Source organism: Mustela putorius, unplaced genomic scaffold (genome assembly GCF_011764305.1).
Source record: "Mustela putorius furo isolate JIRA1106 unplaced genomic scaffold, ASM1176430v1.1 tig00003853_pilon_pilon_pilon, whole genome shotgun sequence".
Classification (NCBI taxonomy): Eukaryota; Metazoa; Chordata; class Mammalia; order Carnivora; family Mustelidae; genus Mustela; species Mustela putorius.
The window spans coordinates 17,861,309-18,005,487 of record NW_025422005.1 but is presented as its reverse complement, the minus strand read 5'-3'; the positions used below and the strand labels follow the sequence as shown (position 1 = coordinate 18,005,487).

The 144,179-nt window shown below is 44.5% G+C and overlaps 1 protein-coding gene, 1 long non-coding RNA gene and 1 pseudogene across 2 annotated transcripts; 1 reads left to right on the top strand and 2 right to left on the bottom strand.

The window, feature by feature from the left end:
- Nucleotides 1-34,537: 34,537 nt before the first annotated feature.
- Nucleotides 34,538-105,630, bottom strand: CLIC4 (chloride intracellular channel 4). The gene is made up of 6 exons (XM_004741149.3): nucleotides 105,376-105,630; nucleotides 71,965-72,074; nucleotides 59,760-59,885; nucleotides 52,943-53,049; nucleotides 39,462-39,643; nucleotides 34,538-38,742 (listed from the first exon to the last, which is right to left on the bottom strand). Exons 1-6 carry the CDS (start codon nucleotides 105,445-105,447, stop codon nucleotides 38,578-38,580), a joined length of 762 nt encoding a protein of 253 aa, XP_004741206.1. The 5' UTR covers nucleotides 105,448-105,630; the 3' UTR covers nucleotides 34,538-38,577.
- Nucleotides 64,862-67,872, top strand: LOC106007354 (annotated as a pseudogene).
- Nucleotides 105,631-121,239: 15,609 nt separating the features above from the next.
- LOC106007453 lies at nucleotides 121,240-123,310 on the bottom strand. Its single transcript, XR_001182209.2, has 3 exons — nucleotides 122,797-123,310; nucleotides 121,855-121,970; nucleotides 121,240-121,684 (listed from the first exon to the last, which is right to left on the bottom strand). It is a non-coding gene; the product is annotated as an uncharacterized LOC106007453 (long non-coding RNA).
- Between the last annotated feature and the right edge of the window lie 20,869 nt (nucleotides 123,311-144,179).

Below are 144,179 nucleotides of genomic sequence, written 5' to 3'. Positions count from 1 at the left end.
AGTTTTGTTTTGTTTTGTGTTTTTTTCACTGAAAATGGGCCAGGCCCTCCTCGCTTATATCTCCCTGGACTACGCGGGGATTGGGCAACACCCCAACCTCTTGACTTTTAAAGTCAACACCTGGGGCCGGCAAGAGAGGCACCAAGACCATTCGGCTTTATTGACTCTGAGGTTTTATTAAAAATGTTATGTTTCCTTGAGGTCTGCGCCAGACCCAACAAGAAGACCAGCCAGTGAGGGGCTGGCCGGGGCCAAGGGGATTTTCAGCACCTGAAAGACAGCCTACCTTGACCTGATTTCTCCCACCCCAGTGACCCCCAGAAAGGGTCTTTGATTTAGAATCTCCACAGAATGCCTGGGTGGTTCAGTGGGTCAAGCCTCTGCCTTTGGCTCAGGTCATGATCTCAGGGTCCTGGAATCGAGCCCCGCATGGGGCTCTCCGCTCAGCGGAGAGCCTGCTTTCCCCTCTGTCTCTGTCTGCCTCTCTGCCTACTTGTGATCTCTTTCTCTGTCAAATAAATAATAAAATCTTTTTTAAAAAATTAAAAAAAAAAAAGAATCTCCACAGAAAACCCGAATTCTTCCCTTCTGTCCACTTCAAGTGAAAGAACATGACCTACTCTTTTATTCATTCGGTGGGTGCTGGTTCAGCACCCCTGGGACCTCTGGGTGCCTGTGAGGCAGCTACGAAGTCTCCTAGTCCCAGCCCCACACAGCAGCACCCCTCGGTAGAGAGGAAGGCCATAGTCGAACCTGTCACCTGATCTCAGATAGTAATAAGGGCTGTAAGACATAAAATAGGAGAGGGAACTGGCGGAAGGCTGGAGCTCGGGACCTGCCCATCTCAGCTGCCAGGCCTGCTGTGGTCTCTCCAGTGGGCAGACCCACACAGTGGCTGGAATCAGGTATGCGGCTACTGATTTAGTCAAGACTTTCTTCGTGACGCCTGGCAACAGCGAGGAGCCAAAGCCGTTGACCCTTATAAGGCAGGGGCCGCAGTACACCTTCCTGGCCCCGCCCCGTTCACCATCAGATCATGGCCAGAGGACTGTCTTAGCTCAGGTTTCTGGAGGCAGATCTGGAGGGAGGGCTCTGTGGGCCATGGGCTTTCAGGAGTGGAATGAGGGCAGGGGCAAGAGCAAGGGGAGAGAGCTAATCAGCGAGGTCTTTGGGCTGGAGACGGGCCTCACTCTGGTCTCCCAGGGGCCTCTGAAGCATGAACTGCCCATTGAGGCGCTCCTCCCCCACCAAGAGCCCAACTTTTGGACTCACTCCAGGGTCAGACAGCCAGACTGTGGCTTGCCAATCCCCAGGAAAGATCTCTACTGTTGGGCAGAGAGTAGGTCTCCAGAGAAAGGAGCAGATGTGCGCTGTTAGCAGCCAGCACTCACACAATGTCTGCATGATGGACGTGGGTGATGCCTGTGGAATGCCAAGATGAACGAGGACATGGTCATGGAAGCTTCTAGAAAGTTACCCACATGCCCTTCATGGGCCAGTGCCCGCTTCCCCTGCTGCTGTGACTCTAGGGAGCAGAGAATGGCAAGCCCATGTGTGCCAGCCCCATGAAGACTCAGGGGTCCATCATGTTGATGAAGCTATCAAGAGCCAAGGGGCTGAAGCTGAGCTGTCACCTCTGAGACAACACATATTGTTGTACCTTTCACCTTCTACCATGCAGTAGGCCAAAAAAAGCCCCCCAAAAGATTTGTCCATGTTCAGTCCATGAAACCTGTAGATAGTGTCTTATTTGGAAAAATGGGTCTTCACTTTAAGGATCTCAAGATGAGGATATCATCTTGGGTTATCTGAGCAGGTCCTAAATCCAATGCCAGATGTCCATGTAAGAGATACACAGAGAAAAGGAGGAAGCAATGCGACCACAGAAGCAGAGATTGGAGTAACGAAGCCAGTGAATGTGTGGAGGCACCAGGGGCTAGAGAAGGCAGAGAACGGATTCTCCCCAGGAGCCTTCAGAGGAAACACAGCCCTGCTGACACCTTGATTTCAGGCTTCTGACCTCTAGAACGTGGAGGAATCCATTGTTTAAAGGCACTGACTGTCTCCATCCTCTTTGAGTTTGGAAGCAGCATATGCCACACTTGGGAATACTACTCTGCCCTATTTACTAGGTGATTAGAATACTAGTGGTTTTTTTAAAATTATTTTATTTTATTTTATTTTTATTTTAAGCAGGCTCCATGCCCAGCGTGGGGTTCAAACTCATGACTCTGAGATCGAGAGTTGCACACTCTGCCGACTGAGTCAAGATTTTATTTATTTATTTGACAGACAGAGATCACAAGTAGGCAGAGAGGCAGGCAGAGAGAGAGGACGAAGCAGGCTCCCTGCAGAGCAGAGAGCCCGATGCAAGGCTCGATCCCTGGACCCCGGGATCATGACCTGAGCCAAAGGCAGAGGCTTTAACCCACTGAGCCACCCAGGTGCCCCACTAGTGGGTGTTTTTAATTGTGTTAAAATACACAATTTACCATCTTAATCACTTTAAGTCCACAGTAGCCATCCTAAGTGGCATTAAACAGATTCACATTGTCATGTGACCATCGCAATCATTCACCTCCAGAACTCTACACCTTGTCCAAATGAAACTCTAACCCCACTAAACAACAACCACCCAACTCCTGGCGGTCAACTTTCTCCGTGATCTTGACTATTCTAAGTACCTCATTTAAGTGGACTCATACGGTGCATGTGCTTTTGTGACTGGCTGGTTTCACTTAGCATAATGTCCTTAAGATTCATCCACAGTGTAGCATATGACAGGATCTCCTTCTTCTTTAAGGGCAGATATTATTCTATTATTCTATTGTACAGATGCACTACATCTGGCTCACTCATTTATCCCTCGGTGGACACTTGGGTTGCCTCCATGCTCTAGGTATTGTAACGCTTCTATGAACACGAGTGTACAAATATCTCTTCAAACCCTGTGTTTCATCCTCGAGGGTACATACCCAGAGGTGAAATGGCTGGGTTATACGGTGGTCCTACTTTTAATGTTTGAGGAGCGCCATACTCTTTTCCACAGCAGCTGCCCCATTTCACATCCCCACCAACAGTGCACAAGGCTTCCAAGTTCACATCCTCACGGTCCTTTGTTAGAGAAAGCGATCAGCTTTGAGACAAGAGAGAGACAACTCTGCCAACGTGCTACGATGCCTTGCTCTTCAAGCCACACAATCGAGAAGATTCCACAGAGCAAGAGAAGAAAATTGGGTGGAGTCATTGGCGAACCCAGTAGAAGTGTGCTAGTGCGGACCCCTAGGGTTGTCAGCAGCAGAAAACAATTCTCCTTCTGAAAAACAGTGTTTGACCTGCTACTGGGTCCTAAGAAAGACTGAACACTTGGGACATGAAGCAAGTCTATTACCTGAGCTTCCAGTGTGGAGCTAGGGATGATCACATCCACAGGACATAATAGTAGGAGGGCATAGCAGCAACCCCATGTAGAATAGAAATGGTATACTGCTTGGACTCGGGACTGGGCAGATCCAGAGGAACCAAGCAGGTGAAGAGGTGTGTTGGACCCTCCCTCCCCATGTCACCTGCTTCTGTCATCCCCTTCTCTAGCCCTAGCCATACCCCTATGACCTCATGGTCACAGTTCCCTACAGTCAACTGACAGAGAAGCAAATGACAGGTTTGGTTCATGGGCCGGCCCACAGGACTATGAATGAGACATCTGGTCACCCCCATCATATGGAGGAAGAAGTGCTTCTGTCGGCACTAACTCCCACGCTCAGATCCAGGCTGTTAGAAGAAGAACCACACAGGAGGCTCTCAGAAACAGAGTGTCAGCTGCAGCCTTTTCCCAGTTATGCCCTTGGCATTGCCTGGTGTCCCAGATGGCATTGTCTCCCCTCCAAAATTCATGTCCTTCCTGGAATCTCAGAATGTGATCCTATCTGGAAATGGGATCGCTACAGATGTAATTAAGATTAAGTCATACGGGAGTGAGGCGAGCTTTTAATCCAACAGTGTCCTTATATGAGGAAAAGACACAGAGACAGAGACCGGACTGATGTTCTACAAGACAAGGGACACCAAAGATTCCCAGCTGCCACCAGAAGCCAAGAGAAAGGCTTGGAAGAGACTTTCCCTCAGAGTCTCAGAAGGAACCAACTCAGAGGACACTTCAGTCTTGGACTTCCAGTCGTCGGTCTGTGAGAGAATACATTTCTGGTATTTTATGTCACTCAGTGTCAGGCACTTTTCTATGATAGTCCTAGGAAATGAATACATCTAGGCTGTGTGGGTGATGAGAAGATGGGCAGCACATGGAGTCTTTAAAAAAAAAAAAAAGAATCGAAAATAGGTGTTCAAACAAGTACTTGGATGCAAATATTCCCAGTAGCACTCTTTGCAACAGCCACAAGGTGGAAACAACCCAAGCTGGTCAATGGTGGAATGGGTAAACCAAATGTGGTCTGTCCATACAGCGGGAAATTACCCAGCCACGAAAAGGAATGGAGGACTGATACGCCACCACATGGATAAACCTTGCAAATAAAAGGCTCAGTGAAAGAAAAGATCACAAATGATATGATTTCATTTATATGAAATGTCCACAATAGGCAAATCCATAGAGATGGAGAGGAGAGGTTGCCAGAGGCTGGCGGCGGGGGAGGGAGGGGCAGGGGGAGATGAGCAGTGACTGACAAAAGGTACATTTCTTTGGGGGCAATGAACTTATCCTGGAGTGAATGATAATGGTCGCATAACCTCATGACTATACTAAAAACCACTGAATGGTACACTTTATAAAAGGGTTAATTGTACGGTGTAGGAATGACACCTTTTTTAAACACAATAGTTTTTCCATCTGGACACGCTGGGGACCAACGTGCATGACTGAGACTTTTCTCTTTATGATAACAGGACCTACCTCCCAGGACGGGTGGGCAGACTCCTGAGCTCATGCCGTGATTTGCAAATGTTAGCTTTCAGCAGAACCTTCTGATGAACTTGTCAAAAGACAAACTGCTGGCCACATCCCCAGGGTCTCAGATCCAGCAGGAGCCCAAGGATTTGCATTTCTGGCAAGTTCCTGGGGGATGCTGACACTGCTGGTCTATGGACCACAGTCTGAGAAGTGAATGGATTCATGCCAAGGGCTCTGTGTCTGGCCCCAGAGCAAAAACCCAAATGGCACGTGAATCCGGACGTGTCCAAGAGGTTCACATGAGTCATGTTCTCAACTCCCCAGAGCTCCCTCGAAGCCATTTCGCATGGGCAAAATCTCAGGTGCTCCTGGGGATTTGACAGAGAAGAGGCTTTCTCAGGGGCAGCAAGACAGGTAGGCTTCAGAGAGAAGTGTTTCCATCCCTGCTCTGCCGTCTGCTCATTGATATACCCCGGGCACTTGCCCCCGGTCAAGGGCCTGCTGGGCTCTTGTGGGAACACAAGGGTGATTAAAGCCAGTCTCAGAAGGTCACGGCCAGGTGGAGAAGACGACGCTGACCCTGAAACAGTCATCGCAGGGGTGTGTCCAAGGTGCAGCCCAGTAAGGGATACTTGGAACAATCCCCAGAGATGTCCAGAAGCAGGCTGGTGGCAAAGCCGAGATTTTCCGCAGGGTTCTGGTGCTCTTTCCAGCTTGGGGCCAGAGGCGGTAACAGCCGGCTGACCCCAGAGAAGCTGGCGGGCCCTGTTCATCCAGGGGCGGCTGCCCCATGAGATCGCTGGCCATGAGGGAGCACAGGCACAGCTATTATGGCCTCAATCTCCGAGACAAGCTGCTTCTTAAAGGCAACCGGAAAGGAAGACATTAAAAAGGGTGATAGGGCAATGTATTTCAGCGGTTCTAAGAGGCTCCATTTTTCACATTTTAATATCTCTGAAAACTGGGGTGTGTCTTACCATAGCTGTTGGCCAGGGGCCCTCTGGATGGAGTTCTTAAAGTCAGGCATCTCTCTAGTGTGGGTTTCTGTGGCTTGGAAAAAAAAAAAATCCTGGAGACAATACAGGAGTGTTCTTTGCCTCTAGGAACCAGAAGGCTGTGGGTACAGGGCAGGGAAGGTGGGCAAGCAGACGTGTTTTGCAGCATTCTTCCTGTGGGAGTCAAAAGTGGGGTGAACCGCCCAACGTAGAGCCAGCGGAGGGCCCAGAGCCCGTGGCCATCCGTCCACCTATGGATTCTTGGAAGAAATGCTGCTTCCGAATGGATAGCTTGTGGCAAAGGGGATAGGGAGAGCATGAAGTTAGCCTTCTAGGGGTGCTAGAAATCTCTCTCTTCTAAACCCAGTGGTAGCTCAGTACTGTGCTGGTAAACTGGACGCCGAGAGGGGAGAAAAGCCCGGAATTGTAGCATTTGCCAGTTTCCACGGAGTAAATACTCCCACGATGGCTGATTTTGGACAATAAATAGTTTAAAAGCTGGTTTGCAAAATTCCTATGTATTTAGCCATCAGCTCACCACTGATCACAGATGTATATCACATGGATGAAAACTCATCAGCCATACTTATGACTTTTGCACTCTATTATATGTAAGCTTTTGCTGAACAAAATGCATTTAAAAACATAAAGAGAGAGAGAGAGAGAGAAATCACCAACACTTGCTGACACAGAGGACCATATTGTTTGAAAATGCACAGGTGGGGATGCCTGGGTGGCTCAGTCGGCTAAGCATCTGCCTTCAGCTCAGGTCATGATCCCAGGGTCCAGGGATCGAGTCCCGAGTCGGGCTCCCTGCTCAACGGGGAGTCTGCCACTCCCTCTCCCTGCCACTCCCTCTCCCTGCCGCTCCCCCTGCTTGTCCGTGCTCTTTCCCTTTCAAAAAATAAACAATATTTTTTTTTAAAAAAGCACAGGATAGGACACCTGGGTGGCTCAATTGGTTAAGCAGCTGCCCTCGGCTCAGGTCATGATGCCAGGGTGCTGGGATCAAGTCCCTCATCAGGCTCCTTGCTTTTCTCTCTGCCTCTGCCTGCCTCTCTGCCTACTTGTGCTCTCTCTCTCTGATAAGTAAATAAAATCTAGGGACGCCTGGGTGGCTCAGTTGGTTAAGCAGCTGCCTTCGGCTCAGGTCATGATCCCAGCGTCCTGGGATCGAGTCCCACATCGGGCTCCTTGCTCCGCAGGGAGCCTGCTTCTCCCTCTGACTCTGCCTTCCACTCTGTCTGCCTGTGCTCGATCTCGCTCGCTTTCTCTCTGACAAATAAATAAAATCTTTGAAAAAAAAAAAAAAAGTAAATAAAATCTAAAAAAAATAAATAAATAAACATAAAAATTTTAAAAGCACAGGCATTGTTCACTCTGACTCAGAATGTGATGTTTATTTTCATGTAAATTTCATATCATTTCATTTTCATATAAATGCTCCCTTATGTGTGTACAAGACTGCTATCTGTATGTTATGCACCTAAGTCTGAAGGAGCTTTTGGATTAAGTGTGAAATTAAAAAATTCTAAGTGATAAGAAAGTATGGTCTTAGCCTCATTGACAACATTTTTATTTCCTATGGCATATAGAATAATGGTGTGTCTATATGTAGTGATGTCATAGATTTTTTGAGATGGAGTAATGCATTTGTGCTCAGTTTTACAGCTGTTCTCAAGAGGTGGCTAGATGGGTCTGGATTTGCTGTTGTGTGACCTTGGGCAAGTCAGCTACCCTCTCTGAGCTTCAAGTTCCCTACTTCTAGAATAGGAATAAGAATGTTACCTGCCTCCCACATCGCGGTGCCTCAGGGACGCAGACCAAGGGCTCAGCCAAGGACTGTAAACTGTCCCTGCTGTCATTACACAGACTCCTGGAACCCTCAGCTATCAAATAAGCCCAGTCCTAGGTTTGCTGGGAAGATCCACCGAGCTAACACGTTTAACCAGGCTCTGCAAACCAGAACGTGCTGTGCTCACAAAAAGGACTGTTAAGAACAGTCTAGAGATTGTGAACAATGGACATGGGAAACACACCAGGGCCGCGAAACCAGGACGGGTCACATCACCCAAGGAAAAGAGCCAAAAAGGGAACCGCAAAAACAGCGCCTCAAGGCTCAAACCCCACTTCCACACATGGAAACATCTGTCAATCTGTGGTTAGAGCCGCCGTCCCAGCCTGGCCTCTTGGTCATCTCAGAATGGAGAAGTGGCCATGGGAACGGCATCCTTGTCTGTAAGGGGCTGACGTAGAGGCTGGGACAGAAGGTGGGGGCCGAGGCACCAGAAGCTGAACCGAAAGTGTCCCAGTGAGGCCGTTGCACCCTCTGCCCAGCTGTGCTGTGACAAGACCACGTGGTCCACAGTTAAGGGACGTGGAGTTCCCAGTCAGAAGCTGGGTTCAAATCCCAACTCTGCGCAGATCCTCCTGCCGAAAACCGGGGATTAATCATAGCTACTTTCAGGGTCATTGAGAGGATTAAGTTAGATCACGTATGCAAAGCCCCGATAGGCTAGGCATCCTGGAGGCGTCTTTGCAACATGGTGCTGCCCAAGGCCATCAAACTCCATGTCCCTGGTGAGTCAGGGGGGCCGAGCATGGAAGTCCACGTTTACTGTGACGTGATTAGTTCTGAACAGAGAATGAAGGATGAGGTACTCTAGAAAGTCACAGGGTGTGCCCGAAGGTTCCCGGAAGAGCTCAAACTCATCAGATGGGTAAATTAGCCAAGCAGTGGAGGGTGGGAAGGGCATTGCTGGCAGACATGAGAGCGTGGGCAAAGCCTGGAGGCTTGAGGCAGCCAACTGTCCTACTATACAAAGGGGCTGACGCTCTGAAGACAGATCCCTTGGTTTAGGTGGGGAGACGCAGGAAAATTTCTCCCTTATTCTGAGCCAACATTCATACTGAGCTGGCAATGAAATGGGCTGTGGCTGCTCCCTCCAGAGTTAGAGAGTGAGCTCCCCAACACCTGAAGCATTCAAGGACAAGTCATCACCGGGCCAGTCCCAGTTCTCTCGCCTCAAACACCTTCCTTCCTGTGTTGCAGGGTGGCCGGTGTCTGTGGGCTGCATGTCCCAGACTCCCTTGCCAGTGGGTCTCCAGCTGGGTTCTGGCCAGGCAAGGCACAGTCTGGGGAGACAGGAGAAGGGGATAAGGAGAGAGAAGCTGGAATCTTTCTCCCCAAATGAGATCGCCAGCAGCAACTACATCTCCACCTGGGTTTCTGGGTTTTTCTGACCCTGACACCTGTCCAGCTCCCTCCATCCCCAGGGCAGTGACAGGTTTCCCACATCAGCTAATCTCTGGGCTGACTCATTATCCCCTCTTCGGCTCTCAGCTCTCCCATGACCTGTGTAACTAACTCCCTATATTAAGTCTCTGAAATACCTAGAGTGTTTCTGTTTCTTGTTGGGCCCTAAAGGACAGAAGCCCTCCTGCGGTCACGTGACCGCAAGTCATAGCGGGGAGGCTGATCCGGAAGGAGACTCTCACCCAGCCATCCACGGCCCCCTCTCATCCCACTGCCACTTCTGTCTGATGGGGCCACAGGCAGGCCAGTCCTAACGAGACAGGTCCTGGAACAGAAACCAAACCCCAGCCCCAACTCCAACCACCGGAAAAGTCCAAGAGCCCTTCCATGGTTACCCCGAGTGGAGAGAGTCAGCTCTAGATCACAGGGAAGAATTGCATAGAGCGCTCCAGTTTTAGAGACTGGGTCCTGCTTGCAAGGCAGGCAAGGCCTCCAGTAGCCCTGGGCCAGCATCCCCATTTGAGGGTGACAAAATGGGCCCGGGGGCGGGGGGGTGGGGAAGGGAATTTTTAAAATTCCCAGCAGGGGAGCAGCAGAGCTGGGGCTGCGAACCAGGTGTCTGGGCTCCTGGCCCGGGGCTCTTTCCCCGCCACTGTGTTATCCTCTCCCAGCCTGCCTCTTGGAAACAGGGGCCCTCGAGGTCACTGCCGAGACTGTGTGGTCCCTTGATCTCAATTGGGTGTTTCTGTGGTCCAGCAGCCCCTTTGGGGATGTTTCCTACAGGGGCCCAAGGGCATCTGGGCCGTAGGATGCCTGTAGCCTTGTCTGAGAGTGAAAAGCTAAGGGTGACCTAAGTGTCATCAGCTAGAGGTGGGTCACAAGCATGGCCTTGTGTCCCTGGGCAGCCACGAGACTGCACGCGGAATGACCTCCGCCCGTGGCATTTCCGCATCAGAGCCCACGATCGGGTGTGCGTAGAGAACTCAGAGCCGGGGTCAGTGCTGGGGTAAGAGGAGCTTCTGCATTGGGAATAATGTGCTTTTCACTTTAAAGCCTTCGTGCTGCTTCTGGGCTGGCCACAGGCACACCGTTGTTCTAAGAATAGTTAATAAAATTGTCTTTAGTATGTCACTTAAAACATAAGAAAAAAATGGGTTTGGGCTTTATGTGCCAAGTGGAAACAGGGCCCAATCAATGAGCTATCACTGTGTGTAGTGTGCCCTTTGGGAGGAAAAAAAAAATTACTTACATGGGGGGGGTCGGGAATATGCCCAGAAGGGGCCACACCAAACTGTCAACATACCTTAAGATTTGGGGAGGGGGTGGGCAGAAAATGATACTACTTTTTACTTTATAGACTTCTGAATTGTTTCACTTTTTTTTTTTTCCCCAATGAACTTGTTTTATTTTGTAATTAAAAGAAAAGAGGAAAAAATCACATTTTCAGTTACAAATGCCTCCAGTTCGCTGAAGTCACCTGTGATCTTCCCGGCACGTGGCAGACTCAGCCTGACCCTCCTCTGCCTTAGAGGGAGGAAGTGAGGTCGGACTAGGAGCCCTACCTTTACGTTGCAGAAAGCTGGGCTTTTTAGGACACCCAAAGAAAGATAAGAATGAAAGTGGGGGGGCCGCGTCATCAGTTAAGTCCACCCCACAAAAGGAAGCTGCGAGGGCCCTTGTGTCTTATCTGCTTTCTGCGCCCAGAGTTTGTGTTCAGGCCTGCAGGGTGGAAGGTCAAATAAGAAGGTTGGAGGTGGGAGACAAGAAGACTGGGGGGCCTGGAGCATCCTGAGGGATGGCTAGAGAGACGAGAGAAGACCCAGGTGCTTGCAACTTGGTAGTGGATTAGATGTGCCATGTGCTCTCCATGCGGTCCCAAGAGAAAGGACTGGACCCCATGGGAGGGGACCCCCAGTGCATGAACTGGCCGTTGAGAAAAAACAACAAAGCTGGAGGCACCACGTGCCCTGATTTCAAAGCCATCATCATCAAAACAGTGTGTGATTGGTATAAAAACAGATCAACGGAACACAATGGGGAACCCAGAAATAAACCCACACACATACATATGGTTGATAGATCTATGACAAAGCAGCCAAGAACACACACTGGGGCAAGGGCGGGCTCTTCAACCAGTGGTGCTGCAGGGAAACTAGAGAGCCACCAGCGAGAAAATCAAACCGGACCCCTCTCTTACACCCGTCACAAAAATGAACTCAAGTGGATGAAAGACTTGAATGCAAGACCTGAAACTATAAAACTCTTAGAAAAAAAAAAATAGATGGGAAGCTCCTTAACTTTGGCCTTGGTAATAATATTTTGGACTTGACACCATAATAACAACAACAACAAAACAAAAGCAAAAATAAAAAAGGGGAACACATCAAACTAAAAAGCTTCCGTAGAGCATAAGAAACCACCAACAAAATAAAAAGACAACCTACTGAGTAGAAGAAAATATTTACAAAACATATATCTGATAAGAGGTTAATATCCAGATCGCAGAAAGAACTCATAAAACTCCATAGCAAAAACACAAACAAACAGACAATCCAATTTTAAAAAGTGGGCAGAGGAACTGAATAGGTATTTTCCCAAAGAAGCTATCCAGATGGCCAGTAGGCTCCTGAAAATATGCTCAGGGTCCCTCATTGTCAGGGACATGCAAAATCAAGACCACAATGAGATATGGCTTTCCACCTGTCAGAATGGTCATGATCAAAAAGACAGGAAATACCAAGGGTGGGGGAGGATGTGGAGAAAAGGGAACTTTCGTGCATTGCTGGTGGGAATGTAAACTGGTGCAGTTACCGTGGAAAACAGCATGGAGGTTCCTCAAAAAATTAAAAATACAACCACCGCATGATCCGGTAATTCCACTTCTGGGTATTTGTCTGAAGAAAATGAAAACGCTCGTTTAAGAAGACATCTGCACTCCGTGTCCATTGCGGCACGATTTACAATAGCCAAGATATGGGAAACGAGCCGAGTGTCCATCCATGGGCGAAGGGCTAAAGAAAGTGTGGTCTCTGAATCCAAGGGGATATTATTCAGCCACAGCAAGAGGGAAATCTTGCCACTTGCAACAACATGCAAGGACCTTGAGGGCATTAGGTTAAGTGAAATAAATGAGACAGACAAAGACAAACACTGTATGATCTCTCTTATATACGGAATCTAGGGGGAAAAAAAACCCCCAAAACCAAAGCCAACCGAACCCATACCTACAGAGAGCAGATTTGCAGTGCCAGAGGTTGGGGGTGGGAGTGGGGGAAATGCTAAAGGGTGTCAAAAGGGACAAACTTCCGGTTATAAAATAACCAAGTCATGGGGATGTAATGGACGTTATGGCAACTATCGTTAATAATACTGTATATTTGCGGTATTATTAGTAGTATTGCATATTTGCATATTAGTATTGCATAGTATTGCATATTGTATAATTAGTATTGCATATTTGAAAGTTGCCAAGAGATTAGATCTTGAAAGTTCTCACGACGGGAAAAACATGGTGGCCCTGTGTGGTGACAGCTGCTCACGAGACTTACTGAGGTGATTGTCGGCAATCTACACAAAGATCGAATCATTACAGTGTAGACCTGAAACTAACGTAATGTGGTATGCCGATTAAAATTTTAAGAAGTTAAAAAAGAAAAAAAAAAAAAAAAAGGAAGAGCTGCCAATAGATCAACCCGAGATAGAATGAACTGCCTTGAGAGTGAGCGTCCTGTCATTGGAGGAGATCAAGCAGAGGCTGGGCTCTGGCCAGCGGGACACCGTAGAGGTGATTCAATTGCAGATGGTCAGGTGGATTCTCTGACGTCCAGAGTCCCTTCCACCCTGAGAGTCGATCCTGGGACAGGAGGACCCAGCAGAGAGACTGCCCCATTCACTGAGTTCTCACTATGGGCCCAGCGCAGTGCGAAGGGTCCTTCCAACTCTAGAGCCTCAAGCCTCGAGGCAAGGCCGACAGCGGGGCGCCCCTGCTCCCCTGTTCTACAGTTGAGGAAAGGGCTCAGGGGACCAGGTCCCTCAGTGTCACCCCCATCACCCTCCTAAGCTGCAGGTGCCCAAATCAGCAAGGCCTGCCTCTCACTCGTCTCCCCTTCCCCGAGAAGACACTTCACCAGTCTGTCTGGTTCTCTTTGTCCTCATAAAATACATACCGTATTAAATCAGCACACATGCATTTTCATATTCTTACTTTAAATTAGAAAAAAAAAATGAAGCCCTCCAAAAGGTGACAAGAAAAGCACAATAAACTCCCATGTCCCTTTCACCAATTATTAACATTTTGCTGCATGTGCTCTCTCTCCGTGTATCTACTACACTTCATTTTGGGGGCCCATACGCACACATTAGGACCCTTCAGCCCAGATGTCCTGGGTGCCTCCGGAGAACAAGGACATTGTGTTACGTAACCCAGGACAGTGATCGCATTCAGGAAAGTTCCCACGCGCAAATCCGTTCCCTGACATTACAGTCCACATTCCTTCCACCAACTGTCCCAACACTGTCCTGTGCTGTCATTTTTCCATGTGCATGTTTCCAATACTTGGGTTCTTTTCCCCATTCCCGCTTCTTCCACCGGCCCAGGACGTGAGATCCCTGCGTGTCCCTGCGGCACACGGCTGCCTTGCCTCCAGCTGAGGCATGCCCTCCCTGCTTCCCCCAACCCCGTCCCCCAGCAAGGGACCCCTGACACAGACAAGGCTGTGCTGGACGTCATCCTACCCTCCCCTAGACCAGCGCTGCTCAGACTTTGCTCCCAAATGACCTGTGGCTCTTTTTTTTTTTTTTTTTTTTTAAGATTTTATTTATTTATTTGACAGAGCAAGAGAAATCACAAGTAGGCAGAGAGGCAGGCAGAGGGGGAGGGAAAAGCAGGCTCCCCGCCGAGCAGAGAGCCCGATTCAGGGCTTGATTCCAGGACCCTGAGATCATGACCTGAGCCAAAGGCAGAATCTTAACCCACTGAGCCACCCAGGCGCCCGACCTGTGGCTCTAGTGAGAGGTCAGAGTCTGGTTCGGTAGGACGGCAGTGGGGCCTGGATGGGCATTTTGGACCCACTCCCAGGAGCGACTGATGCTGCTGGTTCCCTCTTGGAGCCGTGAAGACCCTGTGCTTGCTTTTGCAGGGGACAGGAGGTTGGGGTTGGACCAGGAGTACGATGGCCGTGTCTTGGAGCTCGCGGACTTCACTGTCACAGAGCAAGGCCACTCTGAGCTCTGCAACAGATATCCCTTGTCTGGGCCCCGACAGAGGTCCAAGCTCTGCTGCCTCCCTCATCCCTCCCCCCAGACTCCCCACCCCCAACCCCCGACACTGTGACCAAGGAGGTTAACTGAAGCTGCGGTTTCCAGGGGCCAGCACTGAGTCTCTCTGTCCCCAAGCCGTGCTAGCATCTGCAAGGCTGGTTCCAGCCCTCCGGGCAAGACCCAGACCCCTGTCGGGGAAAGGCATCCGGTCTGTGAATGAATGCGTACACCCCGAACTGAGCATCCCTACTGTAGTCACAGACCTTGTCCAGCCCCCCTGCCTCTAGCTCGCCTCTGCTTCACAGTCAAGGAAACAGAGGCACAGAGAGGTGGTGCCGCTTGCCAATGCTGCACAGCCGGAAAGGACTTATCCCAGCTCGGAATCACAAGGACAAAGCCAACGACTGGGGGAGCTTAAAATTAAAAACACCTTCAGTCAGACCAATTTCAGTGGGGAGGAAATGACATTTCTAGAAGGACGCATCTTGCTAAGGCTCATGATCCGTGAATGGGCACTGGACCTTTGGGGGTTTTTTGAGGATGCAGGATTTCTGGGTTGACCAGGCCAACCCCTGCCTGTGGGGTGGTGGTGAGGCAGTCTCGAGAGCCATTCTGGAAATGTGTCCCTGAGCCTCTGTGGGTCCAGCTCCAGGCCCCTGCCTGGCCTGTCCACGCCCTCCCCAGTGCCCTCCCCCCACCCCTGGCACCTGTGGACCTCAGGGCCCCTCTCGCCCCCTTGCTGGTTCCTGCCCATTAACCCTTCCCCTTCATCTTCCTGTCAGGCCAGAGGCATGAGGGGCTCAGGCAGACGCCTCATCCGGCCCTGAGGGGGTACTTTGCAAGCAGGCAGCACCCAACAGACTCTTGGCCAGAGTGGGGACTGAGAGTCACACCAGCAGCCTTGGAAAAGGCACCTGCCATCTTCCCTCTGGCCCTGCCTCCTGCTCCGCTCTGGCCTCCCTGCCGAGACCCGCTCTTCCCTTCCTTGGCGCTGTCCATCTATTTATGACGTGTGCCCCAAAGAGCCCAGCAAATGACCTCTCACGTCCCAGTCTCTCTCCAGATGTCACCTCCGCAGAAAGGTCTTCCTGGGCCCAGCCACACCGGCATCCCACAGCCCGCCCTCACCACTGCCCTCCAAACTGTCTCACTGGCTTCCTGGCTGACCGTCCTGCTCCGGCCCCTGGAAAGTCACCTCCAGGGACCAGAACCTTGTCTGTCATGCTCACTTGTCTTCCCTCAAGCCCTGGGGAGGGGCCTAGCAGGAAGCAGATGCATTACAGATGCTCATTTCTAGAATGAATAAGCAGCACTTTACAGCTTACCTGCTGTTTTCGTGTCCACCACATGCTCACGCCCTACAAGCCTGAAAGGCAGGTAGTTTCTCGCCCCTTTAAAAGATGAGCAAACTGAGGTCCCGAGAGGTAAAGGGACTTGCCTGAGGTCTCTTACCCAGGAAGTGGCACAGCTAGAACACAAACCCTGGTCTTTCTGACGCCAAACATCTTGTTCTCGTGAACACATTCTTTGGGCTTTTTCTCCCCTTGTACGAGGACGGCGCTCTGGATCCCCGCCCTGCTGTGCCAGCCGCTCGGGGACTGCTGTGACCAATGTCCATTTAGGGACCAACAAGTCCACACAGGGGTCCACCATCTGTGCGGGAGCTGGGCCACTCGCCTCTCAGGCTTCAGCTTCCTCATCTGTAAAATGGGCATCTTTATAGCCCTCACAGTCTGCTACAGAGTTCAAACCATGGAGACTATTATTAATGTTATTTTATTTGTGTGTATATGTTTTCAATACACAAATAGACTCCCACTACATTTCTGTTACAAAAATAATAACAATAATAATAATAAATAACCCTGCAAATAAAGGGACAAACTAAGGCTCCAAAAGGTAAAGACGCCTGCCCGAGGTCACGTGGGAGGAAGGAGCAGGACCACACCCCAGAGCAGCATCTTCCACTACCGGATTGCTGAACCCGTGTCTTCTGGGATCTACGGCCCACGTGGGGACAGACCGCCCAGCACAGCTTCCTTCTTTTCGTGTATTCATTCTCTCCTTCATTCAACCTTTGGGACGGGCAGCCCTCCCGTTGTGGTATAGACCTTCCAGCAGCAGCCCGACATTCTAGAAAGGGGGCACAAGAAATGGACAGCTGTTCCCGGACGCTGCCAATCCCACGGGTCCTGCAGGGAAACAGATTCAGACGAGAAGAGAGGGGAGATCGTCGATTTAGCCTGCTTATAGTCTTAGAGGCAAACACACATTTCTGCCGTTCCTATAAAGAAAAACCCCACAACCCCGCAACCAGAGCAAGTCCACGACAGGCAGAGGGGAGGCAGGGTAAAGCCCCATGAGAAACCAAGGGGCGTGGCCAGGCCCACCAGAGCGGGTGCCCCAGCACTGGGATTGGGAAAGGGTCAAACGGGGGAAGTGTGGAGCTGTCAGCAGCGCTAAAGCCCCATTTAAAAAAGGCCCCAATGGGGCGCCTGGGTGGCTCGGTGGGTTAGGCCGCTGCCTTCGGCTCAGGTCCTGGGATCGAGTCCCGCAACGGGCTCTCTGCTCAGCAGGGAGCCTGCTTCCCTCTCTCTCTCTCTGCCTGCCTCTCCATCTACTTGTGATTTCTCTCTGTCAAATGAATAAATAAAATCTTTAAAAAAAAAAAAAAAAGTCCCTGGACCCGGAGGTCATTTCCTCCTGCACAGCAGATGCATTATTTTTTATAACTGGCCAAACACAGGAGAAACGCAGGTTGGGTAGCCAAGGGGCCAATGGGGTGGTGGGGGCGGGGAGAAAAGGAAACATGGTGAAGTGGAGTTTTAGGAGAGGCACTAAGCCCCCTCCCACGAGGAATCACACAGGCCTCTAACGAGGATGACTCCGGAAAGTCGAGGGGACTGAGTCAGGGGGACACGCAGGCGATCGGAGAAGGTTGAGTAAGAATGCATGTGCAAGTGTGTGCGAGTGTGCGCACACACACGCACACGCACACACCTATGTACACACGCACACACAGAGAAAGCGAGCCATGCTGGGAAAAAAGGCATCAGAGGAACAAAGCAAACCCTGCAAGGTAGAATTCTGGAACCATCCCCGAAGAGTCGTTTCCCGTAGAACCTTCCGTGGTCTGGGACCGTGGGCAATGAGGGAGAGACTGCCACTGTTGCGGGGGCCACCCAGAGTCATGGTCACCTGCAGGGAGCCCCAGGCTCACTTCCTGTCCCCCACAGTCCCCTCCTTGGGCCTGGGAGCTGTGTCTGGCATAGTTTCTCTCTCACACACACACAAATCGTGCACACTCACACTCATTTACACACGCACGGCTTTAATTTCTTTTCCTTTGGGTGGGTGGAGGGAGCTTCGAAAGGTCCTCCATGTTCGCCAAAACGGTGGGCGCCCCGTCCCCTGGGCTGCGGTAAGAGATCGTTTTTCCCCACATGTGGAGTTGTGGGAAAGCCCAGTGACGCTTATAGGCACTTAGCACTGTGCCCGGTACAGTCCCAGTAAATGGGAGGCGTTATTTTTCTTTTTCGTTTGTTTTTGTTTGGGAGGGAGGGGCACAGGGAGAGAAAGAATCTTAAGCAGGCTCCACGGCCAGCATGGACCCCAGTCCGGGGCTCCATCTTAGGACCCTGAGATCGTGACCCGAGCCAAAACCAAGAGTCAGACGTTCAACCAGTTGAGCCACCCAGGCTCCCCGGCATTATTTTTATCATTGGCAGTGACTTGGGGAGGGCCTGTGCGAAGGAGATGGGAAGGGAAAAAGGAATGAGGAAGCCAGGGCAGGAGTGGTCAGGGAGCAGCCGAGGATAAGCGTCTGCTATGGGGTTAGGCCTCGTGCAACCATATGGGAGCCAGGGTTACCATGGGCCACCCGAGTGGCAGTCAGGAAGGGAAACTGGAGGTGCATGACAGCAAGGACAACGGGGACAGCACGTCCACCACTGAGCACTCTAGGGAGGAGGCAATGTGGGTTCTGTCACCAGGAGGACGGAAGGAAGGTGGCCTGGGGAGATGCCTGGTGTCCACTCAGTTGTTCTTTGTCTTGAACTGTGTGACACTTGACTCACCACCGGCCACCCCAAGCCTCAGTTTCCTCTCTGGGTGTTTGGGGGCCCCATCTGCACACAGATCTCTGGCTCAGTCTGACATAATCCAGCAGCGCTCCCTCCACCCAACGCCGCCCCCTCCTCACCTCCGAGCCTCCATAGCTGGGGGCCACGGCCAAGAACTTTTGCAAAGTACCTCACCCTTCAAACAAACAAACCAGAAGAAGGCACAGCCTAAGTGTCTTTTTGGTCCACTGCCTGATTTCCTTGAAACCCTGCCTGACTTCTTTCAGGCCTGGCTGTAGAAAACATGAACTTACCTAACAACTGAGAAACAACCCTGAGCTCTGATGTAGCTGCAGCGAGACATTTGTCCTGGGCAACGGTGCCCCTGCCCTTCCGAGCGCCCACCCATCCAAACTGCAGAGGATCTAAGTGAGTTCGTCAGAGTTGACAGTGGGTTCTGCCAGAAGGGAGTGCTAGTCTGAGCCCGCAGAACGTGGGCCAGCATCTGGGCAGGGGGGGCCGTAATTGCTCATTGTCTGAGGGACAGGGATGGCCTTGGGATGGGGGGTGGCCTCAGAAGCTGCTCCCAGACCACACTCCCCTACTTCTTTCCGGGACATGAGCCAGAGGCTTCAGGATCCCCTGACTCGGCTGTCGACCCCTGTAGCCCCTCCAGGCCCAAGCCGATGGTCACAGCCAGGATAGGGGGAGCCCAGGGTGAGTCTGGGTCCCCCGCCCATCCTGGGCCGCTCAGCTGGCAGGGTGACCAGGATGACTGGGTGCCCACGTGGGCCACACCCAACCACACCTCCTTCCTGCCAGCCATCTCTGCGTCTGATGCTGCAGGGACAAGGAGTGACAAGACTGGGCCCTTTGTTGCCTGAGTCACAAGCTCTTGATGCCTTCCTGACCCCTCCTTTAGCCTTCAGGTGACTTGACTTCTGTCTTAGGGACTTGGGGTGCCAAGCAGCCCCCAGTAGTGATGTGGCTGGATTTGGAGGTGCTCTTTGCCCAGTGGTTCTCAAGGGGGCGGGACGGGGGCACATCAGGTACACCTCTAGGGGAGGTGGAGGGACCGACTGCTCAGCTCCATCCTCAGACCTCCTACATGGAATCCCCAAAACACTGGCATCCCCTGAGTTAGGCTCCCGGGCCCCTGAAAATTACAATGGGGGGCACAGTTCTTCAGGCTTAATCCCAAGAGCCAGAAGACGCAGGATGGAGCCCTGAGTCAGCCCGTTATGAGGTGTGCAAACTTGAGCACGTAGCTGGACCTCTCTGAGCCTGTCTTCTCATCCCTAAAGTGAGGGTAATACTGGCACCTCCTCCACAGGGGGCATGAAGAAAATACAAGAGCCCTCCATACAACTCTCAGCGCTGGGCTCGGCACAGAGTGAACACTCAGTAAACACCAGCTGTTACTGCTGTTGCCTTGGGGCAGAGAGCCTGCTATTAACCACCACCCAGGCCACCACCCTGCCTTCTCTCAGGCCACAGTCTCCCTCTGCCCTGCCTCGCTAGCCAAATTATATCCCTCCCAGTCAGGACAGCCACAGGCGGTTGCACAGCTCGTACACTGCACAAAGTGTTGTGGCTGGAATTGGGGCTCAAGTTCCAGCTGACTCTGCCACTCGGCCAGGTGCACTGGCATGTGAGCAGTGCCCAGAAGAGACACATTTTCTAATCTGACCCAAAGGGCCACACAGGCAGCAGCAGGTGACTGTGGATCCCTGGCTGAGCTTGCCCCAGCCTCACCCACTCCCAGGACCTGGATCAGTGACTGCCAAGGTCAACCACTCCATCCGCAGCTCAGCCCCTCAGAGAAGGTGGTGGCCAATGGAAGGCTCCCCATCCTTCTATAATAAGAAAATGCCTGTCTACAGCACCCACCCCCCTAGCCCTGCGCCTCCACAGTCCATGCAGGCTGCAGAAACTGCAGTGTCTCTGCCTGACAGGCCCTGGCAGGAAGACAACAGTGATCCACTGGTTTGTAAAACTCTATCTATATACTTGGCAGACAACTTGGGGAATCTGAAAAATCAGTTTATTATTAGATGAGATTAGAACATGATAGTTAATTTTCTTAGGCATCGAATTGTGTAGGAGAATGTCCAGATTCTTAGGAGATGAGGACTGGATTATTTAGGGATGATGCGTCATGATGTTTACAACTTCCTCTGAAGAGTTTCAGAGAAATTATATAGATACAGATGTACATATGGATACAGAGAAATAGATGTGAGGAAGAAATGCACATAAGCAAACAAATATGCCAAGTGTCAACAGCTATTATACCCAGGGAGTAGGTATGGAGATATGTGTTGGGCTATTCTTTTTTTTAAGATTTTATTTATTTATTTATTTATCTGAGAGAGAGAGAAAGAGAGAGAACACACACAAACAGGGGGAGGAAGAGAGGGAGAGGGAATCCCAAGCGCACTCTGAAATGAATGCAGAGCCCTACACGGGGCTCGATCTCACACCCCCAAGATCATGACCTGAGCCGGAACCAGGAGTCGGGTGCTCAGCCAACTGAGCCACCCAGGGGCCCTTGTTGGACTATTTTTGTACATTTGACAGTTTTCATAATAAAAATCATGAAATATTTTTATTTCACACATAATTTTTGTAAAGGAAAGGGTGAGAAATCTCCCAGGGTCAGAGTTCTCTCTGTCTTCCCCCCCAGCCTGCACTATGGTCTTCCTTTCTGAGAGAGACCCTCCTGGGCAGACCCCTGCCTGCTTCGGACATATGGAGAGTGTCCTCCCAGGGCGACGCCTTAGAGCCACTCAGAACCCAGGGCCCGGAAGGGCAGAACATCACTGCCTCCGACTCGACTCGGTCCTCCCAGGAGTGTAGATGCACAGCTCGGTCCCCCGAGTGCCCTCCCCCTTGGGATCCTCCTTTTAGAGTAAGGTCTTCCTTCCTGCATTTTGTATAACCGAAGAAACTGGAAATCACAGGATCGTCCATGAGTAGAGAGGATTCGAGGCCTGAACGGAACAGCTGTGTAGCTGCACGTTCGGACATGACGGTAGGTCTGTGACATTCCAAGTGAGAAAGCAAGTTTCAGAGAAACCTGAAGAATTTGTTGTTTTTAAAAAGAAAACACTAGGAGGGACGCCTGGGTGGCTTTGTTGGTTGAGCCGCTGCCTTTGGCTTGGGTCATGATTCCAGGGTCCTGGGGTAGAGTCCCACATTGGGCTCCTTGCTCAGTAAGGAGCCAGCTTCTCTCTCTGCTACTGCCCGTCACTCTGTCTGCTTGTGTGTGCCCTCTCTCTCCCTGATAAATAAATAAATAAATAAATAAATAAATAAATAAAATCTTAAAACACTAGGTACATATGATCATTGTGTGCGCCTAGAGAAAGATCTGGAAGGTGGCCCACTGAACTGTTCACAGTGGTTACTTTAGGAGAGTGAGAGTAGGTGGAGGAAGAGAAACTTTCACTCTCGCGTCAAACACATCTGCATTTTTGGAATCTGTTCACAATTCTCAAGCACACACCCCAGAGCCCTCACTGCATGTCGGCAGCACAGCGACACCCTCTCTCACGCAGCAACCACTATGTGTCAAACGCTGTTCTAAGGACCTCATGCCTACTAACGCATTTAATCCACACATTTTCCCCATCATCTTTCCCAATTTAGAGAGGACAGAGGCACAGAGCTGTTACGTAACTTCCCTGAGGTCACACAGCCTGTACGTGGCGGAGCTGGGATTTGAACCTGAGCAGTCTCTCTCCAGCAGCAATGCCACAAGCTGTTGCTATCCCCTCGGAGGCCTCTTCCGGCACTGTTTCTAACTCTCACAAAGCTCCCAGAGGACTTCTGTGCCCAACTCAAGGTCTCTAAGAGCCACTGAAGAGGCCGACCTGAGTTGGTCCAGGTACTAACGCAATGGAGGCTGGTAGAAGTTTTATTCTCTTGGCAGTGAGGGCACCAGAGAAATAAAGAAGGTGGACTCAGGGTAAGGCCCTGCAAACTCCAAAGCCCTTTCTCCTTCCCATGCACCTCTGGTGCCACACAATATTAGTCCTTGAAAATCAAGGCCCTTCTTTCTGCTTCTTCAGCAGATGAGGGAACTGAGGCCCAGAGACAGGGAGAGCCCCACGTCTGGACGGGTTTGGCCAGGACCTTTCAGGCCAAGGGAGGAGAATAAAGCCCCGTCCTATTGTCCAGGCCTTCCCCATCTTGCTTTCCATGGGTGGTGAGGACCGAGCCTCGAGTCCCGAGAGACTCCCACCGGCTGCCAAAGGGGAAGCCGTCTCCAGGACACCCCTCGCAGGTGGGACCCCATGGCTCCCACGCAACACCCCATCCTCAGCGTCACTGGGGCCTGGACAGAGATGTCACACTGTCCCAGAGCCACACCTTAGAATTCTGAGAATAAGAAGTGGCCCAACACCCCGGAGGAGACACACCCAGATGTTCACGGAGGCAGATCTGGGGCGTGAAACTGCGGGTAATGTTTATTTCCTTCTTTGTACTTTCCCACACTTTCCAAATTTTTATTTGGTGAACATGCATCACTATTATAATTAGGCAAAGAATACCGGACTTTTTTTTTTCCTCCAGGAGAAACCAAGGACATATCACAGGACACCTTTGAGCCAGTGAGTGTAAACCGTGTGACACTTGCTAACCTAAGAAGAGGACATGAGAGAGGGAGAGAGCCAGGGAGCCAACATCTGTTGGGTGCCTACTACGTGAGGTGCTGGGAATGCTACGTCCGTGGTCTCTCATCTTCACAACGAGCTTGGGCGTTTGGTGTTATGACTCTTATTTTACAGGGGGATATACTGAGGCACAGAAAGCAACTGCTCCTCCCACCTCACTATGCTGCCTTTCCTTGAGGTAGTCTTTTGACTTGGGAATTCCATTCCCAAGGATGTATTTCTAAGAACTACATCAGTGGAATTCGAAAGCTGTAGGCCTAAAGAGGTGTGTGTCAGCAAACTGCAACAGCAAATACTGTATGATCCAACAAGGTGACAGAAGACGCTATATAAAGGGACCTTCGGCCATGGGGAAATAGTTTCGCCATACATGGTAGCCAACCCGCACAAAGGCCCTGCCTCCTTCTAGTCACAGGTGTATGAGGCCCCCCCTTACGCTGAGTAGGGCTGCCTTGGTGGTCAGTGGGCTACAGGGGAGCAACCTCAACGAGGCCATGAAAGATGTTGCAACTTTCACCCCAGTCTCTTGAACGTTCCTTCAGGGGTAAGCTGGTGGCCACTATGTCATGAAGAAACACAAGCCGCATGATGGAGGGGCCCGAATGGAGAGGCGCTGAGGCCTCCCGCCAACAGCCACACAAGTGTGCCATCTTGGGAACAGAGACCCCGGAGCCCCCTTTCAAGCCCAACTGAGCTGCTCCCCAAATTCTTTTTTTTTTTTAATTTATTTATTTGACACAGAGAGAGATCACAAGTAGACAGAGAGGCAGTCAGAGAGAGAGGAGGGAAGCAGGCTCCCTGCTGAGCAGAGAGCCCAATGCGGGGCTCCATCCCAGGACCCTGGGATCATGACCTGAGCCGAAGGCAGAGGCTTTAACTCGCTGAGCCACCCAGGTGCCCCTGCTCCCCAAATTCTTAACCTACAGAAATGATGAGAAAGTAAGCATTGGGGCTGGGTGTCTGTGAAGTTGGAGAGATCCCGGCCAGACCAAGGACATGGGTTCTTGTGGTCTTCTTGACCCTTGACCTTTCCCTAAAGCTCCCCCATGAAATTCTTTGATCATTTAAAAAAAAATTAAAATAAGTGAATAAATGTCATTTTTTAAAAATTTTAATTTAAATTTTTAAAGATTTTGTTTATGTATTTGACAGAGAGAGGTCACAAGTAGGTAGGCAGAGAGGCAGGCAGAGAGGGGGGAAGCGGGCTCCCTTCTCTCCCTTCTGAGCAGGGAGCCCTAGGCGGGGCTCGATCCCAGGACCCTGAGATCATGACCTGAGGCAACGGCAGAGGCTTAACCCATTGAGCCACCCAGGTGCCCCGAATAAATGTCATTTTAAGTCACTAGGTTTGGGGGTAACTTGTTCCACGGCAGCGGATGAACGATGCCCCCCCCATGCCACGGAATGCCATGTGGCAACGAATGTGAAGAGGCGTCTGCTCCGCATGACGTATGACAACATGCGTGAATTTCCCAGTGTTGAGCAAAAGAGGCCAGATAGCAGATGCTATTCTTTGTGATTTTAGGATACAGGGATCAAAAACTCTCAAAATTGGCTCAGCCAGTGGAGCTGGAGTGATCACAGGGTTGTGAGTTCGAACCCCATATCTGGTGTAGAGCTAACTTAAATAAATAAATACAAATCAATCAATCATTATAAAAAAAACACTCAAAATTAATCTATGCTATCATAGTAGTGGTTCCCTTTGAGGGGGGGCTCATGAGGGGGGCCAGTCAGGAGGAGCCCCCCAGGTGCTTCTCCATCTGGGGGCTGTTTAGTTCAGATCATGGGTGTGTTTAGTGTGCAAAATTCCATCAAGCTGTGCATTTGTTAAGAGTCCATATAGACACCCTATTTCAACGCGAGGTGTTTTAAAATGAGCATTTTACATGCACTGTAGAAAATCTAGACCCCTGTGACCAGGCTCTGGTCGGTGAGCTGGGAGATCCTGCCCAGGGATCTCTGTCCCACAGCACACACACACACTGGAAGGCAGGATGGAAACAACTGGAAATGTCTGTGTTGGGGGGGGGGATTCCAGGCCCTCCTTACATCTTTAAGGATCTCATTTGCCATCTTTACATCTATAAGGATTTCCTTTAAGAATGTATTGGGGCGCCTGGGTGGCTCAGTGGGTTAAGCCGCTGCCTTCGGCTCGGGTCATGATCTCAGGGTCCTGGGATCGAGTCCCGCATCGGGCTCTCTGCTCAGCAGGGAGCCTGCTTCCTTCTCTCTCTCTCTGCCTGCCTCTCAGTGTACTTGTGATTTCTCTCTGTCAAATAAATAAATAAAATCTTTAAAAAAAAAAAAAAAAAAAAAAGAATGTATTATACTGGGGGCGCCTGGGTGGCTCAGTGGGTTAAAGCCTCTGCCTTTGGCTCAGGTCATGATCTCAGGATGCTGGGAGCGAGCCCCACATCGGGCTCTCTGCTTGGCAGGGAGACTTCTCCCCTACCCCCCACCACCCTCCCCCTGCTTCTCTGCCTACTTGTGTCAAGTAAATAAAATCTTTAAAAAAAAAAAAAAAAAGAATGTATTAAACTTTTCATTCTTTCATTCTTTTCCAAAGGAATGAACTAAAGGGCCAAGAGGTAAAATGCATTTCTGCAAAGGGTCTAACCAGAAAACTACAGTGTAGTCCTCTAAGCAGTGAGCTTTCTTATTCACCCAAAATCTGGCCACCCAGAAGAACTCCTTCCCAGAGATTTTACAAATTGCTCAAGTCTGGTTTCTCTGGCAGGATTGGTTATTGCAACTATTGTTTACATTAAAGGTAGAAAAGTGAAGGCCTGTTCCCAAGGTTCACGGAACAGCGGGACTGGGGAGGCAGAGAGAGAAGGTGTCGCAACATCATGGGCTAACAGAGCAGGAACTATCACTTTGCTATGAAGTAAGAGGGAAAATCTGCGGCCCTGGGAGATTCTTGCCAGGGCTGATAGTAAAAGAGTCAGATCAGAAATATCACCCTCCAATCCCAAAATGGCTACAGACACAAAAGAAAGAGGAGAGAGTTCTCCAGTTTCTCTGAGCTATGAACTTTGCGCTCCCCATAGAGTTTTCCAGAACAGGTTTCATATTGGTCACAGTAGACCTCAGATACTCTGATGTTCAGCTACTGTCTTGAAGACAGAGAACCTGTTCGCGCAGTCCCTCCCCTGTGTCTTCGCCCAGATCGGAAACCCTCAGTGGCTTCCCTGTTTGGAACCCTACCCCACAGCTTTAAAAAGGTTCCCTGATCTGGCCCCAATCTACAAATCCAATCCCAGCACCCAGAGTTGCCTCGTCTCTGGCCTCCAGGTCAAGGCCCCATTTGTATCCCTCACCTGGGAGCTCCCTTCCCCAACTGCCCTGTACTCGGGCAAGGGCTTTCTCAACTTCAAAGCTGTGGAAGAAACCACAAAGGAAATGTTTGACAGATCCGTGCTACAAAAAGCAAAAAATTCCGGTGTGATTAAAAAATACAAGCAAAATTAAAAGACAAACAACTGGAAGGAATGTTTGCAGCAAATACCACAGACAGATGGTTAGAACCCTTAATTTATGAAGAACCCACAAAAATCAATAAAAAAAAAACACACAAAGATGCTCATGGAGAAAAAAGCAAAGGACATAATAAAAAACAAATATAAGAGGCCAGTAAACACGTGGAGGGGGAAAAAGGGATGCTCGATCTGTCCAAAGGCCCAAGAAATGCGAATAGAAGATTAGAAGTAAGATGTCATGAAGTGAGCCTAGACACTGCTCCCTGCTAGCTGAAGAACAGAGAGATGGCATTTACCCCGGGGCTGGGGGGCGCGGGGGCAAGGGTGTAAACCAGTGTGATATTTCTGGCAAGCCACTTAGTGTTATTTATCAAAAGCCTGAAAAATGTTCCTACTCTCTGTCTACATAATTGTTTAAGCCACTTACTTAGCAACTTTCCAGCAAATCACCCGGTGATACGTGTCCAGACTCTTAAGAGGTTCATACGTCTGGTTCACATTTCTGATTATTTTCTCAGAAACATGGAAGTTGAATGACGGTCAAAGATACACGCACAGAGATACCCCTTGCGATGTGAGGGTGTGATAACAGAAAGCTGGAAACAACCTAAACACCCGTCCGTCAGCCGGGGAATCAGTGAGTCAATTATGATGAATCCATGGAACGGAAAACGTTAGGCAAATAGCCTTATAATAATCGAGAGTTCCAGAGGATGCGGGCAATGCTTATGATAGAATAGGTTTGTAATGGAAAGTAAGCTGTAAATCTTTAAAAAAAAAAAAAAAAATCCTAGCCAATAGGTGGGAAAACACACAATGAATGGGTGTCTCTGGTCGTGAATTTGGGGGAAATCTCTGTATGTACTTCTTTACTTTTTTCTGTACTTTCCAACATTTCTACAATGGGCAGAATTAATTTGATAATCATTTGCAGGGTTAAAAACCTTTTAAGAAATTATTCTCCTCGATACACTGTTGAGTTTCCTAGTGAAAAAGCAATTTTCCCATTCCAAGTGGACGGAAGGTAGGCGCCATAAATACACACGAGGGAAGGAAAGTCAACGGCCGTTTCAAGTCTCTTGTGAATCGTTTCTCACCTTCTGCTTTTATTGCCTGGTTATTTGTGTTTATGTCTTTTCTCCCTTGTGATCCTGGAATCTCCTGGAAGGCAGAAATCACGTGTCTCCATTTATTTGTGATCAGCTGGGCCCTTGTGCCCAGGAGGCTCTTATAGTGTTATTTTTTTTAATGAATGGAGCATCTGATATAGTTACGTGTGTTTTAACAGAAGATAAGGATTATTTGTTAAACCCATTCCTTATGAAGTCAGGGGACTCTCTGAGAGTCAAGTAGAGGAGATCAAGATGTGGTTTCAGGGGGCCACTCTGCCCCTACCTGGTAGCCATCCCATTGTCTAGCTGCCCTAGGGGTCCCCATACTGCAATTAATTAACTACGAGGCCGTGGGCAAGTCACTCATCCTTAGTTCCTTCATGGATGAGTCAAGGGTGCTGGTGTATTCCCAGCTTGCTGTCACCATGAGTTCTGAAAAGCATCTGATAATGAAAGTTGGCTCAGAATATCAAGTTAGAAGGTATCTTTAGAATGTTCCAGAATTTTTCTTAAAAAAATAAAAATAAAAAAGACTCTCTTGGTAATCAAACCAATACTATGCGATTGAGTTGGGCTTCACTTCATGTACATTTTTGTCTTTAGGTCCAGTTTTTAAAAAATAATTAAAATAGGCGACCTTAAGATTCTGCTAAGGACCGTAGGAGTCTTGGAGCATGGGTAGAGACGAAGCACGAGCTCTCTGCAGTGAGCTATTCAGGAGAACTACAGGACACTGTTGACATAACAGGGTTTCCAGGGAAGGAAGGGAAGGGAGGGATAACCCTGGCTTTTCTTCTCCCGCCTCTCCCTGTATGGGGAAACTTCCCCGCCACCTCCGCGGGACGATTTTGCTGGCTTACAGTGACCTCTGCAGACAGCGGGGAGTTGCACATCCAACTCTGAACCAGGGAGGTGGGGAGGCCCCGGACGCTCTCCCTGGGCTCCCGCAGTCGCCTTTCAGCAGGCAGGACCCCTCCTCCAAAGCGCTCGGTGCGCTGGGCACTTCGTGTTGGATCGGCCCAGCAATGCTTGCGGGGCGCCCACCTGACTGAGCCCCGGAGCTGGAGCTGGGCGGGGTACAGTCCTGCGCCTCCCGGAATGCCCCCCCCTTGAAAAGTCGACTTGGGGACCTCCCAACGGTTCCACCGCTGGGCCCAGAAATCGAGTCCCCACTTGAGCCCCTCCCAACTCAGAGGAGGTGACAGCATTCAACCCAGCGCCCTAGGTAAATTCTGGAGCCAGTCGGACCTCTGTCACCTTCCTGGGCACGTGGCCCTGGGCAAAGTATCCAAACTTTCTGCGCTTAAACGTACTTACCTTAAAAGGGGGGGGGGCGCTAATAATCATCCCTACCTCAATAGATTGTTGACTAGATTAAAAGACCTGAAACACTTAATTTACGTAGAAATCAAGATATTTAATATGTTCCTATGTACGTTATGTATAAGCTTCACACCGTAACGGACGCACGGCGTTTACTGAAAATCATTTACTCTTCCCTGACTGCGGAAGTCAGAGGAAGAAGGATCACTTCCAAAAATCGAGGGACGCCCGTTCTCCTTGTGCACAAACCAGAATGCGGAATGCGTCGCCGGCGGTCGTCCCCACAAGGACTGCCCCCACCCCGTCCCGTCCCGCCCCGTGGGGGTCCCCTAGCCCGATGCCACTCGGCCGCGCGGCCGGGCCTGGAACGGTGGCCGCGCGGACCCCTCCTCTGAGGTGCCTGCCCCGCGCCGCCGCCCTGCGCCCGCGGCCGCGTCGTCCCCCGCGGGGCTCGCGGAGCCGGGTCCCAGCGCCGGGGATGCCCGGCGGCCGCGTCGCTCGCCCTCCCTGCCGCCCCAGGAGCTCCCACCCGCGGCCTCGAGGGCGCGCGGAGGGGCCGGGCTGTGCGGGGAGCCGAAGCCCGCGGGCCTCCTGGCCTCCCAGCAGCGGGTCCCCCTCCCCCGCGCGGAGGTGCGGGGTTGGGGGGAGCGGCCGTTCGGCACCGGAAGGAGGGGAGGAGGCCGGAGGTGCCTTCGCAGCGAGCGGCAGCCCTGACAGATCTGATAAAGAGGAAGGAAGCCCGCGACGCGGCCGAGCCGAGCTGTCGGCTCCCCAAACTGACGACGGTCTGCAGCTGTCGCGGCCCCAGCGGTGGAGCCTGCGCCCCCTACTGGCCATTTTAGAACTGCACCCGACGGGCGAAAGGAAAGCTCGCAAAGGCAAGGCTAATGCTTCCTGCTGCGCAAGGTGGTAAGCCTTGCTGAGGCAGGCAGGGCCTGTCCGGGCCTGGGCCCTTTTCCTTCCTCTCCTCGCCAGGGAAACCCGCCCCAGAGAGCAGACAAGAATAGATTTGCTCCCGGCGGAACTCCGCTGACCTGGCCACCCAATGACCTTGGCCGTCAGGGGTCAGGCCGCCAAGTCCACCCTAGTAAAAGTAGACACTCGGGCAGATGGCAGAGGACAATCTGCATATTGCTCCATGCCTTGGGCTCTAACTTTGGCTCTTTATCACTTAATAGCTGTGTGACCTTGAGCAACTTTCTTAACCTCCCTGTGCATCAATTTCTGCATCCATAAAATGGGAATCATAGTCTCCATCTCATAGGACTGTTATGGGAGACTAAGTGAGTTAATATACGGAAAGGCTTAGCACAGTTCCTGGCACATACGTTAAAAGGTCTTAGTCTTATTTTGCACTTGCTTTATAATTGGTTCCTCATTCTGGAGATTCTCTTACTGCCTTTCAGTCCGTTTCTAATTTACTTCTACTGTGGTCGGAGGACATATTTTATATTGTTTCATTTCTTTGAAATTTGTTGAGACTTGCTTTATGGGCCAGCATGTGATCTGCTTTGCTAAAAGTTCCATGTGTACTTGAAGAGAATGTGCATTCTGCAGTTGTTGCATATAAGTGTTCCAATGTCAATCAAGACAAATTGGTTAAGTGAGTTTTTCAAATTCCTTAGTGTGTGTTTGGGGGAGGGGGTGCTTTTTCTTTTTCTTTTCTGTTGTCCTGCCAGTTACTGAGAGAGCTCTGTTAAAAATCCCTAATGATGACGGTGTTATCTATGTCTCCTTCTGGCTTAATTTTTGCTATATGTATTCAACACCATGTTATCAGATGCATATAAATTTCAGACTGTTGTATCTTCCTGGTGAGCAAACTTCATTACAAAAGGGTGCTATAAATGTCCTTTATTATAAAATGTCCTTCTCTTTAGGTCTAGTAGTACTTCTTGCCTCAAAGCCTGATTTGTATGATAAATGGTTACATCTGCTTTTCTTTGATTTACTATGTCAATAGATTGCCCATCCTGTTCCATCCTTTAATTTCAACCTTTCTGTGTCCTTATAGTTGGCTTCTTGTGCATGTCATATACTGGGGTTTGATTTTTTTTTTTTTTTTATCATTCAACACTTTGACTTTTCATCAGATTGTTTAGTCCCCTTATATTTAATAGAAGTACTAATGGTGTACAGTTTATAACTAACTTTTTGCTTTTTTTTTTTTTTTCAATTTGTCCTAGCTTTTGTTCCTTTAGTCCTCTTGTTCTTTCTTTGGGGTTTGTTGGTTTCTTTTTTAAACTCCTTTCCCCTCGAATCTTGGATTTTTAAGTTATTTGTTCTTCTAATTATCTTAATAGATACCCTAGATATTATAATATTTATTATAGTTTTCTTAAATCAGTACTTTTACCACTTACCAAATAGTGTAAAGATCCTACAAGTACTTAACTCCACTTAACTTTCCTACTACACTTCCACCAATGTTATGTATTTATAATACATAACCACTGTTATATATTCCACATTATATACTTTCCTCCATTATATTTTACTTCTATAAGCCAGTTATATGTTCCACAAAATGTATTTCCACAGAATGCAAGTACTTGAATGTTTACTTCCACAGAAATGAAATATACAACAGTACATGTCTTCAAGACATTACCGTTGCTGTTTAAATAATCAATATGCTATTACATTTGCCTACAGGTTTTACCTTTGCCATTGCTTTTTATTCGCCCTTCTGGTTCTGTACCTCAGTCTGGGGCTCATTTTCCTTTGAGCTGAAGTACTTCCTTCAGTATCTTTAGTAGCACTAGTTTGCTAGTGCTGAGTTCTCTCTGCTTTTGTCTGTCCGAAAATGCCCTTTTTGGCTTAGCTTGTGAGAATATTTTCAGTAAGTATGGATGGAATTCTCTGTTGGTGGGGTTTTTCCCTTTTCTTTTTAACAGTTTAAAGATTCCTGTCTTCAGGCTTCCATCTTCTCTGCTGAAAAGTTAACCATTAGTTTTATTGTTACTCCTTCAAAGGTTATGGGTCATTCTTCTCTGGCTGTCTTTAGGATTTGCTCTTTGGTTTTCAGCGCTTTGACTAGGACGTTCTTAGGTATGGTCTCTTTGTTTTTATTCCATATGGAGTTTGCTGAGGCTTATGAATCTGTGGTTTGGTATCAAGTTTTAGAAAATTCTTACCTATTATTTCACCAATTACTACTTCTGCCCCATTATGTTTCTGTCTGAGACTTTAGTTACATATATCTTTGGATTGTGTTCCTTGTCCCCTATGCTCTTTTCTTGTAGATTTCTTTTGTTTGTGCATTCTTTTTACTGTCTTTTCTTCAGTTTGGACTTTTTCTGTTGACCTACCTTCAAGCACTAATCTTGTCTTCTGCTGTGTCCATCTTGCTTTTAAACCATAAAATGAATTAATTTCAGATTTGTGCTTTTCAGCTTTTTTTTTTTAAGATTTATTGAGGCATAATTTACAAACTATAGAATTCACCCATTTTTGGTGAACACAGTTAAATGGCTTATAAATTTTTTTTTTCTTTTTCCTTTTAAGAATTTATTTTGGAAAGTGGTGCCTGGGTGGCTCAAATATCTGATTTTGGGCCAGGTCATGATCTCAGGGTCCTAAGATCGAGTCCCACATGGGGCTCCATGCTCAGTGGGGAGTCTGCTTCTCCATCTCTCCCCCTCCCCACCCATCCACCCATGCTCTCTCTCTCAAAAAAAATTTTTTTTTCTAAATAAAATATTTTGGATGCTGTTTAAATTGAGCTTTAATTCAAACACAAAGGAAATCCACATCACTAACTTTGCCAATTAACCTGTCAGTAGACTGATTATCCAAAACTTGAGCATGGTAGAGCTGCCTCCATGCAATTTTTAAAAATTGATATATAACTTATATACCATAAAATTCACCATTTTAAAGTACACAATTCAGTGCGTTTTTGTACTTTAGTATTCACAAAGTTGAATAACTGTCCCTGTTACTTTATTCCGGCACATTTTCATCACCCCAAGAAGGAACCCCATACTCACCAGCAGTCACTCCCCATTCTTTCCTCCCCCAACTCCTGGCAACCCACTAATTTGTCAGTCTCTGTAAGATTTCCCTATTCTGGACATTTCACATAAATGGAATCTTAGGTGGCTTTTTTTGATTGGCTTCTTTCACTGAGCAGGTTTTCAAGGTTCACTTGTATTGTGCCTTGTGTCTGTACTTTTTTATGGCTGAATAGTATCCCATTAATGAATATAATGAAAAAATATATATATAGAATATATATGTGTGTGTGTATAAAATTTTTAGCCCGTTTATCTGTTGACATCTGGGTTCTTTCTGTTTTTTGGCTACTACAAAGTGAAATAAGCATCCACGTACAAGACATATGTGAACAAAGTTTTATTTCTCCTGGTTATAAACTAAGAGTGGAATTGCTGGGCCATGTGGCTGCTCTGTGTTTAAGTATTTGAATAACTGCCAGACTGTTTTCCAAAGTGGCTGCACCATTTTACATTCCCACCAGCAGTGTAAGAGAGTCCTGATTTCCCCACATCATTGCCCACATTTAATAATGTCTCTTGATTATAGTCATACTGGAGGGTTTTTTGTGTGTGTGGTTTTAACTTATATTTCCCTAATGACTAATGTTAAGCTTCTTTTATGTGTCTCTTGGCCATCTGTGTATATTCTTTGAAGAGCTATCTATTCAAATCCTTGCTCATTTATTATTCAATTATAAGAATTCTTTATATATTCTGGACACCAGACCCTTACCTGTAATCCATATTTAGAACTGATGGATCATCCCAAAATGACTCCTTATGCTTGCTGGCAATTCCTACTCCTGCCCACAGCACCAGGCAACCATTATGCTGCTGTGTGTTTTGGGTAAATCCCTCCTGCTAATGAAATCTTGTCTCCTAAATATGGTGAGATTATGGGAGATTTCATTCTGCCTTTTGGTAGCCCTGGACTTAGCTTCTAGCATGCCACATACAGTTCTGGAATTCAACAAATGATCTGTGAAAAAAACAATCATGTATTTGGGTTCCTGGGTTTCCAGTGTGCCCTATAACCAAGAGCCTTGTGATTTTCTTTTCCCCAGCAGAGGCCCTCTGCATGGGCCAAACCCAACTGTAAACTTTCAAGTCTTTATATCTCATCAGGCGAGCTTCCTAGGTTTTCCTCCCTTCTCCAAATATATATATGGGTTATAGAGGGGAATAATTCTTCCGTATGAATTTTTTAAACTCATTTGTCTTATTCTCACACACACACAGACACACACGCACGCACGCACACTTGAGATTTTGTTGGAAAACCTACTGAATTTATAAATTACTTGAGACAGAATTAAAACTCTTCGTAAGCTTCCTATCCATGAACATGATATACCTATCCATGGAGCAAATTTCAATTAGGTCCTTTGATAATAGTTTGCACTTTTCTTCATAACGGAATTGCATGGTTTATTAGATTTGATCTAAGATTAATAGATTAAAAGGTTAGCTTCTTTTAAAGCATTTTATTTTTTAGAATAGGTAACATATGTTACAAATTTCTCAAATCTCAAAAAAGTATACATTGACAATTTCCCATTTTCCTCAGTCACCCAGATTTTGTCCAGAAAAAAATGTCATCCAATGTTACTAGTTTATTAATTTTAATATAGTTAGTATTAGTATGTAGTAATTATATTTTTTCAATATTTTATCTAGTAATCTGGCTAAATTTCCTTATTATTTCTGATAGGTTATTTTGTATTTCTTTTATGTATATGCATCATCTGCAAAAAGCATCCATTTGGTCATTTTTTTTCCATTCCCTATTCTTTCTACAGATTTTACTGCATTGACTAGCACACTTCTAATAAAGTAGCTGTAAAAAGTAGCCAAATAATAGCTGTGATAGAAGGTAATCCTGTCTTATTCCTGGCTTTAATGGGAGGGCTTTATTTCATATTTATATATGAAATTAACTGTAGGTTCTTGGCAGATGGCTTTTCAGGTAAAAAATATTTTAATCTCTGGCCCTACTTTGCTAAGAATGAGAATCATAAAAGTTTCTATCAAATTATTTTATGCACCTACTGAGATGACCATATGAATTTTTTCCCCTTTAATCTATTAAATGTGTTGAGTCACCCTCTCATGGAAAAAAGCAGTCTCAAGTAAAACACTTTTACCCCAGGTTGTTATTTATTTTCATGAGGTGGGGGAAAAAAGAACATTTTATGATAGTGAAAATATACTTTATTTTTTTTTAATACAATAGCTGCCAGCAATATACTGGTTCTAGAGAGAGAAAAGAAAATACAAGCATTCTATAATAAGCTTTCATTTGCCTTTTCAAGTAATTCTAAAGAAAATACTCCAATTCTGTTCAACATTAGGACTGAGGGAATTGAATTTTTTTCCATGATAAAAATATGATTTTGACAGCCCCAATCCTGATCATTTGTAAAGGATAGAATTTCTTTTTAAAGCCTATATAGTATATCAACGATGAATGCTTCCCTCTCTGAATCAAATACTGATTATAACCAGTGTAAGAAAATGGTTAATCAATAAATGATGAAATGTTTATCAAAATGTTCATGAAAAAATACATTGCTATTTCTTCTCATTTTTTACCTTGTAGATATTTCCTAAGTGGATATTTTAAATGTACAGAAACAAAAGCTAGCTATGTAACTCTGAAGAGATTCAAAACTCAACAGACGTTAAAATGCCTAAAATCTAGAGTTGATCAACTTAGTGTAAGAATAAATGTCAGAAATCTCTTCATTGTATACAGATTGCTCAAGAGTTTAAAAATAAATTGTGTAAGCTGAGTTATCAAGAAATCAAATCTTATATATATGATTTTCATCACAAAAGTCAATGATCCTAATAAAAGGTATTAGAGGGATATTGAAAATCTACATCTACATTTTTTTAAAAAAGGAAGTTATATCAACTCAAATAGTAAAGAGCTTTCCAACTGTTCAACAGAAAAATTTCTCAGAATTCCTTGGAAAATAAGTGAGAGTTTCCATTCAGACTCTAATCTTGCTGAAGTGGTACAGAAGGGGCTTAAATGAGGAAACAAATGAGTTAGTTGTAAAAACAGCATCAGATGGTCTGCATTGTATCAGTTCATACACACTACATGAACTGCCATGAAAACTTTTATGCCCTAAAATCTCCCAAGATTTTAAGCTATGATCTTTCCACAAGTATAAAATGAGGGAAAAAATCATGTTCTGGGTCATCCTTTTTCCTAGCTTTTGTCCATATGCCAATCTCAATTTCATCTAACTATCTTCCCTGATAACATAATAATAAAATCTGTCTTTCTACATCAAAATCGTAACAGACAGCCCGGCCTTTCTTGGACATCTAGAGAGAGAGCCAAATACAATCAAGAGACAATGAAGAGAATAAATATCCAAAGTGAAAACAGTTCATGACTGAATTTCAGAATGTGGTTTCGTCCCTCTATTTTGAGCAATGTACCTCCGTGCTCATTAGCCCCTCTATTCTGCACCACTCAGTCCCCTGCTCACTGGGAAGAACAGACCCTTCTCCTGAATCTTTTTCATACTTTGAGAGCCCTAAGGCGAGGTTCAGTATCGCCTGAATGTCAAGTCACTACCGGTTTAAAAGGAGGTGGGAAGCGGCGATGGCTGCCTGTGTCCTGGTGCACACGGGACATTTTCACCCACTGAAACTACTGCTCTGGAATTTCTCAGTGATAACCTGAGTGCTTTTCTTGCAACCAGATAAGTCACTATCCAATATTTAATTACAAAAAGGTGGGTGCCCAGACTTTTAATCAGCAATAAGGAGTTGTAAGAAGGGCAAGGCAAAGAAACCTCCCTCAGCCAAATGGATTCAATCTGGAGCTTATCTTTCTGTACCAAGCTAAGTACTGATAGGTTAAAAAATGCAGTATATGCTTATAAAAATCAGGTTGCTTCCCTAACGCCAGTGATTACTAAATGTTAACACACCAAAGGGGGGGGAAACATTGCCATTTTAAAGCAATAATATAAATTTCCAAAAACAGCCTATGAGAAATAGCACATCTTAAACAAGTTACATATAAAAAAATTACCAAAAATGTATTTTAGTTACAACCACGATCTTTGGAGCAGTAGTACTTAGGAAGTCCATTTTTTAAAAATGAATAAATACGTAGCAAACTTTTGTTTTATTTTTACCAAGTTCATCTTCCCTTGTTAGAGAACCAATCATTCCTGGTTTAGGACTTCGATTAAAAAAACAAACAAACATGCAGAGTGCTATTCCTCAATGTAGCTTTAGAAAAATTTAATCGAAGGAAGTTCAATGATTGAGATTAGGCAAAACTGCAGTAAATACGTACTCACCATTACAACTATAATATAGTTCAAAAGGAGTGAACCACCCTCTACCCAGAGTTTAACAGTCACTGGGGAGGGAGAGTGGAATGGGAAAGCTGGTAATGTGTGTTTTACCTTGCTTTTGATATATGATGGATAATGCATCCTTTAGATTATCCATACTAATTAAATATGCTTCAGAAACAAAATTCTGCCTAATATTTTGACAGACCCAAGCTATATTCCTTAGGTTAATACCTGCGTTAATTCTGACATTACAAGTTGTTGTACTGCTGTAGCTAAATCAATTAAGTATCAGTTTATGTAGTGTTACTCAACAGATCTCTGGACAGCAAGGTCTATGCTTACCAAAAAGGGAGCTTTTTAAAATAAAGGAGGAAAGCAATAAAGTTCCAAACAAATGGCACTGGGCAGAATACACATAAAAAAACAACACATGTGGACAGAGTAGCAGGGGCCCATTGGTTTTTCTCATGCTTGAGGAAGATCTTGAGGGCATCACCCCTCTCTCTCTGAACTTTTAGCTTCTACAGAGCCTCAGACAGAACTGGCATGAAGGATAAATGTTTTTGCGCAAAAGTAAAAATCCATGTACAAAGTAAAAACAGCAAACTCTGTAGTGACTTTCTGTGGAAGGCTCTCTTCACCGGTGGTGACAGACCCAGGACAGACTGAACTAAAACAGAGTATTCTGATACAGTAGCGGTCCTTTCATATACTCTTACTACATATTATACAATTCCCAGAATACATAAATATTCCTTGTACCATGCACTGTGCACCAATTTGGGGCTGACTGAGGAGGTCGTGGTACTATTTTAACAGTTAAACACGGCACATCCGAAGTTCGGCCCTCTGTCCACTGTGGACAGATGAAACGGTCAGGGCTCCGGACAGACAGCGATCTACTGCTCAAGTGGGGAGTGTGGCGGCGTGTCTCTGAATTAAAGGAGAGGAGGGTATGGGGCAGGGGAGGGACACAGGATACAGAGTTTTAAACATAATACTGCTTAGGAGTGTATATTTAAAGATAGCTACTATACCTTGTCTATCCTTTATCGTTATCTTGAATAACTGCACGTTCATGCAAAATAAAATTTCTACTTTATAGGAACAGGAGCAGTCTGTTAGGAAAAGCATATTCTTAGGGGAAGATGCAAAGACATCTCTCTCATCAGTGACATTTACTTGGTAAGTCTTTTGGCTACATCACTATAGGCTATTTCGACCTCCTTATCACTGGGACAAGTGTTGGTGAACTCGTCCCTACTGTACGCATTAGTTAAGTATCTCCAGATGCCGGTCATCCCTTTCGGAATATCAAAGTTGCGGTATTTTTTGGCCACCACCTGAAATACAAAGACATCAAAAGTTAACATTTATTTTCCATGACTTGTAAACCAGACTTAGCTCCGATTTTAGGGCATATGAATTCTGTGAATCTCTGAGAACCGCTTCTATTTGGGAAGAAGTCCCCTTCATTCTAACTAGAGTTTTAAACAATGACAAGGGACGCAGGGTACATCAGAACTTCAGTAATGTGACAAGGATTGCAAACGCCTGCCCTGGTGACCCAGAGGGACAGCCGGGGGAATCCCCAGGTAAATGTTTGAAGGCGCACACACGATTCTGTTTTCCTTGGTCTTGATCTTTGTCATAAAACTAGTGTTAACTACTACTCTATTTAGCATAGTGTCTTACACAATAAATGCTCAGTAAATATTTCTTTGCCTTGTATGGATGTAACCAGGTGATCAAAGAACAGAATTTGACAACATAAGTCAATGTAATAAACTCAATTCAAAATTTCCTGCTACATTTTTGAATTTTTAAACAGTCACACACACACACACACAAATTCTTCATATGCCTCAATTTTAAGACATAATTTTCCATTCTACTAACCCTAGGGTATTCCAACTGATGCCTAAATAGCATTAAGTTATAATGTTCGGGGTTCCTAGTCATATACCAGATCAAAAAGAAAGTCATAGACAAAGAAAGTGCTATCTTAGTACAGAGAATATGTGGTCTAATGGCAACGTGACACCACATCCAACTGGCCTACCTTGACAATGTGCAGCTTGGGAAGCAGGTTGCAATCAGCTAATGTCATTTCATTGCCATCCAGAAATTTACGCGTAGAAAACTTAATGTCTTCCATACTATTCTCATCAATTTCATCAGGGAGTGGAGAATTCAAATATTCATCCAGTTTCTGCAGGGTTTTCAAGAGACCCCTCTCCAATGCTGAAAGAAAGATGGGGATACTGTAAGACAGAAAACCACCCAAGCCCCAAAGCAGCAGCAATACTCTTCCGGTCAGTAACTATTTTATCAAATGTTTACGCTGACATGAAGTGCCGCAGAACAGGACAGGCAAGGTCCCTGCTCTCCTGGAGCTTATTTACGAGGGACAAGGGATGAGACAAGCAAGTACATTTGTTCAGGTAAATACAGAAAAGGGCATGACAGTTTCAAAAACTGGAATCTGTAACAACTCAGCAACTAAATGCCCCACTTACAAACATACTATGACCTGACACACTTGCTGTTCAAACTAGAAAAATGAGTGAGAAAAGGCAAAGCTATTAATTCAAGTCTAGGAAAGAAAATTTTGCCAAGACAGAGATTCTTGCCCCGAATTTGAATGCCTATTTCCCCAGTAATATTTGGATTTGTAACCAAGAAACATGCTAAGATCCAATACAGACCATCCAAGCAGAAAGCATGAAGTTTTTGTACTGTCTTGTAATACATAGGAAGCCAAGAACATATAATAATAAAATTATTATTTTATAATAACACGCTGGCATCTGAGTAGAGAGTTCAAGTTACAATAGTGAATCGGGGGCTCTTCAACCAAATAGATTAAGAAGCTATGATTGTTATAATTCAGAGACGAGTGGGACAGAGCCACCCCGGTATACCTGGAAAGTCAAGGGTAGTGACCTTTAGCGGACGGGGTGGGGATGTCCTTAGAGAGGAATAGGGAATAACAACAGACAAGTCTTCTATTATCGCTTCTTAACCTTTACCTTCCCAGGCCCCCTTCACCCCCCACTCCCAGAATGCCAAGCTCACACTGCTCACTGCAGTGCTCGGTCACGGAAGAAAGCTAAACGTCACGAGGTGACAACCAATACAGTTATAAGTTCAAATAAATTTAGTTCCATTAGAGAAAAAGACAAAAGTTTTCTATGCTGCTCTTCTTCCAAATTGCTCCCACCCACTCATGCCTTGGCCCCCTCCTAGCAGTGTAGACAACGGATGGCAGTCTGAGCTAGATAAGGGGCTGTAGGCATCCAGAGAAGTAAGTGGATTTTAGACATACTTAGAAGACAAAAACCAACAGAGCTTGGAAACAAAACTGAGTATGGAAAAACGATAGATGTTTTTAACAAAATACAGGCGTGAGCCCCTACTACATGCCAACTGTTACTCTAAGCATCGTTAAACCCACTCTTGGACAAAGCAGTTTGCATTTACATTTTGGGGAACGGGCACAGCACAGAGAAACGGCCAACAAACGATTCCCAGGGCAAACGCTGGTATCATTTGCTGCCACATTTCCCTGCCTAGAGAAGCAGGTTCATGGGGTGCGGACATGAGTTCAGTGCGTGCTGCTTTTGAGGTGTCTGTGGGACATCCATGTAGAAGCGCCAGACAGACAGCTGGGCCACAGTGTCTGGAACAATCTGGGCTGGAGCAGTACGACTGGAAATCCTGAGAACATAAATGAACGCCGAAGCCAGGGAAGTGAAGGACGGGTGGAGTGCCCAGGTGGAGGGCCCAGGGTAGTGCCCTAAGGATCATCATCTGTGGAGCTGCGCCAAGCAGGTAGGCCACAGTCACTGTCACACAGCATTCCACTGTGCGATTATGTAAGTGCTCGTCCATGCCCTTACTGGGGTCTGTATTGTTTCCGGTTTGAGGCTCATGACTAATCGGGTAGCAAACGTTCTTGGACAAATCTTTCGGTGCACGTCTGTTCCTAGTCCACTCAAAAGTGGAGCTGTGGGTTACTGGGTATACCTGTGCTCAGGTTGAGGAGAAACTGCGATCCACTTGCCAAGTCCCACACGACAAAGAGCGGTGCAGAGACGTCCCAGTGACTTCACACCTTCAACACCACTCGGTAGGGTCAGCTTTAGTCACTTGGGGGGATGACCAATCAGGTGTAACACCTTCTCCTATTTACTACTTGGATATCCTCTTTCTGTGAAGTGCCATTTGCTCATTCTTCATTACGTAGCTTATCTTATTTGTAGTTCTCTGTAAATTACAGTTGCAAACCTGTTGTGGTTCTACATGTTACGTGTACCTTCACCCTTTTCACTCCCTAAATGGTGACTTTTTACAAATCAAAGTTACTAAAACTAATGTCCAATTAATCAATTGTTTCTTCCACAATGAGTGCTTCGTCCAGATTAAGAGGAAATCTTACCTATCCCCAAATTATGAAGATACCCTCCATTATCTTCTAGAAGGTATATTATTTACCATTCATATTTATATCTACAACCGTCCTCGAGCTAGTTTTTGTGTAGGGTGTGAGACAGGGGTATTTTCTTGACTCCGTATTCGGTTTCACTGTTCTATTCGTCTATTCTAGTATTAGTACAACACTGTTTTAACTACTATTCCTTTATAAGTCTTGATATCAGATAATATTAAGTCTCTCTTCAAGATCATTTTTGCTATTTTGCTATTCTTGGTTCCTTCCATTTCCCTAATTAATTTTAGAATTAGCATGTCAATTTACACACATGTGTGCATGTACGCATGCACAGAAAACTAGCCGGGCTTTTGAATGATCTACAGATTCAACAGAGCCCAACTTGAGAACGGGCATCTTTATAATACTGAGGCTGCCAACCTATCAATACCGCTTATTTAAATTCATCTCTTTCAGTGTTGTATGTTTTCTATGTAGAGGCTTTGCTCATCTTTTATTGGATTGATTCCCCTAAATACCTGACTTCTTTTAAAAATATCTGACATTTTGGGGCACCTGGGTGGCTCAGTGGGTTAAAGCCTCTGCCTGTGGCTCAGGTCATGATCTCAGGGTCCTGGGATTGAGCCCCACATCGGGCTCTCTGCTCAGCAGGGAGCCTGCTTCCCTCTCTCTCTACCCGCCTCTCTGCCTATTTGCGATCTCTGTCAAATAAATAAATAAAATCTTTTTTTAAAAATCTGACATTTTGATGGTGTAAATATTTTTGCAGTTTTCTGTGGTTTGTTGCTAGCATGCAAAAACACAACTGATTCTTCTAATGGCCTCATACACAGTAACCTTGCTAATTCATTTTTTTTATTCCTACACTTTCTCAGTTGATTTTTTTGGATTTGCTACATACACAATTATATTGCTTAAGAATAATGACAAAATTTGTTCCTTCCTTTACAATGCTCTTACCTTTTTTTCCTTTTTCTTGCCTATCGTATTGGCCAAGACCTCCACTTCAGTGCTGAACAGAAGTGGGGACAGTGAGCACCACTTCCTAGTTCCCAGTCTCAAAGGCAACGTTTTATTAGTTCCCTGTTACATACGATATTTGCTGAAGTTTTTGTAGATTCTCTTGCCAAATTAAGGCACTTCCCTGCTATATCTAGTTCGTTAAGGAAAAAAAAAAATCATCGTACCCTAGGTATCAAATTTAATCAAGTACTTTTTCTGCTTCTATTGAAATGATCATATTTTTCTCCTTTATTCTATGAATTTATAGAGATAGTTTCATGTTTAAACAATCTTCTCTTCCTCAGTTAAACCCCACCTGGTTGTGTGTATTATCTTTTCTCATATTGCTGGATTAGGTGTGTTTTATTTTAGACTTTTGCATCTATGTTTGGGAGAGACTAGCCTGAAGTCATCTTTCTTTTGATGTTCTTGTGTGGTCTGAGTGTCAAGGTTGCCCTCAAAAAGCAAGCTGGGAAGTATCTTCCTCTCTCCTGTTCCCTGTAAGACTGTGTAACGCCAATGTTACGTCTTCCCCAAATGCTTAGAAGAAATGCATCGGTGGAGCTATCTGGGTCTGGAATTTCTTTTAAAAATGGTTTTAGGGGCGCCTGGGTGGCTCAGTGGGTTAAGACTCTGCCTTCAGCTCAGGTCATGATCTCAGGGTCCTGGGATCGAGCCCTGCATCAAGCGCTCTGCTCAGCAGGAAGCCTGCTTCCTCCTCTCTCTCTGCCTACTTGTGATCTGTCAAATAAATAAATAAAATCTTTTTAAAAATATTTTAAAAAAAAGAAATGGTTTTAAATTATAGCTGTAAGACTATTTACATTTTATGCCCTCCTATAGTAATTCTGTTACACTATACTTCCTGTAAATTTAACTGATAGTGTTTTCAAATTTATAAGCATAAAAACTTTCATAATATCCTCTAAGAATCACTTCAATGTAAGTCCTGTAACAATCCCCTTTCATTTCTAATACTGGTTACTACAGCCTTTCTCATTTTTCTGGATTTTTCTTGTCAAGATTTATCAATTTGATAAACTGATATATCAATTTATTGACTTTTCAAAGAAATTTTAGCCTTGCTGACTCTCTGTCATATTTGTTTACTGTTTCAAGGAAATCTGCTCAATAGTATTTCCATTCTCTACCTTCTTGGGTTTAATTTGATCTTTTCCTACCTAACCCTCGAGGTGCAGACGGTCAGATTTCCCATCTTTTTTTCTAATATAAGCACTCAGAGGTATAAGTTTCCCTTTAAGCACAATGTTAGCCATATCACATAAATAGACATCTGTTGTCTTTCATAATTTTATTTTTCTTCAGCCCATGGGTTACTAGAAATGCACTGCTAAGTTTTCAAAGACGTAGAAATTTTCTAGCTGTGATTTTTGTCATCGATCTCTAGCTTCTTTTCTTTGTGGCCAGAAAAAAATATATTCTGTATGATTTCAATTTCCACTTTTTGGAAAAATTTTCAGATTTGCTTTACGGCCCAGCTTTACAGTCAATGTTGATGAAGTGTTCTTACGAGCATTTGAAAACCAGATGTATAAGTCAGTCACTGGGGACGGTGTTCTAAGTACCTATCAGCGAGACTACACGTGTTCCTTGTGTTGTTCAGTCCTGCTAGACCCTCTGATGCCTCGTCTTTGGGTGATTCTAACAGTTATTAAGGGATTGAGTTAAAAATCTCCCACCAAGAATGTGCATTAGTTTATTTCTCTTTTAATTCTATGAATTTGGCTTCTATATTTTCAGGCTAGGTATTTAGTAATACAGATTCAGAATCGTTCTTTCAGGTAGATTACCCCTTTAAATCAGTTTGAAACATGCTTCATTATGTCTAGTTGGTGCTTCTTAACGTCTCCTTGTCTGGTATCGGTACAGCTTTGCCCACTTCTTTTGGTTGGTATTCACACCACTTTAACTTCACCTTCCCTGAATACGTGTGTGTTTCACGTGTATGTTGTATTCGTTCTTGCACATAAGCAACACTTTTTTTAAAGATTTATTTGTCAGAGAGAGAGAGAGCACACAAGCAGGGGGAGCAGGAGGGAGAGCAGGCAGAGGGAGAAGCAGGCTCCCCACCAAGCAAGAAGCCCGATGCAGAACTCAATCCCAGTAGCCTGGGGTCATGACCTGAGCCGAAGGCAGCTGCTTAACCCACTGAGGCACCCAGGAGTCCCAACAACATATTTTGGAGCCAGCTGCCAAGTGACGTCTTCGACTTGGGAGTATTTAAGTCATCTACATTGAACGTAATTACTATAAACTTTGGTTTAAATCTGTCATCGTACATTTTGATTTCTACTTGCTCTGTGTTCTCTTGCTTCTTTTGGATTAAGTTTTTAAAATTTATTATTAATTTCTCCCTCTATTAGTGTATTATACACTCTTACTAGTCTTTGTTCCCCTGACTTACTAAAGTTCACTTATAACTTTCAGCACTTCCAGGATAAGGAAAGGGCCTCATAACGCTCTGCTGTCACTACCTCCCTCCTGTCCTGAAGGCTGCTATTGTCATGTATATTCATTTCACTTGGATTTTAAATTCCACAAGGTGTTACTGTTTTTTATACAGACAATATTCATTTACACTTTATAATGTATTTATACTACTTTTTGCTTTCCTCCCTTCTTGCATCTCTTGCTGTACATCTGAAGTCATATTTCTTCTTGCTGAAAAACTATATATTTCTTCTAGGGAGGGTCTACAGAGATATGTACTCAGTTTTTGTTTGTTTAAAAATGTCTATTTCACCATCACTTATTAAAGTTCATAAATAAAAAATTAATGTCTTAATTATTACATTCTTACAGCATTTTTTTCAGCTGAAACACTTCGTGAATATATAATAGAATCAATTCTCAGAGCAGCCATGGGACATAGGAAGAGTGGATAATATCCTACTGGAAAGATACAGAAATGAAGGAGAATCTGCCTTATTCTGAACATCAAATAAAAACGACCCTGACTGACATCTTAGAGAACGTGGGTATGTTATGACCACTGGAACCGTAAACTAAATAGTGAATTTTGAGGCTCACGGAAAAGGTGGTAAGAAAAAGCGGACCGGTTTAGCAAGTATATGAATCCAGGGGAATAAATATAAAGGTCATATCTTGAGGCAAAAACAAAAAATTATTTGGATGTGCTTGCTTGAAGAGTATTTCACTACTTACAGAACTTTAATTCACTTTTAGCTCTCTGAAGAGCTCTGAAGATTGTCTTCTGGATTCTACTGCTGCTGCTGAGAATCAGTGCTCACTCTCGCTGCTTTACCTTAACCAACTCTCTGCCATCGGTAAGATTCTGTCTGGTTCTCAGCAGGTGCCTATGTACACACAGGTGTGGTTCTCTTTATATTTGTCCTGCTGGGGTGGCGTAATGTTTGACTCCATGGCCTGTTACCTTTCATCAGTTTTGGCAAATTCTTGGCGATTACCTCCATGTCTTTGGCTCCATCTTCCCTCCCCTTCTGGGACTCCACTTACAGACATGTGTTCCTCTCTCCGTTGTGTTCTGCAAATCTTGCACTTATTCCTCCAGTTTGTTTTGTTTGTCCTTTTGTCTCTGCGCTTCCATTAGCTATTTCCTTCTGACCTCTCTTCAAGTTCACTAATTCTTCATCACTGTCTCATCTGTTCGGTTCATATACTGGATTCATAATCTCAGATATCATATGTCTAAATTCTAGGACTTCCATTTGGATTTTTATAATGCCCAGTTCTTAGTTCAAATTTTCCACATTGTTCTTTTAGCTTTGAATATGAATCTCTATATTAAAATCAGTATCTGATAACTGACTATCTTGTCATTTTTAATATGTCTGAAAAATATGTATTGGTGGGGCACCTGGGTGGCTCAGTCAAGTGTCCACTCTTGATTTCAGCTCAGGACATGATCTCAGGGTCAAGATATGGAGCCCCTTGCTGGGCTCCGTGCTGGGCGTGGAGCCTGCTTGAGACTCTCTCTTTCCCTCTGACCCCCCATGCCCCGCTTGCTCACAATCTTAAAAAAAAAAAAAAAGGATTAGTTATGTTCAGTCTTTTAACATTAGCACTGTTAGATTTTTAGAGTTGTTAAATTTTTAAACTCAGGGATGGTTTATATTAAACTAATAGTCTACGAAATCATGAACCTCTTCCTTCTAATTCTTGTTATTAAATCAATGCATTATTCTTGCTTCCTTAACTGGACTCTGTTTTCTTTGAAGGTAAAGTCTGTGTCTTGTGCCTCTTCCGTATAGCCCCTAATATTCACAGCATTCTACCCAAGCACAAATTAAACATCTGTTCGATATCTGTCACAGACGGAGGAAGGCCAATAATTACATATAAAAGTTTGGAGTTTCTTAAATGTCTAGAGAAGATTCAAAAGGAAATCAGGTGAATATGTAGAATAGATACTTTTTAAAAAAAAGTCAGGTGAGTGGAGATATTTGTATCTGACTGTTCAGATACAAATATCTGTGGGAAGCTGAAAAGGAGGTAGGAATGGCATATTGCCATAGAACATAAGAGCCATTTTAAAATGTAAAGAAGAACTGGTAAAACTTTTTACTTAGGTAACATATCAAACACACTGGAATGTATATATGTCAAGTGACAGATGACAAGATCAAGGATCTACTTATTTTATGAATAAAAGGCACTCTAGCCATAGCCAGATGAAGCTAGTTGATTTCTTAGAAAAAAGAGTTAAGCAGAAGGACACTGGAGCCCAATAAACTAGAGAAGCTGAGCTGTAGCTGTGGAAGTCACAAGGAACCAAGCCATTTAAAAGAAAAGGTCAAAAATACAGAAGCAGTAAATATAACCTTTCATTGATTACATGCAAGTTACTGATCATGCACGCAGTCATGAAATGTTAAATTTATAAAGTGCCAAGAGAATAAAATGTGAGAAATAGCTAGGTTACTTAAGGAGTCTAGGGCAGGATGGAAATTTCATGGTGTACTTAAAAGGGGGTGGTGGTTGGTGAGAAGGAAGGGACAGCAGCATCTCGGGACTGTCAAAGAACCAACTTAAAGACTCAATATGCTTCCTATCAAAATCAGTGAGTACAGAATAAATGCACATTAGATATAAGGATTTATTCTTTGACCAGATTACAATGAACGGAGTTGTGGCCTCTATGCAAGATAATACTGTCTGAATTCAAACACTGAAACAAAGTCTGGGCAAGTTTGTGATCTTCAACCTGCTCTTAAATTCATCCTTCTCCTGGATTAGTTTTCAAATATATTCAACAGAAAAACTAAAATACTCTGAATTTATAAGGTTTGAAACATATGATATTTATAATCCTAGACGCGATGCACAGACTAAAACTAAGTCACCGGTAAACATTAAAATTACTATTCTTTCTACCATTTTGGACCAAGGTAAGCACTTGCAATGAAGCTGAATTGCTGTACCTCCTAGAAATATTAATTTTTCATTAAGAATCTCAGAATAAAGGGTATATTAATGTAAACAAAGAATGGTGAATTAGTTTGATTCGATTCTTATGTAATAACCTGAGGAAGGCTAACAAAACTGAGAAAAACAGAGGGGCCAAGAGGGCATCATTCAAAATGAAGTTTTGAAGACAAACCACAAAGGAATTAAGATAAAGAAAATGTCAAGACTAACCACTAGAAGGCAGTAGCAAGCTATGAAAAAGGAGCTCCTTGTCTTAGCGCAACCATTCTCTAATAATACCTTTGCTGTGGTAATGCTGGTTATCTCTAAGGAAGGTATTTAAAAAGCTCTCCAAAAAAAATTAGTACTTAACTGTGATAGAGGCTATCCAATTAGTTTTAGATTAATTCTGAAAATCAAAACACCCTTTTTTGCCTATGAGACTATAGCGAAATTTTAAAACACACACAACACACGCATACGCACAACCATGCCAGGGTCAGAAGTGAGGGGAAATGAATACTTTCACATTAGTGGGAATATAAACTGGTGTAGACTTTTGAGAAACAAAATCTTCTGACCTATTTGGAATCTAGCACAAGGACATTCACTCGCACTGTTTGTCACAATAAAAAAACTTGAGACAATCTAGATGACTATCAACAGGGAAACAGTTAAATAAAAATCCGTATTATGGAATATTAAACAGTATTTATAAAAAGTGAGGTAGATCTACATTTTGATATGGAAGGACTTCTACCACATAATATGTGAAAAAACAATTGCAAAATATAAATATACACATAAATGCACACTGATACACAATATTTGCAAAATTACATAGAAAAAAGGATGAATATTAACTGTTGGGGAAGAGCTCAAATGAGGTTAAGAAGGGGCACTAAAGTTTTACTGAATTTATTTCTAAACGCTTTTAACTTTTTCAACAAGCATACATTAGTCAATTGTGAATATAATTTGAGTAAATGCAAAACAGAAAGCATTAGATTTTTTTTTTTTTAAAGATTTTATTTATTTATTTGACAGAGAGAAATCACAAGTAGATGGAGAGGCAGGCAGAGAGAGAGAGGGAAGCAGGCTCCCTGCCGAGCAGAGAGCCCGATGCGGGCCTCGATCCCAGGACCCTGAGATCATGACCTGAGCCGAAGGCAGCGGCTTAACCCACTGAGCCACCCAGGCGCCCCAGAAAGCATTAGATTTAACATGACCATATTTGCTGTAGGAAAAGACTACAATTCACAATGAAGAATACCAAAATTATGAGCCCTTACAAGGATAAAACTGTATTTTAAAGCTACTGCTAATTTCAGTAAAGGGCAGCCTCATGCAAACAATTTTTAAAGGCCAATAGAAAATAGGGAGAGGTCAGGAGTATTTAAAGATGATGGGGCGCCTGGGTGGCTCAGTGGGTTAAGCCTCTGCCCTCAGCTCAGTTCATGATGCCAGCCAGAGTCCTGGGATCAAGTCCAGTAACAGGCTCCTTGCTCAGTGAGGAGACTGCTTCTCCCTCTGTCCCTCCCCCTGCTCATGCACTCTCTCTCTCACTCAAATAAAATCTTTTCTCTCAAAATCTTTTAAAAAAAAAAAATAAAGATGATTAAATAATAATAATACAATTTGGTTCCATAGCTACAATGATGAAGAACCATCCTCTGATTCCAAACACTTCCACAGAGAGAGAAAAAAAGGAAGGGAGACAGGCAGGGAGGAATTCTGAATAAAAAGGAATGAATGAGAACCTATAGATTCCTTGCCTCCACTTAAAAATGAGAATTTGGACATTATGAAATATGCTCTAGAACAAAATGGCAGATTTCATCACTACTAAATTCACTGGGCTCTTAAGAGTATTATAAATACCAACACACTAATAAATTATCTACTAGTTATATTTGGGAGTTTAATAATTTATATATATTAATGAAATCAAAGAAGTGGGAAAAAAGAAAACAAACCCAGATCTGGAACAGGTCATATCTAACCCATTCTAATAAAAGGCATTACCTATTAATTTCTTTTAATGCTTCAAAAGATTACACAAACTTACTTCCGATCAGCTTGGACATGTTACCAAAAGAATTCATTCATTCATTCTTTTTTTTCTTTCTCCCTCCCTTTCTCTCTCTCTCCTGTATTTCCCTTTGTTTTATTCTTTAAGCCCTATTTGTGTATTTTGTACCCAATCTAAGCACTGACACTTCTCTTTCACTGACCCAATACCACAGCATCTAGGCATCGAATCCCTTACTTAGAATTACATCTTAAAAGGTCTTAAAATTGCCCAAACATATTGAATTTTGCAAAATATTTAGTAGGTTGGTAAAACTGATCAAAACTTTGCCTACTCTGAGTTACCACGTAAAATGACAACTCCATCTCTTTGTAAGTGGTTCATAGTTTGGGAGGAGGAGGAGCTGGAACACTAATTTCCAAGGCTGATTTAAGGCATTTTATTGCACTAAATAGACAAGACACCTTCAACAGATCTACATATACTCAGTAAGCTCCAAAGTGATTTGGAATATTGTTTTCTAAAGTTTCCTGGCAGTGACAGGTCCTATGGGGAAAGTTGCTTGGCAACTGGAATTCTTATTTATCAAGAGGTAATTTAATATAAAGCCTTCTAGTGATCCGTTATGTTGTTTGTTCTCATTGGTTACAACATTATAAGGACAGCAAGCGTAGGTGGCTACTTAAGACAGCAACAAACTGATAGGAAAAAAAATAGAATACAAAGTTATACTTAAGTGAGTCACTTTCTCCCATGTTCTCTCCCCTCTATCCCATCCCCAAAGCAATTGTTTGGTTTTGTTCTTTGTGGGTTTTGTGTGGTTTTTTGTTTTTTTTTTTTAGCAAACATATTTTATTTCCCTTTCCTCCCCACCAAGTGTCAAAAGAAATTCAGCCACCCTCCAGCTTCCAAAAACTACACAGAGAAATGAAAACATTATGAATTGAACTCAGATGGTTCAGGAACTATGGGCAAGAGCATCTGGATATAAAAGGATGATTTCGGGGAGGCCTGGATGGCTCAGTCAGTTAAGCAGCTGCCTTCGGCTCAGGTTATGGTCCAGGGTCCTGGGATCGAGTCAAGCATCGGGCTCCTTGCCCGACAGGGGAGCCTGCTTCTTTCTCTCCCTCTGTCAGCCACTCTGCCTGTTTGTGCTGTGTGTGTGTGTGTGTGTGTGTGTGTGTAATAAATAAAATCTTTTTAAAAGGGGGGGGGGGAATGATTTCATGAAAAGAAATCCTCTGCAGGCAGGAAGGGTATGACAGAAAAGATACTGTCTGTGGACAGGAGGGGCTCCATCGTAACTGTTTGTTTAGAGTATAAAATGCTTACACTGAAACAGCAGGCAGAAAAAGAGCCAGTCACTTAGGGAAGTTGTCCCTAAACCAAGGCAGCTACTGGAACACACTGAAGAGCTGTAAGCCAGGCCCAGGCACTACGGCCTTTCCCTCTTTCCCTCTGCTGCAGAAAAACATCACATGCAGTGAATATCATGCAGTGATATCATGCAGTGAATATCATCCCAGAAACCCTTGAAATTCAATACTAGATTATAAAATACCGCAATTTTGAAATTTAATAATAAAAAAATACCGGCCTGAATGGCTTGGATCTCTGCCCATAGAAACCACATAAGGAAATCAGTGAGTGCTTCCCTTTTTTAAAAGATGCTTGTTTAACCGGCACTGATAATTTCTTCCCTTTGGTTTTCTTGTTCATTTGCAGCCATAAGTTTCTACCCAAAAGAACTGCACCCACGCCACCAAACTGTCCAAAACCATGACGGATTAAAGTGTCTTTAGGAGCTGGCGTTTTTGTTGCTGTAATTACTTTTAATTAAACACTAATGTTCTCTCTGGAGAGTTTTACTCAGACAGAACAATGCTCGACATCGCAAAGAAGAAAAATGACTGAATGGTGTAGTTAAGACAAGGCTCATTAAATGGACCTCTTTCAAAGAGGCTTCCCTTCACCACACATACGTTTGGTAAACAAAATAAGATAGTGTTGTCCTTTGATATAGGAAATAAGGACTTTGTATCTGTACTACCCTAAACAATTCTCACATGAAAACAGGACTTGAAACTAAAATCCCCTTTTAGGATGCAGAGAAATTAGGAAGATGGGGGAGATACATGCTCTCTTAGACTAACTCCCCAAATTGCTCTTGAAGGTGAATTATCACAAAAACCCACACAGGCTGACTTCAAGTGACCAGAATCCAACAAGAAACAAAAGATTTAGTAATAATCTAAAGGAAGTTGTATCGATCCATTCCAAAGCACCACACCCACACCACTCATTGTTTCTGATGTCCCGTTAATTCTCTGTATAGTTCCCCCTTCAGGAAAACAATTCATTCGATAAACATTGTATTGTACATCTACCATCCCAGGCACTGTCCCACTAGCCAAAAACAGGAAAACAGAAATTTAAGAACTTACCCTGCTTATCATCAGATCTCGAGTCAACTTTGAAAGCCAGTTTTTAATACTTAATGGGAAGGTCTGGACTCCAAAATATTAATTTAAAATCACTGTCCTAACAGGATTTTTGGATTTACTTAGGGCTTTTTTGGTATATGTGCAGTGGTAATCCAATCATTTGTGGGGTTGTGTGTGTGTGTGTGTGTGTGTGTGTGTTTTACCTTCATTAGCCTCTGGCCTTGAATTCTTGATATATGCAGAGAATTTGGCAAAGATGTCCATTCCAGCAGTATTTGATTCAGGGTGTTTTGGTGAAAGCTTCAAGTACCTGAGGGGGAAAAGTGAGAATGGATGATAGATCCTTGTAAGTTCTCTCCATCAACAAACCACTGTGCCAGCAGTTTCTTGACACCTTTTAACAGTTATTACTTTAAGAAATGCCATCATCTATTTTCTATGGTATTTTTAAGATGTGTTTTTTCTTGAGGAGACAAAGCTCTGCAGTGTTTTTGTTCACATATTAATTTTCTTGGCAACCAAAGGGCATCCGCACTCTACCTCCATTTTATAAATTAGGATGTTGGGGAAACAGTCTACTTGCTCAGAGGCATGTGCCAAGCCAATGGGCATCTTAGAAAGAGAAGTCTGGAGCAGCACTGTCCAAAAAACTTTCTGTAATGATGGAAATACTCCATATCTGAATTTCCAATATGGTAGCCATTTCGTGAAGCGTGGCTGGCTATCTGAATATGGATTTGAGTGAACCGGTGTTACAGAAAGTTAAAAATTGGGGCGCCTGGGTGGCTCAGTGGGTTAAGCCGCTGCCTTCGGCTCAGGTCATGATCTCAGGGTCCTGGGATCGAGTCCCGCATCAGGCTCTCTGCTCAGCAGGGGCCTGCTTCCTTCCCTTCCCCTCTCTCTGCCTGCCTCTCTACCTACTGTGATCTCTCTCTGTCAAATAAATAAATAAAATCTTTAAAAAAAAAAAAAAAAAAAAAGAAAGTTAAAAATTCACTTCTGCCATTGCGGAAGCCACATTTCAACTACAGAGCCTTCTTGAAACAGAAATGCCTACCAGGTCCCTGGCAATCGCCATGCACTGAAACGCTCGATGCTACCAGAGAACCCGGAAAGCGGGTAAAGGCGGGCATCTCGGGTCATCCACAGTAGTTTAAGGACAAAGATAGCATGAAGCATATCACTCACTTCAACTCCACACTTGGGATTTTACAGAACGTCCCATGGGCTAGATATTGGTAAGGGTGGTACGGAGCAACAGAACAGTAAGACTTCGGGAATTCTGCTCACAAGTGCTCTTACAAAGTTTATCTGCTTTGAAAACGGACATTCATGACACACAGCCTTTTTTTGTTTTTTTCCAACCACACAAATGTGTATTTTATATATTTAAATTCCAAACACACATACTCAGTGTCTATTTCCTCCTCAAATTGGAAAATATATGTGAGAAGACTCAGCTCCTCCCTCCTCTCTTCCACAGACAGCTACACCCACTGGGAGTCGGCGCCACAGGAATTCTGACCATTAGCACCGTTTTAGGGAACACTTCATCTGTTTAAAGGCCCTGTAAAATTTCACTGGAAACTGGGCTTGATGCAGTCAGGACTTTGGGGGGGGGGGGGACCTAACATTAAACTGGTAATTTAGATTTCTTCATGTATTTTAGGATGCTGTCTTGCCACTTTTTTAAAAATTAAAAATGAAGGCGAGGTATTCTTAGGAAGAAGTTTAGTTCAGTTGCAAGCTGTAGTGTCTGGTTAGTTTTTTTTATTCAAATTTTTTTACATGTGCAATTCTGAATTCTAGGAGAGACAGATCTAAAAAAATGGATACCGGAGATTTAAAAATACCTACTGAATATATATATGTTCAATTCATCTTCCTTTTTCATATCTCTCTATTTTTAAGCTTAAAGATTTCTCTTATAAATAAAAATATTTACAGAATGAATTTTTCAGTGAACAATTATAGTAAATGAATTTCATGAAGTTATAGATTATGTACACTAAATTAGTAATATAGGATTGCTTGATTATTTTTTTATTTTCCCTCCCCTTAACTGTAGAAAACTTTATCCTCCTTTTTTCCCCCCTGCTTGTGCTAAAAGAGTGAATTCCAGGTTCAACATCCCTGAATTCCCTTTGACTATAAAAACAATCAGGCTCCAGTTTAAATGTTTTTACTGCTTGTAATACAGTAACTTCATTGACTCATTCCATTTCAAACAAAAAATAGCACAAAGAACATAAGTGACTCTTCAATACACTATGTCTTCCACTAGCCAAGTTTCCAAAATTATTTTTTTTCCCAACCAATATTTAGCAGTACCTCCTTTTTCTAATGAAGGCAGCTGGAAGGCAGGCTTACACCGCAGATCATTTATACCTTCATTGTTCACATATATTCATTGATTCCAATTATCAAGGGTCTACTCTGTCTCAGGCATTATACTAAGTGCAGAGGTTATACTGATGAGCACACAGAGGCATACTAGAGACCTATGTTAATGAACAGGTAAGAATGCAGAAGGATTTGCAATTGGCATATCCTTATCCATATGAAAACGGATGCTATTACAATTCTTAAAAACAAAATAAAACAAAACAAAAAAGCACTGTTCTCTAAAGCAGGTTAAACAGGCCCTATTCTTCTCCAAGACAAACCATTAAATCCATACTACTAACTTAATGCATTTGATACCAGAACTGCAAGAGACCATTCACCTAAAACTCTCATTTTGCCTAAAAGGAAATTATATTCTAGAAAGTTCATATCCTGGGTCCCTCAAATCCCTAGACTAGTTAAAAGTGCTGCCAAACTACAACTGGTCTCCTGTCCCCAAATCAAGTGCTGTTTTTGTTTTACTACAGATCAGATTCTCTCTGAAAGATAAATTCTAAACCAAGAGGTCTTCAATCAGTTGCCAGCTTATTCTGCATTCCCCCAAACACTGGATTTTAGTAATTCATCATTAATCACTGTCCCAAATAGCTTGATAAAGCAAAACTTTTCAATGACTGACAGTCTCATTTCAACATTTGACAAAAGGCAGGCAAATAATCAATAAAAGGCCACGTGTCAACAACATCATGGACACGAGCATCCAGGGAGTGCAGACTTTCAGATTCGTCCTTTAGTCTGTATGACGTCACAGATTATTAACGCTAAGACTAGCTAAGAGTATTTCCATCCTTTTAGGAAAGACCTCAGACATTTTCTTTCTCATGGGAATGTAAGAATAAAGTCTGATTATACAACCCATTAAGTTACCCTTGTAAATTCAACTTTCACTGTATTTCTCACTTTAAAAAAGCAGGGGGGGGGGGACCTGGGGTGGCTCAGTGGGTTAAGCCTCTGCCTTCAGCTCAGGTCATGATCTCAGGGTCCTGGGATGGAGCCCCACACAGGGCTCTCTGCTCGGCAGGGAGCCTTCTTGCCGCCGCCCCCCCCCCCGCCCCTGCCTACTTCTCTGCATATGATCTCTGTGAAATAAATAAAATCTTAAAAAAAAAAAAAAAAAGCTTACTAACACTTTATAGGGTCCTTCTCCAAAACTGTCAACTCCCCTTCCCTTCTATCCTGTCATCAGAAAGTGAGCCATGCACTCAGGTCTGCCTCAGTTAAAAATCCAAGTTTCAAAGCTTTTCTGGACAAAGTATTCCCTCCATTCAAGAAAGGGGAGTGAAATATATATTTATAAATACTTTCCCCAGAGGAGAAGATGGATCAAGTTTCTTCTTTCGAGGTAGACTGGTCACACAGACCAGCAAAACTTCCTTGCTTTAAGCTCTTCACTAGTCTCTAGATTCTGAACAACTCTGGAACAAACAGTTGCCTGTATTTATCTTTGTCATGACTGAATCAGAAGTGCTCACACAAAAACACTCTGTTCTCAGTATCATCAAATGCCAAAAACATGTTATTAGAAAATGCTAGATTCTGGTCTGCCAGCTTGTGTAACTCCTCTGCCTTTTCTCTTCATTCGGTCTAGAAACAAAAAGGCTCTCACTCAGCGTTAGGAGGAGGATGAGCCCTAGTTAAGGCCCCAAGGCCCTCCTTGTTCTGGAGGGGAAAGGCGGAGAGCCAGGCCCGTCCTTGAATGCCCTAGAACACAGGAAAGGGAAAGGAATGCCCCGTGATCCTGGAAAGAACTTCCTCTAGCTCCTCCTCTAGAAACAATTCTGCATGATAAAGACTCTGCTGTCTGTCACCTCAGGGGCTGTGGAGCCCAATCAGGGGACAGCACTCCCAGTGGAAACATGCTGTTCCAAAGCAGGGAAATAAAAACTCACTGAGGGGACGCCTGGGTGGCTCAGCTGGTTAAGCGTCTGACTCTTCATTTTGGCTCAGGTCTTGATCTCACTCATCTGAAGTGAAGCCTCACCTATTTCTTAAAACGGATTCATTAAATTTAGTTTGACAGCCGCCTTCAGTCCCACTAGCTCATTGCAGGAGAAACTATCTTCGATTTCTCTCCTGCCTTTCCTCCAAGCCTGAGCCAGCCTACAATTTTACACTCACTGAAGCACAATCCCAATTACAGACTTACATTTCACCTCTTTTGTAAAAGTCAAACTCAGCAAAATAAAAAATAGAAAAAGAGGAGGAGGAAAACAGAAGAAACACGGGTTTTGAAGTCTTACAGGCCAGGCTTTGAAGAGCTCTGCCACCAGTAACTATAAAACTAGGACAAGTTAGATTCTTCGTCTTTAGTTTCTCCACAAAGTCTTGGAGAAGAGTGAGATAATCCACAGTGCACAGTGCATGGCACATAATTAGCACTGGAATGTTCGTTAGTAACAGCAGAGACATCAGCAACATCTAAAGTACTTGCTTCTATAAACAAAGTGAAATTTTTAAAACTTTATTTAGAAACTCTCTTCAGAATAAAAACTATAACAGAAAGACAAGGAAAATAATGGAAATAGGGATTGGGATTAAAGAGTACATTTAGCATGATAAAATAAAATAAAATGATTTACAAAAAAAAAAAAAATCCCACAAGAAAAATACCCTTCAATTTAGCATACCGCGAACCTGTTAGAACTGAAAGATCTCCAAGTTTTAAATTAAATTATTTAAACTGAAAGAAGAGACAATCTCTGGTTAGAGTAGCTCTATGAATATGCCCAAACAAAATCAAGTTGAAATTTCTATATATAAAAAAGCAAAGTGAGGGGCGCCTGGGTGGCTCAGTGGGTTGGGCCTCTGCCTTCTGCTCAGGTCATGATCTCAAGGTCCTGGGATCGAGTCCCACATCAGGCTCTGTACTCTGCAGGGAGCCTGTTTCCTCCTCTCTCTCTGCCTGCCTTTCTGTCTACTTGTGATCTTTGTCTGTCAAATAAATAAATAAAATCTTTAAAAAAAAAAAAAAAGCAAAGTGATAATATTTATTTTGGGGGTGCCTGCCTAGCTCAGTTGGTGAAGCATCCAACTCTTGATCTCAGGGTTGTACATCTGAGCCCCACAGTGGATGCAGAGATTACTTAAAAATAAAATATTAAAAAGAAAAAAAAGAAGAAGGAAGAAAATGTTTATTTGAAAGGTCTAATTTAAAATGATGATACATCTTGGGCGCCTGGGTGGCTCAGTGGTTAAGCCGCTGCCTTCGGCTCAGGTCATGATCTCAGGGTCCTGGGATCGAGTCCCGCATCGGGCTCTCTGCTCAGCAGGGAGCCTGCTTCCTCCTCTCTCTCTCTCTGCCTGCCTCTCTGCCTACTTGTGATTTCTCTCTGTCAAATAAATAAATAAAATCTTTAAAAAAAAAAAAAAATAAAAAAAAAAAATAAAATGATGATACATCTTACAGAAGCTGCTAAGAAACCAGAATATTTTTATATTGGTTCTACCATTATCTTCATGTCCATAACCTCTGAGAAAAACAGCAAGAAGGAATAACTACAATTGTTGTTCCTACAGTTGAAGAAAGCCTGGAATGCCCGTCGTTCCTTCATTCACCTGTGAGATGCCTCTTTTTGTACATTAAAGCTAATCCAAGTGTTCATTCTTTTTTAAAGCCTTTCCTGGTTCCACTCACTTTCCCTCACCACACCACGACCTCTCCATCCATACTGGAGTGTGTTTCCTGAGGATAGGAATTATGTCTTATTCACTACCGTATTCATAAGGCTTTGTTGCCTAGTAATTGTAGAATAAATGAATGAGTAAATTCTGAGTAACTGGTTATTTTAGAACCCTCTGACCCAATAATCCCAGTTCTGGGAAATTTATCTGGATATGGAGAGTAAGAGTCAAATCAACTAGCAAGAAAGGCTTGGGCCAGAAGAAAAACATTTCAGTTTTTCAGAATAATGAAACCAGAAAAGCCTAAAGCAAACCCTAATGTGTTGAACCTATGCCAAGATTACAGTACAATGCAAAACGGCACATTTGCAATTCAGGTAACTGTCCTTGTAGTCCATCTATCTGTCACCCATACCTCTAGTTGAGTACCTTAAAATCATGACCATGTGCACTAATGTGCAGGACCTGGGAATCTAGAACACTTCAAAGAAATACTTAAATAAAAACTGAATCCCAGGGACACAGTCTAAATAGTCAATTCCCTTGGATGACAGCTTCAGACAGTTACCTTTAAAATGACCTGATAAGAAATCCTCCAGCAACCTGAACCGCCTGCTTGGAGCTTCCAGCTGGGTTCAGTCTGAATCTGTCTCTCCCCATCTCTTCTCTTCTCAGTTGGGGACCAATTCCCCTCAAAGAATCAGTCTTTCCTAACCTAGTTCTCACGTCCCAAACCTACTTTCAGTGTATACGCTATAGCTTAATCACATTCCTACCTATGCTTATTGGCCTAGGCAGAAGCCTGTTCTGACACCAGTGTAGCATTAACTGTAGCATTAATTATAATGAGTAAAGAGAAGCCCTAGTCACTAAAGTTAACGCTGTATGGATTGAACTCCTGTACCATCCAGAGAAAGATCTCTAAGGGCCAGAAAAGACAAAACTTTAAAGAGAATGGCAATATTTTCATGCATATCTTTCTTTGATACTCACTTGGGAGGGCATAAGACTTCTTCGAGAAATTCTTCAATCTTATTTACATCCGTTTTGACTTCATTGTTGAAAGTTATAAATGGTGGGTGGGTCCCAGGAGCCAAGTTCTGCAGGTCTGCAGGCTTCCTGTTAAGCAAAATAGTCAAAACTGAATCATTTTTTACTCTGGGAAGGCAATAATACTTTAAATACTCAGAGTCTTTCTAAATGTTTATGTATATAAAAATGAAAATGAGTATAAGAATTAGTATTTGAGGGGGACGCCAAGGTGGCTCTGTCAGTTAAGCATCTGACTCTTGATTCCAGCTCAGGTCATGATCTCAGGGTTGTGAGATCAAGCCCCGCATCGGGCTCCATGCTGAACATGGAGCCTACTTAAGATTCTCTTTCTCCCTTTGCCCTTCCCAGCTCGCACTTGCTCGCTTGCTCTCTCTCAAAGAAAGGAAAAGTAGCAGTGTTTTTTCCACTAGTTTAACAGCTGCAATACTATTCTACTAAGAAGAAAACCTTCACAAAGCACAAAATTCATGATAAGAAAATCAGGAATCTCTGACTCTAACCAAAAGACAAAGGCCCCCATTCTTATTCTAAATTCAACTGAAGTGCTTATTAGAAATGGCAGTAGAATTGAGAGGAAACAGTCTCTAGTCTCAGCTCCAGCACCAACTCAATGTATGGATGAGTAAACCATAACTTCTCTAGGTCTTCCTTTTTTTCTTTTCTTGTAAAGTCAGGAAGAAGAGCAGCTCATTCCTACAGTCCTTTCTAACTATGAGATTCCAAATTCAGCAGCTACCAATTTTCCATTTTCCTAGAAGTTCACACTCAACAAGGAAAATGATCACCAGTCAAAATGACTTCGGTATATAAAACATGGCATAACCAAAGGTAAAACACAACATAGAAAGGGCAAAATATTATAGTGAATAAGAAAGGCTCAAATATGTCTTAGATTAAGAATTTTGTCCAAGTTCATTAAAAAGCCATCAATAAGTTAAACAGATAGGTGCCAACATAAACTGATACACAATAGATCAAATAAGTGAACACACAGAAAAATGTAAAAAAAAAATTAGCAAAGAAATTGAAGAGTAAACTATGATGACATCTCTCTTCTATTAATTAGGAAAAACTGAAAATACTCAGAACACTGATAAAGATGGTGAAAACATATACTTACAACTACTAATAGCATGAAATGTTGGCACCACTCTATTTAAAAGCAAAATGGCTCACTTGAGCCCACCAGTGAATCCTAGGATCAATGATAATGACAAAATAGCGAGTGTATCCTAATGATAAAACACAAAGCATACATCAACATCTATGAAGTACTCTTACCAAAGTTGAACCTGAATCTAGAATCAGGCCTCTTAAAGCAGTTGTCTCTTAAAGTACGATCCAGAGGACCATTTCACCAGGCGGTCCATGAGGTCAAAACCGTTCTCATAATACTGAGACATCATTCAGTTTTTCCACCCTCATTCTCTCATGCCTGAATAGTAGGCTACTAGTTGTGTGGTATCACAAAGTGATGTGTACACAAACAGACATGAGAATCTGTCTTCTATTAAGGCAGACATAAGAAATGTACCAAAATGTAAAACAATGCCACTCTTCTAAATAACTTTGTTTTGGAAAACATAGTTTTAATTAAAAACCTATTTTTGTGGGGACGCCTGGGTGGCTCAGCTGGTTAAGCCACTGCCTTCAGCTCAGGTCATGATCAAGTCCTGGGATCAAGTCCCACATCAGGCTCCTTGCTCGGCAGCGAGCCTGCTTCTTTCTCCGCCTTATATACGCTTTTATATACGCTTTAAATTTCTCCGCCTTATATACGCTTTTATATATGCTTTAAATTTCTCAGCTTTAATTTCTAATACAGTAAAGTTGATAGATATAATCCACATAACTGAAAGCTCTTTGAGGCCTTTAATAATTTAAGAGTATAAAGGAGTTCTGAGACCAAAAATTTCATTTAGGAAACTTGAGGAGATGCAGGACAAAGTTAAATGATACCACAAAGAAGCAATCAGCCAAATACAGAATACGGGACACTCTACAGTCAATGGCATGAAGGAAAAAAGCCACAAATGGTAGTTGGAAGGAAATGCTGCAGATTAAGAAAAACTTAAGAGGCATAACAACCAGATATAATGAGTAGAATTTGTTTGGATCCTGATTTGAACAAACCAGGCAAAGAAAAAAAAAGATATTTTGGAGCTAATTTGGGAGATCGGATCATACGCTGGGGACCAGACGTGATAATGACAGGGTGGTTGGGTCAGAAAACGTATGTGCTGCTTGGAGATGTACGGTGAAGTATGGAGGGCTGAAATGACAGAATTTCTGGGATTTGCTTTAAAACATATCAGGAGGGAGAAAAAGGAAAAGAAAAAAAAGGGACAAAGCAAATGGGTAAAATCTCAATAACTGAGTTGAAGTTAGAGGGAAGTTTATTCTATTGTTGCATATGTTCAAAAGCTTTCATAATTAAAAAGATAAACTTCAAAAAACTGAAAACTTTAAAAAGGCACCAAAAAACTGCTTCAAAGAACTTTCCCCCCTACCTATTATTATAGCCCTTCCTTCCTTCCCTAACACAAATGCAGAGAATTTGAACAAAGGATATCTCTAAGTGTACCATGAAGGTGAAATACTTTGTCACTGAAAAGGATTTTAAAAATAGAGTGTACCTCAAAATCTCTACTCATCCCAGTTTATCCATTTTCCTTGGTCTTACACATACTCCTTCACAGTTCCTTCCCCTTTTTTTCTCCCTCCACCCCATTAAGATTTGGAATGTGCTGCGTCTATGACTACATTCCCAAAATACAAAGGCTTATTAATGATCTGATCAGTCCAAATTTTCTAGCTCAGAATGCCCCCATCCAAGCTCTAGAGCCCATCTCCCTCACAAAGAAAATAAAACATAAAAACATAAAACATAAAACCAAAGAAAAATAAAACAGATCTTCTATCAACTTGTATAAGTACCTAAGCTCTGAAAAAGGACTTTTAAAAGTCAAAATCTGATTTGATATTCAATTCTGATTCCTTTCCTGAGCACGCTTTGGTCTGAGAAAGTAAAATTGAGCACAGGATGACAGGAATACAAGAAAGTTGAGTGAGTCTTTCAGATCCACATTTATTTAAACGGTGACTTGTGCCATGAAACTCCTGGAACTCATGTAAGTACTCGACTCCAGATCAGAACTAGTCCATTTCTAGGTTTCATTTCTTTGGTTTGTTTGGTTAGTCCTTTTTACTTCTCACCCTGACCACCTGCTCTTTGATCACCAACAAGTCCAACAGGTCCCAGACCACGCCATCTTTGGTCTTCAGTCCCCCTCACATTCCCACTCACAGCTCACTTTATTTCTTCCTCAACTCACCAAGACCTTGTACATAACCAAGGATCCAGACACCCTAACAGTTCAGAGTGTATAATTTATTTTCAAATATTAACATTTTAAACATTTTTAAAAAGATTTTATTTATTTATTTGAGAGCCAGAGATAACAAGTAGGCAGAGAAGCAGGCAGAGAGAGAGGAGGAAGCAGGCTCCCCACTGAGCAGAGAGCCCGATACGGGGCTCCATCCCAGGACCCTAGGATCGTGACCTGAGCCGAAGGCAGAGGCTTTAACCCACTGAGCCACCCAGGTGTCCCTCAAATCTTAACATTTTAAAGCTAAAAGGGGGGTTGGGGGCAAGTGGGTGACTCAGTTGGTTAAGCATCTGACTCTTGGTTTCAGCTCTGGTCATGACTCGGGGCCATGGGATGGAGCCTCCCATTGGGCTCCAAGCTCAGCAGGCTGTCTGCTGGAGATTCTCTCTCTCTTGCCCTCCCCCAACCACTGTCACTCTCTCAAATAAATAAATAAATCGTTTTTTTTTAAATATTTTATTATTTGATAGACAGAGATCACAAATAGGCAGAGAGGCAGGCAGAAAGAGAGGAGGAAGCAGGCTCCCTGCTGAGCAGAGAGCCCGATGTGGGGCTCGATCCTAGGACCCTGAGATCATGACCTGAGCCGAAGGCAGAGGCTTTAACCCACTGAGCCACCCAGGTGCCCCTAAATAAATACATCTTAAAAAATAAATAAATAAATAAGACTTTTCTCATTCCAAAGTTATAAAATATATTCATCAACATTTTTATGACTAACAGTCCCTTAATGCCTAAATGTAAGGTAATAACATACATCCGTGTTTTACAAACAATTTTTTCATGAATAAGGTAGAGTTATTAAAGGGGGAGAGAGGATAGATGCTTTACAATAACCCATGGGGGCAAGGAAACAAAACAAGTAATGGCTATTCTATAATAAATTACGACAGCTTTTAGCTCTCTAAATAAAAATATTTATTAGGGGAGGGATAGAGTTGGCATGGTAGAGAAGAAAGAGCCAACGACTGAATAAAAAGGACCTGGCTGATTAAAGCCCCAAATTGGATAGTTCTGCCATCCACCAGCTATGTAACAAAGGAAATCACAACCTCTTTGATTTCCTGCTCTGTACTGCGATGTAAGACCTGCTTTGCCTGTGAAGATCAAATCAAATAAGAACATGAGCTAAACCAAAGCATACAAATGAGATGCATGCCTGCTTTCAGGCTCACATTAACACAGCTTTATGGAGGAGATGAGTCTTGGCAGTTTTTAAACTCTACTTGAGTCTGATGGTTCAAAACTGGTTATCTAGCATTAACTGAATGGCAATAAGAAATTGGATTAAGAGAGGTTTATAAGGTAGGTGTCTGTGTGGCTCAGTCTGCCTTCAGCTCAGGTCATGATCTTGGAGCCCCAGGATCAAGTCCCACATAGGGCTCTCTGCTCAGGGGGGAGTCTGCTTCTCCCTCTGACCCTCCACTCTCTCACTCTCTCTCAAATAAAGAGATCTTAAAAAAAAAAAAAAAAGAGAGAGAGAGAGAGTCTTATAAAGTAAAGTGAAATCAAGCAAAGGACTACCAATTTTCTACTAATATCAGGGACTAGTGAATAGTCCACTTTGTTTCTGCTGAAAAGCTGTCTCGGTTTTTAAAAAACAAAGGTGATGAAACTGTTCTCTAGGATTAAGTGTTGAGATGAAGAGCAAACATGTTGGGTCCTTACTCCAAGTCAAAGTAGGTCCCAAAAGAAAGTTGGACACATCTAAATGGATCAACGGACTTCAAGCTACAAGCACAGAGGTGACTTAGAAGCTGGATCGAGTCATCAGCCAAGCAGAATCTCACTCCGTACTCCCAAGGCCTCAGGTGTTTTGTTTGACCCACAAAGGCTCATTTTACAGACGCTGCACAGAAACTTAACATTTCTGAAAGTGCAGTGGGACAGAAATGAAACCGAATGGACAGGCAATGGCTAAAAATGTCAGGACATCTGTGGTTTAGCTCATAAAAGCCCTTCAATAAATACTCAACGATACATTCAAACTGATTCCCTTAAGTGACATCTAGAAAAAGCAAAGTGCTTATAATTCATGCCATAAGATAAGAGCACACATACTCTTCAATGTCTGGGGGTTTTCTTGTTTTTAATGTTACTTATTTATCTGAGTAGTCTCTCTCTCTCTCTCTCTTTTTTTTGGGGGGGGGGTCAGAGTAGATGAAAAAAAATTCTTCTGTTCTCTCTCATTTTGCTTCTTGTTGAAGAAAAGGAAATAAAGAGAAACAAAATAACACGAGACAGAGAGGGAAAGGAAGAATAGGAGGAACCTCATGGGACCTAATACTTTAAGCAACTTAAGTGGCTTAACTTCAATTAAAGTTTAATTCGGTACCCTTGCGACAATTGGAGACACTGGGCCAGTGGCTCAGTTCCAGCTGCTGCTTTTAAAACGAGTGCAGTAGGGCCACAGGACACTGGAGCTCGGGTTTAAAGATGACCTAATTTTGTAACAAGCTGACTCCACTAAATGGAGGGAAAAAATATTAAGTATGTAGAACTTATAATTTTTAAAGGTTTAATTAATTTATTTATTTGAGAGAGAGAAAAAGAGCGTGTGTATGTGTACATGGTAAGGGGTGGGGGAGAGAACTCAAGTCTGCTGAGCATGGAGCCCACCTGGGACTCAAGCTCACAACACCAAGACCGTGACTGGAGCCGAAACTTAAGAGTCGGATGTTTAACCGACTGAGCCACCCAGGGCCCCCTAAAACTTCTATTTTTAATTGAGTTCTTTTTGAAGGTACTGATTTTCAAGGCATAAAATTCATCCACACAAATCAAGAAAATACTGGACGCTGTATGGCAAGTATGAAGAAAAAGTTAACACAAAAAAATTCTCCATTTGTTTCAGAATACTTTACTCCTATTAATTATTCTTCACTAAGTTTGCCATATTCTGACTAAAGTCACCAGCTGAATGAATGAATCATGGATTCACCAAAACATACACACCAAGATCCCGGTTACTAAGTCCTGGTCTAAGTGTCCCAATGCAATAGTTAAAGGGTTTTATACTGATAAATGGTATACTGCTAAATCTTTGTCTACATTAACGTCAATTTACAGAGCAATCATGTTAAAACAAAACAGGAAGGACGCCTGGGTGGCTCGGTTGGTTAGGCAGCTGCCGTCGGCTCAGGTCATGGTCCCAGCGTCCTGGGATCAAGTCCCACATTGGGCTCCTTGCTCCGCGGGGAGCCTGCTTCTCCCTCTGCCTCTGCCTGCCATTCTGTCTGCCTGTGCTCGCTCTCTCTCCCTCTCTCTCTCTGACAATAAAATCTTAAAAAAAAAAAAAAAAAGGACCCATCAAAAGATTTCAAATATAGCTTCTATAATTCTTAAGAGATTTTCTTAACACAGTTGAGAGAGATTATACACTGATAGGTTGAAAAAAGCATTCACCAATAATGTTTTTCTACTTCAGCTCTTAGGGACGTCAACAGGCTCTATCATCTTTGAAATCACTTTGAAAAAGACCGTAAGACGTGGCAGTGAAGCGTGCTCTCTCTCTGTATGACTGTCCATGTCTGTCTGTCTCTCTCCGTGTTTCTGTCCCCTCGCCCTCAAAACACACACATAGGGCATCTCTATGATTCAGAATGCGTTTGTGAAACACGTATCTTGATTTGCAGGGGTAACTAGGGCTTCACGTAGCTCAAGTCAACCTCACGGAGGGAAAGAAGGGAGGTCTGTACTCCTGACTGGCCAACAGCAGGAAATGAAGGGTTTCTCGGAAAGGCTGGCCTGTCCCATTCCATTCAGTCTCTCTGTATGTGTCATTCACACCACTGTCACCACCTGGAAACCAAACTTCTCTGTCAGCTTGCTGAAGCCATTTTTCAGAAGGATGGAACCACGGAAACATGACAAACGATCTGAAGAATCTATTTAGAAAAGAGATTTTGTTCTGAGTTTATAAATGACTTTCAAGATAGGCAGAACTATCAGTTTTATGGCTCTATGGCTCCATGTTAAATGGTTACAAAATTGTTAAAGTTTAAACTATCTTAATTAGCTTCCAAAACTTTGGTATTATTACAGCAACTTACAAGTGAGTCTTACACAATACCTTACAAATGGTATGCTGACATGTGAAGCAGAAGGAAACCATTTGTGAAAATGCAGAGGATGAGAAAGTTTTAGCATTTAAGGAGGACATGGGAACAGAAGCATACATTTCCCAGATCTTTTAAAAGCAGTCTTCTCCAATTTATTTATTTCCTCAGAGACTATCACGGAAGAGGGATTTTATTCACTGGTAATATAGCAGGTATCACTGCTTTTACAATAAAAAGTTAATTAAAAAAAAAAACTAATTTCTTTCCATACCGACAGCACTCTCACAAATGTGGTGAACATTCCTAAAACCCACTGGGCTTTCTAGAAGTGTGGCAAGCCCCACAAAGTGACACAGTACAAGAAAGAAAAAATATTCTCTTTATGCCCAGGGAAAGCAGTGTTATGACAGGAAGCAGAGTGGCTATGGTTGGCTTACAAAGCTGATTTTCCAGAAAAAGGCTAAAACTACAAAGAAGATTGTGCTGAGGCTTGAATGTGTTCAGCCCAACTGCAGATCTAAAAGAATGCTGGCTATTAAGAGATGCAAGCGTTCTGAACTGGGAGGAGATAAGAAGAGAAAGGGCCAAGTGATCCAGTTCTAAGCTTCATTTTTTTTTTAGCTTCATATTTTATTATATTATGAAGACAATAAAATCTTGAGGTTATGTTCACTTCATTTGGTTGCATTTGGTCTTTTAAGAGGGAAATAAACTAGTGCCATCAATTAAAAAAAAAAAAAACTAATTTCTTTTTCATTTCCACTCTCATTTCTCAAAACTAGAAAAGCTAGGGCACCTGGGTGGCACAGTTGGTTAAGCGACTGCCTTCGGCTCAGGTCATGATCCTGGAGTCCTGGGATAGAGTCCCACATCGGGCTCCCCGCTCGGCAGGGAGTATGCTGCTTCTCCCGCTGACATCTCTCATGTTCTTTCTCTCTCTCCCTCACTCAAATAAACAAACAAATAATATATTTTTTTAAATAGAAAAGCTTACCTAACAACTATGTGACACATTATATCTAAGTCAGCATCTCATGTGTGTGTGTGTGCACGCACGCGGGCACATGTGTGCACACGTGCACCTGTGTCAGAGAAACAGAGACAAAGATAATAGACAGGGGTGATGGCGGATTACTGTTGTCACACTTTCTTCTTTCTCTTCCCTTTGCCTGTCTCTTAGGCTTATCTGTGATTGCTGATCTACAGATGCTGATCATTGATTTAGAAATTTCTGGGTGGCGCACCCGGGTAGCTCAGTGAGTTAAGCCTCTGCCTTTGGCTCAGGTCATGATCCCAGGGTCCTGGGATCAAGGCCCACATCAGGATCTCTGCTCAGTGGGGAGGCCTGCTTTCCCCCTCTTTCTCTGCCTGCTTCTCTGCCTACTTGTGATCTCTCTCTCTCTCTCGCTGTCAAATAAATAAATAATAAATAAATAAATAAATAAAATAAAAATCTTAAAAAAAAAAAAAAGAAATTTCTGGGCGTGATGAAGGTAGCAGAAGTCTTCAAACATTTTCATCAATGCCATAAACCTGTCAGCCTAGAAGTAGGATAAAAACAATGAATTGTATTCAACAACAGATCTGAAAATGGTCTAATGAGTAGTGAAAAGGACCTTGAATGGTGTTTAGCACACAGTAGACACTGAAGAAGAAGATATGTTAATGTTCTCCTTCCTTTTCCGTGAATTTAAAAATGAGATAACTGACCTCCAAAGATGAGGTGTTCTGCCCAACGTCCTAGGGAAACCAGTGACAGGGCTCTCTCCACACAGAACCAGGTCTCTTTCCCTCCTCCACTGCTCCCATTTGATGACACGTGATAACATCTTTAAATATGCCCCCATATTTTAATATTTTCATTTATATTTACTTGAAGGTTTTGCTTAAATGGTGGTTGATGTAAGCTTAAAATCCTTCTGAAACCTGGGAATTTTTTTTTTTTAATCTACAAGTTCTGCAATACAACTGTGATGCGAACAGAAAATGAGGTTTAGAAATGACTCCCCCCCGGGACACCTGGGTGGCTCAGTTGGTTAAGCGGCTGCCTTCGGCTCAGGTCATGATCCCAGTGTACTGGGATCAAGTCCCACATCGGGCTCCTTGCTTGGCAGGGAGCCTGCTTCTCCCTCTGCCTCTGCCTGCCACTCTGTCTGCTTGTACTTGCTCTCGCTTCTCTCTCTATGACAAATAAATAAAATAAAATCTTTAAAAAAAAAAAAAGAAAGAAAGAAATGACTCCCTCCAAAGCATGAAGGCAGCGCTGGCAGGCAAGCAACAGGAGGCTGTGCCAAGCCTCACGGGGGCACAGGAGTACCACCAGCAGAGCCATTAACACCAACTGCCATTCAAAGGGAACGTGTCACACGGTGCCAGAACTGGAAACTAGCTTGTTCTTATGGATGAAATGTCATGTAACAATAATTTTCTCAGAGCACAGAGTGGGCCTCTAAATAGCTCACAATCGAGTCTTACTGCTCTCCACCAACAGTTAGTTCTGCGATCAGTCCTCTTCAGCAACGAATTAGCAATTACTGGGAAAAGCAGAAAATAAGCCCTAGAGGCATTTCCTCCCCCACAATTTTATAAGAACAGTCATATCTAAAGTTTTAACGTTAAGATTATTAACGTTAAGATTATGAACGGTACTTTTTTATTACAGGGTGTTTTACTCCTCTGTGACAACTTTATCTTACAACAGTTTTTTGAGCCCACGTTCACTCTCTTGAAATCTCACTCAAGACTCTAAGTGTCTAAGTTCCTAGAAAAGGTCCGGAAGGATAAAGACCAAACCAAAATGCAGTGGTATCTGCGAGGGGAAAGCGAATGACTGGGGTCTGGGGGCGATGAGGGGATTCGCGGTCATGTACTACTTCTACACTTTCCCTGGCCCTCGGGAAGCATGTTTTAGATGCACCAGTGAACTAAGATTTCTAAAGAAAACCAGTATAGGCTCCAATTGTAAGTGTTCTCTGTTGATTTTATACAAAGCCCTAGAAAATAAACAGACATCTTCTTTGGATGGTAATACTGACTAATTAGGAAGCCCTGATCTTTCATCTTGCCTCCCATGGGTGACTTTTTACACGTAGGTATATTACTCTGGAACTTGCAAGTCCTCAAAGATCAACCAACATACAGAAATAATGTCTTCAGGAGTTTGTACAGGAAAAGGAAAACAGCCATTCTGAGTCCACTTCCTCTCCTGAACCAGAGTCCCTGGCTCACGGCGCTATCACCGGTAGGAAACACAATCAAGCACTGTGTTGAGCTGCTCAAAGAAGGCTTTCTCGAAGCGTGGCAGTCAACTCACTTGCTCCAAGCCAAAAATGGAATGGGAGAAATCCATGTATTTTAAGACACAGTTAGGGTGTGTGCCTGGTAGTATGGTCTATTTTTAGAAGTTACATTGAGAAACTTCCTTTCTGAGTGCATGTAAGGAGAAAAAAAACAGTAATAGAAGGGTAAAGGCATGAATTATTTCATTCTTACAGCAGCTCTGTCCAAAATGAGGTAGGCAAATCCCTGAAAGAGCCCGCAGTTTGAGCTCTCACTATCCCCAGAGGCTTACCTCTGCATTCCCATACGTAACTGAAGGGGTTCCTGGAAGACTCCATGGCTTATTTTCAATAAATAGATCTTAAGTCTCCAAAAATCTCAAAGAAGTGCACTATCAGTAACTAAAGAATAAAGTGTAAGAAACTGACAGAAGTCCAGGGAATGCCAGCTGAGAACTGGGAACGGGATGACAGCTCCCAGATAACTTGCTTGGTGACACCCAGAGGAATAACACACATGAATTCCACCACGCATCATGTGACAGCCCGTCCACAGTCTTTCCTGGACACTGTTCGTGACTGATTCGCTTAAAATAATAAGCAACAAACCACGTTGCTGCCTTTGTGTCAAGAAGAATACATTTCCACTGCCCAATCCTAGATTTTCTGTTAGTGTAACTGCTCTTAACCCTTGATTTAAGTGTCTTTTTCCCTAATTATGAACGTCCTTCACCTCAAACCTGCTTGCTAAGGAAAAACAGAAGCTCCTGAGTAAACGGAGAGCTTACGCTTTATCAGGGTTCTTCCCAGCCCTCTCCACTTTGGTCTGTTGAGAGCCAGAGACAACTCTTCAATTAGCAAGACCAATCACAGGGCCACAGATAATCACTCTTATTTTACCATATATTTAACCAAATATGGTTAAAATCATATTACAGAAAATTCCCATTATTCCCTGAAAAGCAGAATAAATCAAACAGACCAGAGCAGCATTCACCCTCCTAAAACCCCACTCTTGTCTTCAAGGATCCAGATTATACACACCATGTGTTTGGAACATTCTAAACCAGTAAGCTGTCTGCTTAGAAAGTTCTTCAGAGCTCCATGTTTACACTGGAAAGTCAAAACTGTCCCTGAATCCACACTAAAATTTAGCTCCTGGTACGGCTCTTGAAATTAAAGGTAAACAGTAAGTTCTTAAAAATACTGAGTGCCTAGTAAATGCAATTTACTGACACTGTGAGTTATCTATAATATTTATACAAGTTAAATTTGTCCACAAATCAGCTCAACTTTAATAAATATATTTGTTTCCTTTAGAAAACAAACATATGCAAAGTGAGGAATGGGGAGAGAATCAAACTGAAAACAGTATATACTCAACTTAAGTTGATTTCAAACTGCAACAAAGTCTTACCTCTTCAGGTCCACAGTTGTGACACTAAATACAACTCCTTTGAGCCAAAGAATCATGAAGAGCCTCTGGGAAAAGGGGCAGTTTCCTATGCTTTCACCATCACTGCCAGCCTGGGAAAGAGAAATCAACATTGGAGAAGGTCAAGGTGGTGATACTCAAAACAATACACCTTTTTCTGACTTATACGCAAGGGTTTGAGAAAACAGGAGAAGTTGCACTGTAGAAGGAAGGGTGGAAACTCAGGTCGCTTATTCTGCTCTTTCATTTGCATCCCCCGCCCCATCTTCTTAAAAATGGCCACTCTGTTACAGCACTGTCCTAGAGAACTTTCTGCAATGGTAGAAATGATCTGACCAAATACAGTAGTCATTTATAACGTATAGCTAATAAGCGCTTAAATGTGGCTAATTCCACTGAATTTTTTAATTTGCCTTTTTAATTAATTTTATGAAATGTTAAGTCATTTCCTGTTCTGTGAGACGGTATTTTTTTTTAATAGGGCACCATAAAGGAGAAAACTTGCAGGCTTCCAAAGAGTTAATAAAGTAATTACCAACGCCCACCCATTTAAAAAAATATTCATTATAAAATCCCATATCCTGTTTTACACATTCCTTCAAGGAGCAAGAAAACAAGATATCTTTATTTAAAAAAAACTATCTGTAACCCTACTTAATATGAATGGAGCAGATGACAACTTCCCCTAGCTCAATGATGAGATAGAATTTTCCTAAAAATCAGGGTGGAACAGATCTTTACTTCTGTCACATATGTCGCCAGTTTACCAAAGGAGGAAGGGGGAAAGCTGGGCACAGGAGCGGGGAAAGCAAGCCAGCATGGTGGAAGAGAACATTCTGACGCATGCTACAGAGCAACACAGCCATCTCCACCACAAAGTCTGTGGAGAAAGCCAAAAATAAAACTTTCAACAGCTCATTCAGAGATGCATGGCTCAAGTTCTGTTTATTATCCTAAAGTAACTCTCAAAATATTCAGAAGCCATTTCAGTAAGATGTTACATTAGTAGAGTTACTAATTCCTAAACTAATAGGGAGACAGGGTGGAGTAAAACAATAAATAAATAAAAGCAGTTACCTGATGAAACATAACTAACAAAATACATGGGCATCAGAAGAGGATCCTAGAACCTTACCCTAAACAGACAGCATGAGAGAGTTACAACTGAATTCATTTTTTTTCTTTTTAATCATTCTTTACCAGAAATGAAACATACACAGAGCGAATCACATTAATTCCTAGTACTGCAACTTGCAAAAACTTGACTTCCTAAAGAAGGTCTACTTCTTAAACTCTAATGTGATTAAGAATAATTTAAATTTAAATTTAAATGAGGGTTTCTGGGCCTTATAGCCAGAGATTCTGATTCAGAAGAATTCCTGGGTGGGCCCCAGGAATCCTCGTTTTCTTACAGGCGCCCAAGGAAATCACAAAGCAAAGCATCTGCTCTACACACTGGGAGACACTGGGGTGGGAAGGTCAGGATGAGTCCTTTTTCAAAGTACAAGTCAGTTCATAGTACTAGGTCATCCTACGGTACAAAGTAACTGGAACTCAAAGTTGCTTTTTTGAAGAGGCCGGCCATCCCAGCACCTATAGAACACGGATAACATACAAGTGAGTTTATCACAGATAAGAAAAAGTTAAGATATCATCTTTCTACATAGCTTGATGATTAATATTTTTATACAAGGTTGTGGCCTTAGATACTCAAATCTTATTATCATTCTTGTTTCGTTTTCCCCTCCTGGTATTAACATGCTTAGCAGCAGAAATAGAACAACAAGAAAACGTGTACCAAATTTCAGACTGACTGAAAAAGCAGTAAAGATTGGTAGACAAAGAACAGGTCTGACTCCCCTTGTTCTACTTCATTTATCTGTAGAATGAACCATACTTTCCCAAGATGCCTGTCACAGCAGTGTTAAAATAATTATATTGGTAAAGAATTTGCAATAAAGATATTATATATAGGCACTTGGAAAAACATTAAACCCAAGGCATGCTGGAGAAAAACAGTGACAAGCTACAGATCAAAACCACCACACCACCATTTCCTATGACAGTCTGCAGAGCCTACGCTGGAGTTCAGACAGAAGGATCTTGGGACACGGACGCTACATGAAGACTTAGTCAGGATGCAAATGGCCCCTTTCCTTTCACCCCCCCTTGCCTATAATTTTCTAGGAAATTTTACCAATGTAGTCTCTCAGGCATATCCAAAGCTTGTTGCATATCTCATACCCTCTACAAAACTATTCTTTTACACACACACAAATGAAAGTACGCGTTTTTCAAGATAGATCTGAAAAGCTGCTATTTTAATCAACTACTGCCAAAACTCATGACAATTCAAATAAGAAAAACTGCCAAGTACAAGTTTTTCTGAACTTTTAATAGCATGAGAAGATTAAGAAGTAATAACCAGATAATGTTTTCATCAAATATAGTGAAACTGGAAAGATTCAAATCTCCAGAAGTCGTAAGTCAAAAAACTTCCCCCTTTAATGCATGTTGTCATAATAAAGTTCCATTTCAACATTTCAATAAAATACCACTCCAGGGAAAGGATCAAAAGCATGCTCTTCAATATGAACTACGTCGAACATAACCTATTGGTACAATCAACTGAGGAGGATGTTCTGGCATAGCGGAAAGCATTATACCCTGAAAATCAGGATACCTTATTCTACACCCAGTTTTTTATTATAACAAAAATTAACATGTAGGTATATCTAATAACAGCGCCTAAGAAAAGTATACCTTTAAAAAAAAGAACTTTGCTTTTTACCGCTTTGAACAGTACACTCATTATTTTAAAAGTAATTAAAAACTGAAACCCTTGCAGAAGGTCAGAGCTCCCCTACCTTTGAACCATTCACTAATTGCTTAATCTTCTGGATTTTTATTTTCTGTATATGTACTACTTTTCTCTCTTAAAAATGTGATCACACTATATATAACTTTTTTATGATCTACATCATTTTATTCTCAATTTCATGCAATCACCCCTCTGGAGGCTGTAATGTGCCCTCCAGCATGGTGTCCAAGGGGGCCAAGGAAGGAGCCAGGTGTTTCAACCCTGCCAGCCAGTAAAAGGAAGACCTATTCCTTCCTCCCCACTCGGGGTTGGGGTGGGGGGGTGTCAGAGGAGGCCCAGAATACAGTAGTCAGGACGTTCACAATCAACCAGAGGTACCATCAATGGCGACTACATAGGGAACTGGAACCCCCACCCCCGCCAAGCAGAAATGGTAGCTGCCCCAGGGGTATCAATGGAGGCCACAAGTTATTCATTCTCTATCGGGTTGTAACAAGGCAGTGTCCTTGTCACCCATCTCTCCGCCCACCCTCCTCTAGAGACCTGTCAGAGAAGTCTTATTTGAGTGTTAGAAAAGTTTAAACCAAGCTTAAACAAGATCCAGAGTCTCATAGCATAATATGAAAATGTCCAAGTTTTGATCAAAACTCACTTTTCATACTAAGAACCATAGCAAACTAAATGAAAAACGGCAATCAGTACTGTCGCCATCAGGACGACAGAGATGTTAGAATTTGCTGATTAAGATTTTAAAGCAGCCGTGGTAGAAGTGCCTTAATGAGAAATTATGAACAGCTTGAAACAAGTGAAAACACAGAAAAAAGTCTCAGCAAAGAAAGAGAAGATGTAAAGAAGAACCAGTAGGAAATTCCACAATAAAATAACCGGGAAAAAAAAAAAAAAAAAAAGAGCTCACAGCCGAACAGCCAAATGGAAGGGAGACAGGAAAAAATCACTGAACTGGAAGATAAACTAGAAGTGACCTGCTCTACACAGAGAAAAAGCTGACTGAAAATATCAAACTTCCTCTGTATTTCCATAGTTTGAAGTCATCAATCTAACAGTTATTTTTGAAGGCTTCATTTGTGCTATTCATCCAACAATTTCACATGTATAAGTTTATTCTGTAGAAACATTTATACAGATGCCCAGGCAGGAGTACAGTCACAGTTTTTCCCTGTGGTGTGTAAAGTAGAGCAGCTACTGCCTGAGTCTTCTGTCTTAAGCCTACGCTGTCCCTTTCCTGGTCCTCTGGCTAGAGAGAGTGGACTTCTGTTAGAGTGTTGCCTGCACCTTTTGGTGTTTCCAGCTGCCAACTCCTCTAGCTCTGAGTCTGTGATAGATCAGGGCAAAAAAAAAAAAAAAAAAAAAAAAAAAAACAAATAACTCATCTACTCTGCCTTCCCAGAAGCACAAGTCTCTCAGACATATTAAATTTAGAAAGCAAAATTTAAAATGTAGAAAATGAGGTATATCTATACAGTGGAATAGTATTCAATAACAAAAAGCAATGAGGTATTTTGATATATGCTAGAAATTGGATGAACTTTGAAAAAATATGCTAAATAAAGAAAATAAAATCACAGGACACAATTCCATTTATATGAAATGTCCAAAATAGGCAAATCCACAGAGATAGAAAGTAGATTAGTAGTTACCTACTTAGGGCTTTTGTGGGGCAGGAAGGAAAGGTTTGGGAATGACTGCTAACAAGTACAGGGATTTCCTCTGAAGTGCTAAAAATGTTCTAACATTGGACTGTGGTGATGGCTGTACAGCTTTGTGAATACACTAAAAATCACTGAACCGTACATTTTAAATGGACACATTATATGATATATGAATCATATCTCAATAAAGCCGTTTTAAATATACAGGCACAAATTACAAGTATAAATATACACATACTAGACATAAAGGATCAATCCTCGCATTCATTTAGGTTTTGTTCTTCTAAAAGGGGCAGTTTTGTTTAACTTGCTATCGGAGGTTTCTCTCACCCTTCTCCCTCCAGGCCTCTGTTGTAATTCCTGAATTGCCTAATACCAGTATTTAATCAGAAACTGCCAGATTAACTCTTACCTTGCTGAAGAGGGGTCAGTGGCAGATGCCATAAATATTTTAATGTTTTACTAATTCAGGGTTAAGGAATGGCTCACTTAGAAAACCTAGTTTAATCAGTTGCTAGAACAGTCATTTTAAAATACCCAAGAAGGTGAGCTTGAACTTCGTTCCTCTCTATTTCTTTGTGTTTAAGGGACTGGTGGGGGGGGGGGGCAGGGGTGATGGTTGACTAGGGTAAGAAAGACAAGCCTGGGACCTGAAGGTAAAAATGGGCTCCTGACCATTAAATTATTTTGACACATTTGCTAGGGAATGCACACAACAACATGCCGCCAAAAGAATAAACTTAAAAGCTTTAAGGCTTCATTTACCTTTAGTGTGGATCCTATTTCATTTAGCTGTCTGAATACACAAAATGGCTTGCGCTGACTTCGATTAAAAGTCTCAAAACAACATGATAAATAGGCAAAAATCACCTCCTTTCTACTACTCATTTCTTCAGTTTTTCCTAACTACATGCCAGGACCATGTAGGTCCTCAGGTTCAATAAGCCATCGTCCTTCCACGGGCTCTGCAGAGCATGAAGGAAACAAGGCTGAGAATCAGACTCAGAGGATTGGAATCCTGACCTCATTACTTATTAGATGCGTAATCTTCAGTCAATTACTTAACATCTGTGAAACTTGACTTCCTACACCACGTTACTAGGGGGTCAAATCAGTTAGGGTACACACAGCTCCTGGCATATGGGAAGAGTTTAGTAAACGTTACTGGACTATAAAGATGCTTCAGGCACAGAATTCCAGGCCTAACGATGCGCTCTTCAGTTCATGCGCTTAGTCATTAGAATCCCTACTTTATTCTTCCAAAAAATAAGAAAGGGGAAAGAACTGTGGAACTAATCCCAAAAATGGAGCCAAAGGATACATGGCGGAGCATTTACTATATCCCAAGCTCTGGTGATGTAAATAAAATACAGCCAACGGCAGGGCATGAGAAAGACCTCAGATGCTACCATTTTCTGGTTTAGTACCACCGGGCCCTTGAGTCTACTCTCCAGGTTTGGTTCTATGCAATTTACGGAAGAACAGATTTGTGTGAAATGACAGGAGGATACCCAGCTACAAGGGTTAGCTGAAACTGCAGGCTAGGCTATTTGAGCTCCACATAAAACATTTACCTTACTGAAAAGGAATGCTCTACTCTCCCCAAACAAGCTCTTCACATGTATTCATCTAGTTCATCCTTATATATTTTGACTCAGCAGAGGAAGGTGGTTAACTAAGAGCCACACCCACAGAATGCCACCACTTCCTAGCTGTGTGACTTTGAAAAAGTGATTCAGCCTCTCTGGGCCCAGTTTTCCTCTTCCACAAAATAGCAACAATAAGATGACCTACCTAGTTGGACTGCTGATGGGAACCAAAGGAGTTAACAAATACAGGGGCTTAGAACCCTTTCACACTTTTTGATATTTGTACTACGCACATGAATCTTTCATTTCAAAAAAATAAAAAATAAAAAATAAAACGCAAGCAAAAAAAAGTCTTCCACCCCAAACATATGAATAATGTGAAACAAAAGTGACAGGGGCAGCTGGGTGGCTCAGTCGGTTAAGTGTCTGCCTTCAGCTCAGTTCACGATCGCAGGGTCTTGGAATCTAGCCCCATATCAGGCTCCCTGCTCCCTCCCACCCCCACGTACGTGTACACACACACACACACACTCCCTCTAAAATAAATAAATCTAGGGGCGCCTGGGTGGCTCAGTGGGTTAAGACGCTGCCTTCGACTCAGGTCATGATCTCAGGGTCCTGGGATAGAGTCCCGCATTGGGCTCTCTGCTCAGCAGGGAGCCTGCTTCCTCCTCTCTCTCTCTCTGCCTGCCTCTCTGCCTACTTGTGATCTCTGTCAAATAAATAAATAAAATCTTAAAAAAAAAATTAAAATAAAATAAAATAAATAAATCTTTAATAAATACAAAATTAAAATAAAATACTGATTACCAGGCCTCACCTCCAGACATCTGGATTCAGTATGTCTTTGGTGGGGTCCAGGAGTCTGCATTTTTAACAAGCACTTCAAGCAATTCTAATTCTGATGCATTTGGTGGACAGACTACACTTTGGTAAATACTTACACAGAGGAAAAATATGCCAAAAATAAAGACTGGAAAGTTTACTCCACAGTCAGACTTTGAACTTGAATTCCTCGTGATGCCTTCCGGACTCTGCTCTTTGTAGACCAGCAACCCGGTCACCATTCGTTAGACACAGTTTTGGTAAATAACAGCCTCCTCTCTTACTTTAAAGGAATACTACTCTATCTGTCCTCAATGCAGGATATATCGAAACTTAAACCAAAGGAACCTAAAAGCCCTTAAAACTTAGACACTCAAGGGCACCTGGCTGGCTCAGTCAGTTAAGCCATTGGCTAAGGGACCGACTCTTAGTTTAGGCTCAGGTCATGATCTGAAGGTCTTGGGATTGAGCCCCACTTGGGGCTCCATGTTTGGTGGGAGAGGCTTCTCTCCTTTCTCCCTCTGCTCCTCCCCTCCTCCCCCAGCCTGTACTCTGTCTCGCTTGCTCAAATAAAAATCTAATGACAAAACAAAAACACCTAGACACTCAAAATCAAGACCATTCTTATTTATACAAACTAAGAAGCAGAAGCAAAACAATGTAACAATAACCATTCTAAGGGCTTATCTTACTGCCAAATATAATGTTAAGGACATTATGGTGACAAAGATCCCTCTGTAGATCAAGTCTTTTATTCTGTGGGATGGTTGTAACTGGTTTAGAAGAACAATTACAAATTTTAATTATTATATTACTAAATGATTGGACTTGTCAGGAGAAAAAAAAAGATTCTTCTGTGATGTTAGGGACATGGACCAACACCTGACTTGAAAAACAGACTGGATTTTCCACTTAGAAACCATGGAACTTTACACTTGGGTAAGTCACCTAAGCATTTTGGCCTTTTAGTTTTCTCTTCTGGAAGGGCAGCAGGGGTGGGGGAGTGGTCTGGGGAAAGAGGTGGGGGGTTGAAGATTGCTTTACAGAAGCTGGTAACTATAATTTTGTGATACCAGATACATATTCCTAATCTTAGGGAATACAGTGTGTGCAACTTCAAAAGAAAGAGCAAATAATAAAGTGAATGGGGTAATGTGTTAATAGGTAAACTGGGTGGTTTCTGTACTGTTCTTATTCTTACAACTTGAAAGTGTAAAATTATTTCCAAATTACTAGTTTTTATATTCATCTAATTTCCACTTCTGTATGAATAGTTTCTAATTATAACTCATTTTTACTGTACCAGTTATATATTATCTCCAAGGACAGATAAAAAAATCAGTATTTTTAAATTAAAATTTTTTATATTTCTTAATCATCCATCAACCATGTAAGGCCCTACCTACACTAAATATTGGAGATCAGTGATGAATAAGAAAAGGCATGGTTCCCACCTTTGTATTACCTATGTTCTACAAAGTTGAATCTGAGTAATTTAAGAATATGAAAACACACTAAAAATGAAACTCAATATAAGATACAGTATAACTCAAAGTACATTCCCCATCTGGGGCACCTGGCTGGCGCAGTCAGTGAAGCATGTGACTCTTGATCTCGGGGTTCTGAGTTTGAGCCCCATGTTGGGTGTAGAGATTACTTGGAAATAAAACCTAAAAAAAAAAAGAAGCCACATTTCCCAACAACTGAAATAACACTTTAATATTTTCTCGAAAGTGTCATAAATATCCCCCAATAAATCACGCTTTTGAGAGTTTCAGTTTTAAGAGTTTGCCATGGCTCCTCCTCTGAGTTAGTAATTCAGCTGTTAACAGGAAACTCAATGTTATCTTGCTTTAGTCTTAATCACCAAACTGAGGAATCATTCAAAACTATTCAAATATATGTCCTTTCACTTTACTTTATTTTCAAATATAAAAAAAGGAAAGAGCAACTAAAAGTATAAGACAAAGATAACTGTGCTTAACCATATAAAATAAAATTTATAGTAATTACTATAGTCATCAAGACTCAAGGTTACTTGAAGACTGTTGGAGGAAATCACTAAAATACACAAATTAGCCCACAATTTAGTCTTAGCTAAATGTCCTGTTTTAGCGATACAGCTCTGTTTTTTAAGCTTCTTCCACCTACAACTGTAGATAATTAAACCTGTCGAGAATGTGAAAGAATTCATTTTCCTGTAGTTTCTCAGTTCTGTTTCCATTAGTAAATGACCAAATTATGATTCAGTAACCTAATGCAGCTGAGAATTGAACTAACTATAAAAAGAAGCCTGTAAACATGTACAATAGTCTTTAAAATTAGATCTTTGCAAAAGTTCTCACTTCTCCTTTCCCAAGATGACTCCCCCACCCACGTCCTTGAGGACCCTGTACCATGATTCCATTATCCCCTCCCATCTGTCCTGTACAATGGGCCACATGAACCTGGACACTTCTGTGACTCAAATCTCCTTTTCTCCCACAGAAATACCCACTGCTGTCCCTGTCCTTCAGGTGAAGTTCAAGCCTCACCTCAAAGAAACCTTTCTAGATCACTGTGGCCCAAACCAGTCACATGTCCGCTCAACTTCTACTCTGGCTTCTCAGAATCGGAGATCAACACAAATCATCAGAAGATCTTGCGAGGATGCAACTTCTGATTCAGTAGATCTAGGGTGGAGCTCAAGATTCTGCCTCTACAAACTTCAAGCAACAGCAAGCCTGTGCCACTTATTTAACAATTAATATTCAGTTGTCTTGTGATCTCTTAAATGGTTACGGTGTATTATTACTTTACTGTTTATATCCCTGCACTGTATCTCCTGGGCTAGACTGTCACTTCACTGTGATGGCATACATTTTTTTTTTTTTAACCTTCCCATAAGACCTCATCTGCTGCAGATGCCTTACTACGTATTAGCTTTCTATTGATTGCTAACAATGAAAGCCTCAGGAGTTACAAAAAACTCCAGGTGATCACTACAGGGAAAAAAAAAAAAAAAGGCAAACCTTTCAGATTAAGGCTTCTCAAAAATTTAAATTAGTTCTCCAGGTGAACTTGGAACAGAGCTAACAAACCACAGAAGCCACTATAACAAACTCTGAGAGTTGCCTGCCCAACACTCATTCTCCCACTTTTTATTGCTGCTAGAACTCCCACTTTTGATCTGTTCACCCTTCCTCAAGGGACACAATGTGTGATGACCCAATCTCCAAAGGTGGAATTAATCTGGACTGATTCTAAGTCTAAGTCAGCCATGATAGTTCCATTCCTCTTGCCAGTGATAAGCAGCAAGACTCGGTGATGAGATCCAGTCCCAGTCTTTGCTCTTAAGACAAAGATTCCAGAGGAGGAAATCCTTGGATGTGAATGAAACCTGCGGCTGCTGTGGCCAATGTGACTGAAGCCAGAGGCTGCACCCAACACCAAAAAACAACAGAGCCAAGAGAATTGCAAAGAAGGGAGCCCAACCCAGATCTATTTCATATTATATATGTTTCCTTGGTAGCTAAAGACAATTTGAGGTAGAGTTTTCTGTTTTTCACAATCATAAATCATCCTCACCATGTATCTCCAGTTATGAGTAGCAGGAAGAATAAAAACATTTATTCGGTAAAGAAAGAAAAAACACAGTTCTCAACATAAGTTAAAGGAGATAGAATAGCCACTCGGGGCTCAGGTTTGCTTATAATTAATTCTATTTTCTACAGACTGCCATTTAGACTTTGCTCTGGAATTTCAGTGGGCTGGGTAGCTCTTGCCACTGATGTTCAAGCTATGGGCTCTCTTCCTCATTTATGGGACAGCTCCCAGAAACAGGAACCCCTTGCCCAGGATCCAGGCATATTTATTCCACACACAACATATACTTACTGAGGACCTCCTGCCTCCTGTCTCCCAAACACTGGGAGTTGGCACTGGAGAAACAACTGTCAGATAAGACCTGACACCTCATGAAATTTAGATTTTTATGGAATAAACAGATAATATATCAATTTTAAAACATATACTATAGTAAGTGCCAAAAGCAAAACAAAGTAAGAATAAGGATAAGGAGCACCTACTTTAGAGAAGATGACATAAAAGATCTCTTAGACCTAAAGAATGAGAAGGAGTCAGCTGTGCAAGAGCCAGCGTGAGTACGAGAGAAAGCACTATTGGCAGGGGCCAGATCATGAAAGATCTTCCAGACCAAATTAAGGAATTTGAATTTTATGCTTACAGAGGGAACATTTACTCACTTATTTAAGAAATGTTCACCAAGTGCCTACCGTACAGAAGGAAATCATTTAATACAATGGTTAACAACAAGGACTCTGGAAGCAGTGTCTTCTTTGATATTCTACCTAACCTACTGTGTGATGCCTGGTACACTACTTAAGCTCTCTGGGATTTTGTTTCCTTATATGTAAAATGGGGATTACCTACTTCATAGTCAGGAAATTAAATGAGTTAATAGGACAATCTCTTGAAATACTGCCCAGCATCTGGTTAAATGCTCAGTAAAAAGTATGTGCTAAGTAGAGAACAATTTCACGACTTCATTGAGCCTGGGGGAAATGCCAGAGAATGGGGTAATGGGATACCACTGAAGGGCAGAGGCATATGAGGGCAAAATCCAACTTCCATTTTAAGACAATAAATAATAACACTTGCTACCATATGGAGAACAGGCTGCGGACATGGAGCTGGCAAAGAATGTACACTGGGAGACTTGGAATGTGGCTTGAATTTGAGGCAATGCAATTAGAAAGAAATGCATGGGTTAAATTGAATTGGGAGGGTACAATCCTAAAGACTTGTGAGGATGTGAGGATTTACATGTGGAAAGTGAAGGAAAGAAAGAAACCAACCCCCAGATTACTGGTTTGAGCAACTGGGTAAAGGAGAGCCTCAAGACAGGGGTGGCGGGGCGCCTGGGTGGCTCAGTTGAGTAAGTGACTGCCTTCAGCTCTGGTCATGAGCTGGAATCCCGGGATCAAGTCTTGGGTCGGGCTCCCAGCTCCACAGGGAGTCTGCTTCTCCCTCTGACCTTCTCCCCTTCTCATGCTCCCTCTCTCACTTTCTTTCTCAAATAAATAAAGAAAATCTTTTAAAAAAAAAAAAAAAACAGGGGTCAGGGTATGCCTATACTCTGCTGGATAACAGAGAAATCCCTTCAAAAGATAACCATACAACTACCCCCTTGACTTAAAACCAGTTCTTAAGTGTGAAAGGCTACAAACCAAAATTGATATTGTTGACCCCACGACATACGTTAGGAGAGGTGGGGACAGTATTAACTTTATATACCTCTGTACTGTTTTGCTTTTCCTTTTTTTTTTTTTTTTGGTGGGCAGAGGATTTAAGAAAATTATAAAAGAAGATAAATGTTCAAAATGTTTACACATGGGGGCGCCTGGGTGGCTCAGTGGGTTGAGCCTCTGCCTTCCGCTCAGGTCATGATCTCAGGGTCCTGGAATCGAGCCCTGCATCAGGCTCTCCTGCTTCCCCACTCTCTCTCTGCCTGCCTCTCTGCCTACTTGTGATCTGTCTGTCAAATAAATAAATAAAATCTTTAAAAAAAAAAATGTTTACACATGACAATCTTATTCCTGTCCTTAACCACTGCCAAGATACTAAACTGCTTAAAGATGACAGAACTTCTTTAGAATTCTTCATACTGCTTGAAAAAATGCTGAATGCAAAGTAATCACTCAAAAATGACTAGCTTAAATAAAGTAGGGAATGAATGACAGTTGAGAAAGATTCTATTGAGTATTTTTGTACTGTTACATACTTGAAACATAAGCTGAAAATGAAAACAAACACTCTAATCTATACTCAAATAAAATCTGAAATGTCTCAGCTAGAGTTGTTTGTTAAAACAAAGTGTCAGATATACAATGACCAGACTTTCCATCTAAGCACAACAGAACCATAACAAAAACAAGTTCTGCCAGAATGTTTAAGTTATATTCACCCATCAAAAGCCTAAGGAGGAACAAAGTTTCTTATATCTTTGGAGCAAATTATATGTCATATATAATTAAAAATACTGACTGACAATAAAGGAAAAAAAAGATAACCAAAAGTAGAACCCTTTTCTTCTGCCTGGATCAACCTTGATTCTACTCTCTATGGGAATCAAATACAACAAATGAAAATGTCACCAAAGTGGCCTAGAAACAAGTTAACAGCTACTGTTTAATTCAGCAGTTTACTTCTCACTTGATATGCACTATTATGAAAATGTTTTATATATGTTAATCCTCACAATAACCATAAGAAGTTAGATACTGTTTCCCTCATATTTTGGATAAGGAAACAGATTTTTTTTTAATCAGATAAAGTGAGGAATTATTTTTAAAGATTTTATTGATTTATTTGACAGAGAAATCACAAGTAGGCAGAGCAGCAGGTGGGGGTGGGGGGAGCAGGCTCCCCGACCAGCAGAGAGCCTGACCCAGGGCTCAATCCCAGGACCCTGGGATCATGACCTGAGCGGAAGGCAGAGACTTAACCCACTGAGCCACCCAGGTGCCCCAGGAAACAGATTTTAAAGCCGCCTTAGGAACCTGCCTTAGGTCATACAACTGAGGAGCAGGAGAACTGAAGTCTGATGTCTGATGTCCATTCTATCAATCACTTTTACAATTTCTTACACCAAGGTGAGAAAGAGATGCTGAATCTTACCTGCCTAATCTCATGATTTTATGGTACAACCACCAAGTAAGATAAATTACATGAACTACATTCAATATAAAGTAATCTACAAATGTTATTTCAAAATTTTTAGTAGCCAGATTTTTTTAAAAGTAAAAAAGAAACAGGTGAGATTAATTTAAATATTTAATTCTATATATCTAAAATACCATAATTTCAGGGCACCTAGGTGGCTCAGTTGGTTAAGCGTCTGCCTTTGGCTCTGGTTATGATCCCAGAGTCCTGGGATCAAGCCCCACATTGGGCTCCCTTCTCAACGGGGAGTCTGCTTCTCTCTCTCCTCTGCCTGCCTCTTCCCCTGCTTGTGTTTTCTCTCGCTCTTCTCCCTCTTCCTCTGCCTGCCGCTTCCCTGCTTGTGCTCTCTTTCTCTCAAATAAATAAAATCTTTAAAAAGAAAAATAAGAAAAGGGGCACCTGGGTGGCTCAGTCAGTTAAGTGTCTGCCTTCAGTTCAGGTCATGATCCCAGGGTCCTGGGATCAAGCCCTACATCAGGTTCCCTGCTCAGCAGGAAGCCTGCTTCTCCCTCTCCCACTCCCCCTGCTTGTGTTCCCTCTCTCGCTGTGCCTATATCAAATAAATAAATTTTAAAATCTTTAAAAAAATAAAGTATCATAATTTCAACATGTAATTGACATGAAAAATAACTACATTCTTTGTACTAAATCTTTGAAATCTGAAGGTCGTATACCTGGACTCATCAACTTGACATTTAAGCTCTCAGGAAAGATTTAGTCTTATTCCACATTTATTTGAACAAGTTTGTCTGGCTTACCAAACTACAACAGATTACAACAGAAAAGTAGGGGCTGCATCAACAGAGCTAAGCTGGCAAGGGAAGAAATTACACACACACACACACACACACACACACATCTCACACATGCACACACACAAAACAGATCTAGATCCAAAAAGCATAACAGTTGAGGCCACTTAGCAGAAGGGCAAAAATAGTCTTCCATACCTCAACAGTTCCCCAGGTCATTGCCACATTACAGAATTCATCAGAATGCTGGCATTAATCGGCAGTTAAATTCAGCATTTTAAGAAGTCAAGGAAGCATTAATATATTTTGGAAATATTTTCATTTAGGGGCACCTGGGTAGCTCTGACTTTAGCTCAGATCATGATCTTGGAGTCCCAGGATTGAGCCCCTCTTCAGGCTCTGTGCTCAGTGGGTAGTCTGCCTGTCCCTCTCCCCACCTCCTGCTGCCCCTCCCCCCAACTCATGAGCTCGATCACACTCAGGTGCGTGCTCTCTCTCTCTCTCTCTCTCTCTCAAATAAAGAAAATCTTAAAAAAATTTTTTTTTCATCTAAAATCAGTTTAAGAACTCTCTGTACTGCCTTTGCAATTTTCCCATAAATCTAAAACCATTCTAAAATTATAAGGTCAACTTTTAAAAAACAATGCAAGGGGCACCTGGCTGGCTCAGTTGGTTGAGCATATGACTCTTGATCACAGGGTTGCGAGTTTAGGCCCCACACTAGGTACAGAACTTACTTTTAAAATCTTTGTAGAAAGTAAAAGCAAATGAACAATTTGAGATTTCTGGTATGGCAAAAAAGTTCCCAATGATCGATCCTCTGCCCGCCTAACAAGAATAACTCCTAGACCAAAGCAACCATTTGACGGCACTGGTGAGTAAACAAAAGCAGGCAAATGTTGGAAGGGACGAACTGACATTTGGAAGAAGGGGAAAATGCTGGACAACTTTCCCAATGTTTATCTTTTCATCTTGTGCCATGCAGGGCAACTAAAATTCCAATGGAAAATTCACAGTTCTGCTGGTTTGAAGAACAGCACTCAGAGCAACCATTGCCGCTGGAAAATAAAGTAGAAGACCATAAAAAAGAGAGTGAAAGACAGGAGTCCTAAAATCTGAATAAAACTCTGCCCAAGTCTCTAGCTGATCCCTGACATACATAAGCACAGTACAGATTCCAGGCAGGACAGCTAAAAGGACTGAACTGAAATCTGAGATGCCACCACCACAGGGGCAAGAGTGCTGCAGTTTGAGTTCAGCTGACTTAATTACCTGCTTTAAAAAAAAAAAAAAAAAAAAAAAGAGTAGCAAAATCAATACTCTTCAGAAGAACATAACAAAATCCAAAGATTCTACAACTTGTCACTCACAATATCCAGAATACAATCCAAAGCATTCTCCACAGGAAGAAACAGGAAAACACAACCCATTCTCAAAAGAAAAAATAATCAAGGAAACACATCTTCTGCTGACCCAAACACTGTAATTTGCAAGAAAGGACTTTCAAGCAGTTATTATAACTATGCTCAAGAACATAAAAGAAATATATGCTCAGGGCACCTGGGTGGCTCAGTTGGTTAAGCATCTTACTTTTAATTTTGGCTCAGGTCATAATCTCAGAGTTGTGAGATCAAGCCCCATATCAGTGTGCACCCAGCACACTGGGTCTGCTTCTCTTCCTCTCCCTCTGTTCCTCTCCCCTCACTCATCCCCAGAACACTCTCTCTTGCTCTCTAAAACAAACAAATAAATAAATACTCTTTTAAATAAATAAATAAATCTAAATAGATAAATCTTAACCAAATTACTAAAAAAAAGAAATATATGCTCTTTATGATTAGTTACTTGCACTCTGCTCACATACAAAAAATATATCTTTAACTTTTTCATTGTCTAAGACTCATTCTTTTAACATCTTCTAACCAAAGATAAATTCATTAACTTCCAGAGTTTTCCTTTATCAGCCAAAGACAAATACACTGGGGGAGCAGGGGGTAAAATTCTTATGCAAGTCAAAGCCCAGCAGCCACTTTCCCTAAGGGTAGTTTAAAAATATACACGCTGTACTATAAACTAGACTCAGAAAAAGACCTAGGATGAAAGAAAACTTCCTTACCAATCTGTGTTTATGGCAGCTACCCGGTTTTAGTAGATGAGAGGTATTTCTCTTCATCAACAAGTTCCCAGATATAGATATTCCACTAAGCGTTCAGCCACAGGACCAAAATTCCAAATTCTCCCTTTATAAAAAATCTAAATTCTCCAGGAAGTTTTTTTTTCAAGAGTTTACACTTTAGGTAAACAAAATCAAAATAAAGAATTCAGAGGATAAACAAGATATGGGAGCAACTCTAAAAACGTAATTACATGACATGGTTATGCACAGAGAATCAGCTATAAAGACACACATCACAGTACTGTTTAATAGGTAAATTTTGGATCTGTAAATAACTAAGAACAGTGGATTAACAAGAACAATGAACAATGAAAAACTACAGTCATAAAAATGTATAGAATCACAGGTATCGGCACCAAACAAACATAAAATGCTATAGAATTTTAATATAAAATATTATCAGTCAATAAACATAGGAAAGAGTGAATTTTTCTCTGGTATTTTATTTTGGATTATCTATGTTTATTAAAATATATTTACAAAAAAATTTCTTAAATAACATCCTCAACAATGTACTGCAGCTGTGAAAAGATAACATTTAGAGTTCTTAGCTGGTCTAAAATAAATTTCAAATATCTGAACAGTACAAGATGTATGTTTATTACTGAAATGCTTACTTGCTATTTCAACACACAGGGGCCTTAAATATGAAAAATAGGCAAATTCTAACCTAGAAAAAATAGTTCTGTATCTGTCTTATTTTAGACACAACAAACAAAATCTTCCCTTTATTTTTCAGGTAGTTCATTTGAAAAATAAAACATTTCCAGTCCAAGAATTCACTCTTGAAATATTCTTCATTTCATTGACAAACTGCATTATCACTGAGAATTTTTATTACTTCCATTTACATTTTTTTTCTAATAAACTGCATCTAATTATGAATTTAATTATCTGGATATGACTTTTAAATAACAAGTCTCAATTTTCTGTCTGGACCTAAACACCCATGACTAAGGCTACTTAGGTACATTAAAATATATCTGGACTAGACTGGACATTAGTTCTAAGAAACACACCCACTTTATACATGAGAACAACTACTTGAACCTGGTCTTCCAGTTATGTAATTTGAAGATTCTAGACCTCTAAACCCATCTGTTATTAAGTTTGGATCAATGGCTATCTAGTGAGCACCAGACATAAAACCCAAATTACATGTCTCCAGTTCAATAACTGAATACTATTTTTATCTCTGGTGTTTTACTATGAGGCAATACAGAAGCCAACACCAAAAACAGCCTTAAGACTCTCTTACATGCATCTGTCCCCAGACTTCACATATCAATTTGCCCCAAAACTCTAATAGACATTTACTCAATTACTGAGCTTTCTACTAGGTAATGAGATTATGTTGGGTGGAAAATATAAAAGATGAAGAAAATAGTCCCTGATCCCTGATCTCCTAGAATTTACACTCTGGCCTGAAACAAAGAAAGGATGAGAAATGATTCAGATGAACAGCAGAATAGGCAAAAGCACAAAGCTCCAGACAAAGAGTGGGAAGGATTTGCTCTGCGGAGGGAGCATCAAGGTCAGAGAAGGAGCTAAAACTTCGGAGAGCATTAGTTTTCTTGAACTAAAACCCCTGAAATTATATGTTAAGCTAAACTTCTTACAGAATTGGGGGTACTCCAAAAGATTTAGAGTAAAATATACCATAAAGGTATATAGTTCTTCTCTTCAGAAACATAGCACAGTCCTAAGTGCCTGAACACTCTGGCAAGCTTGCAAAGAGCTCTGAGGAGCTCAAAAGCTGAAAACAGTGGTTGTCAGTAAGAGTATTCCAGGGGGCTTTTAAGAGTTCTTATTTGAGAACAAGTGTTTTGGCCAGAAACAGATTTATTCCTTCATTCTGTTCTACAGTATCTGTGACCAACCCATCAGAAGAGTCCTATTACCACTTGACCACACTGAAATCTGACTTCATGGTTAAAAAGTGAAAAAAAGACAAGAAAATGCTAATCTCACAAAAGACAAAAGCAATCTAGTCTCACGCAGTAAAGATACAAGTGAAAAAAGATGTAGGGATAAAACCACCTTAAAAAAGAGAGAGAGTTACAGATATGAAAAAAGAGAGAGAGAGAGAGATTTGGGGATAGGAAAATGACAAGAGGATCAAGAAACTAAAGAAACCAACCTATTTATAACCTCCCGCAAAAAGGAGATAAGCAACTCTTCTTCATACAGAAAGAATTTGTGTGTGTACGTTTGTCTTAAAGATTCCTTGTAAACTGTTTGGTTTTTCTTTAACAGACAAAGGAAAACAGACCATAGGACTAAACAGTTTGGTGCCCTTTTTAAGTGATCCAAAAGTTTAAAAAAAAAAAAGTGAAACAAACAAACAAAAAAACCCAGATCCAAAAGCACTGGCTGATCTCATTAGCTCTGCTTAAGAAACTTCATAGATGTGACCTCACCATGGATTACACTTCTATATTTAGTTTATACCTAATATGGATAAAGTCCCAAACTAACAGCCGTTTCCTCTCTCTACAAAAAGAAACTTCCTTGCTTTTTTCTTTTTTTTTTTTTTTTAATCAACAATGCAAAGACTAGTGTAGGCTCCTCTAAAGGGAGAGGTTAAAAAAAAAAAGAATTTTAAAAAGGAACACAAAGAAAACATTAACAATTTGGTATGTTATTTCTGTTAAACTTGGACTGCTTTGACACTTATAAATTGTAAAATGATCCTAAAATCAAATATGTGATGTATCAGTCAAGTTCCTTAACAAGTTTATAAATATACCCTTTAAAGAACTTTATAAAATACTAATTAACCTGGCCCCAAAAATGCACAGAGGTGAGGTCATGGAAATTTTACAGTTTCCTTTCAAATCTAACTAAGAGAACCGAAAGCAACCGAACTCAATTAACAAACCATCTAGACTCGTTAATTGTTAGTATGTTTTAGGAATACCCTTAAACAGTCTCAAAAGTTTTTATTTCTTATTTTTCAGAGTGACTGCATACAGCTAAGAGTGAAAACAAAACTATTTTAGATAAACATTTGAGTTTCAAATAAAGAAAAAGGATATAAACAAATAAAAAAGCTCTTAGTGGTTAAGAGTCAGGCTCTGGATGACAAAGACCTTGGTACAAATCCCAGTTCTGCTACTTACTCGCCCCCACGACCACACAGAAGGAATGACCTCTGTAAGTCTCACATGTAAAATAGTATCCACAGTACCTATTTCAAAGTTTGTAGGAGGACTAAATTAACTAACGCCTAAAGGGTTTGGCACACTGTGCTTGGACCAGAGAGAGTAAGCCCGTAATGCTGTTAACTTATAACTTTTATTCTGACTTTAATAGAAAAACAAAAACTTACTCTTCATTTTCATTTATCAGTGTACTCTATTTTATACAGGAATAAATTAAGTAGTTTCTTTTTTTTTTTAAATATGTTACCCAACCAGGCAATCTTTTTTTTTTTTTTTAAAGATTTTATTTACTTATCTGACAGAGAGGTCACAAGTAGGCAGAGAGGCAGGCAGAGAGAGGGGGATGCAAGCTCCCTGCTGAGCAGAGAGCCCGATGTGGGCTTGATCCCAGGACCCTGAGATCATGACCTAAGCTGAAGGCAGAGGTTTAACCCACTGAGCCACCCAGGCGCCCCAAATTAAGCAATTTCAAGAAGCTTAAAGCATTATCATAAAATGAAGTGTTTTAAAATCAGTTTACGATCCTTGTATCACCCATCAATTACAGCCATGCTAACGTTTTAAAGTTTGATTATCATCCCATTATGGTACAAAGTAAAAATTTAAAACAACAACAACAATCTCAGGGTCTAGAAATAAATTAAGAATTAGGAGACTTCAACTCTCTCTACTCTTACCCCTTAAAAATTACTAAGCATAAATAGATTGACTAACCTGTCAATCTATACTAGCTCCATTTCTTCTGCTACAAATTAAGTAGAAAGAACCTAATCTCTCCTAAACATTTCTGTATTTCCCATAAAGAAAGCATTACACAAATGTCAGTTAATATATGACCTGCTCGGGACGCCTGGGTGGCTCAGTTGGTTGGACGACCGCCTTCGGCTCAGGTCATGATCCTGGAGTCCCGGGATCAAGTCCCGCATTGGGCTCCCAGCTCCACAGGGAGTCTGCTTCTCTCTCTGACCTTCTCCTTGCTCATGCTCTCTCTCACTGTCTCTCTCTCAAATAAATAAATAAAATCTTTTAAATATATATATATATGACCTGCTTAACTTTATAAGTCAATACCACAAAAATCAAGGAATAGTACAATGTAGTAGCACAAGCCATTATGGCAAATCCATAATTCCAAAGTACTTCTGCAGAACCACTAGATCCTACAAGCCACAGATTACTCCTCTTTACTTCTTTTATGCGCTCACTAGAACAGAAAGGAAGAAAAAAGAAAACCACTCTTACTAATAATAGACCCTTAAGCTTTACCTACTAGTCCAGAAAGCTGCTGAGGCAGAGTCTAAGACGGCAGAGTCCAACCGAATGTCCTTTAGTCATCTAGAAAGTGTCAACAGAATCATGGTTCATTTAATTCAGGAATAAATTCGAGTCTAATCTTGGATTTTTTTTTTTTTTACACTAAATATACACTCTTCTGATAAAGAATGGTAAGTTCCCCCCGCCTATTTTTTTTTTGTAGTGGCACCCTGGCAGATGCTTCTCTTAGTAACATCCTGGAAACTGAAACCACATATACTGAACACATCAACTAAGCATGAGAGGTGTCTGGGTGGCTCAGTCGGTTAAGTGTCTGCCTTTGGCTCAGGTCGGGATCTGGGGGTCCTGGAATTGAGCCCTGCGTCAGGCTCCGTGGTGACTGTGGAGCCTGCTTCTCCCTCTCCTCCCTGCTCATATGCTCTCTCTCTCCTCTCTCTCTCTCACTATCTCCATTGCTAGCTCTGCCTCTCTCTCAAATTAATTAATTAATTAATTAAATTTTAAAAAATAACAACAAAATAAAATAACCATGAGCCAATACAGTCTTAACTCTGCATTCCAGAGGCCCATGGAATAATAATAAGCAAACAATGCTTGCTATATGTCAGACTTTGAGGTTTTTTTCTTGTATTAACTCTTTTAATCTTTACAAAAGCCCAAGTAGTAGTTAATATTGCCCTAGTGGAGACCTGAAGGCAGCTAGTGAAAGGCAGCACTAGTACTGAAATAGTCTATATGGGCCCAGAGTCCATGTTCCTAACCACCACAGCATGACAACAATGAAACAAAGATCCAGTCTTCCAAATGACAACTCAACTGCCTACTTGAAATACTATTTCTAACCATCTTCAGCTCCGAAATAGACTATTTAATGCCTACAAAGGGAATACAAATGATACTTCAAGTCAACCATCATTCCCCCTCTCTGTCTTTGGGATCTCGAATCGCTAGAAAGAACCTTCACAAGCCAACACCAAGGCAACACTATGATCTAGCACAGGAGTCCCTAATGAGTCATCAAGACTGTGACTGCAACTCTTCATTCCACTGGCCGTCAAGCCACACACTCAGGGACAGGACACAACTGTGGACTTTCCCTTCGTTCTTTTCTATTGTGCAAGAAGAAAAAGTAAATCTTCATTTCTATTTAAAATAACAGTCTTAAGGCACTAAATCAGTATGAACTGAGCCCAGTCATTAGCATCATATTCTATTTCTCTGGTTTCCTGTACGAAGATTTCTGTGAATTTAATAAAAATCTGCTTTTCCCCAAGTACACATTATCTCTCTTTTTTTCCCACCAGCTTCCTCTGGAATCAATCCTATGCAAGGAAGAAAAAAAGCTTCTGTATATTCCTTCAGCAAACATTTTATTGAGTTAATACAAGTAATGCAGTTAATACAGTGTCTGGCACATAGAAAGCACCCCATAAATGTTTATATTACTTCCATTAAGTATGAAATACTCTTCTATATATTCATTCTGGCTCAGGCATTTGGGAAATGCAACAGAAAAACCAGTCAGTGGTAATAAGCACATCTATTCTAAATATACACAAAACAGACTTTCCTCGCAGTGAAAAAGGCATCCCAATGAATTACGAGGACTCCCATGGGAAATATTTTCCCCTCTAACATGATGGTGTAGTGTTCCTTCCAACATTGTAGCTCTTTCAGCTCATAATTTTTAAAAACCCCTCCCCTTAACATGTATCCCCTTCTGGCCACCAACCCATCCCTTGTACATTGCCAGGTTCCTTATTAGAGCTGGCCTCACACTTCCCCCTGCTCTTGTTTCTACTCATTCTTCTGCCTATGCCCCTCTGGCTTCCCCAGTAAGGGACCACCATACAGACCAAGGCTGCTACAGTGTTACCAATGACTTCCAGGAGGATAAATCAAACAGATCTTCATCTTACTTGACACAAATATTCACTCCCTTCTTCTTAAAAGCCTGTCCTGGCTTCTGTGGTACTTCGCTCCTATGGTCCTCCTCTTTCCCATGCTGCCCTATTGCAGATCCTTGCTCTCCTTCTCCAGTTTCTTGTCTAATGTTGCACCCCCAAGTGTTGAGAGCGCCTCAGAACTTGGTCCTGAGCATTTTCCCTGCTACTCCTAATTCGTCCACTGCATGATCTTACACACGTTAAATACCCCATAAATATCATATATATGTATCAAGTCTGAACATCAGATCTGTATATCCAACTTTCTACTAGACATCTCCACTTGACATCTGTCACCTAAACTCATCAAGTCAAAACCTGAACACTGTCTGCCCCTCCTCCATCTCAACGAAAGGCACGGCTACCAATCAGCAATTCTGATTAGAAACTCACACATATCTCCTTCAGTATCTTCCTATTGACTCCACCTTCAAAACTTATCTCAAATCCACTCACTTCTCCCCATCACCACCCTAATCCAAACCACCATCATCTCTTTCTCAACTACAATGGCCTCCCTATAATGTGCCTTGTTTCCACTCTTGCCTCTCCTCTCCAATTCCGTTTCCAGACTACTCATCTTAAAATGCACATCAAATCATGGCACTCCCTTGCCTAAATCATTTTGAGACCTGCTCTTTTTAAGAAGGATAAAATTCACCTGACCTCCAAATACCTCCATGATGTGGTTCATCTGTATCTCACCCTGTACCTCAGTTTTGTTCTCTCTATTGCAGTCATACCCTCAAACAAAAATATTTCTTTTTTTTTTTTAAAGATTTTATTTATTTATTTGACAGAGAGAGATCACAAGTAGGCAGAGAGGCAGGCAGAGAGAGAGAGAGAAGGAAGCAGACTCCCTGCTGAGCAGAGAGCCCGATGCAGGACTCGATCCCAGGACCCTGAGATCATGACTCGAGCCGAAGGCAGCGGCTCAACCCACTGAGCCACCCAGGCGCCCAACAAAAATATTTCTTGAATATTCCTAGCCTTCACATATATCAATTCCTCTAGCCTGGAATCCTCGTCTCCTCATTCTTCTCTTAATCACCATTCATCCGAACATCAGTTCTAAGAGAACCCCCAATCAGCTTCTATTTAATCAGATTTCCTATCACTCCTTCTCAAGATGCCCTACTCTTGTCCTTATTGTAATTATATACTGTCTTTATTCGTGTATTTCTTTAATATAAGCCTCTCCCACTAGACAAGGGATTATATGGGGTCTTAACATACTCAAATATAACATGTCAAAAACTAAATTCCTGACCTCCTCCCTGTCAGAACCAGCTCTCCACAGCCTTCCCATCTCAATTAATGGCAGCTCCACCACTCTATAATTTCTTCAGAATGAAAATCTCAGAATCATCTCTGACTCCCCTTTCTCTCATATTCCACATCATGAAATCCTGTTATCTCCATCTTAGAAATACATCCAGAATCAGACTACTTCTCACCTTAGCCCAAGCCATCATCTCTCGCCTGAATGACTAAATAACACCTAACTGGTCCCTCTGCTTCTAACAATGCCTCCCTATATTCTGTTCTCTGCAAAGCCATCCAAATGTCGTTAAATCAAAAACAGCAGCACCCCTATCATTCTCCATACTCCTTACCCTACTTCAGTTTTCTTCATAGTCCTTATCACTAGCAGACACACATTTATCGTTTGCCTCCCCCACCTGAATATCAACTCCAGGCTGTTCCTTGATATAGCCAAGTCACCACAACACTACCGCAATATCTGTTCAATGACTGAATAAAAAAAGAATGATTACTGTTCCAGCAGGCAGAAATAAGGAGTGGGAGATGGGCTGGAGAAGTCAAAGATACTTCAAATGAAGGAAACACCAGCAAAAATCTTACATGAAGACCGAGAAGTCCAGGGCATGCTCAGGATGAGTCTAGCTAGAATATGAGGTAAATGTGCAGCTGCTGTGGGAGATAAGACCGGGAACATAGCTGGGTCATGATCTGAAAAACTCTGCCAGATCAAGTGGTTATATCCAATTCCATAAACATTTACTGAATTACAGTACATTTGAGGCAAAAAGTATAGGTTTTATTTTATTTTAGGCAGATTAAAATTACAGAATATTAATACATAAATTAGTTATTGAGGGAAAAGATACCAGTTTCTGGAAACAACTGATAATACACCACACTTAGTACATTCCATAATACTAACCACCCTTCATCTGTCAGCAGACAACATAGACACTTCACTCATCTCTGAGTCAATCAGTTCATTTAGGTTGTCACATAAATCATTTCTTAAGGTCTTAACTCAAGTGGAATTTTTTTTAGAGGTGAGGGGCAAAGGGAGAGGGAGAATCTTAGGTAGGCTCCACGCCCTGCACAGAGCCTGACACAGGGCTCGATCTCACTACTCCAAGATCATGACCTGAGTGGAAATCCAGAGATAGAGACTCAACTCACTGAACCACCCAGAAGCCCCTCATTTTTAAAAGCACAAGACAAAAAGTAACTATACTACATAGGAAAAAGCCATCAACTCTGGTGCATTTACCCACCTGCTGCTTGTCCATTAGGCTATACAGTGAGCTCCTTGAGGACCAGAGACCTCCTCTTATTTCTTTCTCTCCAGCACTTACTGCATGGAATGTATTCAACTAACATTTGCTTCTATTAATATCCCTCTACTATACTGGACCATTTCTAGACAAGATTGTATCTTATCTCCTCCAACTATAAAATGGGCATCCAGCACAAGGCTGAAGAGGAAAATTAATACCAAAAAATAATTTTGATTTTCAGAACAGATTTCTCCTAAAGAACGTAAAGGGACAGACTACATTCAAACCATTTAATCAGTATCTATTCTACGAACAACTCTAGGTTTGGCAAATTTCACCAAAAAAATCTTGCTTTCTTCTAGCAAAGATCAAACAGGGTAAATGCTCTTTTAGTGCCACTGGGAAGTTAAATACAGACACAATCTGAGTTGCTTTGAAAAAAAAAATGAAATAAAGACTATCTCCTTTAAACCAATTCACAACTTAATACATGTTATACACTAGACTGGGCTTCATTTTTCATTCCAAGTATTTTGTTGTCATGAAGAACATTAAAATACTCTCATCAATAAATCATGCAAGTTTATAGAAAAGACTATAACATACAACAAAATAGAAATAGTAGCCATTTCCAAAGGAGGGGTTATAAGTAATTTTATTTTATGTGTACTTTTTTGTGTTTTCAAGGTTGTCTATGTAAATGAATACGGTTTGTTACAACTGGGGGAAAAAAACACATATTTTTTTAAAGAACCCATTCCATATAAAATGAATATACTATGAAGCAGAAAGGATATGACATTACTTTCCAAATTGGGGGCCAATATTTAAAAGAAAGCAGATCAAAGTTAGATACTACTTATGCTAAGTGATTTAAAAACCGTGTATTTGTAAGCAAGGGTCCTGCAGACAATTACAGAATGCAAACAAAGCTTGTGTGACTGATGGCTAGCAACTGTTTTTACATGGTTTAATGAAGAATCAATAAGCCCTCAACATTTCTAAGCCAATATTCTGAATCCCTGTATTAACTAAAATATGCTGTAAATCAGCACCACACATTCTTCCTAAGTTTATTTCTTTGAAAATTTTTCAATTCTGTCTCAGACATCTGTATGTGCAAAACCAAACTTTCACTTCCTAAGTTTTTATTTCTTTGAAAAATTTTCAATTCAAATAGATTTTATTCTAAATAAAATTCAATTTTATTTAAAATAAAATAAAATTTAAGATACTCTTAGGCCATCTTTGGTATAAACTTTCACATACAGTCTGACTTGTCTACATTAATTTGTTACTTTCATAAATTTAGACTAATACAGTCTCCTGGTTTTAAATAAAGAGGAAAAAAACCCAAAAACCAAACAAGGCTAATTGATATTCCTTATACCAATACTCAGTACTGAGCACTGAGGGATAAAAGCCAAGTCTTTTTGACGACAGGATTAGAAGTTCCAAGAGAATTCACAAACTGATGCCCTGAATTAAATTTAGATTCCTGTTAATTCATACTTGGAAGGTTTGTAATGATGTTATTTTCCTTCAGAAACTACCTTTCCATTCTCTACATGAGTCTCTAAAATGGGTGAACTTACCCCTCTCTTTGATCAAAATCTTAATTAATGACTTAATCACACTTCCTATCCCGCCTAACATATTTCCCTTCTATGGACTCACTAATTCCCTATCCAGGAGACACCTGACACTGAGAATCCAAAGCACTAATGAAACAGGAAGTGGGAAAGTCTTGCTCATCATTCTTTTACTGGCTTCTCAGCATCTCTATAAGCATCCTTTCAATCCAACTGTAATTTTTAGGGACAGCCAGGTTCTCCCCACTGCCTCTTTCCTATCATTATTCATATCATGTTAGGCTTCCCACTGGTTCAGTCCCCTACCTCTGCAGCCCCTTGTCTCTTCCCCATCTGGGGTCCCATTCTCTCAGAATTTTACAGTTAAACCAAAATCATGACCTTGGCCTTTACAAAGGCCTTCAGGAATAGGTGAGACATGTAGAAAGAATAGAGTTCCCACTAACTTCACATTTTACATTCATTTTTTTTAATCTCCTGAATTTCCCCCTCTGGAAACCTCAAAGGAATGGCAAACCAATTAGATCCAAGGTAACATTGTTCTACTGTTGAATTCATTTTTGTTCAATTATAAGAACAAAGTTCTCAGCATCACTTCCTATAAAAATGTATTTCATTTGTGTTTAAAAAAAAAAAAGAAGGAGGTTGAAGACTACCCTTGATACAAAATATACAGAACTCACTTTATACTGGCAAAATAGATGAGGGTCTGCCGGTCTCTGAGCTCTAGCTGCACCCTCCCAAATGCCACTAAGAAGTTGTTGGATAGACAGCAATCCAAAACATAGGGAGTGTCAAGAGAACAAACAGGCTGGGAAAATTGTATTCATGAGCAAAAACCTAAGTTAGGTTTTAAAAGTCTCATCCTCAACCTTTAAATAACTTGTCTCCTTGGCACTACAGATTTGAATCATTCCTGGCTCCTTCTTTCAAAAGGATCAGTCTATCTACTGTTTCCTGAATAATGAGTCTACAAATAATGTCAAAACTAGCATTTCTCTCTATCTCTCTCTGTCAAAAAAATAAATATTTTTTTAAAAAACTGACACTCCCATTCTTGGCTTTTCCCAATCCAACTATTCCACCCACTTTTTCAAGGTCAAGTCCAAATCTACTTCCATCTTTCCCCCAACTCTTCTTTCCAATAAAATTTATAAACCTAAAGATAGGAAATGTTTAAAAATTTCTTATAACTTCCATAGTACCTAATTCAGTATGAGGCACTTAATTCACTCCAGTAAATTCTTTAAGTCACAGATAATCAGAGAGAAGTGACCTTAATGATGACTTAGGCCAAACCCTTCTACACCTTGCTTATATGAATTATGCTTGACAATCAGAACTCCACCATTTACTTTTTTAAAAGCAATGGTTCTTAAACCTGTGTCAGGAATCCCCAGAACAAAAAAGACCCATATAGAACTTTTTATGTAATTTCAAGGATTTATAGATTCTCCTGAATCCTATTAATGAATTAATATATATTAAGAATATACTGTCACTTAAAATAAAAAGAATATTATATTGTCATCAGCAACAAAAGTAAGGTTTTTTTTTAAAGATTTTATTTATTCATTTGACAGACAGAGATCAGAAGTAGGCACAGAGGCAGGCAGAGAGAGAGGACGAAGCAGGCTCCCTGCTGAGCAGAAAGCCCGATGTGGGGCTTGATGTGGGGCTCGATCCCAGGACCCTGGGATCATGACCTGAGCTGAAGGCAGAGGCTTAATCCACTGAGCCACCCAGGCGCCCCCAACAAAAGTAAGTCTTTACTGTTGCTAAGCCCTATTCCTAATGCTTTCCAGAGAATGATATATGGCTAAATCACATTTCCCAGCCTTCCTTGCAATTAGATAAAGCCATATGATCAAGTTCTCCCCAGTGGAATGAGAAAGGAAGTGAGAGGCAGAAAGTCTGGGCTAAGGCCCTTAAGAGACATGTGCCTCCTACAAATTCCCTACCTCCCACTGGCTATAAACAGGACTTCCCTGCCACCAGCTTTGACAGCTTAGGGGAGTTCAATGCTCTCCAGGTTGATGGAAAAACAAGTTGCTAATGCTGTGGTCCCTAAATGACTCTAAGAAAGAACACCACCTCAGTGTCTAAAACACTCTCCTTGGATTGCTAAGTGAGAAAGGAAATATAACTTCCATCTTGTTTGAATCATCGTTTAGGGTGAATTATTTACTAAAGCAGCTCAGACTACCCTAATTAATACATACAGATTAGCAGCTGATCCCCTGAGCAGCCCTATAAAATTGTTGTTATTATTATTATCCTGGTATTAGAAGTCAGGAAAGTGAGGCACTGAGAACATAAGAAACTTCCCTGATACACTACTGGAAGCCAGAGTCAAGCCAAGTAGTCTGGCTCCAGGGTCCATGCACACTGGAAATCCTGCCAAATATTTCAAAAGGAAGAGTTATTCTTGTGTGTTATGCCGCCCTGCACCAGACTAATTTTTTACAACCACCACCCCAATCCCAGCAGTCTACTGACCACTGCCAACAGGGACTGTACTGGTTCAAAATTGTGCGTCAACAACTTTAAATTCCAGCCCATAAGGGGCGCCTGGGTGGCTCAGTCATTTGAGGGTCATGGGATGGAGCCCCAAGTAGGGCTCTGGGCTCAGCAGGCAGTCAGCTTCTCTCCTTTTCCCTCTCCCTCTGCCCCTCCCCCTGTTCACAAGCCTGTGAGCACAGACATGGGTTCTGTCTCTCTCTCTCTCAAGTAAGCAAATCTTTAAATAAATAAACAAACTCCAGCCCATAAAACTAAACTCTACAGAGGGAGTCCTTCTATGCCGAGATCAGAAATACCATCGCATCATACCAAAGCTACTGGTAGGGGCTGGGGAGGCAGCAGGGTCAACCGGAGTTGGGCTTATACAAGCCAAAAGAAAAAAACAAGAATCAGTCATTTTCAGTTTCTCTCATCATGTGATTTAATAACTAATATTTTTACTTAATACAGAAATCTTGGTTTCCAAAGTCTGAACACGGCCAAGAAGAAATATTGATGGAAAATTGGCAGGTACAAGAAAAGACTAGAAGTACTACAAACTGGAGGGAGGAAAAAGCAGGTAGATCAGGGTTTTAGAAATAAAGGACCAAGATCTGAGACTCAGACTATGAAGATCTAAGTAAGTAGTTCCCAATTCCAAAGCATATCAACACATATATAAACAGCAGAGTGCTAACAAAAAAGGAAACAACCTCATTTCAAACATTTGGTACCCTCTTGTTTTCCAGGCAGTTAGAACAGGATGTAGACTTTACCTTCAAGGAATTAAATGTCTATCTACAAGGGGAGATATGCATATAAATATGTACATACAAAATGACACACACTTAGTATCTATTTTCTGTGTATCAGAAACTGTTCTAAGCTTATTATATGCTCCATATACCAACTAATTTATTCCTATGAGCTTGGTCTATTAATATCCTAACTGTACAGATGAGGCACAGAGAGGTTTAAGTAGTGTGTCCTGGAACACACAACTAGTAAGTGGACAGAGTGGACTAGAAATTTTAATTACATTCAAATTATAAGGGGCCTTATGTCCTTGCTAAAGGATCTGAACTTCACCCTATTGGTTAGTGGTTCCCAACTAGAGCTGGTATATCATAATATACACACCTACCCGGCCCCTCTTGGTGAGGGAAGAAGGCATTCTCACTGTTGAGGATGACTGCCTTTATATGCTTCTTTTATTATAGGGAGGGTGCCCTACCCTCTAGGTGTTGGAGTAAACAAACACAAATGGAGAACTGCACTTATCCAGGTGATGGGGAGCCAAGGGACTCAGGGGTAGAGAACTCCAAAAACAACATTCACCAGGAAGGCAACGTAGTTGTGAGTCCAATCACACTAGTTAGTAAGGTCCTGGCCTATTTCTCTTCAATTTAAAGCTACCTAAACCGGGAAGCTCAATATCCTTTTCACTCACACGCTTTAAGTGTAGATAATAGTTTTTGGCTACAAATTCAGATACCTCTTGGCAGAATAATTAACACTGTTTAACATACCATGCTAAACAACCATGGCCTCTGCCCACTCACTGCTTTCAAAATAACCGTAAAATCTTCCCTCATTTGCATTTCCCATATATCGGTTTGGAGAAGAAAACAAGCACACTCTTTAACAACAACCAAAAAAACCTCCACCACGATTTACCTGGCCCTTTTTTTCTTCTTTGAAACAACTATCCTGGTTTATATCAGCACAATGTTTTACCTAAGCAGAATCACAAGGCAGCAGAAAACCTTTCACGTCTTATTCCACAAAAAAAAGAAAATAAGTCTCAGAAAGGGAAAACAACTTGCCCAGGGAGTACAGAACTGTGTGGCCGGAACCCTGGGTCTCCGTCACCAAGCCCTGTGAGAAAGGCTCACAATGAGTGGTAAGCAGGATGCTGTTAGGTGGATCACAACATTTTTTACGTTAATAGTTACACACAGGAGAAATATAATCACCACATCGAATCAGTTTCAGATATTACTGCAAGATACACTTAGTAATTGATAATATACATCAATGCAAATATGGAAAACTGGGAAGCAGGATACAGTCACTCAAGTTTGAGAAACAATGCACCATGCTGCTCTCATTCTAACTAAAGGGTTAAATTAATAGTAGGCAGAGCATTAAGCATAGATCTCTTCCTCTCTAATTCATATAATTCATACACTTCGTTTCATTTTCTTGTCTTCTTGTATGGGCTAGGACCTCCAGAACACGGCTGAAAAGAAACCATTACTGATAGTATCCTTACCTGATTCTAAATTTAATGCTACCTCTAAAGTTTCACCATTAAGTATCATGGTGGGTTTTTGGGCTTTTTTGTTTTTGTTTGTTTGTTTGTTTGTTTTAGAACTTCGGTGGATACATTGCTGTTGAGTTTACGGAAATTCCTTCCTATTCCTAGTTCAATAAAACTTTCTAAACATTGATCGGTAACCCACCCTTCTTCCTTCCACCCATCTTTCTCTTATTTCAGGTTCCTTCCTACATCCTCTGCACTTCCCAGTACTGTATCTGCCACAGAAACACACAGAACCTTTGATGACATTCTGGGGGTTCTGCACCTGTCTGCTGTACCAGTTCCCCCAACCACAACGTTTCTAACACCAGTAAGTGAAAGAAAATCCTAAAACATTGTTCTGATCATGTCTTCTCTCCCATCTCTCAAACACACCCTTCAGTTATCTTCCCTTCTTTAAAATAAAAACTCAGGGAAAAAAGAGAAAATTGTTCTAAATTCCTGTTAACTTTCCAATTCACAGCCTAGCTCCGTGTAAGTAAGTGACTATGAGAAGAATCTCAGGGATTTTGAAGTTTTGAGGGAGGCAGCTGGAGCCAGAGGCTCCTAACTTCTCTCTCCTTTGCTGAAAAGAAAAATATTAAGGAAGCTAGGAAAGAGATAGGGATAATATCTGTAGGCAAATAAGGTAGTTCCAGGAAAGCGACCAGAGGGGAAAATCAACTGTTTAAAGCCCAAGCAAGTTATGAGTTCTTCCCCTCATCAGCTTTTCTTTCAAAACAAAAGGGCACTCAAAATCTTTCCCGAGGCAGCAACACCAAAGGGAGCAGCCAAAATGTTGCATCATACAAACCACTCCGAGTTTGAGAAACAAAAACCCCAGATGGTGGTAAAATACCTAAGACAGGAAAACCCAAGTTGGGAATCTTGGTCCTTCCCGGAAGCCTTGCTGCTCTTCTTAAAAAAAAAAAAAAAAAAAAAAAAAAATTTAAGATCGCATCGAAAATTAAACTTAAGAGTTTCATGCCAGCGGGAAGCGAAATGGTCTCTGACAAAGCATTCCAAGAAGTTGGGTTCATCATCTCCCGACCGAGAGGTTTCGTTCCCGGCCCGGGGAGACGCGGGGGTGAGGGTGGGGTGCAGTCGGGCCGGCGCCTGGGCGGGAGCCGGGCTGGGGGTGACGGGCCCACCCCCCCCCCCGGCCCGGGTGCTGGGGCAGCGGCGCGTCCCACCCAGACGCTGGACGACGGTCTGGCGGCCGCCGGAGCCCGCGCAGCTGGAGGCGGTGAGCACCGCTCCGCGTGCAGGCTGCCGGGGGTCCCGGTCCCGCCCCGGCTCCCTCGACCGGCCTGGGCGGCGGGAAGGCGCGGGTGGGCCGGAGACAATGGGCGGGGGGCGCGAGAGCAGCTTCTCCCGGCCGGGGGGGCGGGCGCCGCGCGAGGGCGCAGCGGGGCCGCGGGGGCCGAGGAGCGTCCGGGGTGCAGGGACGCCGCCCCCCCACGGCCGGCCGGGCGGACGCCGGGGGCTCAGCGCGGCGGGACGGCGGGCGAGCGCTCACCTTGACGAAGAGCTCGATGACGGGCTCTTTGTCCTCCTCCTTCAGCCCGTTCAGCGGCATCGACAACGCCATGGCCGGTTCGGCTGCGCTCCGTGGACGGCGGCGGCGGCTGCTCCTGCTCCGGGGGCTGCTCGGGCTGAGGGCTCCCGCCGCGCTGCGCTGCGCCTCCCTGGACAGTCCCGGCGTCGAGCTCGCCTCAGGGTCCGCTGCCCAGCACCGCCCCACGCCCCGCGCGCGACTCGGGGGCGGCCCCAGCCCGAGCCACTTCAAGCCGCGGGGCGGGGACCGAGGGCGGGGCCTCTCCGGGGGCGGGGCCAAGGCCCTGCGTCTCAGGACCCCGGAGGAAACGCGGAGGCCGAAGCCCGGGGGGGTGTGGCCTTGGGCGCGGGCGGTAAAGAAGCTCAGGCTCGGGCGGCAGGTGGGCGGGATTCCGAGCCACGCCTCCCGAGGGGGCGGGAGGGAAATTCCCCCCGGGGGCCGGAGCCTGACACCGCCTCCCGCCGCGGCGCGGGCGCGTCTTCGCAGCTGCTGCTGGCGCCCTGCCCGGTGACCTCATCTCTTCGGCTGGCCTGGGGGGGCGAGGAGGCACCTCCCGCTCTGTCCCCCCGCTGCAGCCCACTGGACCCAGCCCTTTCCCGCGGGCGGCCACCTCCCCAGCTCCCTCTGTTAGGCGGAGCTGCCTTCCGGAGGGACAACTCTTTGGAAAGTTTTCATCCCCTTAGAAACACCTATTTTGGGACGCCTGGGTGGCTCAGTGGGTTAAGCCTCTACCTTCGGCTCAAGTCATGATCTGAGTCCTGGGATGGAGTCCCCCCATCGGGTTGTCTGCTCAGCTGGAAGCCGGCTTCCCGTCCCCCACGCGCGCGCGCGCACACACACACACACTGCCTGCTGCTCTGCCTACTTGTGATCTCTCTGTCGAATAAATAAATGAAATCGTAATAAAAGAAGAAGAAACAAAGAAACACCAATTTTTTCCTCTGACTTCTTTTTCCTTCGACTCTCGGGTCACTTCTATCTTGGGAGCCAGCATATTGACAAATGTATCTTCCAGGCCTTAGGTGGTAAACAGCAGGGACAGGATCCCTTTCCAAGAGCCTGCTGTCTTGAGCTGCAGCCCCAGTGCCTGAAGGCCAAGAAGGATCCCCAAGTCACTTCCATGCTGTTCCCCCTGCCTGGACTGATTTCTTAACACCCGGCTCACCTGGCCAGCTCCAGTGTGCATCAGAATCACCTGAGTGCTACACCCACACCTGCTTTATCCATCCAATTCCCCTTCTCTGGAGAATCGGGAGATTCACATTTTAACAAGCATCAGGACAATTTTGATATAGGCGGTTCTCAAATGGAGAAACTGCCCTAGGTTTTCAGCTCCTGAAGGCAGGGACTGTGAATCTTCAAGCCAGGCAGGAGGCAGGAGCCTAGTCCAGGTTTGCTACTGCTGAATGCCTGGGACAAATGTCCCCCCCCACTCTGGGAAGAGTTACTTGTTCCCTGTTCTGACTTTTGGTAATACTTGACTCACAACTTTTCCCCTCTTTCCAGGTGAAGTTGAATGATGAAGGCCAGTCGTGGGAGGTTTGTCTCTCTATACCCTTAGTGTACTGACACATCTTAGTGTTGGAACAAATTGAATGTATGCATGAAAATACTGTGAAATGGGGCGCCTGGCTGGCTCAGTGGGTTAAAGCTTCTGCCTGAGGCTCAGGTCATGATCCCAGAGTCCTGGGATCGAGCCCTGCATCAGGCTCTCTGCTAGGCAGGGAGCCTGCCTCCCTTCCTTTCTCTCTGCCTACTTGTGATCTCTGTCTGTCAAATAAATAAGTAAAATCTTAAAAAAGGAAATACTGTGAAACCTGCAGCTTCTTCCTCTCCCAGACCATAGCAAGTTGTTCAAATATTCTGGTAGGGACTCTGTAAATGAGACAGTGTCCCCAGAGGTCAGGAGCACTGCTCTAGAGTCAGAAGAAGGGCTGATTGGGACACCTGGGTGGCTCAGTCGGTTAAGCCACTACCTTTGGCTCAGGTTGAGATCCCAGGATCAAGTCCCACATCCGGGCTCCTTGCTCAGTGTGGAGCCAGCTTCTCTCTCTCTCCCTCTGCCTCCGCCTGCCACTCTGCCTGCTTGTGCTTTCTCTCTCTCTGACAAATAAATTTTTTAAAAAAATCTTAAAAAAAAAAAGAAGAAGAAGAAGAAGAAGTGCTGAAACCCCTAAGCTTTGTTTCATTATGGCAGGAGGGGCGCTCTTAACCAGTCTTTGTCTTAACCGCAAGTGCTCTTCAGTGGCTGTTAGCTCTGCCATGAGCCTTGTATCATCCCCATTCACCCCTGCAGGCTAGGATGATGTCATATTCAAATCCCTCCTTGACCAACTTGTTCGTTGAAAAGAAATACACGCTAGGGTGCTGCCCCCCCAACAGGGACTCGAGCCTAAAACAAACTGCAATGCCTGTCTGGACTCTGAGAGGGCCTCAGTATTCGTTTTTCACGAAATTATGACCTGAACCCAAGGTCCCTTCCAGCCACCTCCCTCCACCCTGCCTGAAAAGCAACCACAGTGGTCTACCTAGTTCAAAGCTAATCCAAGTCCAAAATGGTCAAATGAGGGGCACTTGGGTGGCTCAGTGGATTAAAGCCTCTGCCTTAGGCTCAGGTCATGATCTCAGGGTCCTGGGATTGAGCCTCACATCGGGCTCTTTGCTCAGCAAGGAACCTGTTTCCTCCTCTCTCTCTGCCTGCCTCTCTGCCTACTTGTGATCTCTGTCAAATAAATAAATAAAATCTTTTTAAAATTTTCTTTTAAATGGTCAGATGAAACCCCAGAAAAGGCCCCAAACTGGCCCTGAAGCCAAGGAGCTTTTCCAGACATCCTAGTCTCCCAGGTGTGCCTGAGGGTTTATCCAGTTCACTGTGAATCAGCAAACATTCCCCGTGGTGTCTGTTGCAGGTCACGTACTGGTCTCCCAGCACCAGGATAAGGAGATGGGGAAAGCCTGGGAGCAGGGGTCTTTAGACCTTCTTGACTACACTCAGATCTTAGCTGAAAGGAAACCAAACATTCTCCTCCACAGAACGCCAAGGCAGTGGTGGTCTCCAGGGCTCAAACCCCAAGCCTGTGCTTAGAAACCTGGTCACAGTCACTCTTACCTGGTTTACCCAGTTTCAACCCCATGGGCTCAAAGGGATGGGTAGAGAGGAGGTGAGTTGGGATGTTTATGCAGGGGAGGCTCCGCAAGCACCTTGCATTCAAATCTCATTTTCCAACTGTGAAACGTATGCATAGTTTGCATTCTAAACTCTTGTTTGTTTCTATAGCACACACACCAACTTTAAAGATGGGTGGAGATGTGTTCTCTTTCCCACCTCCCCCACACCCATCTGACCTCATCTTAACTGCTCTCCCCTTTGCTCTCTACCCCAGCCCCACCCACCTCCTTGCTATTCCCTCAATAGTCCAAACACACTCCTGCCTCAGGGCCTTTGCACTTGCTCTTCTGCCTCCCCCAGAATTCCAGCGACTCCCACTCCCTTGCCTCCTTCAGGTCTTGGCTCTCATGCCACCTGCTGTGAGAGATCTCCCAAATACCCTCCTCTCTGACAGTGCAAGCTGTTCTATCTCATTCCATCCTCCTCTCTATCCCCTCCACACCACCACCCTCAGTTATCTAGTCTACTTATTTCTCTGCATCTTGTCTGTGTCCCCGCACTAGAACATCAACTCATATGAGAGTAGGGATTTTTGTTTGGTTTTGTTTATGGCTGTATTTCCAGCTCATGGAACTGCTCATGGTACACAATAAAAACTTAGGGAATGAGTGAACTTTTTTTTTTTTAAAGATTTTATTTATTTATTTGACAGAGAGAGATCACAAGTAGGCAGAGAGAGAGGAGGAAGCTGGCTCCCTGCTGAGCAGAAAGCCTGATGCCAGGACCCTGACAGAGAGACTCGATCCCAGGACCCTGAGATCATGACCTGAGCCGAAGGCAGCGGCTTAACCCAACGAGCCACCCAGGCGCCCCACAGTATGGTCTTCTATACCCCGGGCATACTCCGGAGGGTCCTGCTTGCCTGGTCTGAGAAGCCAGGTGCTTTGTATGTGTTATGATTGCCACTTGCCAAGGAGTCATGTTTTCCAAAGGACAAGATGGCGCCTCCAGAAAGCTTCCCCTAATGACACACTTTCCTCCTCCCACTCTTGATTATGCAACATGGCTGGCCGACGGTCTCCACCCCCTTTCTACAACTGAGGCAGTAGAGAGGTGCGATGCGCATGCACTCGGGGCCAGACTGCCCCGTTTCCACCCTGTCATGTCCTAGCTCAGCCTAACTTACTCAGTCTCTCTGTGCTACAGTCTCTTATCTGTAAAATGGACCTAAAAATTGTACCTATTTGATAAGATCATTGGTGAATGAATCTATGTTCAGTGCTCACGAGTGGTGCCCGGCATGTGGTCAGTGCTCTGTAGGGACCGTTGGTGTTATACCCGTATGTGCACTGGCTTTGACCCCTGAGTTCCCACACTGCATGCCAAACACCTAGCTGGTTGTTTCCAGAACCAATCACATCTCTCCCTCAGGGGGTGTCAGAGGAATAGTTTTCAAGGTCCCCATTTTACAAATAAGGAAACAGGGTCAGAGGAGATAAACAGTAGCTGTTCAGCTGGGAAGACAGTGGGACCGAGATTCAAACCCATGACTATCTCTTCACTACACTGTCCACTAAGTGGGTCTGGGAAAAGGTGGGCTCCTACTCATCCTTCAAGACCCACTCATATATCCCTCTGCTCCATGGAGCATCTGTCCACCATGGCATTGGCCTGGACGCTACACCACCCAGCAAAGTCAAGGTCAGGGTGGTGGCGCAGTTCTCGGCAGTGTGTGCTTCCCTAGCAGACTGCCTGATTTCCACCCCCAGCTTGGGTGGATTACTCACGTATGTTCCCTCATCACTACAGCAGGCCTTAGAAGAGAACCTAACTCATAAAGTCATTGTGAGGATTAAATGAGATAATACCTGCATAAAGCATTTCATGAGAAGCATTTAATAAATGTGAGCTATGGTTGCTATTCATATCAGTGTGTTCTGGTTTTCTGTGAGCTTCTCGGAGCACGGAGATACGTGTCATATACATCCTTACTTGAGCTAAATATTTCACTTCCTGGCCATGGGATTTCGAGCAAGTTACTTTTTCTCTGTACCTTTGGTTTCCTCATGCAAATGATGATAATTGCAATCCCTACGTCACAGGCTTGTGATGGAGATTATACAAGTTAATAAATGTAAAACACTTAACACAGTGCCTGGAGTATACTACGTGCTCAATACATATTAATTATTATTTACACTCTACTATGCTTAACTTAGAGCCCGGTGCATTATATAGGATAACAATAGTCAGACTAAGTGAAAGAATAAATAAAATAAATTTCAAACATTGCCTTTTAACTTCCCATTTCCTAAGTACATATTATTGTTTCTCTCACTGCACATATTATATGTGTTCAATTATTTTTTTAATGATTTTTATTTTATTTTTATTTATTAGACAGGGAGAGAGATCACAAGTAGGCAGAGAGGCAGGCAGAGAGAGAGGGGGAAGCAGGCTCCCTGCTGAGCAGAGAGCCCGATGCAAGCCAAGCTGAAGGAAGAGGCTTAACCCACTGAGCCACCTAGGCACCCTCAATTATTATTATTTTTTTAAGATTTTTAAAAAATTTATTCCTCTGAAAGAGAGAGAGAGAGAATGAGAGAGAGAGCATGAGAACGGGGAGGGTCAGAGAGAGAAGCAGATGCCCTGCGGATCAGGGAGCCCAACGTGGGACTTAATCCCAGGACTCCAGGATCATGACCTGAGCCAAAGGCCATCACTTTACCAGCTGAGCCACCCAGGCGCTCTGGTGTTCAATAATTCTTTGGTGATGCCAGCCAACCCACCTATGGAAAATCCTAACACAACTTTGAATTTCAACTCTGTTTCTATTGCTGTGAATTAGGTCCTATAAAATCTTGCTAATGGTGACTTAGCCATAATTCTGGCTAAAATTTAACACGAATGCTGTGTCCACAGGAACACCAACCTTTCCAGCCTCCCTATAGATCTGGGCTCCGCTGGAACAATCAAGCAGAGGAGCTGGAGACATATTTCAGTTTGGCTTTTCTAGGCCCTTGGGAGAGCGTTCTAGTGTGTGGGTCCAAGGACTGACATGTTCCTCCTGGTCACAAGCCCCAGTGGATGGACCTTCATTAGGAAAAGGACCATCCAGGTACCATTTGAAAGAAGGGTACAAAGGAAAAAATGGGTTCAGAGAAGTTAAGCAGTTTTCCTAGGGTCACACAGCCGGTAAGTGGCAGAGCCAATAATCAAACCCAGATCTCTTTATCCATGTTGCTCATACCCTAGCCAACCATCTGCTCATAAAGCTGGTCTTAAAGAGTTCTTATGAGTGTTTAAAAAGATGGCACATAGGGGCATCTGGTTGGCTTGGTCAGTAGAGCACGCGACTCTTGATCTCAGGGTTGTGAGTTTGAGTCCCACGTTGGATGTAGAGATGACTTAAATCAAATCAAATCAAATTTTTTAAATGGTACATCAAGTTTTTAGCACAGTGTAGGCATTCAAAAACTGTCATCTTCTGCTTTTTCGGCACAAAACCCTCCTCAACTCAGTTTCTCCTTTGCCTCTTGATCCTGAAGTCAAAAGATATTGCATAACGGGCCTTGATTCAAATTCCACCTCTGCCACTCACAGTGGGGAAATTTGGGCAAATTGTTCCACCTTATTAAGCCTCAGTTTCTTCTTCTGCCGAATGTCAGAGGCTTATGTGGGATCAGGGAAGGAAGGGAAAGTTTACACAGATGTGAGAGGCCATTATTCATATCAAAAAGAATTTATTAACATACTCACAGGATCTACTGGGTTGGCTGTCTTCAATATTATTTCCAGAGAAAACCAGCTGGAAAGCTATTGTCAACAATAGGAGACCTCACAAAAAGCGATGAGATACAAAGTTAATATTCTTTAAGAAAACAGTGTCTTTCTATATACAAACCCTATACACCATCTTTTAAATTGTAATGGGACAAAACATCTCATTTATTAGAAGTGACCAAAAATATAAAAACATTTAAAAAGTAGGAAAGCATCTTAATAACACGTACAAGTTCCCTTTGGGGAAAATAAATGGTTATGCTTTTGAGAAACATGTATGTGTGAAAAAATATATATATTCACAAAAAACTTTGAAAATGCTTGGACAAATCGAGAGGCATGATTTATTCTTGGATAAAGAGAATCAAAATTGGGACACTTGGGTGGCTCAGTGGGTTAAAGCCTCTGCCTTCAGCTCAGGTCATGATCCCAGCATCCTGGGATCAAGTCCTGTGTCCGGCTCTTTGCTCAGCAGGAAACCTGTTTCCACCTCTCTCTCTGCCTGCCTCTCTGCCTTCTTGTGATCTCTGCCTGTCAAATAAATGAATAAAATCTTAAAAAAAAAAAAAGAGTCAAAAACCATTGTGATATTAGGTCTTTCTATATAATCCAAAACTTAATGCGATACCCATGTGTCATCTTTGCATGTCTGTATTTCACATGCACACACCTGTGAATCATCTTTTCATAACCTGTAATTTATCTTTCATCACATATGCATTTTTCTCTGGAAAGAGACACAAGAAATTGCTAACGGTATTTACCCCCCTAGAGGAGAACCGCTCACAGGGGACAAAGGTGCACCTTTGTTTACTATACACTGTTTTGTTTCATAACTGAAAAATCCTGCCCTTCCATATGTATTACTTATCCAAAAATTGGTTTTAAAAAGAAATAAACAGCGGTGCCTGGGTAGCTCAGTCAGTGAGGTCAGTCTGCCTTCAGCTCAGGTCATGATCCTGAAGTCCCCGGATTGAGCCCAGGAGTCTGCTTCTCCCTCTGCCCTTCACCCCATTTGTGCTTGCTCTCTCAAATAAATAAAATCTTAGGAAGGAAGGAAGGAAGGAAGGAAGGAAGGAAGGAAGGAAGGAAGGAAAGGAAGTTAGTTAGTTGAAAGAGCATTCTGAGCACAATTAAGACTAAACTTGTGGACAGTCGCCTTTCCACTTGTACTGTAGGGAGCTATGTGACCTCAGGCTTTCACCAGCTTGGTTTCCGGTCCTGCCACACAGTGAGGTGGGAGCAGGAGAGCTCAGGTCTCCTTGCTTGCATTTCTTTTCCAGTGACTACATCCAACCTCTTCCCTGTAAGGACTGGTCTTGAGGGTGGTGACCCAGCCTCTCTCTCTCTCTCTCTCTCTCTCTCTCTCACACACACACACACACACACAGTATTAAAACAATTTCGGTGCAAGGCACATCTGCTTCCCTGGGAGCAGAAACCCTACCCGCAGCCCCTTTCCTGCCCTGCTCGCCTGGAGACTGTCTCATCTTGGGAAAGTTACAGGTTTCATTTTGTCACTTGGAAGCTGCAGCAGCCAGGAAGGGAACCCGAGTTGACTTGGAGCCAGGGCCTTAATTGGATTGGATCCCTGTGGAGGCCATTAGCCTCTTGCTGCAGCTTGGCAGGGAGGAAATATTTCCTCCCTCGCCCCAGTCCCCACTTGCTCATGGCCCGGCCAAGATCTTCAATGGCCTACCACCCAAATAAGGTCCTGTATTAAGTTTCCAATTATTATGACTCTCCCTTCCGTTTGAGCAGGTTTTTACTGTTTCCAGGCACTAGCAAATACTGTGAGTGCTGTGAGTAGTCTCGTTTGATCTCTTTATTTACTCATGCCATAAAGTTTTACTGTGAGCCTACTGTGTGTCAGGCACTGTTCCAGGCCCAGGTCAGACAGCATCTTGGTTTTTATGAAGATTATATTTTATTTGAGGAGACAGACAACAAACCCATACCCAGGAGAGTTTGCCTACCCAGAGGTAATAAGAGCTACCACGGAGAACAAAGCAGAGTCAGGAGATGGGGAGGGGTGCTGGGGGCAGGGAACAGGAACAGCCTCTCTGATAAAGTGACATTTGAGTTAAAGATCTGGAGGATGTAGGGCAATATCGGTCCAACAGCGCTCTAGGCAGAGAGAACAGCAAGTACAAAGGCACTGAGGCAGGAATTTCCTCAGGGTGTTGGAGAAACGGTAAAGAGGCAGCTGAGAAATCAAACCTTCAGACAGTTTGGTGACCTGTTTGCCGACACTTCCTACCAACAGTTCAGTGGATCTTACCCCCGCAGTGCCCTGTGAACACTGAAATGTAGCAGAGGGTTTAGAAAAGCTTAGTTAGCTGGATAATAGAAATCATCCCAGGATGATAAATAACCCTTGCACAAAACAAACAAACAAACAAACAAATGAAAACAAAAAACAACCAAAAACAACAACAAAAAGCAAACCCAGATGTTTATGAGGCTATCTATGGCTAAACAAAAAAATAAAAACTATGTATATCTCTCTCTCTCTCTCTCTATATATATATATATAAAATCACTAAACATTACAAGAGAGAAGTCGTATTTATTGGCTAAATACTGTGCTTGTAACACTGTACATTGAGCTTTCAATATGAGGAAAGTATGACTCAAGGAGGACACGTGACTTGCTTAAGCCCACATAGCCAGGGCTTTCAACTCAGGTCCCATTATATGCCTGCCTTCACTGTGGCCCATGAGCATTGTGGGAGACAATGTGGCTGTCAGATGTGGATCTGTCTTCTTTACCCTGGCACAGAGCACAGGGCCTGGCCCGGAGTCAAGACTAAAAAAATTGTTGATTAAAGGGTTATGCTCTCCATCCTCAAAGCCTTTTCTGATTCTAATGCACCCCTTTTGCTTCCCTGCTAAAATGCGATCCATCTAACCATGGAAATATTCTGCGACTGTTAAAAGTGATTGTTTGTTTAAATAAGGCATAGTTCATCTATACGGTGGAATAATACGTAGTCATTAAAAATAAGGTTGAGGGTTGCGGTGAATAAGTCTACTGGCAGGGGCTGGCCACCAGGCTGATGGCTTCCTGCACCTGCTGCTCTCAGCTCAGTGCCCCTGGATGCTCCCTTAGCTCAGACCCCACCCCTACTTCACCACAGCTCCAGCATCCCTGTCAACCCTAACATAGCAGCCTGAAGGCTCAGAAAGGATAGTGATCATCGCTATTCTCACCATAATTATTATTCGATCTTTGGAGGCTCACAGGACACTTAATATCTGCCTGATTGAGTGGACTGTGACCACAATCTCATTTAATACCCACAACCCCTGGGGTGCCTGGGTGGTTCAGTGGGTTAAGCCGCTGCCTTCAGCTCAGGTCAAGATCTCAGGGTCCTGGTATCGAGTCCCTCATTGGGCTCTCTGCTCAGCAGGGAGCCTGCTTCCCTCTCTTTCTCTCTGCCTGCCTCTCCATCTACTTGTGATTTCTCTCTGTCAAATAAATAAATAAAATCTTAAAAAGATAATAATACCCACAACCTCATTTAATACCTGTGATACCTACAACCTGAGCTGAGTATTATTATTTTATTATTTTTTATTTGTTTATCTTTTTTAAAAAGATTTATTTATTTATTTGACAGGCAGAAATCAGAAGTAGGCAGAGAAAGAGGGGAAAGCAGGCTCCCTGCTGAGCAGAGAGCCCAATGCGGGACTAGATCCTAGGACCCTGGGATCAGGACCTGAGCCAAAGGCAGAGGCTTTAATCCCCTGAGCCACCCAGGCGCACCCCACCCCCTTTTTTAAAGAGTATTTCTGAGTAATCTCTACACCCAGTGTGGGGCTTGAATTCATAACCCTGAGATCAAGAGTTATGTGCTCTATGACGGAACCAACCAGGTACCCCTGAGTTGAGTATTATTATTGCTCCCCATTTTACAGAGGAAACTGAGGCTCAGAGTGGTTAAATCACTCGCCTAAGTCAAACAGCTGGTAAATGAGCAGCAGAGCTGGGATTTGAACCCGAGTTTAGACCGTACACTGTGCTACACTGTTCTGCCCCTCTCCCACAGCCATCGGGTGGGCAGTACCGCTCGTTCAGCAGTGTTTCTCCACTAGATGCTTCCTCTGCCCTCTGACCTTTGCCCTAGGACTATGAATACAATCTTCCAAGATAGACAAATAGCTCTGACCACAGAGGGTCCCGCCCAGAGTTAGTGGCCCTGACTCAGAGGAGCTGCTCATTTCCTTCCGCCTAAAGGTACAGAGACAGCCAAGCTGTTGCCCCAGGAGAACCACGGGGCCGGGTAGTCTTTCTCCAGCTGTTTTCTTGCTACCTGAGAGCAAAACTCGGCAACCATCTCCAGCCATAAGGTTTGATTTGAATAAGGATATTTCTTCCCCATCCTTGGCCATTCATAGTTCATTTATTCGGTACTTTGAGGCCTGAACAATCAGTCCTTTAGATCACAGCTAGGTAGCAGAGGGGGCGTTAAACTATTTGAAATTCAAGCAGGCGATGGTATTTTTTTCAAAGCTGAGAAGTGTCCTTCACGCTTCAAAAGAATAAATGCGTTCCCCAGCTCTGAGCTGTGCTGAATGTCCAGCCAGAGGAGACCCTGCAAACAGGGGAAAAGGAAAAGCCTAGAACCGATGTTTTCCCAGCTGCATCCCACACCCTGGGGGCTTATCTCCCTCCCTTGTTGGCTTGGAGATACCTGGAGGCCCACAGAGCTAATGCAATATCCTGAGTTTCGACCAGGACCGCCTAGTCTTTGTGTATTCACCAGGGGACAGTCCCTGGCAGAAGGACAACAGCCTTGCCTGAGCTGCTCCCGGACATGGCCAGGGTCCTGGGGAATGAGCCCAGTACTGTTTTCTTCTCTCATTTGGTTCACCTCTGCATTTTCAGGTGGGGTTCCAGAAGGAGTTCCTTCTTCCCCTGCCGTTCTTTTCGGCAGCTGGAAACACCTCTGCCAAGGCAGAGACCGGAGTCCCTGGAGTCAGCCAGCGGGCCTCCCCAGAGGGTGAGCATGTCCAAGCCCCACAGAAGGCTGATCTAGTATGTGAAGCAAGGCCCCATCTCAGTCCCTCAATAGGGGAGGATGACAAGGAAAAGGAAGGTAAAAGGGGGCCGGCACCCCTTCCTGCTGATCAGAAATAAACACTACAACAAGGGCGTCTGGGTGGCTCAGCTGTTTAATTGTCCAACTCTTGATTTCAGATAAGGATCTCAGGTTCAGGGGCGCCTGGGTGGCTCAGCGAGTTAAAGCCTCAGCCTTTGGCTGAGGTCAGGGTCTCAGGGTCCTGGGATCAAGCCCCACATCAGACTCTCTGCTCAGCAAGGAGCCTGCTTCCTCTCCTCTCTCTACCTGCCTCTCTGCCTACTTGTGATCTCTGTCAGTCAAATAAATAAATAAAATCTTAAGAAAAAAAAAGCATATCAGGTTCACGGGATCGAGCCCCATATAGGGCTCCACACTCAGGGAAGAGTCTGCCTCCAGATTCTCTCTCTCTCCCTCTGCTTCTCCCCCCCAGTTGTGTTCTCTCTTGGAATAAATAAATAAATAAAATCTTTTTTTAAAAAAAAAGGAAAGAAAGAAACACTGTAAGAGTCAGCAAGATCAGGATATTTATGTGACCTTAAAGTATTCCTACAGAGGGCTTACTACTTGCAAAGGAAAAAAAAAAACACAACTGTAACATTTAGTGTAGAAACCAAACCACCTCTTAACTGTTGATCAAAATGAACATCACCCTCTCTGGGCAGACAGACATGGGGTTGCTCCTGGAAATGATGCTCACAGTACCAGTTTAAAAAGTATTCCAGCTGAGGGGCGCCTGGGTGGCTCAGTGGATTAAAGCCTCTGCCTTCAGCTCAGGTCATGATCTCAGGGTCCTAGGATGGAGCCCCGCATCGGGCTTTCTGCTCAGCGGTGAGCCTGCTTCCTCCTCTCTGCCTCTCTGCCTACTTGTGACCTCTGTTTGTTAAATGAATAAATAAAATATATTTTAAAAAATTCCAGCTGAGAATGTACAACCTGAATCTTGTCCTGAGGAGCCATCAGACACACCCAAATTGAGCAACATTCTATTAAAAATACCTGGTCCTGGGGTGCCTGGGTGGCTCAGTGGGTTAAAGCCTCTGCCTTCGGCTCAGGTCATGATCCCAGGGTCCTGGGATCAAGCCCCGCATCGGGCTCTCTGCTCTGCGGGGACCCTGCTTCCTCCTGTCTCTCTGCCTGCCTCTCTGTCTATTTGTGATCTTTGTCTGTCAAATAAATAAGTAAAATCTTTTAAAAAAAAAAAAAACCTGGTCTTTATACTTCTAAATATCAAAGTCATGCGAAGCAAGTTGCATTCAACTTTCCTCATTCCTCCTGCATGATTCCTCCCCTCCAGAGCCTTCTGTCTAGCACCCCACCTCCTATTGTCTCAAGTGGGACTGGGAATTCATGGAACCAGAAACCCCCTTTTCTGTTTCCTGCTTGTCAAGGCATTCAGGAGTGTTTCCCGCTCTGTCTGGAGTATAGATGACTGTTGTCTTCCCCAAAGAGCAATGTGTGTAGTGGTTAAGGACTCCAGTGTTAAATTCAGACTGCCTGCGTCAGGTGCCCTTAGCAAATGACTAGTCCGTGACCTGTGGCAAGTCTCTTCACTTCCATAAGCCTCAGTTTCCCACTGTTATTCCTAAACTGTTCTCCCCGAGTTTGCTGACTGGCCAAGAAAACCACAGATTTAAGAAGGAATATCACAGAAGGCTGATTACTGCTGGAGATTAGGGGGAATTACTCAGAATTTGCACGAGCTCAGACTCCATCTGAGTCTGGGGCAGAGAAGAGTCAACAGGGTTTCCAGAAGCGAGGATATTTAGCACAGATATAAACCGAGCATCTGCTGTGTGTCAGGCCCTGTGCTAGACGTCATGAACACCACCAAAATAAAACCCCAGTTCTCATCAGCTTCTGTTCTTGCAGAGTGACAGCCAAGTTCTGTTACTAGCAAACAAATAAACACATAATGCATGGGGTGGGGAATGTGCTATGATGAAAAAATAAAACAGGTGTCGAGGCTAGAAGGTTTACCCATCTGTGAAATGGGGATATTGCAAGGATCTAACTCACAGCCCCCCTCCCAAGGATTAAAGGGAATCGCCTAGGGAGGACGTGTAGCTCGATGTCTGACACAGAGCGCTCAGTACCTCACATGCTTTGCAAATGCTTAAGAAATGGCTATTCGTGGGACTGGATCGTGTCATTTCTTTAACAAGAATTTTTTGAGAATTCTTTAATATGTACCAGCCCCTGAGCGACTCTCAGGATGACGAGTCTGATGCGTCCCAACCACGGTGTGCGAGAGGCTCAGAGCAGTCTAGCAGCGGGGACGGATCCACGGGCGGTTCCAAGTACGATAAGAACCAAGAGTTATCGAGCGTTTACCGTGTACCAGGCACTATTTTGAGCATTTTATCTGTATTAAGTCATATCATCTTCCACAATTCTGAGCTAAGCGCCGTTTTACAAATGAGAAAACAAGATCAGTGAGGTTAGATCATGAGCCTAAACTCAGGAATCCTGGTGTGTTATGGGAGCTCTGCGGAGGGCCCCCGACAGGACCGATCAGGGAAGGCTTCTTGGAGGAGGGCCCATTTAAGATTAGGTTTTCGTAATGAGTCGATATTAGCGGGGCAGGATGGGGGAGGGAGGCTGTCCAGGTACAGGGAGCAGCTTGTGTGGGGGCCTCAGAGGAGAGAAGGAAGGCTCTTCTGCTTCCCAGCCACTCCTCTGGTAATGAAGGAGCGGAGAAAGGACAGACAGGCTGGGCTGGGCGGGGAGGACCCTGTGCTTTCTGAAGAAACGTGGCCTTCCTCTTGGGTGGGGAGGTGCAGTGAGAAGCCTGGGAGGAGCATCTACCTGCCCTGGTGGGGGTCCTCCAGGCAGAGGGGCGCCCCCAGGCTTTTGCTCCCTGAGCGGTTTTGCTCCCTGAGTTCTCTGAGCGCCCACTTTAGGAGAAACAGCCTCTTGGCTGGGAGACCCCCTGCTGACCCAGGGTCTCTCTCCAAAGGGATGTCTCATAAAGAGCCAGAATAGAGAATGAAGGGGGAGCCCCTAGTCGAGTCCCCAGGACGGCAACTGTGGGACCCACTGGAAATCTGGGGCTTGAGTCTGGTTGATATTCTTGACTAAAAGTGAATTGAAACAAAACAAAAATTTTAAGGGGCCCCTGGCTGGCTCCGTGCGTACAACATGTGACTCTTGATCTCAGCATAGTCTGAGCCCCATGCTGGATGTGGAGATTACTTTATTTTATTTATTTTTTTTTTAAAGATTTTATTTATTTATTTGACAGAGAGAAATCACAAGTAGATGGAGAGGCAGGCAGAGAGAGAGAGAGAGAGAGAGGGAAGCAGGCTCCCTGCCGAGCAGAGAGCCCCATGCGGGACTCGATCCCAGGAGCCTGAGATCATGACCTGAGCCGAAGGCAGCGGCTTAACCCACTGAGCCACCCAGGCGCCCGTGGATGTGGAGATTACTTTAAAAAAGAAAAGAAGGGCCCCTGGGTGGCTCAGTGGGTTAAGCCGCTGCCTTCGGCTCAGGTCATGATCTCAGAGTCCTGGGATCGAGTCCCGCATCAGGCTCTCTGCTCAGCGGGGAGCCTGCTTCCTCCTCTCTCTCTCTCTCTCTGCCTGCCTCTCTGCCTACTTGTGATCTCTCTCTGTCAAATAAATAAATAAAATCTTTAAAAAAAAAAAAAAAAGACTCTCTTTTCCTCTCCTCCTGCCTTTCCTCCTGCTCATGTGCTCACTCTCTCTCTCTCTCTCTCTCCCCAAAATAAAGAAACAAATCTTTTAAATAAATAAATAAATAAAAGAAAAGAAAAGAAAACCTAAAAAGAAAAACAAAGAACCCACACTCTTTTACAGAGTTATGCATGCATATGGTAAGAGAAATGAATAATAATTCAAGCAGTTCCATGGACACTACAGCCCAGAGCCCGCCTCCCCCACCCTGATGCATTTCCCCTCCAACCAGCCCTGTGCTTGACCATTTTTCTAGGTTGCCTTCCAAAGACATTCTATGCATATATGCATAGGTTTATGTAGACATATCCAACAGAGGAATTTTAATAATGAATTTGAATGTTCTTCTTTGGTGGGGGCGGGGAGTCCATTAAAAAGTAAAATATGTTCATTGTAGAGAACGTTGAGGGGAAAAAAAAAACAACACAAAAAGTAGAAAAGCAGAACAAAGCCTGAGCAGCAAAGGCAATCGCTGCTCACATTTTCAACCCAGGATTTCTGCTTTAATAAGAAAAACAAATAACATTTGAATGGCATGGTAAAAAGCCGCTGGGCGTTCTCCACCGTTTTCCATCTGCCCCCTCTCAATGGCATAATATCTGAAATAATGCGGGTTGTTATTCCTTCAAGTGAGCAAACAGGGATTTGGGGAGCTAGTCCCAGAAAGCAAGCGTTCCTTTCCACACCCACTCCCCACTTTTTCTCCCCCAGGTGGCCACAGGAGGGGGGCCACCTCCCTGCCCAGCAGAGACAAAACCTGGCTTCCCACCTTTGTCTGCCAGAGGGAGGTTCCCCTGACAGGGGCCACCACCAGGCACTGCTGCTTTTACGTCCTGGCCCGATGGGGGGGGGTCCTCTCTCTCCTCCTGCTGCTGAGATGGGGACCTGGTGAGGAAGGTATGGGGCACATTGAGAGCCCTGGCACTGGGGCCAGAGGGCCCTTTGGCAACTGTGGGACTTCTGCTTTCTGTATCTCATTGTCTTGAATGCCCGAGAAATGCGTGCACACGTAGCAAGTGCTCTGTAATGCTCTTACCATTCTGGTGCTCTTGGCTGGGGAGGAGGCAGAGAGGACCCGGCTCTGTTTTCTGAGGGCCATGTCTCCACACTCCCCATTCCCAGGCTACTCTGCCCATAAGCCCCAGCTTCCCAGAAGCACACAGATCTTTGCTCATGCTGTACCCTCTGACCCTCTTCTCAGGCTTTCCCGGCCGAGGAAATCTTTCTCATAGTCCAGGATTCAGAGGTGAAGCCTCTAGGGATCTTCCTACAAATACACCTCCACCCTCAGTCCAAATAAACGTCTTCCTCCTCTAGATCCGGCACCACCGGACATTGGATGAACACGCTGGATTCAAAGGATTTGGGTAACCCAGGGGTCCTCCCCAGATCCTCCAGCTGACAAGGGAACTAATGAGTTCCTTAAAATTGCATCCACAACCCACCTTTCTCCCTTCCCAACAGAACCCTCTGGCCAGCCCCCTTAGTCTGGGAAAGCCCACCCCCATATCAGTTCCAAGCATTTAGACGGAGAAGGCAAAGCCAACCAGCTCCTGGCATTGTTTTGGTGCTGTTATTGGTCCAGGGATGACCCTAGGACACAGCTTGCCCAGTCAGACTTAAGGGAAAAACCCTAGATGTCTGGTACAGAGGCACAGCCTCTTTCCTGTTGCTGGGGAAGAGTAAGGATGCTTGACAGTCTACATGTTACCTGCAGCCATCTTGCCACCAAGAGGGTAGCTGACTTTAGACTGGTTCCAGTGTGCAGAACAGGACACAGAAAACTCCTGGGTCCTTAAGCCATCATCAAGCCATGGAATCAACCAATCCTGAGGCCAGGAATGCGTCAGGGCTTCCTGTTGGTGAAATAATAAATTGCCTTAATGTTTCAGCCTACTGAGTCAGGTGTCCACATCACTGACCACAGCACAAGAGCTCACATTTAACATTTTGAGCACTTCCTATGCTCCTGGCACTGTTTTGAGAGCTTTACGTGCCTAAATTCACTTAACACTCACAACTGCCCTCATGGGTAGATGTGATCCATGTCATAACTCATAGCACATTTTCTGGAGTGAGACCTCCTGGGTTTCCACAGCTCTGCTACCTACTGTGGAAACGTAGCCAGCTGCGTCCCCTCCTCTGCCTTGGCATCCTCGCCTGAAAATAGCACCTGCTTCACAGGGTTGTAGCAAAGTTTAAAACAGGATAAGCCACAGAGTCCTTGTACCTTAGCCTTTATGCCATTATTCTCATTTTTTTTTAAAGATTTTATTTATTTATTTGACAGAGAGAGAGATCACAGTAGACAGAGAGGCAGGCAGAGAGAGAGAGAGGGAAGCAGGCTCCCCGCCGAGCAGAGAGCCTGATGCGGGACTCGATCCCAGGACCCTGAGATCATGACCTGAGCCGAAGGCAGCGGCTTAACCCACTGAGCCACCCAGGCGCCCCATTATTCTCATTTTATAGACGAAACCAAGGCCCAGAGAGTCTAGGACAGGACCTAAGTTTCCATGTGCAGTACGTGAGTCAAACCTGTATGATCGAGCTCTTCAGTCTGTAGTCTCGACCACCAAATTCGGAGCCCTGCTGGCCACGTGGGGAGAAGCCCAGGAGATGAGCAGGTTACAGCCAGGTGGCCCATCTCATTGGCCTCCCGGGACCGCATCCATTGAATTGGCACTCTCCAGACCCGTCTAGGGCCTCGTGTGTGCTGTCCACACCCCCACTTCCAGTTCTGGAACACCACCACCCATAAGTGGTATGGGGGCCCGGGTGTGGCTGGCAGTTGATCTAGGAGGTTAGGGATGACAATGTGGGGAGCCACCGCTAAACAAATGAAATTTGATTATCAAATATCCTTTGTCTCAAAAGTCTGGCCAACATTTCCACCCGGGGGAACATAGGACTCTGGACAGGCTGCCTCTTTCTTCAGGCCTCATTTGGCTGCTCCTGTCCTTTTCTCCCATTTGCGGTCGCAAGTCTTCCCCGTTTCCTTGGCCGAGGCCTTCCTGTAGGCTGTGGCCAGGGAGAGGGCAGTGCCCTTCGCATCCGAGGTGGCCGCCCGTGTATATGGCCACGCAAAGACCCTCCTCTTCACGGAGGAATGCTGGGGCCAGGTTCCAACGTAACATCCCTCCCTCGGCCAAGTCCGTCAGCATCTTGAGGCTCTGGGTTGTGTGGATTCCGGCCTCTGGCTCCGGGCCTCAGTCTTATTCCAGTGAGTGTCCAAGGAAGGAAGACAAAGTCAACGCACGCTGAGTCCTTCCCGACTCCGTGACTCCCCCCACCTCCCCGGCCCCCCCACCTCTCCATGAGTCAGTACCGAAGCCAGGCCCCAGAGCCTTTCCTGTCCCCTTCCCAGGCTCCGGAAGAACGGCAGGATGGGAGCTGCACCCAAGCCATTTTTGGACTTGGCCGAGTGGCAGGTGTTGGCAGGCTGTCTCTAGGGGCTAGGCGAATTGCTCAACGCCCCACATCCCACCAACCTCCTTCTCCTACCCCAAAAATGGGAGAATCCCAGGAGATGAGTAAGGGATGCCCATGGATAGGTGGGAACACTGTGCACCCCAACTCCTGAATAGAGAGGACAGGGTCAGAGAAGTTCAGAAGATGAATCTGGAGCCAGAGGACCTGGGTTCAAATCCCCTAGCACATTCACTTTCTGCCTCAGCTGCCCCATCTGTTAAACAAAAAAATGGGGGGATGCCTGGGTGGTTCAGTCAGTTATGTGTCTACTTTCGGCTCAGGTCATAATCCCAGGAACCTGGGATCGGGTCCCACATCAGGCTCCCTGCTGAGCAGGGAGTCTGCTTTTCTCTCTGCCTGCTCGGCCTCCTGCTCCCCCTGCTTGTGCTCTCTCTCTGACAAACAAATAAATAAAATCTTAAAAAAAAAAAAAAAAAAAACAGGGATACTAATAGTCCTTCCCTCCAAGGTGGCGAGGAATAAATAAATTCATATCTATAAAGCACTCAGAAGAGTGCCTGGCACATAAAAAGGAGTGAGTTGGTGACTGGCTGGCTCAGTGGGTAGAGCGTGCAACTCTTGATACGGGGTCATGAGTTCAAACCCTCACGCTGGGTGATGGAGCCTCCTTAAAAAAAAAAAAAAGCACTAAGTTGGTGTTTGTTTAATGAAAAACATAGATTTGGTAAATATTTAGTGAGGGCCCCCCATGTGCCATGTTCTGAGGATACGTCGATAAGCAAGAACAAGAAGGACAGACCGATTCGGTAGGTGGGTTGGGGCCCAGGAATCTGTTAGCACATAGCCCCCACACTCAAGTCCAAACTTCACTGAACTAGCGAAGAAACTGAGGCATGGGAAGGGACAGGCCATGGCCAGGGTCTTGTAGCTGGAGAATAACAACAGAGGCACTAAAGCTTACAGAGGACTTCTAATGGGCCAGACACATCGTTGTTTTATTAGTCTTGTCCTTGTCCCCAGGGTGTAAGCGAGGAACAGAGCACAGAGAGGTTAAGTAACTGGTTCAAGGTCACACTGTTAGGAAACGGTAGAGCCAGGACTGAACCTTAGGCAGCCTGGCTCAGCAAACAGCCAAATAAAACTAATAATTAACTGTTGTCTCTTGGGTGTCCACAAAGGTACTGCAAAATACATCACCTTCTTTCACCCTCCCCCACCCGATAAAGTGGGTACCATCACTGTCCCCATTTCACAGATGAAGGAACTGAGGCCCAGGGAGAGGATGCGATTTACCCAAGTTCTCGCAACGAAGCTCTGACACAGCTGGGGTTTCTAGAAACTAGGCTCATCCTGCCTTCCCAGACCTCTTAATTCCCAACCACTTTCCCTGGCCTGGCTGGAGCCTATTCTGTCACCCTCCATCCCTTCTGGGCCCAGGGCAGGACGTGCAGAGAATGCAGACGCCATTGAACCACAATCTGGACAAACAAGCATTATGAGCAGAGTCCTTCTGCCAAGCAGAGAGAGCCCTAGAATGTAGCCAGAGCCAAGGGGATGCTGTTCTGGCCCAGCCGCAGCCCTGCTCCCTGCAGCCTGACCCCAAGATTCCAGATTCTCTGAGAAGCCTGGACTCCTCCAGGCTCAGAACACACCAGTGGTAACAGCCGTGCTCAGCTCTCCTGGATCGTCCACACACCTTCTGTGAAAGTTGGACTTCACAACAACTTTATGAAGAAGGTTCTAGCATTATGTTCATTTTGCATGGAGCAGGACAGTTGAGTGTGAAGAGCATTGACTCTGGAGCCGGAAAGCCCGAGTTCCAACCCCAGCTTGGCCACTTCCGGGTCGTGGCCTCGGGCAGCACTTAACCTCTCCAGGCCTCAGCTCTCCTGTCACTAGAATGAGGACAATAATTGTTCCTCAGCCTCACAGGGCGGGTAAGAAAACTCCAAGTGCCAGGACATGGAAAGCACTTAGAACAATGCCCAGCACATAAATAAGCACCACGTGTTCGCTATTTTAAGGAAACCGAGGCTCAAGGAAGTTCTGTGACTCGTCACTCAAGGGCCATGTAGAAGAATCGGGGCTTGAACTCAAGTCTGTTTGCCTCCAAAACAGCCCTCTTGTCACATGTGAGGGGCACAGTCTCCTGATGAACGAGCAGGGTATTTAGGCTGAGGGAAGACAGACATTTTAGGTTGAGGAAAAACAGCATTTGCACAGAGGTGGAAATGTGCTGCAGAGCTGCCTGCTGCTAAGACCATTCCCACCCCCACAGCGCCAACACCCAGCCACAAAGACAAGACTGAAGGCAAGTCATATCAGTCCAGAAGCATTTCTTGAGCACTTACTCTGTGCCAGGCCAGGCACCGGGCACTAAGAACAGAACAAATACCAAAGGTCTTGCTCTCAAGAAGTTCAATAATCTAGTGGAGGAGCTGGGTATAGAAGCAAGCAAATCACCAGGAACCGGCCAAATAATGCTTCCAGAAGGGACAGGAGCAAAGAGCAAATTCTCCCCAGGAAGGTGCTGGGGAAGGCTCCATGAGGGAACTGGCATGTTAACTGGACGTTTAAGAGCTGAGCAAGGACAGGAATGCCTGGGTGTCTCATTCGGTTGAGTGTCTGTCTTCAGCTCAGGTCGTGATCCTTGGGTCCCAGGATGGAGCCCCTTATCAGGTTCTCTGCTCAGTGGGAAGTCTGCTTCTCTCTCTGCTTCCCTCCACTTGTGCTCATGCTCTCTCTCTCTCTCTCTCTGTGTGTGTCAAATAAGTAAATCTTAAGAAAAAAAAAATGCTGAGCAAGTACAAAAGGGGAAAGTGAGTCCACCCCAAGTAGAGTGCCCCACAGAAGTCACCAAGCCCGTGGGCTGTTTGGGGGAATGGCGAGTCCAGAGCTAGGCAGATGGGAATGCAGAAGTGGTTTGAGGCCACAGGAGGGAAGGCCACTGTATTGGTCGTAAGTCCTGGGTTGCAAGGGACAGAAAACACAATTCCAAGAGACTTAAATGGAATGGTAATGTATAGACTCAAGAAACAAACAAACAAACAAACAAACAAAATGATTCAGCTTATCTGCTTCAGGTACAGCTGGATCTAGAAGTTCAAATGATGCCACCGGGACTTGGTCTCCCATCTTTCTGCTTCCTTTGTTAGCTTCACTGCAGAGAAGGTTCTTTCCAAATGAAGGCAGCTCCAGGCTTATACCCTCCCAGTTCCAAGCCCTGTGGAAGGAAAGAGTCATTCATCCAAATGTTTAAACACAGATTCTGAAATTGAATCCCCCTGGAGTGGTTTGGGTCACATGCCTGTGCCTGAACCTGTCACTGTGTGGGGGTGGGGAAGAAAACGCTCATTGGCCAAACTGGGGTCACATTACTATCCCTAGGTGTAAGCCCCACCTAAATCACAGGGATTGAGAATGGGGGAAAGATGGCTTCCTAGGTGAATTTCAAACATCAGCTTATCTGCAACCATGCTGGCAACCTCTGCTTTCAGAAATTCAAGTTCTTATTAATATATTCTCCTATTCCACAGTAAGTAGTTTGGTGAATTTCAAACATCAGTTTATCTGCAACCATGCTGGCAACCTCTGCTAGATGGCTTCCTAGGAATAAAAGGATTAGAAGATCAGAAGAAGCAATAGATGCTGGGCAAAGGTGGGGGTCTGGACCCCAAGGCCATGGTCCTTTGGGCAGTGGGAAGCTGGTGAGGGCTTTAATTCACTGATCAGCTTAGATTAGATTTATGCCTTGGGAGTGGAGAAGGGGGAGTGGAGGGGGACAGATATATTTATGAGAAGATGCAAGTCCCTTTAAGAGATCCTGGAAGACAGGGCACCTGGGTAGCTCAGTAGGTTAAGCTTTTGCCTTTGGCTTGGGTCATGATCCCCCCTGCATCAGACTCTCTGTTCAGCGGGGAGCCTGCTTACCTTCTTCTGCCTCTGCCTGCCTCTCTGCCTGCTTGTGATCTCTGTCTGTCAAATAAATAATTAAATAAAGATCTTAAAAAAAAAAAAAAAGAGAGAGAGAGCGAGAGAGATCCTGGAAGCCTGGGCAGAAGACATAGAGAAGGGGGGGGATGCGAAAGATGCCTGGCTGGGATGCCCCAGTTGTTACTGGAAGGGTTTTTCAAGGACCAACACCACGTCAGCCTCTTGCTATGGGCCCGCAGATGCCAACAAGAGCGTGGGCTGAGGGCCCAGCCTTCCTCCCCGCTCAGAACCCCATGACTAACTCTTTCCCTCCATCTGCTCCCACACTTACTCAGCACCCCCCATCCCTACTCTGGCCCCAGGCCCCAGAGACCCTGATCTCCTGTGGCTCCCAATGTGGGGTGGTCAGCTTGACATCAGGTCGTCGTGAGGGGGTGGCTCAACACCTCCACCTCTCCCAGCCTTGGCGGCCCCTTCCTTAGTTTCCGATCTCCCACTCCACACCCCCCAGGCCTGGGACATCACCTCCCAGGCTACAGGCAGGCCGGCTCCTCGCTCTGGTGAAAGGAGGCTTTGTGAGATCAGCCTGAGAGCTGGCAGGCGCTGGGCTGCCCACGTGGCTCTCCCAAAGGCCCTCATCCAGCCATTCCTTTTTCTAGGCACTTAGGCCTTTCCAGAGAGCAGGGAGGAGGCCAAAGGGGGCTTGAGCCGCTAGGGGGGACTTCTGGGCCTGCAGCAGCCAGGCTCCCGGTATAGGCTACATCCTGGTTTCCATCTGCCTGGGGTCTGAGGGAGGAGCCTGGGGGGCAGGGCTGGCTGCTGGAACCTTCAGAAACTTGGAACAAGAGGGCCTTGCCAGCTGGACCCCAGCAGATCTGGGGCTTTCGCCAAACTGAAAGCCGTGGTGTGCCAGACAAGGCCAGAACCCTGTTGCCCAGCAGCCCAGCCAAACTTGGAGAGCTATGGAGGGAGAGGCAGGGCACTGAGGCCATCCAGGAAAGGTTATGAGGTTTGGGGGTGGGTGGTGAGAAAGGGAAGAGCTTAGGATTTACAGCGTCAGCACAGACTGCCAGAGACCTTCCAGACTGAACCTGTGGTGGTGTGTCACAATACTGGGCTACTGTTTATTGAGTACTTACTAAGTATTGGGCACTGTGTCATAAACTTCATATACATTATCTCATTGATCCTCATACCAACCATATAAGGACAATACTATCTATCCATGGGGCTGTCTTGTATGATTGTCCAGGTTGTTCACTGCACAAGGGTCCCCGCCAAGGAAGACATGTGAAGGCCAAAATCCCCCCAGCCCTCCACTTACCAACAGTACCCTGCAGACCTGTGTCTATACCAAGATCCTATTCACCTTATGTCCCAGGGAAGCAGACTCTGAGGAGATGAAATGACTGGTTCAAGGCCCCAAAACTAACACATCGCAGACAGAGGCTTCAAACTCAGGTCTGTCTTACTCCAAAACCTCTAACTTAACCAGTACTCTCTGTGTTCAGGCCTGTTGACCTGGACTCCTCTCTACTTTCCTCTTTCCTTCAGACTCAACTGCTCAGAGTTTGCAGGGTGGTGTGAGCGAAAGCCTGGACTGGGAAGCAGGCCACTGGCTCACAGTCCTGGCTCTGCCTCTCCACATTTCCTCTCCACGCCTCATGCTCCTCATGAAATGAGGGGTGGGTATGCCAAGCAGAGCTCTTCAGGAGGAAGCAACAAAAACCAGCTTTGGCTTTCTTAAACAATATCGACAATGAAAACAAATGCCCTGGAGGGATCTGGGGCTGCCCACAGAATGGAAGGAGGAGGTAAACCAGGCCTGGGAAAGGCCAGAAACCATGGCCACTCAAGGATCCAACAGCAGGGACCAGGGAACGGCACCTTGAGGGGAAGGGTTGCAGCAGCCCCACACAACTCATGCCCGTAGAAAGAGGAAGGATGGTCGGTCTCCCCGTAGGAATGACCCGAATCATGTGGGCTCTGGGAGAGAAGCTTCTCGAAGGCCGCAAAGTTGCAAAAGATGCAGGTAGCATCTCTCTGTCCCTCCCAGCTGGGGTGGAGAAGGAGGCTGAGCCCAGCTGCCTTCTCCTCCCCGCTCTGCCACTGACTGGTCATATGTCCTTGGGCAAATCACTTTTCCCTCTGGAGCAGACTTTCTTTATCCATAGAAGGAAAGTGATCATCTCCGGGGCCTTTAGTAACCCATCCCAGAGGAATCTGGGATGTTAAAAGATGGTCCTGGGAGCAATTGCTCAACCTGAAAGAATGAATCACGAATGGTGGAATTTCAGGCATCCGTGAAGATGGTATTGGGTGGGGTTTTGTGTGTCACACCCAGTGGAAAAACACCCACCACACCTGGGAGACTGAGCAAGGAGAGGGGCAGCTCACACTCAGGGCCCCCACCTCATGCCTCTGGAACCTTCGGCATGAGTGGGCTGTGGGGCCCCTCGCTCGGGGGCAAGATGTGGGTCACTTTGGAGATTTCATTCCCCAGAGGTGTTCCAGGCAGAAAGAAAATAGGGCCAGCCAACCGGAGACATGCGGCCTCTGGACCCCTCATGTCCCAGAGCCTCTGTGGAAGGGACACACAGATTTGTGACGGCACATGGAGGATATCAGTTGTGCAAGGAGGACAGCAATTCTCCTTTCTGGGCCTCAGTTTCCACCTCTGTCAAGTGCGGATAAGGTCACTATTATAGCAGCTTTCTGGGCCCTTCCGAGGAGCAAATGGAACCACAAATAAGAGAGAAAACCTAAGGAACTGTAGGGCCCCGGTGGTGAGGAAGGACTAGCTTGGAAGCTCCCCGGGGCAGGGCCTGTGTCTGCCTCATGACCGGCTGTGTCCTCTGTGCACCATGGGGTCCCGCCTACAGCAGGGGCCCCAAGTGTTGGTTGAATATTAGTAGCTCACAGGTCATCGGTACTTATGTTCCAAGCGCCGCTCTAAGAATTTTCCACGTATGTACTCTTTAATCTTTACAGTAAAATAGATACTGTTCTTTTCTCTATGTAGAGATAAAATTGGAAGCACAGAGCCTGTGTCACCTGCCCACGGCTCTGCCACTAGGAAGAGGTCGAGCTGGGCTTTGAACCCAGATGGCCTGGCTGTGGGGGTCTGTGCTGTCAGACATTAACTCGAGCTGCCTGGATGGCTGAGTAAGTGAAAGAGTACGTGAATGAACGCTCGTGGGCATTTACAAATGAGTTCTGGGTTTAGACTTCTCAAATCTCTGCACTGGGGACGCAAGCCAAAACTTCTCGTTTTTATTAATCTATCAGCAGGTTCTGGTATTTTCCAGAAGGTGCATCACAAATGCATCAGTGTGTCCCAAACCAGTCTTCTCCCCTTCCTCCCAACCCACTCATCCATTCTCTTCCTCTCCACCCCCAACTTCAGCTCATACTATCCCTGAGGACAGTTGCCCAAGACAGAAACTTCCAAGTCTCCGTGGATATCTTTCCATCTCTCACCCGGACAGTCTTCGAGCCCCTTCCTTCCTCAAGGTCATAGCAGACACTTGATCTCATACCAAGTTCATCTCATACCAAGTCCTAGTAGGCCCCGTTGTGCTTTAAGGGTTCCTGAAGTTGGCTCCCTTCTCCCATTCCACTGTGATGGGATCCATGGCTTGTCCCCGGGTCCAAGGAGACTATTGTTACGAAATGGTTTGACCAAAACTCGGTAGCTTAGAACAAAATTATCTTGTTGTTTTTTTTCTCACAGCTCCGGGGGTTCACTGGGCCTACCGAGGCATTCTTGCTCAGGGTTTTTTGTGCGATTGCAGTCGTGGTGAATGGCGTTGGAGCAATCTTGAGGCTTCCTCAAGCCCATGGCTGGTAGCTGACACTGGTTGTCAGCAGGAATCTTGGTTGAGGCTGGTTGGCCAGAACCCCTACACTTGGCCTTTCAGTGTGCCCTGGGCACAGCGTGGCAGCTGGATGCCAAGAATAAGTGTCTCTAGGAATAGGAAGTGGAACCTACCAGTCTCTTAAGATTTAGGTCTTTCTTACCATATTCTATTGGTCGAGCAGTCACAGGACCAATACCCGAGAAGAGGGCAAAGAAAAGGAGTGTCAGAGCATTTGGGGGCATGTTTTATTTTTTTATTTATTTTTTTAAAAGATTTGATTCATTTATTTGAGAAAGAGAGAGCGCATGAGCAGGGAAGAGGCAGAGGGAGAGGGAGAAGCAGACTCTTTGCTGAGCAGGGAGCCCATGCAGGACTCCATCCCACGACTCCAGGATCATGACCTGAGCCGAAGGCAGACGCTTAACCAACTGAGCCTCTCACGCGCCCCATGGTGGGGGGCATGTCTTAGAGCCACACACCTTCTCATCTCTCTCTGGGGACTTTCATGGTGGGGGTCTATTTCTTCCAGCTTGCCTCTGCAATTCTTCTTTTCCATGCGACCTTTCTTGAATTTCCCCAATGTCACGTGTCCGGATGCAGGGGACAAGCACTGACTCCTGGGTGGTGGTTGAGCGGCGCTACATTGCCCTGCGACCACAAGCAGAGGCCTTCCAGCTGCACATCAGACCTCTCTGCTCTCCGCGGTCCTTCGGCCATCCTAGCCACACCCCCTCTCCCCGGCCTCCCTCCTGCCTGGGCCCCATCTTCCCACCAGACTGCTAGACCCTCCCCAAGCCTCAACCCACTCACCTCTTCTCTTTCCTCTCCCTTTCCTGGTTGCACACCCTTTCACACCACGAACAACTATGTTCTCTCCCCACTCCTTCCCAGTGCCTCCCAGCTGCGTCCACAATTACAGTGTCTTTTGAGCCAAGAGAGCTGCTGCACACAGGCGGTTCCCTCCCCTAGGAGGCAGTTCCCTCTCCTAGGAGGAATTCAGTTACCAGAATGCTCCCCCTTCTTCACTCTCGGGGGTTGGAAGGGCCCCAAGAGATTCCTCTCGCTCAACATCTGACCATGTTCTTGGGAGCCGTATTACTTCTCACGTTGGTCGTGGATGTGCCCTAGGGTTAGTGTGGTCAAATGTGTGTGGGAGACCCTGGCTAAGTTGGAACAGGCCTTCTCTGACTGCAGCACCATCTACTAGCACTTTCTGTGAGCAAGGACATTCTCCAGTTGCTTCTGTACTACATGGTAACCACCAGTCGTACATGTCTATCAAGCCCTTGGTTTTATGGCTCATGAGACAGAGGTAATGAATTTTAAATTTTAATGGATTTTAATTAATTTTAATTTAAGTCATCACATGTGACCAGTGGGTACCATATTGCACAGCCTAGCCTCAGTCAGAGTCTAATATTTGACTTAGTGTTAAATGGTTTTTTCCCCAACATGTTTGGCCAAAGATTCGGTCTCTCTCTCCCTCTCTTTTTGTAGTATTCCCTTAACCCTTTCCTTTTTTGCAGTTTGGGAAATGCTCCTCTGGTCCAATCCTTATTCGACAGCTGAAGGAACTGATCTCTGGAAGGAGAAGGGACTTTCTTAAGGTCACACAGCAAGTCAGATGCCCAGCTGGGACTTGAACTCAGTGGAGTTCTCTCTCCTTGGTCCAGCTTTGCCCTTCTGGTCTTTGGACAGCTTTCAGGGCTGAAAGCCGGACAGCTTTCAGCTCTGGGGCAGGACCTCTCACATAGATGGACTCCTTTCATCCTCTCAATAATCCTGTGAGCTGGGAATCATTGGGGAAACTGAGGCTCAAAGGGAGGAAGCGACTTACCCAAAGCCATGTATGTGGCCATACTTGAAATGAGCAGAGCTGTGCCCAAAACGTACAATCAGCAGGAAAAAGGTGGGGAAGCGCCAGGAAGGAGAAGAATAAGTCTCTGTAAACAATGAACAAAGTATTGGGGCGGGAGTAGGAGCACAGGGAACTGGCCTAGGCCCAGAGGAAAATCAGGATAAGCAGAGAAAACGTTTGTGTAAACCAAAGCTAAAAATGACCCCAACCAACGCAGTCCAGGGAAAGGGCGGGCCTCCGGTCTTGGGCGGCCATTCTATAGGTTGGCTGGCATCCAATGGCGAGGGTGGGGCGGGCAGCTTGGTGTGAATGCTCTGACCAACGGGGGCAGCCGTGACAAGAAGGCGAGTGGGAGAACCAATCAGATCCTCCCTTATATGGGGTTTGGATTACAAGGTGTAAAAGTTGTTTATAGCCACAGAATGAGGGAGCAGTTGGGTTACCTTGACCTAAGCTTGCGTAAACACTGCAGTCACGGACTTGAGCACATGAGCAATGGCTGGTTTGAAAGAAAGGATGACTTAAGAGCCCTCCACCAGTAATGAGTAATTAGGGACAATGGGAGATATTGTGCCGTGTGGGTTAGTAGGAGCTCCATCATGGAGATATGCAAGACTTCTGTCTGGGAAGGTGGGGGCTGGGATGGGGCTTAGCTCAGCTGACTGCACTGGGGAGGCATCACTTCCTCCACCATCCACATTGGCCTTAGAGAAGCCACCCCATGCTCAGCCTGCTCCCGCAGCCCCCTGGTCTTGGGCGGTGGGTGGTGGCCCCTGGTCCAGGGGTGGCTGCCAACCCCAGCTTCTCAATCAGGTTCACTCTTCTAGAATTTGCGATAGAGACCTACCTAGGTACCAGTCCCTGTTGACTGTCTGAACGGAGAGGACCCGAAAAGCTGGACTGGAGGCAGCCAGGAGCCTTTCCAAAGCTAAGGCACAGGGGCGGGGTGGGGGGTTGGGGGCGGTGGGGTTGAGGGTGGGGAGTCATGACATTTTTGATTTTCTGGTTTTGTTTCTGGCCTCTTGAGAGCTCTAGCTGCTGTTTCCTGTCCTTGCCTTGCACAAGGATCCTGCCAGTATGCCCACCTCCACCCCCCACCCCCATTTATGCTTCAGCAGGCTGGGCTGAGTGGGTTCTGTCTTTGTAATTGAAGTGGGGCCAGTGTGACTGGGTGGTGGGGGAGTCATGTATTAGCTGTTGTGCCCTCAAGAGCCCATGTTCTTTGTGAGGTACATACTTGACCCTGGACAAGCCACTTGTGTGGGGAGGCGCTGGAGAAGAGGCGCTTCTGATGGCCAGCTTTCTGTTGCAATCCTAAGTGCCTCAGAAAAATGGCAATCACTCAAGGAGTCAGTCATTCATTCTGCAAATGTTTGCTGAAAACCTCCTATAGGCCAAGCATTGTTCTAGGCAACAGGGATCAAGCAGTGAATGACACAGACAAAAACAAACAGAACCCTTTATACAGGTTGGCCTCAGTTTCTCTATCTGGAAAATGGTGCACGGAACCAAAAGCTCCTTGAAGTTCCCCTAGACTGAAGTGTCCGTGGTTCACTCACCTGCCCCTAAAACTTGCTTGCCCTTAGCCCAGACAACCTGAATCTGTACTTGAGGCTCCTAGAGGGGGCCGCACAGGGGAGCTGGAACCTGAGAGCAAGGTGGGTGGCCCGGGATGGCTCCCAGGCTCATGTTGCAGACTCGGCCGGGCCTGCCAGCTGGCCTGGCCGCAGCCCCATTCCCAGCCACCCTTCGCCTGTGGTGGCTCAGCGCTCCCGATTTAGCCCCGGGGGCTGCCCCACCCACCCTCTGACTCAGCCGCCTGGGCTTCCCTCACAGTCCACCCTTCACCTGTTGGCGTGATGGATCCCCAAATTCCAGGCAGAGGTCGAATACCAGGGCCACCACTTTCTGGCTGCATTATCTCAGTCAAGCTTCTTTGTCTCTCTGTGCCTCTGTGTTTCCCTCTGTGAAATGGGGATAATAATAGTATCTTACCTCATAGGTGATGGCTGGCACATAAAGTGTTACTCTCTTATTACACACAGGCTCCTCGTGGAGCAATGGGGCTGGCCTGGGTTCCACAACGGGAGCCTGTTTTCTCCTCTATGGAGTGAGGATAATAAAGATGTTGGAAGGATAATAGGCAAGGCAAAATGTCTCTGCGTGTGTTTGAATTCGCTCTGCCTCAACAGATGGACGACCTTGAGAATCTCTCTTCTCCTCTGAGGCAGAGCCCTCCTTCCTCACAAGCAAAACCTGGATGTTGTTTGCCCTTCTCTTGGCACCTGGGGCTGCCAGGAAAGCCCCACCCCAGGACAGCCCCCCGCCCACATTTCCCCCTTCCCTCCAAGGGGTGTTGTTCCCTTACCCGCTGATCGGTTTAGGCAATCTTGGCCAATAGGAGGTGAGGGGAAGTCTGCAGGGGCGCTGAGAGGGTCTCACCCCTCTTAAAATGGGTGACAGGGAGGAGAGAGTTCCCTGTCTGTCTCCGGGTGCCATTGTGGGTCCCCGACATGCTTGCAGCTATTTGGGGACTGTGAGGAAGGGATGGGCCAAGGTGTCAAGGAAAGAGCCCACAAAGAGGGAAAGAGCCCGTGTGCCCTGATGGCCTGTGACGTCCCTGGATGACCGAGCCCGAATTTGCCAAATGTAGAACTTTGGGGGTTTTGTGAGATGAATGACTTTATCATTTAAGCGACTTTGGGTAGGCTTTTCTGTTACTTGAATCCTAACAGGCAGACTCCCCTGAGCCTCCGTTTCTTTACCTATAAAATAGGACATTCCCACCCCCCCGGTTCCTGTGAACAGTGAAAAGTCTAATGGCCTCTGCATAACCAGGGCTCGCTCTCGTTTCTCTCTGCCAGGCCCAGGCGCCCCGGGGCCACGTGGCTGAGTCACTTCTTCCTGCTGGTGTGGCCCCAGCTCCCTAGTGTGCCTCTCAGGCTGATGGCGTGTTCCCAGTGGGTCGGCTCAGGGAGCACCAGCGCCAATATCAACCCCCCTCCGCCACCACACACACACACACACACACACACACACACACACACACACAATGAAAGCAAACCAGGGAACCAGCGCTGGGTCTCGTACAGAGAGGTGGTGGCTAGGAGCCTGGGCTCCGCGGCAGCCAGACCTTGGATCTGAGTCACAGTGGTGCTACCACCTAGAAGTGTGTCATCAGTTACGTTCACCGCTTTACATCTCAGCTGTTTGGTCTGTAACCTGGGAATCACTGTGGCACCTGTCCCACAGACGGGCTGTGATTAAATGGGCAAAGTGGTCAGGTGCTTGGCACCTGTGGGTGGCCCGAAAGGGGCAGTTCCCTTCCATTCTGGAGTCCCCAGCTTGGCCCACTACAACTTCTGGGTCTTTCAGAACCTGTTGCTTCAGGGATTATCCTTTCCATCTCCTTTTTGGTTTTGTTTGTCTGGCTGGTTTTTAGTAGTCCAACTTCCTCAGATAAAATCTTGTGTGAAGGACATTCATAGTGGCTTTGCTTCTAATAGCTAAAAACCGGAACGATCCGAACTGCCCCCAGCGGGTCGATGGGTGAACAAATTGTAGGGTTTGCACGCAATAGAATACTGCCCAGCATTACAAAGGAACGACCCACTGAGCCAGGAGCCAACATAGAGGAATCTCACAATAGTTACGCTGAGTAAGAGAAGCTGGAAGAAAGAGTATCTACTGTGGGCTCCCGCTTACGTAAAATTCTAGAAAAGGCAATGAGAGAAGGAGATCAGTGGCTTCTGAATCACGGAATGGGGGGGCGGTTAAAGAAGGACAGGGGGAAACGCTTGAGTGGATGGATATGTTCACTGTGTTGACCATTGATGGACAAAATTTATCCAATGGTACACTTTACACATGTCCATTTATTTTTTTATCTGTTTTCCCTTGGTAAAGCTGTCAAAACAAAACCCAAAAATCTCACCTGAAAACCGAATGTGTAAAAGTTGTAAGAATGGAGCGGCTCCGGGTGGTGGGGGCGAGGCCTGGAATCCCAGCGCGTGCCCTTGGCCTCTCCGCCTCTCCTCGGGCCCCTCTCCCACCTTCCCTCCCCCCACGCCCCCACTCAGGAATATCCACAGCCCGCTTGGCCTTGACTTAGCACGGTTGGAAAAAACACAAATGCTTTTGAGGAAGGCAAAGGGCCCTTGCTCAGAGTCACACAGCCTGAGCGGAGCGTAGCCAGGGGCAGAAGCTGCGTTTCCTTCCTATGTAGCCAGAACTCTTTCCAGTTAGGTGCCTCGAGGAGGAGCCCAGAGCAGGAGCGGGACACAGTCAGAGGTTTGAGTGTGTGCACAGCCCTAGCAGGCCCCAGGCTCTTGTTCTTAAGGATAGTTCGCTCTCGCTGGGAGCAAGACAGACTAGGGGTTCAGGAGGAATCAGGGACATGAAATTGAAAAGGTGGCTTGGTGTGACATCCCCAGGCCGGAGTACTATTGATGGCCTCGGTAGGGCTGGGAAGTGTCGTCCCTGATGGAGGTTGGTGTCCCCTTGGTAGGACAGGCTGTGGGGGGCTGGTCAGTGAGACCAGGGTACTGCAAAGACAGGGACTGAGAGGGGAGGAGTAGAGCCAAGCCATCCAGGCCTTTCTATGGCTGATGCTGGGTCAGGCGATGACAGACTTCCCCCACCCGTGAGCCCTCTGGAATGCTTGGAACTCAATGATGACAGTCCAGAAGTTTCCCTTCCCCTGCAGGGCCTTGGACTGGAGGGAAAGTTCTAGATAAGCACCCAGGGCTTTGGCCTTTCCTCCTGCTCTGCCTCCTCTCTCTGGGACCTCTTGTGTGCTGGGCCCCTTGGCCCGCCCTCTTGAGCCTGCCCATTTCCGGCCTCAGCTCCTGCGCATTGGGATTAAGGAAAACAATGATCTATTAGACTTAACAGCTCTCAGCAGTCTGCAAGAAATGCCCACATAGGTCTTCACTAAAAATGTCTCTCCCTGGTCCTCACAATCCAGGCAAGAATCCTTATCCCCATTTTACAGACACGGAAACAGGTCCAGAGAGACGTGTGGTTTACCCTGGCCACGGGATAAGTGCTCAGTTTGTTCAGGAACCCAAGGCTCTGACCAATTTGCTTTGGGCCAGCCTATTCCCACCTACCCTTGTGCTCCATAAATACCCAGAGACACTGTCGTGGGACAGGCTTGGGGACATTCAAGCTGCGTTGGAGCTTCATTTTGCTGCATTTTCTGTACTTACTTTACCCCCTGGATTCCGGTTTCCTTATCTGTCAAAGGGGGTAATAATAGTAACCAGCCATCAGGGTTGGCGTGTGAAGGACCACAACGGTCACACATGAAGCGCTTGGCACATGGTGGGTGAAGAGCGAATGACAGCGGCTGTTTCGTGACAGGCCCTGGAGGGGAAGCTTTGTGGACCCTGCAGCTCTGGCTCCTCCAGACTCCATCCTGGCTGTGCGGAGAAGCAAAGGAGATGGCAGACGGCAAAGGGCGCGCCGTGGGTGCCTTCCTCTCCCCTGGGAGGTGGGTGGTCACAAAAGACCCAGCTGTCCGAAGGGAGGCTTCTCCTGAAACTTCCTGTCTGCTTTGGACCGTAGGGAACTAAGAACATCCGAAAGCCTCTCAGACACGCTGGTCCAAACTTCTGCTTTCCTCAGGGAAAAACCTGGAGGCCCAGAGAGAAGCAGGGACTTGCTCAAAGTCACACAGCAAGGCAGGGTGGAGACCGACCTAGAATTCTTCCCACTAGGCCTTGCGATTCCTCAGTGCGCCAACCCTTCTCCCCCGCCCCAAAGCGTACTGACCAGGGGAATCCTGGGAATTGTGGCCAATTGTTCAAGGGCAAGTCTAGGACATCAGACTCATGTCTTAGCAGGAGGAGCAAGTGGAAGGACGAAGAGGATGGGTCATGAGTCAAGAGAATAGGGTGGTTCTCCCACCGCCATCTTCACTGGTGATGGAGCCATGGCATCTACTTTGTTGTAGGATGAAGGACCAGAGGCACAGGCCTGTCCTTCCTCTCCCAGAGCCTGGGCCCGGCTCTCACCACAGCATTTCCGAGGGACACAACCAGACAAGGTGGATCTGGAGAATGAGATGAGGAAGAGAAAGGCACTTCCCATGAGACACGGGGACCTTTAGGATTTGCATGAATCAGAAAACCCAACTCAAACTAGCTTAAATAATAAAGGGAATCGATGAACACTAATAACTAATTAAATAATAATGTATCCAAGGGGTTCAGAGATGGGTCTTCAGGTATGAGCTGATCCAGCAGCTCCCCGCAATGATGATTGAAAACTTGTCCACGGCATCTCTGCCACTTCCTTCAAAGGGAGCCTAATTAGGGCTGCCTGGGTGGTGCAGTCAGCTGAGTATCTGACTCTTGGTTTCCGCTCAGGTGGTGAGCTCAGGGTGGTGAGATCGAGCCCCATGCTGGGCTCCACACTCAGCAGGGAGTCTGCTTGAGATTCTCCCTCTCCCTCTGCTCCTCCCCCATAAATATATGAAGTCTTTAAAAAAAAAAAAAAAAAAAAGGGAAGCCAAATCATCCTCCCCTTGAATGGTGGGTTGGACTTAGTCACTTGAGCTTAGAAAAGTGGAAATGACAGTACACAACTTGAGACACCAGACCATAAAAGGCACTGTTTATTCCTTTCCTCTGTCTTCCTCATCACTCACTTTGGTGGAAGCCACCGGCCACGGAGAAGCCCCCTTGGTGAGGAACGGAGGCCTCCTGCCTCTAGCCACGTGAGCGCCATTTTGGACGGGGATCCTCTGGCCCCACTCAAGCCTTCAGATGAGTGCAGACTTCCAACATCTCTCTGCAAACTCATGAGACCCTGGGCCAGAACCACCCACCTGGGCCTCTTCCAAGTCCCGACCCTCAACCATGGGAAATAATGTTCTTTGTTTTAAGCTGAGATTCGTTACCCAACAATGGTAAGTAATAAAACCATGGACCCACTTCTATTTCTCGATGAACTCTCTAGGCTCTGCCGTCCTCTGTGTGTTGGTCTCATCCCCAGAAGGAATGAGCTGCTGCACTCCCATCCCCTCCACGTGCTGTGCGGGGAAGCCGTCTCCCCGCACTCCTGCCGAAGCCAGCAGCAGCTTCTCTCCCCCCCAGGCCCTGCTACTCCTCTTGACACCGCTGGCTCTGATCGAAGATGTGTCCATCGTCATGACGGGGGAGTGGGATGATGTGTGGCTTGGTCTAAGCCCCCCGAGCCCACCCCGACCCAAGCCCATGGGATTGCAATAGAGCTAAATTCAGGTCTGACGGTGGGAGGGATGGGGATCCGATGCAGGGAGGCTGAATACTAGCCGTGACATCAAGGTAATGGTGGTGGAGTGCTCAGGGACAGGAAAGTCCCCCTGGGGCCCCAAAGTGTCCTCCAAGGTATGGTGATAACATGGCTTAGAAGTTAAAGTGTAGGCTCTGCCGTCATCCGGGATCCAAATCCTGATTCTACTGCTCACCAGCTGATGTGACCTTTCTGTGCCTCAGTTTCTTCACCTAGAAAATGGGGTCAGGATGCCCAGGAACACAGGTGGGAGAAAGAAATGAGGTGTAGTAAAGGCCACTATTCATCCCAAGTATTCACTGGGCACTCACTGCTGCTCACTTGTCTCCTGCCCTGGCTATGCCAAAAGGTACCCAAAGGAAGAATCTACGGTCATGTCTTTGTCTTGGTGACCCCAGCCCTTGGCACATGGGGAATACATGTATGCTAAGCTGAGCGGAGTCCTTTAGAAAAGGCTGTACATGTTCTTTGTGGCTCTGAGGGACAGAACTAAGTCCAAGGCCAGTGTGTTGAAGTTTTAGGAATCAGGATGCAATTTGTTCTAAAGGAGAACTTTCACGTCATTTGAGTAGAGCCACCCATAGGTATCAGTGGAAAAAAAGGTAGAAATACCTGTTGTTGAAGACGTACTGTGGGCCAGGCATGGGGCTAAGCTTGTCTGCCAAGTCCCGTGTCGTCTAATCCTCACGACGTTGAGGTAAATACTACCATTTCCCAGGTGAGGAAACTGAGGCACAGAACAACTGAGCTCGTTCACTAACTCGTTCAGCAAATGAACGCCTCGCCTGCCCCAGGTCCTGGGGATTCAGCCAGAAACATAGTAGACACACCTGCTGGACAAGGAGCAAAGCGAGAACATGAGAACCCAGCTGGGGAGTCGTCAGAGCCCCAGTGCCTGACCATTACTTGGATTCCTTCCAGAAGACGAGCCTCAGAAAGCAGGGAGTCTCCAGTCACCGAAGGGGTGCAAGGAACTGGAGAGATCTGGGAGCTGGCTGCGAAGGAGTTCTGGTTTGGGAGGTACTGGACAGAGCCAGGGGGCTGCGAGAGCTCTGCGACTGTCAAGCTCTGGAACCCTGTGGAGCTTTCCAGCACAGGGGCCTCTTGTGGCTAAAAAGAAAGGGATGGAGGGCAAGGGACAAAAGAGGAAAAGTCGGGAGCTGGAGGAGGATTGACTTTCAGGGCGTCAGCTCCTGCGGCCTGCACTCAGGGCCGCGGCGCCACCTAGTGGAGAAGTTTGGGAACACCGCTGAAGCCAAGGAGGGCTGAGACCGGAGGAAGGAGCCGGGCAGCAAGTGGAGAGGTTTAAAGTGACAGAAAAAAGTGTCCCTGGGCTGAGTCAGGAGCCCTTCCTCGGTGTTGCAGGCCTTTCTGGGCATAATAATACTGTATAGAGTGTAAGATGTACACACTGGAAGATGGAACCCAAAATGCTTTTTTCCTCTCTCCACATTGTAAATTCCCTAAAATGGGATGCAGTTTAAACAGGCAACAATGCAACTTCCAATTGGCACCATCGCAGATGTGATGACGCATGGTCCTGACCCCCACTGGTGGAGCCCTCCTGATGGGCTGTGCACAGGCTAGGCCCTGTGCATGATGGTTTTCCTCAACTTACAGAAGAGGAAACAGAGGCTGCGAGATGAAGTTACTTGCCCGGGCTCACAGAAGTGGCTGCAGAACATTATTTTTGTCCGTGGACGCACTGCCATGCTGCCTTGATCTTCTGTCCGCAGTCACATGGTTTTGTCGCCACAGATGGCTGATGGCCCTCTGCTAACACCCAGCTCCCCCATCAAATGCCATGAGCTCCTGGGGCAGCGCCTCCTGGCTTTTGTTCATCATTTCATCCTCCTCCAAGCCTTGGGAGAGGTGTGCTCTTGTTACCAATGTACCTGTAGAGCTGAAAGTTTAATTAGAGAGGCATCTACAAATCTTATAAAATGACTAGGTAAGAACCAGGGAGAACTGTAGCTGTGTTTTGCTGTTGGCATGGAGTGATTTATCTAACTTCCAAATGTCCAGGTTAAACATTTAAAATGTATTCTGTGATTTTAGTTCACAATATGCCCCAGGGAAAAAAATACTGATTACGGGTATATGATATGACCTTGATGTATACTTATAAACAGGTGAGAAAAAAGTCTGGTTTGTTCCATATGTAAGAGGGGAGTTCGGTGTGAATTGGGTACAGTCAGGTGGAGAACTTGACCTGAGACAGGTGGCTTTGGTTGTATTTGGATGGTGGGATGGCCAACAACTTTTTTTCTATTTTTGGTTCCCCAGTTCTCTAAGTCAGCATGTGTTTTCTTTATAGTTGGAAAACATCATCTTAAATACATTTTTAAGTCCAAAAAGGATTTGGACATAAGGAGACAAGAAAGGACATTCCAGGCAGAGAAAAGCAAGAGAAAAACAAGAGAATGGAAGTGGGGAATCACAGACTATGAATCCTGACCCGGCCTTGGTGCTCAGCACATCCTGGCTGCTTGGGGAGGTCCTGCTGGTCTGGAGGGCTTTTCCCACCAGCTGGGGCTGAGACCAGACTCGCCTCCCATTAAGACCTGGTGGTTATGTAGGCCAAAGGCTCCATGCTTCAAATGCCAGAAGGATCCCTGCCTGGCTGTGTACGAAGAACAGATGTCAGACTCTTGGGATTCATAAAAGCCATTCTTGCATTATATGTCTGGATGCGGGGGGGTTTCCTTCCTGTTACCAAGACCCACTGAAAGCTCC

Coding starts and splice junctions, on each gene's coding strand:
- CLIC4 (XM_004741149.3), bottom strand. CDS start 105,447: ATGGCGTTGTCGATGCCGCTGAACGGGCTGAAGGAGGAGGACAAAGAG. Junction 59,886..71,964: donor ACAACTGTGGACCTGAAGAG/GTAAGACTTTGT, acceptor TTTGCTTAACAG/GAAGCCTGCAGACCTGCAGA. Junction 39,644..52,942: donor AAGGCCAGAGGCTAATGAAG/GTAAAACACACA, acceptor TCTTTCTTTCAG/CATTGGAGAGGGGTCTCTTG.